Genomic DNA, 135,707 nt, shown 5'->3' with positions numbered 1-135,707 from the left:
AATACTTACCTGAGCCCGTTTAGATCTAGTGATGTTACACGAGAGACTCGGTTGTCTGGGACTCCCTTCCTTATTGGCTGAGACAGCAGCGTGGTGCCATTAGCTCCCCCTGCTGTCAACCAAATTCAATGAGCCAATGAAGAGAGAAAGGGGGCGGACCAGGGCTCTGTCTCTGAATGGACACACGGAGCTGCGGCTCGGCTCGGGTGCCCCCATAGCAAGCTGCTTGTTGTGGAGGCACTTAACAGGAGGGAGGGCTCAGGAGCACCAAATACGGACCCAAGAGGAGGGGAATCTGGGCTGCTCTGATCAAAACCACTTAAATGAATATATTTTATTGGCATATTTAAATTAGTTGTTAACATACAATGTTATAGGCACTTTCTAATACAGTTATAACTGGCACCATATTGTAACGGTTTTTGCTTAGCTTCAGAAATGATCATTCTTACCTTTTTTACAAAGTTAAAACGTTATGTCATGTGATCCTGTATCTCTTCTTCCTGATAGTGGAGGGTGGAGTTACAGCACTTTGCAGACACACGATGTACCTATTTTCTATAGTATGTTCAGCCTGAGGCAAGATACAGGCTGTGCATGAGCAGGGGAGCATGTTCAAGAGGCATGCTGGGATTTATGGGGGGGGGAGGGGGTCTGAACAAATTACCTACTGTGCCTCTGAATGGCCAGCCAAAGGATGCAAACTGACTACACAAGCATAGATGAGTTTTTGTACTTTGTGTGGTCAGTTTAGAGCAAAAAAGAAAAGTGACTAGCAGAGTCAACCAGGAGCTTCAGATGGAAGATGTACATGAAAATGGTGGAGACTATGATTTATAAAATACCCATATGTGAATACACACATAGAAAAATATATATTTTTAGAGGGACAATTTAAAAGAGAAGTATGGGCTTTAAAAAAACAGTTATACTCACCTAGGTTGATGCAGCATCCATCCGATACTGCATCTGTCCCCAGCCAGCTCTGCAGTGAGAACTGAGCAATCAATCACCGCTGATTACTCAGCTCTCAGTCTTCAGACTGCAGAAAGCTGATGGCTGTCAGTCACAGGCTATCTGCCCCTCTAGCGCTCACTGGAGGGCTGGGCTGTGCAGGGGGAGGGAGGTGCTGGCTCAGGCTCTCAGGGAAGGCTGAGTCAGCTGCCAGTCCAGGCATCTGGGTGAATCCTGACCACATGGACTGGATCTTGTCAGAGCCTGGACTGTCTCTGTGATGTCAGCTGAAAAACAGGTCACAGGAGTGCAGAACTAAATGCACTCCGGTGACCTACAGTAGAAGTACATCCAAAATAGCTTTGGCTATACTTCTCCTCAGTGGCGGCCGGTGCGTTGGGGGCGCAGGGGCGCCGCCCCCCCCCTCTCCATGCGTCTGGCCCCCTAATGCGGGGTGCCGGACGCATGGAGTTCAATGGGGTTTTTTTTTCTGAGTCACCTGATTAGAGCCAGAGGCTCTAATAGGCTTCAGTAAAGGGTGGACCCGGGGCGCAGAGCAGTGCGCCCCGAGCCCACCCATTGTGTGACGATAGTTACATAGTTAGTGAGGTTGAAAAAAGACATCAGTCCATCCAGTTCAACCTATGATGTGTGTGTGTGTCTACTGATAACCGCACATTGTATACCCCTGTATGTTGTGGTCTTTAAGGTGCCCATCTAATAGTTTTTTGAAACTATCGATGCTCCCTGCTGATACCACTGTTTGCGGAAGAGAATTCCACATCCTTACTGTTCTTACAGTGAAGAACCCCCTATGTATTTTAAGGTTAAACCGCCTTTCCTCTAGTTTTAGTGAGTGGCCACGTGTCTTATTGTATTTCCTTTCTCTGAATAGGTTTTTCCATATGCTAGGGTTGCCAGTACAATATTTGTACATTGATATCATATCCCCCCTCAATCGTCTCTTCTCCAGAGAGAATAAGTTCAGTGCTTGCAGTCTTTCCTCATAGCTGATGTCCTCCATTCCCCTAATTATTTTTGTTGCCCTTCTCTGGACTTTCTCCAGTTCCAGCACATCCTTCCTGAGGACCGGTGCCCAGAACTGGACAGCATACTCCAGATGTGGCCGGACCAGAGTCTTGTAGAGTGGAAGAATAATCTCTTTATTTCTGGAGTGAATCCCCTTTTTTATACATCCCAGTATTCTGTAGGCTTTGCTTGCAGCGGCTTGGCATTGCATGCCACTGCCAAGCCTGTTGTCTACCAGTACCCCCAGGTCCTTTTCCATCCTAGACTCACCCAGAGGTTCCCTAGAATGAAGATTCGCTATTGTCACACGGATCCTCCTCCTGGCCAATCAGGAAACGGGTCGGAGATCCGCTTCCTGATTGGCCGAAAGGTAAAACCATGCCATTGGCCGAGGAGGAGGTGGGAGGACTCGAGGAGACGCCAGGGGACTGAGGAGAAGCCACCGCTGCAGGTAAGTGCACTGGTCTTGGGGGGGGGGCACGGCACACTGGTCACTCTGCATTGAAAGGGGGCACACTGATCTCTCTGCATGCCACTGCCAAGCCTGTTGTCTACCAGTACCCCCAGGTCCTTTTCCATCCTAGACTCACCCAGAGGTTCCCTAGAATGAAGATTCGCTATTGTCACACGGATCCTCCTCCTGGCCAATCAGGAAACGGGTCGGAGATCCGCTTCCTGATTGGCCGAAAGGTAAAACCATGCCATTGGCCGAGGAGGAGGTGGGAGGACTCGAGGAGACGCCAGGGGACTGAGGAGAAGCCACCGCTGCAGGTAAGTGCACTGGTCTTGGGGGGGGGCACGGTACACTGGTCACTCTGCATTGAAAGGGGGCACACTGATCTCTCTGCATTGAAAGGGGGCACACTGATCTCTCTGCATTGAATATGGGCAGGCTGATCTCTCTGCATTGAATGGGGGCACGCTGATCTCTTTGCATTGAAAGGGGGCACACTGATCTCTCTGCATTGAAAGGGGGCACACTGATCTCTCTGCATTGAAAGGGGGCACACTGATCTCTCTGCATTGAAAGGGGGCACACTGATCTCTCTGCATTGAATGGGGGCACACTGATCTCTCTGCATTGAAAGGGGGCACACTGATCTCTCTGCATTGAAAGGGGGCACACTGATCTCTGCATTGAATGGGGGTACACTGATATCTCTGCATTGAATGGGGGCACACTAATCTCTCTGCATTGAAAGGGGGCACACTGATCTCTCTGCATTGAAAGGGGGCACACGGATCTCTCTGCATTGAAAGGGGGCACGCTGGTCTCTCTGCATTGAATAGGGGCACGATTATCTCTCTGAATTGAAAGGGGGCATGCTGGTCATTCTGCATTGGAAGGGGGAACGCTGGTCATTCTGCATTAAAAGGGGGCACACTGGTCATTCTGCATTAAAAGGGGGCACGCTGGTCATTCTGCATTGAAAGAGGGCGCGCTGGTCATTCTGCATTGAAAGAGGGCACGCTGGTCATTCTTCATTGAAAGGGGGCACGCTGGTCTCTCTGCATTGAATGGGGGCACAATGAACACTCTGGCATGCTGGTCATTCTGCATTGAAAGGGGGCACGCTGGTCATTCTGCATTGAAAGGGGGCACGCTGGTCATTCTGCATTGAAAGGGGGCACGCTGGTCTCTCTGCATTGAAAGGGGGCACACTGGTCTCTCTGCATTAAAAGGGGGCACACTGGTCTCTCTGCATTGAAAGGGGGCACGCTGGTCACTCTGCATTGAAGGGGGCACACTATACCTTGATTACTGAAGGCCCCTTTCACACTTTTGTGACCTCAAAGTCACACAATTTTTACATCGTCTTTTGCCACAAAGCAATGCCTATTACATTTTTCTGTTTGCGCCCCCCCCCCCCCAAAAAAAAAAATTTTGAGCACTAGCCGCCACTGCTTCTCCTTTGGAAAAGATAAAGATGCGCTGATTAGAAGATGGATTGCTGCACTTAATAAACCTGAATATAGGAAAATGAAAAATGTGAAAAGTATATACATTTGTAATAAAGTGCGCTATCCAAAAATGTGCATATGATATGTAGCACCCTCCTAGATTGGTGTAGGTAAAAGCATAGTTTTTGCTCTGCCTGCCTATCAGGAGAGCCTGATTGTTAGCTATGCCTGTTACATGTGTCCAGGTATGATTCACTTGGTCTGAGGGAGTGTCTCTACTGTATCCAATGGGGGAGCCTGTTGGACAGTGGAGGAAACCCACTCAGTGACATACAGGCTTTTGTGGCTGTCCCAGTGGGAGGGCACAACCGCGGTGCATTCTGGGATTGGTCATAAAAGCCAAGGGCACATGTGACAGTGTGTCTTTGGGCGGGAAGCCAGGGCCCATGAGGAGGGTGACGGCTGTCTCTCCTCCTGTCAACAAGGAAGGTGGTCACAGGGAGTCGGCCTAGTGAGCCAGTGTGCGGTGCTGAGCCAGAAGGTCCAGGATACTGACAGTGAAGTTGAAAGCAGAGCGACCTAAGGAAAAACAGTGTCCATGAGAACCAGGGAGCTTGCCAGGGGTCTGCCCAGGAAGGGGACCACTCCAGTGGGGTCAGTGGACAGAAGTTAGCACGCACAGTAAGTGAGAAAGGGGGTGCCAAGTTTAGGACTCTGAAGGTTCAACACAACAGAATCATTTTCACAATCTTCACTTTAGTGGCAGAGTGAAGCAGCGGCCTTGCCGCATACTCTACAGATAAATGTCCTCTACTTTGTGCATAGTTTAAGTGGGAGTATCCCATTCATCCCTTTACCCATCCAAGTTCCAAATAAAACACAAAAAAAAAACAAATCCCCTGGACTGTTCATTGACTGAGCCAAGTGTTAAAGCGATAAGATTTTACAGACTGTTGCTATGGGTAACCCAAGGGAATCAAATCTCAGCAGCTGCCTAGTGCTACATTTGGGGGCTCGTCCGGGATACAGGCCACAGAAAAATTCCAAAAATTTTATTTTTCTCTAAAGGACTGTGTTTTAATGCTCAAGAGAACTGTGAGGCCTACTCTACAGGAGATAGGGAGAGTGGGATGAAGAATCAAATGCAAAATAATGGTTACCCATGGCAACGGAAGAATTCCTGTTAGAATCGCAAACTGTTTATTCAAATGATGTGCTGGTGAGCGGGAGAAATGCATCTTACTGTGGAAATAGACTGTGTCTGCTTAACATTAGATGGTGCAAGTGTGGACGGAGAAAATGGCGGCCCAGGGCACGTGGATCGGTGTTCCAGTAGCAGCGTGTGTGCCAGAGATATACAGGAAAGTGTTGACCGTGCATCCAATGGCAGCGGGACATTCTTCCAACATAGTGGCAATGTGAATGCTGTAAAGAAATCTGTTGACAATGCATTCAGTGACAGTGGGACAATTTTCAAGTGCAGTATGGTGAATCTCGTTTGTACAAGTGCTAAGAAGAGAAATGTTGGCCGTTTATCCGACAGCGGGACAATTCTACGGACTAGCAAAGAGGGTCAGCTGGCTCAGAGTGATGGAGGCGCAGCTGGAGCCCTGGTACAAGCAAGGATGGCGGATGCGTGCAAGGTGAGAGGCCCGGTCTGCTTTACAGTAACTTCCATGCAGGCTGAGCGTAGAGAGAGCGGCATCGGAAGGGGTACTGTACCGCGCGTGAAAGCGCACACTGGAAAGTTCTGCCTAGCAGGAGGAGCCACCCCCAATCTGGAGATGTGGGCGGAGACGCCGCTCACGCACAGCCAATCTGGTGCAGGAAGGAGAGTCAATAAATTACTTCCGCCTCCGAGTGTGGCTGAGAGGGAGACACGTGTGCGGAGGAGCAAGATGGCGAGTACAGGAGTGAGCGGAGCAGAGCAGAGACCCGAAGACATCCACCCTGTGGGATACAGGGGTGTAGATGGTGCCCAATAGAAGACTGGCGTTGTGCACTAGAAGAGGCGTGGAGCACTTGGGCCTGGTATGCAGTCAGTGTCTGAGTGTTACCATGAAGATGCAAGCTTGGGGCCAGTGCGGGCACTACGGCAATCTGCTGCTATGGGCTGAGAGGAGTGAAGGTCAACCCAGAAAGTTGAGCGTGACATGGGAGACTGGGATCACTCATGCCCTGTTGGCTGCGGAGTCGAGCCTCTCCTGGGCCGTGGAAGAAGAATGCTGCGGTTCATGCAGCTGGAGACCATGCAGTCTGTCAGTGGTCCAGCGTGCAGGTGGAAGGAGGCCCGAATGTCCGAGCCAGGATGCATGCAGGTAGTGCGGGTGCGGGGGAGTGGCCATCTGGTGCATTGAAAACTGCAGCGGCAGAGAAGAAGTCTGCTCCCACACAGGCAGAGGGGAGAAAATGGCGGTTACCGAGGCTGCTAATGTGAGTGTGAGCAGCAAGGAAGAGGCCGGGGTCATTGATGTGGGGTCTCCCAGCTTCCAGAATCAGTTCAGATCCTTGGAGGAGGGATTGGATGTTTGGATGTCTGAGGAAGAGACTGAATGGGACTGGAGGTCTGAAGAACGGAGCAGTCCAGCCAGTCTTGATACACCTGATGAGGAGACTAGGGATTCCGTGGTGCGGGGAGAGTGTGCCAGGAATCAGGAGATCTGTGAGGCTTAAGTCAATCGGGTCCCAGACCTAACCCCACCTAAGAACTATGCCCGGGCTCAGGATTAGAATGAGGCCTATGACTCCCTCATCAAAAGAGAGGAGACCTGTCACGTACCTGATCCGAGGCCGAGATGCAGAGAGGGCTCCCCTTGCGGCTGAGTGCGGCACACCCCTGGGGTTGAGACAGAGGGTGTAGTGCCCACAGAAACACTGGTTGCCGGCAGGGTCCTGATGGTAGACAGGCGGTCTCTAGCAGAGTGCTGGGCAGGAATACACCAGACAGTCCAAGGAGGAACCAGGAACAACCAGGCAGTAGGTGTAAGACCGGCCGGGGGTCAAACACAGGGCTCGGCAGGAAGCTGCAACAGGTGCAAGCCAAAGGTATAGCAGGAAGGCCAGAAGCAGACAAGTCAGTGGAAAAGCCAAGATCAGGTACTGGAGGGCAGGTAGACAGGAGGCAAGTCCGTGAGCCAAGCCGAGATCAGATAATGGGAGAGCCAAACTGGAGCAGAGATGGTCAGACGAAGCAGAGGGTCAAAGCCAGGAGAGAGAGCAGACAGGTCAGGAACAAGTCGGGTCAAACTGGAATCCAGGAAGTAGCAATGCTCAGGAAACAGGAAGAGCTGAAGACAATCCAGCAATCTGATGGTCTGAGCAGAGTCCTTTTATAGGCCAGTGCATTAGTCTATGGCCTGAGTCCATTGCGGCCATGGGAAGTACTGGCAAAGTTGCCAGTTGCAGCACAGCCATTTCACTGACAATGAGTCTATGGCCTGAGTCCATTGCGGCCATTGGAAGTACTGGCGGAGTTGCCAGTTGCAGCATGGCCGTTTCTCTGACAAGACCCCATATTCTCCAGCTGGGAGAGGAAATCGGAAGACCCTCCCCAGATTTTCCAGGATACAGAGGTGAATACAGAGGAAGGTGGCAAGGCTTAGAGTATGGGTATGACTATCCCTATGCTCCACGGGAGGTCATGCTAGAGATAGAGGCCAAAAGAGAATCCTGGTGTGAGGAAGCTGTATGGGACTTCCTCTTTATCCCCAAGCCAAATCATAATCAGTCCAGGATGGACTTGTGGAAAACACGTTTGTCAGTAAAAGCGCAGTGGAACCACGGGCGGGCTATCTACTTGGACCGGGGGGAGGTCCGCCGCCCAGATGGATCTGGCCAGGCCTGGTCGATCCGAATTCAGGAAAAGGATGGGAAGACTGTGCGGTTTCCCCATCCGGATTTCTACTGCTGAAGAAGATATGCAAATGTCCAATTAAGGCTGGTTAGCCTATGCTTACTGTCTGGAGAAGAAAAATATACTACGGCCAAGGAACATTCAAATCCAAGTATTGTTGGGGCTTATACCCTATGTCCATTTCCCCTATGTCCATTTCCCCTCCCCTTCTATCCTTGCAGAAAGGGGTTGAGGACCATTTGAGATACCACGGGCTAGTGGACTTGTTCCATAGATCCTTTGGGCCACCGGGCCGGGATCATGGATTACAAATTTGCACAGAGTTCCAGGTGGACTACTTTGGGCCAACGGGCCAGAACCGGAACTCTGAAAGTGACTGCCTGGAAGAAGTGGGCAAGGTTCCAAGAGTCTTTTGGTGGGGGGTGCCCTGGTGCCAGGGGCCCCTGAAGAAATTATCACTTCTCACAAGACCGGTGGGTTGCCCAGGCTCTGGCAACGAGGTTCCTGTGGGAAGAAGAAACTGGTGCTGAGTATCGCTGAGGAAAAGAACACTGCAGACTCCAGTTGCTGAACTGTTGTAGGTAGTCAGTGGCAGGGTTCAGAGTCGCCTTGAAGGAGCAAGCTAAACGTCGGGTCAAGACTGACAAGTGGAATCGGATCATCTAGCTAGGGATGTTGGATAAGAAGGTCTGCCTACAGTATTTTTCTACAAAAGTGTCTAACTTTGTTTTTCCTTCCAGGTTGTTTAGAATGCGTAGTGTCAGCTAGTTAGGCTGCTAATATCATCCACCGGGGCAAATTTTGCTTGGTGGGGGGGGGGGGGGAAGCATTGCCTTAAATACACCCGACAGTGTAACATACTTGTACAAATAGAATATTTCTATTTTTGCTATATTTATGCTACGTATTTTATTATGTATATTAGTTTTTCTTCCCTTTTCCCCCTCTGCAAGTTTGTGGGATACTCTAAGGGTTTTTTTTCTGATAGGAATTTTTGTAGGGGGCAGCTGCCCCAGAGCCAATGGGATATGGCTCATTTTTTATGGGGGGTGGATCATGTAGCACCTTCCTAGATAGGTGCTAGGTAAAAGCATAGTTTTTGCTCTGCCTGCTAGTTTTGCCTGTTACATGTGTCCAGGTGTGATTCACTTGGTCTGAGGGAGTGTCCCCACTGTATCCAATGGGGGAGCCTGTTGGACAGTGGAGGAAACCCAGACAGTGACACACAAGCTTTTGTGGCTGTCCCAGTGGGAGGGCACAACCGCGGTGCATCCTGGGATTGGTCATAAGAGCCAAGGGCACATGTGACAGGGCGTCTTTGGGCGGGAAGCCAGGTCCCAGGAGGAGGGTGACGGCTGTCTCTCCTCCTGTCAGTAAGGAAGGTGGTCACAGGCAGTCGGCCTAGTGAGCCAGAGTGGAGTGCTGAGCAAGAAGGTCCAGAATACTGACAGTGGAGTTGAAGGTAGAGCAACCTGAGGAAAAACAGTGTCCGTGAGTACCAGGGAGTTTGCCAGGGGTCTACCCAGGAAGGGGACCACTCCAGTGGGGTCAGTGGACAGAAGTTAGCACGCACAGCAAGTGAGAAAGGGGGTGCCAAGTTTAGGACCCTGAAAGTTCAACACAACAGGATCATTTTCACAATCTTCACTTTAGTGACAGAGTGAGGTAGCGGCCTTGCTGCATACTCTACAGATAAATGTCCTCTACTTTATTCATAGTTCAAGTTGGAGTATCCCACTCATCCCTTCTACCATCCCAGTTCAAAATAAAACACACAAAAAACAAATCCCCTGGACTGTTCATTGACTGAGCCAAGTGTTAAAGCGATAAGATTTTACACACTGTTGCTATGGGTAACCCAGGGGAATCCAATCTCAGCAGCTCCCTAGGGGGTAGTGCTACAGATACAATGAATAAAAGTCAATGACCGTGCATGTATAATATGAAACAAAGTAACAGATACTTAGCATATGCAAACACAAGTATTATGTTGTTGTTGTTGTTGTTAAAAAACACTTCCAAGTATTGTGAAAAATAAAAATAATGAAAAATTGGTATATAAATATGAATAGTCTATTTTTTTTAAAAAGAGTTAAACAATAGAAAATAGTCCAATCCCATGTGCAAGAGAGAAAGATACCACAACCAATGGCACAGAGTGAGCTAAATTGAAATAAACTCCTCCAGGTGCTCCTAGATCCACCCAAGTGTGGAATAAGGTGATGGCCACTTGCCAAAAGTCAGTATACAATCCAACTCACAGGTGCAAGATGAAAATCCCCCTATGGTCAAAATCCCAAGCCGAAATACATAACAGGGCAGCTGATAGTCTACCACTTGTCCCTCTTTTGGAACCAAATCTCTCTGTCCCTCTTTTTTTTCCTACAGAGCTGGTTTGTTTTGAGTAATACCTGGTGCTCCTGCTATGAATTTCCTTGTTATGGAGCTTGCTTGTGAATGAAGGAAGTTATCTGAGATATGCTGTTTTTTTACCTCTTAAATGTGAGTGTATTTTACTTTTGAATTAATTATTATATGAACGATCTACACTATGGGTCTTTCCTCTTATGTTTTATATAATTGAGATCTCTTTGGGAGTTGTGGACTTTGAGTATCTAGCCAGTGGAAGCACTGCAGTGCCGCTATACTACTGCAATCTTTGCCTGGAAGAGACCTTGCTGATACAGTATAACTACCTTGTGACTTGTTGCTATGCTTGCCATGGTGTATGACCTGTGACATGAAGTTGTCTTCCACAACCTCACCTTATTAGCAGAGTTTGGCTGTTCCTCACCCAATTTTAAGCCTCTTACACAGCTGTTTCTGTTTCAGCTAAAGCGTTTGTTTCCCTACAAAAAAAAAGGATACTGTTGCTTTAAAGCATGAATGCTTGTGCTGTGTCATTTGGTCACTTCTATGAACCTGTAATACCTGGCTGATCCTGCCTGGTTCTGCTTTCCCTCCTGTAAACTGACCACGGTTTATCATGGCTACTGAGCCTCGACACCGTGGTCAGTTTACGTGCCTCCGTCATTCGCAGCTCTCCTCTTTGTTCTCCTGTGTCCTCCTCCCCCCTCCTTTCCCTAGCTGTACGCTCTGTGTGTGAGCTGCCCCTTCCCTCCCCTTCTAGCACTGTTCTGAGCAGTGCAAACATTATTATTTCCAATCACTGCTAGCCCCTCTGCTAGGATAACTTGTAGTATACACTGTATGGTGTTTTCTTAAATTCATCTTCTAAATCCTTATTTCTTCTCCCTGATCAGCGGTCAAGTGACCACCCGTCGCTCTCTCTCTCTGATGTATGCACTACAGAGGGAGGTCACTACAGAAGGAGGTCACTACAGAGGAGGACACTGCCCAGCAAATTTCAAAGGGAGATCTCGGCCTCTCCCTCCGTAGTACATATATTGGAGAGAGAGAGCAATGAGCGGTCAAGTGATGGCTGATCAGGGAGAAGAATAGTGGCGGCCTGTCTATAGGGGGCGCGGGGGCGCAGGGGCGCAGGGGCGCCCCCCCCAAGAAAAAGATAAAAAAAAAAATTCCATTTTTAGCCCACTAGGGGCGCCGGACTTAGTGGTGGCTATGGGGGGGGGGGGGTTTCCACCCCACGTGCGGCAAGCAGAGGCGCCGATTGGCGGTCTTCTGGGGGTCACCGGGGCGCAGAGCAATGCGCCCCGACACTCCCCACTTTTTTGATGTCCTGGCTGTGATTGGTCCAGACTCCAGCCTGGACCAATCATCATTCAGGACATCCTGACGTCATTGGGGGCGGTGCCGGTGCGTGCGTCAGTCACTCACCGTCACCGCCTGATCTCGGTCATCTCCACAACCCCCACCTTTGTGGTGTTTTATCTTCCCCCATCTCCTGGAAGCGACCGCTGTTGTGGTGTGTGCTACGTTCCTGTGAGGCTGCCTTCACCCTCTGCATTGCAGCCAGGAACGGATTCTCGGGACGGGAGCCAATCGTCATCCGCTGATGACGTCATCCGCCGGCGCCACTCAGGACAGCTGAAGCGAGGAGACACCGGCTTGCTGCGGACCTGCGGCCGGTTTGGTCTACGGGGGTTGTGCCTTTCCCCCACCACCTTCAGGCGGCAGATCCCCCTCTCCGCTACTCCTATTGTGCGGCTGCCCCTCAGGCTCCTTCGCCATCTGAGAGGCTGGAGAGACGTTTCCATCCATCCCCCTGGCTCCTACAACAGGTACTGCCTCAATGTTTGGATGTATCCTGCTCATGCCCTTACCATGTGCCATGCCCTTACCATGACCTGTGACATGCCCTTACCATGACCTGTGACATGCCCTTACCATGACCTGTGACATGCCTGTACCATGACCTGTGCCATGCCCTTACCATGACCTGTGCCATGCCCTTACAATGACCTGTGACATGCCTGTACCATCACCTGTGCCATGCCCTTACCATGACCTGTGACATGCCTATACCATCACCTGTGACATGCCCTTACCATGACCTGTGACATGCCTGTACCATCACCTGTGCCATGCCCTTACCATGACCTGTGCCATGCCTGTACCATGACCTGTGACATGCCCTTACCATGACCTGTGACATGCCCTTATCATGACCTGTGACATGCCTATACAATCACCTGTGACATGCCTGTACCATCACCTGTGCCATGCCCTTACCATGACCTGTGACATGCCTGTACCATGACCTGTGCCATGCCTGTACCATAAACCAGTGCCATGCCTATAGCATCATCTGTGCCATGCCTGTACCATGACCTGTGCCATGCCTGTACCATGACCTGTGCCATGCCTATACCATATCCTGTACCATGACCTGTGCCATGCCTGTACCATGACCTGTGCCATGCCTGTACCATGACCTGTGCCATGCCTGTACCATCATCTGTGCCATGCCTGTACCATCACCTGTGCCATGCCTGTACCATGTTTTCAAAGTCACGCAATTTTTTTCCGCGTTTTTTTCCGCGAAGCAATACCTATTACATTTATCTTTTTGCGCCCCCCCCAAAAAAAAAGAAGAAATAAGAAGAAATAAGGTATTTAGAAGATGAATTTTACAAAATGGCATACAGTGTATACTACATGTTATCCTAGCAGAGGGGCTGGCAGTGATGGGGAGCACTGCCTTAACAACCCCTCTGTTTCAACCTACAAATGAAACTCAAGATCATTAGCAGCTGCTTGGTATAATTGGTTAATCATACACCTGACTCTAATCCTACAAAATCCCTGACTTTGTGCAAGTGTAGGAATTTATGCTGGTTTGAAGCCTAAATGGTAGTCACACCAAGTATTAATTTGGTTTCGATTTTTCTTCTGTTTGTTCACTTTGCGTTCTCTAAGTTGATAAAAATAAACAATTAAAATATATACTATTGAAATCATTTTTACTTTACAGCCTTTTTCACACTTGCCTGAAACTTTTGCACAGTATTGTATCCACCGGCTCTGCCTGGCCTTAGGGTTTTGGCAGAGCCTGTGGGTACATCTGTGCATTCACAAAGACAGGGACGATTTCAGACATCCCAGGTTGCGGCCTTTGCTTGTGTGCGGAAAACCCTGCATCTTCACAGGTGCCTGGGGAACCCGGCGTGCCCTCAGATATGTTGCGGGGCTCTCGGTACCCAAGCCCTGTGATATATCTACGCATGTGCAGGGGGCAAGGAACAATCCTTGCCTGAGAATTATGGAGGTGCTGCTTTCCAGGACAAATAAAGTTGTTTAACTACTTTACGATCGCCCGCTGCAGTTATACTGTGGCAGGCAGCCGCTCCTGGGCAAACCTCCATAGCTATACCTCAGTCACGTGCAGGAGGCTAGGGGGCGAGAGTGCTCCCGCCCCCGCTCGTCAGCTGGGAAGCCGATAAACAGTCAGCTGTTGTAAACACAGCTGATCGTTCTTCTCCCTGGAATGATCACAGAGCTCATGTGATCCTTCTATATAGAAACACAGGTCTCTGTTTTCATTTCACAAGCCACGCCCCCCCACAGTTAGGAACATGCCCCTAGGAACACATTTAACCCCTTCATTACCCACAATGTTAACCCCTTCCCTGCCAGTGTCATTATTACAGTAACAATGCATATTTTTAGCACTGATTACTGTAGTAATGTCGCTGGTCCTCCCAAAAGTGTCAAAAATTTCAGTCAGGGGTCCGATCTGTCCGCTGCAATGTCGCAGTCCAGCTAAAAATCGCAGATCGCCGCCATTACTAGTATAAAAAACAATAAAAATTACATAAATCTTTCCCGTAGTTAGTAGACGCAATAACTTATGCGCAAACCAATCAAAATACGCCTATTGTGATTTTTTTTACCAAAAATATGTACCAGAAAACAAATTATTATTATTATACAGGATTTATATAGCGCCAACAGTTTGTGCAGCGCTTTACAATGTGAGGGAAGACAATACAGTTACAATACAATTCAATACAGGAGGAACTAGAGGGCCCTGCTCGTTAGAGCTTACAATCTAGAAGGGAGGGCAAATTGGCCTAAATTGTTAAAAAAAAATAGATTTTTAAATTTTTTTGGGAATGTTCTATAGCAGAATGTGAAAAAATATTGTTTTTTCTTCAGAATTGTTTTTTTGTTTATAGCGCAAAAAATGAAAATCGCACAGGTGATCGAATACCACCAAAAGAAAGCTCTATTTGTGGGGGAAAAAAAGGACATCAATTTTATTTTGGCACAGCGTTGCACGACCGCGCAATTGTTCGGTAAAGTAACGCAGTGCCGCATCGCAAAATATGGCCTGGTCATTAAGGGGTGTAAATCCTTCCGGTCCAGAAGTGGTTAAAAAAAATAGAAGAGAGGCAGTTCAGCCACTTTAAATAGATGGGTGTAGTTCCACTTTAACTGAAAATGTTGGAGAAACTGATTGGTTATTATGCATGTTTTCTCCAGATGTTGGACATCTACCCCACAATTCTTCATCAGATTTGTAGTTCCAGAGAAGGATCTTCTCCCATTCGCTGTCACACATTATACAGACAGCTCAGCATTATCACATCCAGCCCAAAGGATGCAGAGCTCAGCATAGTCATGATCCTCAATGACATGTAAACATTGACGGTGTCATGGAAGGCTCGCTCGTCATCTGACACGAATCGCCCCTTTAAAACTAGGCAGGCCATTGAATGACATCACTGTTCCCATCATGTGACAGGCCGGCCCCGCCCTCAGAATAACGTCAGTGCATGACTGTGTTTTTATGAATGAAAGGAATCCGTGAGTGAGTAATTCCAGGAAACTGTAACATTACAACTCAGCAGATCTCAGCGCTCCCTGCAGCCAGCGGCACCCGCCATCCCCCCGGGCCCCTCTACAGCCAGCAAAGCAGGTAAGGGGCCCCCCGGCGCCCATGTGCGTGCCCTTCCTCACCCTGGGTGGGACCGCGATCACTCTGACAACAAGGAAATCGTGGTCGGAGCTTGGATCGCCCGATTAGAGGGAGGGAACGGGGAAGCTCGCTCGGCAGATGACACACGGTGTACGATCGGTATTGTTCTCACAGCCGGAGGGATCGCTGCCACCTGCCTGGGGACCTGGCTGGGCTGTGTGTGGTCTGAGGGGTGAGTGGAGATCAGAGGCCCCCCCTTCCCCCATGGGGTGGAACTTCCTCCTCCGGACTGTGCGATCAGTGTGTATATACCGATCGGAGGGGGTGTCCATACTCGGTGCTGATTGCTTCTAGATGAAGTCATGTTTGCTTTCCTCTCGGAGCGGAGAGTGTGTAGTAACATTCCTTACGTAACATCGCCGCTGTGACCTGGGTGTTGTCTGCGTACTACTGACAGCAGGGGAGGAACATGGAGGGAGAACGAGGAAGCACAGCCTCTCTAGGCACCACTATACTCTGTGTACAGCACTGTGTACATGGAGGGCTCACCGGGCACCACTATACTCTGTGTACAGCACTGTGTACATGGAGGGCTCTCCGGGCACCGCTATAGTCTGTGATCATGGAGGGCTCTGCGGGCACCACTATACTCTGTGTACATGGAGGGCTCACCGGGCACCACTATACTCTGTGTACAGCACTGTGTACATGGAGGGCTCACCGGGCACCACTATAGTCTGTGTACATGGAGGGCTCACCGGGCACCACTATAGTCTGTGTACATGAAGGGCTCACCGGGCACCACTATGGTCTGTTTACAGTCCTGTGTACACGGCACATGGTGGGCTCTCCGGGAACCACTATAGTCTGTGATCATGAAGGGCTCTGTGGGCACCGCTATAGTCTGTGTAGATGGAGGGCTCAACGGGAACCACTATAGTATGTGTCATGGAGGGCTCTCTAGGCACCACTATAGTCTGTGTACAGCCCTATGTACATGGAGGGCTCTCCGGGCACCAGTATAGTCTGTGTACATGAAGGGCTCACCTGGCACCGCTATAGTCTGTGTAGATGGAGGGCTCACCGGGCACCACTATAGTCTGTGTACATGGAGGGCTCACCAGGCACCGCTATGGTCTGTTTACAGTCCTTTGTACACGGCACATGGTGGGCTCTCCGGGCACCGCTATGGTCTGTTTACAGTCCTGTGTACACGGCACATGGTGGGCTCTCTGGGCACCGCTATGGTCTGTATACAGTCCTGTGTACAGGGCACATGGTGGGCTCTCCGGGCACCGCTATGGTCTGTATACAGTCCTGTGTACAGGGCACATGGGCTCTCCGGGCACCACTATAGTCTGTATACAGTCCTGTGTACAGGGCACATGGTGGGCTCTCTGGGCACCACTATAGTCTGTGATCATGGAGGGCTCCCCGGGCACCAATATAGTCTGTGTAGATGGAGGGCTCACCGGGAACCACTATAGTCTGTGTACATGGAGGGCTCACCAGGCACCGCTATAGTCTGTGTACATGGAGGGCTTACTGGGCACCGCTATAGTCTGTGTACATGGAGGGCTCTCTGGGCACCACTATAGTCTGTGTACATGGAGGGCTCTCTGGGCACCACTATAGTCTGTGTACATGGAGGGCTCTCCGGGCACCGCTATAGTATGTGTACATGGAGGGCTCTCCGGGCACTGCTATAGTATGTGTACATGGAGGGCTCTCCGGGCACCATTATAGTCTGTGTACATGGAGGGCTCTCCGGGCGCCACTATAGTATGTGTACATGGAGGGCTCACTGGGCACCGCTATAGTCTGTGTACATGGAGGGCTCACCGGGCACCGCTATAGTCTGTGTACATGGAGGGCTCACCGGGCACCGCTATAGTCTGTGTACATGGAGGGCTCACCGGGCACCGCTATAGTCTGTGTACATGGAGGGCTCTCCGGGCACCACTATAGTCTGTGTACATGGAGGGCTCTCCAGGCACCACTATAGTCTGTGTACATGAAGGGCTCACCGGGCACCGCTATGGTCTGTTTACAGTCCTGTGTACACGGCACATGGTGGGCTCTCTGGGCACCACTATGGTCTGTTTACAGTCCTGTGTACACGGCACATGGTGGGCTCTCCAGGCACCGCTATGGTCTGTTTACAGTTCTGTGTACAGGGCACATGGTGGGCTCTCCGGGCACCACTATAGTCTGTATACAGTCGTGTGTACAGGGCACATGGTGGGCTCTCTGGGCACCACTATAGTCTGTGATCATGGAGGGCTCTCTGGCATCACTATAGTCTGTGATCATGGAGGACCCTCCAGGCACCACTATAGTCTGTGTAGATGGAGGGCTCACCGGGCACCGCTATAGTCTGTGTACATGGAGGGCTCTCCTGGCACCACTATAGTATGTGTACATGGAGGGCTCACCGGGCACCGCTATAGTATGTGTACATGGAGGGCTCACCGGGCACCGCTATAGTCTGTGTACATGGAGGGCTCACCGGGCACCGCTATAGTCTGTGTACATGGAGGGCTCACCGGGCACCGCTATAGTATGTGTACATGGAGGGCTCACCGGGCACCGCTATAGTATGTGCACATGGAGGGCTCACCGGACACCGCTATAGTATGTGTACATGGAGGGCTCACTGGGCACCGCTATTGTCTGTGTACATGGAAGGTGCACCGGGCACCGCTATAGTCTGTGTACATGGAGGGCTCTCCGGGCACCACTATAGTCTGTGTACAGTCCTGTGTACATGGAGGGCTCTCCGGGCACCACTATAGTCTGTGTACATGGAGGGCTCTCCAGGCACCACTATAGTCTGTGTACATGAAGGGCTCACCGGGCACCGCTATAGTCTGTGTACATGGATGGCTCTCCGGGCACCGCTATGGTCTGTTTACAGTCCTGTGTACACGGCACATGGTGGGCTCTCTGGGCACCGCTATGGTCTGTTTACAGTCCTGTGTACACGGCACCTGGTGGGCTCTCCGGGCACGGCTATGGTCTGTTTACAGTTCTGTGTACAGGGCACATGGTGGGCTCTCCAGGCACCGCTATGGTCTGTTTACAGTTCTGTGTACAGGGCACATGGTGGGCTCTCCGGGCACCACTATAGTCTGTATACAGTTCTGTGTACAGGGCACATGGTGGGCTCCCTGGGCACCACTATAGTCTGTGATCATGGAGGGCTCTCTGGCATCCCTATAGTCTGTGATCATGGAGGACCCTCCAGGCACCACTATAGTCTGTGTAGATGGAGGGCTCACCGGGCACCGCTATAGTCTGTGTACATGGAGGGCTTACCGGGCACCGCTATAGTCTGTGTACATGGAGGGCTCTCCGGGCACCACTATAGTCTGTGTACATGGAGGGCTCTCCGGGCACCACTATAGTATGTGTACATGGAGGGCTCACCGGGCACCGCTATAGTATGTGCACATGGAGGGCTCACCGGGCACCGCTATAGTATGTGTACATGGAGGGCTCACTGGGCACCGCTATTGTCTGTGTACATGGAAGGTGCACCGGGCACCGCTATAGTCTGTGTACATGGAGGGCTCTCCGGGCACCACTATAGTCTGTGTACAGTCCTGTGTACATGGAGGGCTCTCCGGGCACCACTATAGTCTGTGTACATGGAGGGCTCTCCAGGCACCACTATAGTCTGTGTACATGAAGGGCTCACCGGGCACCGCTATAGTCTGTGTACATGGATGGCTCTCCGGGCACCGCTATGGTCTGTTTACAGTCCTGTGTACACGGCACATGGTGGGCTCTCTGGGCACCGCTATGGTCTGTTTACAGTCCTGTGTACACGGCACCTGGTGGGCTCTCCGGGCACGTCTATGGTCTGTTTACAGTTCTGTGTACAGGGCACATGGTGGGCTCTCCAGGCACCGCTATGGTCTGTTTACAGTTCTGTGTACAGGGCACATGGTGGGCTCTCCGGGCACCACTATAGTCTGTATACAGTTCTGTGTACAGGGCACATGGTGGGCTCCCTGGGCACCACTATAGTCTGTGATCATGGAGGGCTCTCTGGCATCCCTATAGTCTGTGATCATGGAGGACCCTCCAGGCACCACTATAGTCTGTGTAGATGGAGGGCTCACCGGGCACCGCTATAGTCTGTGTACATGGAGGGCTTACCGGGCACCGCTATAGTCTGTGTACATGGAGGGCTCTCCGGGCACCACTATAGTCTGTGTACATGGAGGGCTCTCCGGGCACCACTATAGTATGTGTACATGGAGGGCTCACCGGGCACCGCTATAGTATGTGTACATGGAGGGCTCTCTGGGCACCACTATAGTCTGTGTACATGGAGGGCCCTCTGGGCACCGCTATAGTCTGTGTACATGGTGGGCTCTCCGGGCACCAATATGGTCTGTTTACAGTCCTGTGTACACGGCACATGGTGGGCTCTCAGAGCACCACTATAGTCTGTATACAGTCCTGTGTACACGGCACATGGTGGGCTCTCCGGACACCACTATAGTCTGTATACAGTCCTGTGTACATGGAGGGCTCTCTGGGCACCACTATAGTCTGTGTACATGGAGGGCTCACCGGGTACCGCTATAGTCTGTGTACATAGAGGGCTCTCCGGGCCCCGCGTTAGTCTGTGTACATGGTGGGCTCTCCGGGCACCACTATGGTCTGTTTACAGTCCTGTGTACACAGCACATGGTGGGCTCTCCGGGCACCACTATAGACTGTATACAGTCCTGTGTACATGGCACATGGTGGGCTCTCCGGGCACCACTATAGTCTGTTTACATGGAGGGCTCTCCGGGCACCACTATAGTCTGTATACAGTCCTGTGTACATGGCACATGGTGGGCTCTCCGGGCACCACTATAGTCTGTGTACATGGAGGGCTCTCTGGCATCACTATAGTCTGTGATCATGGAGGGTTCTCCGGGCATCACTATAGTCTGTGATCATGGAGGGTTCTCCGGGGCATCACTATAGTCTGTGATCATGGAGGGTTCTCCGGGGCATCACTATAGTCTGTGATCATGGAGGGTTCTCCGGGCATTACTATAGTCTGTGATCATGGAGGGTTCTCCGGGCATCACTATAGTCTGTGATTATGGAGGGTTCTCCGGGCATCACTATAGTCTGTGATCATGGAGGGTTCTCCGGGCATTACTATAGTCTGTGATCATGGAGGGTTCTCCGGGCATCACTATAGTCTGTGATCATGGAGGGTTCTCTGGGCATCACTATAGTCTGTGATCATGGAGGGCTCTCTGGGCACCACTATAGTCTGTGTACATGGAAGGCTCTTTGGGCACCACTATAGTCTGTGTACATGGAGGGCTCTCCGGGCACCACTATAGTCTGTGTACATGGAGGGCTCTCCGGGCACCACTACAGTCTGTGTACATGGAGGGCTCTCCGGGCACCACTATAGTCTGTGTACATGGAGGGCTCTCCGGGCACCACTATAGTCTGTGTACATGGAGGGCTCTCCGGGCACCACTATAGTATGTGTACATGGAGGGCTCTCCGGGCATCACTATAGTCTGTGTACATGGAGGGCTTTCTGGGCACCACTATAGTCTGTATACAGTCCTGTGTACACGGCACATGGTGGGCTCTCTGGGAACCACTATAGTCTGTGTACATGGAAGGCTCTCCAGGCACCACTATAGTCTGTATACAGTCCTGTGTACACGGCACATGGTGGGCTCTCGGGGAACCACTATAGTCTGTGTACATGGCATATGGAGGGTTCTCCGGACACCACTATAGTCTATATACATGGAGGACTCTCTGGGCACCACTATAGTCAGTGTACAGTTCCTTATACACAGCTCATGGAGGGTTCTCTGGACACCACTATAGTCTGTATACAGTCCTGTGTACATGGAGGGCTCTCCGGGCACCACTATAGTCTGTGTACCTGGCACATGAAGGGTTCTTCAGGCCCCACTATATTCTATATACAGTCCTGTGGACTCTCCAGACATCGCTATAGTCTTTATACAGTCCTGTGTACATGGAGGGCTCTCTGGGTACTACTATAGTCTGGATACAGTTCTGTGTACAGGGCTCATGAAGGTCTCTCCAGGCAGCACTATATTCTGTATACAGTCCTGTGTACACAGCACATGGAGGGTTCTCTGGACACCACTATAGTCTGTATACAATCCTGTGTACATGTCGGGTTCTCCGAACACCACTATAGTTTGTATACAGTAGTGTGTACATGGAGGGCTCTCCGGCCACCACTATAGTCTGTATGCAGTCCTGTGTACACGGCATGGTGTATTGAATGCGTTTTCATCCCTGGTCACCCGGGGGGGGGGGGGGGGGGGAGAGACGTGTGACACGCTTAACCACTTGACTTCCAGGCCTATTTCTTATACTTTTGTTTACATGTAAAATTCAGTATTTTTTTGCAAGAAAATTACTTACAACCCCCAAACATATATTTTTTTTTTAAGCAGAGGCCTTATAGACTAAAATGGTGGGTGTTGCAATTTTTTTCACATGGTAGCAGCAGTTTTTCAAATGCAATTGTTTTTTTTAATAAATACGCTATTTTTGAATTGTAATGCAAAAAGAAAATGCATAACCCAATTTGTTGGTAAAATATTAAAGATGATGTTACACCGAGTAAATAGATACCAAACCTGTCGCGCTTTAAAATCGCGCACACTCAAGTGGCGTAAATATTACTATCCATAGACGACGATTAAAAAGCCTTTACAGATTACCACTTTAGATTAAGGCCTCATGCACACTGCTGCTGTTAACCTCATGTTTTTTAGTGAGTTTGGGCTTTTTTATTTTTTTATTAACATTCCTTAAACTCTCTACTATGTAATCCTATGTGTCCATTAGCAGTTTATCAGCAGGTAAATTTATAGGCTGTTGTCTGAACGCCCTAAAATCGCGCTAAAGGGCAGTTCTTCTTCCCACAAAAAACACTGGACGCTAAACGCACATAAACTTGAGGCATGTTTAGCACTTCAGCGTTTATTTCAATGGGCAGAATAAATTAAAATTCTGGCCAATGAAATAAACTCTGTTAAACTCTTTTGAAAATAACGCTGATTTTCTCCTGTCAGGATAAATCGCATTTACAAGAAACCAGTGTGCATGAGGCCTTACAGGGGAGGTCTGGTGCTAGAATTACTTGCCGTGATCTGACATTCGCAGTGATACCTCACATGTGTAGGACAATTGCTGTTTGCTTGCAGGACCATCGCCTACATTTGCCTTTGTGTGAGAGGGGACGGGCACTTTACATTTTTTTTTAATTTATTTTTATTTTTACACTGTCTCTACATTTTTTTTTTTTGGATCACATTTTGCTGTCACAAGGAATGTAAACATCCTTTGTGACAGCAATAGGTATGTATCAGGTACTCTTTATGGAGAGATCTGGGGTCTATAAGACCCCAGATCCCTGCTACTCCCCTAAAAGCATTTGATCACACCAAGATCGGTGTGTTTTGAATGTTTTTGATTTTTAAAAATGGCACAGTTTTCATCTGGGTAAACCGGAAGTGATGTCAGGTCATTGCTTCTGTGTTACCATAGCCCAGAGCTGATCAAAACCAATTCATCTTTGTTCGGCTCTCCGATCAACCGGTAAGAGCGCCAGCTGGTCAACATGGGACTCCCTGTGGGACGGGACATCCCAGGAAAGGTGCAGAAGGGGGCGGGGGGGTCATTACCTCCCGCTGCTTGTAAAAGCAATCCAGCTAGTTAGTTGCTTGGATCACTTTTATGACCACTGAGACGACCACCGCCTGTGAAAGAACAATATTGGGATGATGCCTGCAGCTGCGGGCATCATCCCAGTATAACCATTTGAAGTCCAAGGAAGTACGAGTGCATCCCTGGTCAGCAAGTAGTTTAAAAATTCACAATGTGTTTTTGGTGCAATTTCCTTGACTTTATTGGAAAGTGCATTTTCATTGGCTATAATAGTGTGTTTTTGGTGCATTTTCCAAACCGGGCTCTAAAGATGCAGCAAGCATTACACTGCATAAAACACAGAGGACAGATGGGAACAATTTGGTTTTAAAAGGTCTATTTTTCAATCTCATATACATTAAAGTGGTTGAAAAACCCTTACATATACCCAGTGAAAGCGACTAGCCTCAGGTGATACGCAGAAACAAAACAAATCCTTCTACTTGAGTTGTACCTAAGGTCTTCTCCCCTCTACATCCATTCAAAGTTCTAGCATTTATAAACCTTGTCTGAGCTGTCAGAAAAGGGGATGCAGAGAGCTGACATTATGCACCGCAGAGCTCATTGGAGGGAAGAGACACAGGGAAAGAGCGGAGACTATCCATCAGCTTGAGATCCCTCCCCTGTCACCTTTTTTCTCTTGGTGTCAGGAAGACATGTCAGAAGTGATTCAAGCTGGTAGCAGAGGAAGGAAACCGCAGACAGAAATGACACTTGGTGCTCTGGATTGAGACAAATAGACAAATACAAACTATAGAGTAATATGCTTTGTTGATCTTTCATGTCTGAGGTTTACAACCACTTTAATTTTCATTTTTTTGAGACTTCTTTTGCTTTATTTTCACCAAGCTAGCAAGTAAGTCTGTTATTTTTCAACTTCCTTTATCAAACAAGTTTTTCTAGCAACAGTGGCAGTTAAATGGTTTGTCTCAATCCATTAACACTGAACTGTGATTCCAAACCCAGTTTCTATAACTGCTTAAAGTGTTAGCTGGAGTTCAACTTTAATTTGTTAGTCAAGTCCATGCTGGCCATTCACTGTTGCTTTCTTTTTTTCAGCAAATAAAATACTGATTCTTCCATTGACATAAACAAAGTGGATGGAGGAATCCCTTCCACCAAACCCAGATCAAGACTTTGTATTCTGACAACGGCACCCGCAGCTTTCAGAATACACTGAGCAGTGGCTGCAGCTGATTGGATGCAGCCGCTAATCAACAGAAAATGTTGCAACATGTCCCTTTAAGGCCCCTTTCATACATACGGTCCGTTCAGTTCATCAGTTCAGTCCGTCAAAATCCATCCTTTTTTTCTCCATCCGTTTGTCGTCAGTTGTCATCCGTTTGTCGTCAGTTGTCATCCGTTTGTCGTCAGTTGTCATCCGTTTGTCGTCCGTTTTTCGTCCGATCCGTTTTTTTGACGGATGAAAAATAGGGCATTCATCCGTTCAAAAAAATGGACATTGACGGAAGCAGATGAAAACGGATGTTAACTGATGATCATCCGTTGTCATCCGTTTTTACATAGAGATACATTGATGTCCGTTTTTCATCCGTCAACGGATGGATGACAAACGGACAGCATGTGTGAAAGGGGCCTAACAGAAGGTCAACTTCTGTCGAGTAGAAACTGACACACTCTAATTGACATTCGGCCATTTTCTGCTGAGCTGGCCAATTTTAGATCAATGTTTTAAGTAGCTTAAGGCTGGCCATACACTATACAATTTTCTTATTCAATTTGCTTTAGATTTACCTTAAACTATGTAGTGCAAGGGCCTGCCTGACCGCATACAAATTGAAAGTGTTTAGGTTTGACCCTATATTACATGGTTTTGGTAAATCTAAAGGAAAGTTGAGCAAGAAAATTGTATAGTGTATGGCCAGCCTAACACTACCCTCTTTCCATACTGTTATGGCTATTGTCCAAAGGTGTCTCCATTGCTCCTTCATCCAGAGTGGAGTCATCCTAGGCTGCAATTCACATCTGAGTGTTTTGTAGCATGAAGCTTAGGCCTGGTTCATACTAGTGCGATATACTTTAAGGGGAGCCCCTCAAAACACCTGAAAATGAGTGTTCTTTTTATATAGAGCAGCCCGAGGTGTCAAATTGTTTAAATATGCTGCATGCTGGTGTCAATATACCAAGGGCTGTAGAATAGTAATAATTGGAAGGGGTTCCCTGAGACCCTGAAGCTATTTCAAGGGGTTCCTTGATGGTAAAAAGTTTGTAGACTGTAAAGTGTTGCAGGATAAGTAAATAGGATTACCAATAATAATAGATGCCCTCTACTATCCACTTGGTATTGCAGTCTGCGTCTAAAAATAATAAACAGTACAAAGGGAAATACCCGACACTAAAAAGGAACATAAATATTGTTGTCACATACTGTAGTGCAGTGGAGCTAGCATTTACAAGTCAGCAGAAATACGAAGTGTGAAGCAGGGCTCTAAAGGTTCTCCTTTAGAAAGTTCAAGCTCAGCACTTTTTTGTCTGCTGTGTAGCACTGACCCATCAAGTCAATCACTAACATAGTAACCCATTGTCAAAACATTTTTTTTTTTCTTGGGTCATAGTTTGAGGTTCGTTAATGATAGGTTTCAGAAAATCATTTGTTTTACACCTACAAAAGAAAGCCTTTGTTTGCCATACCAGCTACCAAGACCCATGCCTAGGGCACTTCTCTACAGGGGGGCTTCTTCTCATTCTATTTAGAATAATTGTTCCTCATGGTAAGAATGACAATTGGCTGCTAGTCCATGAGCTAAACTTTGAAAATCTGAAATGATGAAAAAGGCGTTTTTATTTTTTTTTATTTTGTATGTCTTATTTAGGTTTTACAACAAGACAACTTGCAGAATATAACCCTTTTTGTGACCGGAGTTTTATTTTAATTTATTTTTTAAAGCTTTTATGCCCAGACCAAGTCCTGTATAGCAGTGTCAGTATGCAATCATTAAAGCAGAAGTAAACCCACCAATTTACCGGTTTCTGAAAACTGTTTATTTCAAGGCATGTCTATGGTAGTAACTGTCACATTTACTAGTTTGCTTACGTTGGCTCAAAAAGGGAACCCCCTTTTGGCAGCCCTCAAATGGCAGGTGTCATAGCCAGTCACTTGCAAAGCACCATGGCAACTGCAGATCAAACGGAGGCTAAGATAATGCCGTCCGGGGCTGTGAAGGATTCAAGGGTTTAGTTCATCTTTTCTAAATTCCTTATTTCGTTTTTCTAATATACATAAGAAGGTGGCTAAGAGAAAGTTATAAGAAACAAGGGAATGGTATCATGTAAAATTGTGTGACATTGATGCACATCATAGTATAGATCTCTAATTATGTATCATGTAATATTGTGTGACATTGATGCACATCATATGCCTCGTACACACGCAACGATTATCGGCCGACCGATCGTCCGACTTTTGTCCAGAGTGGTGTTTTGTTGGTTGGAATGTGCCTAGACTGCACACGAATTTTCTCGGCCAACAAAAATCTACTTCAGAAGTGATGTCATGTGATGGTTGACTTTCCGTGTGTTTTTTCTTCTCGGAGCATGCCCAGTCTTGCTCATCAGATTTTTGTCTGCCGAAATCTGTACTGACTGACGGAAAATCGGCCGTTGTGTTGACGGCCCAAAAAAATTTTATAGCCTGACCAGATTTTTTTCGGCCGAAAAGCCGGAGTCGGTTGTCAGAAGCATCATACTAACAAGCCGAAAATCGGCCGATCGGACGTTGGCCGAAAATTCCCGGGCAATAATCGATGCGTGTGTACGAGGCATAACAAGCCGAAAATCGGCCGATCAGACGTTGGCCGAAAATTCCGGCCAATAATCGATGCGTGTGTACGAGGCAATAGTATAGATCTCTGATAACATTCCTTTGGTGTGGAGAACAGGTAAATGTGGGGCATATAAATAAAATAAAAACCTTCACAAGCGATGCAAGTATGCACTGTCCCTAATGCAGGGAAAAGGTTTAATATGTTGGGGTTAGGCAAAAGAAGGGGTATAGGGAGGGGAAGGTTAGGTTTTCACCCCCCGAGGGACATTATGTAGCTAGAGCTTGAGTATAATCGAGAGGAGAAATTGGTATAAGGAAGCCAGTAAGGCCCTGTTCACATACAAGCGACGCTACTTCGCACCGCGACCTCCGAGGTTGCGGTGCGAGCAGCGCGCCGCGACTTCGGAGCGGCCACCACGGACTTCATAACATTGAAGTCTATGGCGGTCGCCTCCAGGTCCCCCAAAGAAGCTCCGGACCCTTTTTCTAAGTCGGAGCGACTTGTGTCGCTCCTATTAGAACGGGTCCGCAGCTTCCCTATGGAAGGCGACCTACGGCGACCTGTGAGGCGACCAGGTCGCCTTAGTGTGAACGGGGGCCAAGTCTCCCATGGTTTTGATTTCCTGGACCTTGAAGATCTGCATATGTTATGGTTGGTAGAGATGGTGACTTCCACTTTATAGGTATACAGGCCCTCACAGTGTTTATGAAATGTATGAGAATAGCATGTTTGTATCTTGTTTGGATTAGGGTCAAATGGAGGAGCAGAGCACCCTGTTCTATATGAAGTTCTTTGGTTAATTTAACCATAATTGGGATTACTTCATCCTAAATTTGCTTAAGGATGGGGAAATTCCAAAAAAATGTGAAGAAGCATACTAGTGCTTTGGTGGCAGTGCCAAAACAAGGCAGAGCTTTCGGGTAAAATATGACCTTTATTGATCCAGAGTCCAATAAATATTTTGGGTCCTTTTCTTCCTTCATCAGGTAGGTGGGGTGAACCCTTCTAGTTGCCTTATTACAAGGGCATAAGTATTTGATAGACTGTCACACTGTTTCATGGTCCAGGCAAAGTTGTTTGAAAGCTGAGAGTTGGTGGTTTATTGGTCAGCCATGAAATTACTATGGAGAATGCTATGGACACCCTTAAGCCTCGTACACACGCAACGAATTTCCGCCGACCGGTCATCCGTCTTTTGTCCAGAGTGCGTGTCGGTTGGTTGGAATGTGCTCTAGACTGCACACAAATTTTCCCGCACGACAGAATTCTACTTCAGAAGTGACGTCATGTGTTGGATTGCTTTGTATGTGTACTTTCATCTCTGAGCATGCCTAGTCTTGCTCATAAGATTTTTACCCATCGAAATCTGTACTGACTGCACGAAAATCGGACGTGTTTTGACGGAGGACAAAAATTTTACAGTCTGCACACCAGGATTTTTTCGGCCGGAAAGTCGGCGTCGGTTGTCGAGAGCACCATACTAACGAGCCGAAAATCGGCAGATCGGTCGTCGGACGAAAATTCCCGGCCGAATTTCCACTCCTGTGTACGGGGCTTTAGGGATAAGGATGGTGTTAACAGTCATTGGATACCTTGAACAGATTTCCAGCCTGTGTGAGCAACGAAGTTTTATATACTAAACATGAGGAAACAATATCCGGAAAAGCTCAGTGGCAGTAAGTCGGAGCTTTCCCATGAAGATAGATTGACAGATAGCTTGGCAGTTACTAAATGCCACACAAGTACAGCATCCAAAATTGCCAGAGGTAACCCTGTTACCTGCTTTTACCAAACCACTATCCTATACCCAAAGCAAAAATGTAAAGTGAAAATATATTCTAATGGGTGCCGTGACCATCCTGTGAGTTCTAAGATTCAATCTAACTCTTAAAGAACTCCGGGAAATTTGCCCCCCCCCCCCGTAGTGGGGTTGCATTGGTTAGCTGCTTGTTTTTGCCTGTGGGGAGTGGAGATATACTTGCCTATCCTTGCCTAATCTGCTGATCCTCCGAGAGGAAGACCAGTCCCTGCCGCTCCTGTCCCCTCACACGCTAGCGGTCTTGTGCATGGGCTGTTCCTGATGTGATTACACTCCTAGACCAGCTCTGGACATGAGAGCAGCAGGAACAATCCACTGCTGGACGTGAGGGAGCGCTGTTTTCTGGATTATGGCAGGATCGGGCTAAGTATAACCTTTCGGTACACCCCTGGACAAAACAAGCAGTTAACCCATTCATTGGGCGCACAGTGTAGGTATCACATAGTCCTGTATTACCGTTGACGGAGATCATGATACTGAACCTGTGTTAATTTGCTACATCTGTTGCCTATTTTAACAGGCTTTAACCACTCTACAACCGCTCACAGTAATACTACTGCGGCAGAGTGGTTCGTTATCGTCCAGCGACGTAGTATTAACGTCGTTGGACACTCCCCCTTCTGGGCGGCGCTTGCGCGCCGCCGGAGGCTCGCTCCCGCTGTTTTCATTTACAGCGGGAGTCGGGCCAGGGGAGGAGCAGCGGCGATCGCCGCTGCTCTTACCCGATCGTCGGGGATCGAGTCTGGAGATCCGCCCGCTGTGTGTAAACACAGCGGGCGGATCTCCATAGTGACAGGGAGTGACAGATCGGACTGTTCAGCATAGCTGGACATCCGATCTGTCCATGACTCACACAGTCACCTCCCCCCCTACACGTCAGTAAGCACCAGGCATACATTAACCCCTCCCTCTCCAATAAAATTAACCCCTTCCCTGCCAGTGTCATTTTTACAGTAACAGTGCATATTTATAGCACTGATTACTGCAGTAATGTCACTGGTACCCCCAAAAGTGTCAAAAATGTCAGTCAAGGGTCCGATCTGTCCGCCGCAATGACGCAGTCCCGCAAAAAAAATCGCAGATCGCCGCCATTACGCGTTAAAAAAAAAACCACCAAAAATGACAGAAATCTTTCCCTTTGTTAGTAAACGCAATAACTTTTGCGCAAACCAATCAAAATACGCTTATTGCGATTTTTTTTTTTTTACCAAACATATGTAGCATAAAACAAATTGGCCAAAAATTTTTAAAAAAATTGGTTTTTACATCTTTTTTGGGGGGAATTTCATATAAAAAAATGTTAAAAATATTGTTATTTTTTCAAAATAAACGCTCTTTTTTTGTTTATAGCGCAAAAAGTAAAAATCGCACAGGTGATCAAATACCACCAAAAGAAAGCTCTGTTTGTGGGAAAAAAAGGACGTAAATTTCGTTTGGGTACGGCGTCGCACGACCGCGCAATTGTCAGTTGAAGTCGCACAGCGCCGAATCGCAAAAAGTGGCCTGGACGGAAGACAGCAAAATCCTCCGGTGGTAAAGTGGTTAATTCACTTTTTGCATCCCCATCCAATTCCCAGTGTCAAGCTTGTGAGAATGCAAATCCTGCTTTGTGCAGGTTAAAGCTGAATTCCAGGTATGGCTATCTTAGCATAGTCCCATTGATCCAGCTTGGAGCATTGTAACTATGCATATGTCCTATCTGGCCAATCCCCCTGGAGGCTGGAATTCATTGTAATGGGTACAGCTATGACAGTGACTGAGGTTGGTATCGGGGTCCCATGCTGAGCAGCAGCCCTGTTGCTTAGTGAACACAGAAGGTCACTGGACTTAGCAAAAGATCTGTGAGCAATTTGGATCAGAATGTCACTTCTGTGACATCCACATCTGTTTTCATGCTGCAGGAGCTTTCTGGACCCAAGTTAGATCTTTGGGTGGCCCAATGTGTATAGACTTGCATCAGTTTACACTCGACTACCTTCGATCTGTCACATATAGATCCAGGAAAAAAACAAAAAACACGCAGACTCTCTTTTTTTTTTTTTTTTTTCCATTTTGTTTTTTCCAACCTGGATGGATTTGGAAATAATTGGATATAAATGGACACATGTCCGTTTACATGTGCCTGCCCATAGACCAAGGATCTTTAAACTATGGCCCTCCAGCTGTTGCAGAACTACACATCCCATGAGGCATAGTAAAACTCTGAAATTCACAGACATGACTAGGCATGATGGGAATTGTAGTTCCTGAACAACTGTAGGCCCATAGTTTGAAGACCCCTGCCATAGATTAACCTATATCTTTTATCCGGTCCACCTGAAAAACTGGCAGACTAAGACCCCGTTCACACTGAGGCGACCTGTCAGGCGACCTGGTCGCCTGACAGGTCGCCTGCCATAGAGAAGCTGTGGACCCGTTCTAATAGGAGCGACACAAGTCGCTCCGACTTAGAAAAAGGGTCCGGAAGCTTCTTTGGGGCGACCTGCATTGACTTCAATGTTATGAAGTCCGTGCCGGCCGCTCCTAGGTCGCGGTGCGAGCTGCGCACTGCGACCTGTGAGGTCGCCCCGGCAAGTCGGATCGCCCCAGTGTGAACGGGGTCTAACTCAATCAGATTGCCTGTGTGAAAGGGTCTCAAGACAAAAGTTTTGAATTGACTTGCATACATTTATTTGGGCAAAGTGGGTAAAAAAAGAGGACAAAGAGTTCTTTCTTCCGTTTTTATAACAAAATAGCAATTGTTATGGGAAAGAGGACACCCCCTACCAGGCTGTTGCAGGAACCTCAAAAGAGAATCTGGATCTTTTTCTGGCACCAGGGGAACCTATTGATGGACCAGTGGACATAATAATCCATAACAGCCAGAAGTTGTTTTTTGTTATTTTGCTGCTTGTAACTTGAAAGCAGATTTGGGATTGGTTGGGCTTTAGTGCATATCATTGTTGTGTGCTCTTTGTAGCGCTTAGAAAAATAAAGGATATTCTAATTATCAAGTGGCAGAGAACATATTTTTTTTATTTTTTTTATTTTAAATTGCACTTCCGCATATTCCAGCGTAGAATGTTTATTTCATTTCTTCCTCTGGTCAAGTAACTTCCTTTTATGAAAGAACCTTGTGACTGCCGTGCGTGAACGTTAATACTTAACCACGAGTGGTTGACCATTGTAATTAATCCTTTATTTTGTTTTGAGAGGAGGCTGTTAATTTAAGTTGACTATATAGGTAGTAAATGTTCCAACTTCAGCATTAGTGAAACTGAAGGGACAGAGAGATGTCAGTATAGAAGGGGTACAAATGAGGACATCTCCTATTATGGTGCTGTATTTATACAAACCTTCATGCATGTGTTTGTAGAGTCATGACATCATTATTATGGTATTTATTAAAACCCATCCTTAAAGGTAACTGTTAAATAACTTCTATGGTAAAAAAAAAAAAAAGAAAATAGAATTGAGTGATTCTATATAGTTTTGGAAGCTCCTGATATATATGGGACATTGTGAAAAGCAAAAGGATATCCATCACGGAGTGGCCTCATGACTGTATAAGGACATGAAGGCTCAGGAGGAGAGCATTTATACCGTCTGCTGAACTTGGGATTCAGAAATCCTCATTTACTACAGTAGTGAACAAAGAATTGTTAATGAATGCAGACTTTACTAAGAACATAGAAAATACACTGGGAGAGCATTGAAAAACTGATAAAAAAAATGCCTTAGATAAAGAGTTTTAAGGATATGCTCATCACTGACCATTAGATCATTGCCTGGCTATTAGGCTGGATTCACACGAATGCCTTTTTTCATGCTTTTTGCAGAACTGCATTTAGTTTTTTTTAAACATGGGTTCCTATGGAACACGTTCACATCAATGCATTATTGTGCCTCTGCGTTTTTGGAAAGGGTCGGGGACTTTTTTCCTGCAAAATGCAGTGTATTGCATGTAATGGACTTCAATGGACCTGCATCCAAAACGCAAGAATTTTACAGCGATTTGCGTTTTTTAAATCTGCCAAACAACAAATTTGCCTTTTTTTTTTTTTCACAGCAAAAAGCACTAGGGCTCTTTCACACGGCCGCTCCGTATGTCCGTAAATCACCCCATCCCTTTGCGGGTGATATACGGACATAATGAATGTCTATGGGATTGCGGATGACCATCCGCTGACATACGATTTTCGTCCTTTCAGTTCTGTTCCGTTTTTTTGGAACGGAACAGAACCCTATTTTTGTTTCGTTTAAAAAACGGAACGAACGCAAAATCGGATGTCAGCGGTGTCATCCACCGACAGCCGCAATGCCCATAGACATACATTATGTCCGTATATCATCCGCAAGTGGATGGGATGATATGCGGATATATGGAGCGGATGGGATGATATGCGGATATATGGAGCGGATGACACAAGTGTCATTCGTGTCCGTGAAAAAATTTAAAAAAAGTGCCGGAGCAGATCGCAATACGGTCTGCTCCGTGTCAAAGAGCCCCTACAGAAATGCTCAAAAGCAACATGCATAGGTGTGAATCGAGCCTTAGTCGCTATGGGCTGTTAAAGTTGAGCTCCATTTTTGTTGCAGGGGGGGGGGGGGACTCAGTTGAAGTGTGTGTGTGTGTGTGTGTGTGTGTGTATGTGTTCTTCTGTATTTATATATATATATATATATAATTTTTTTTTTTTATTTTATTTGTCCGGTAATTTAAGCAGACTTCCATGTAACCTTTGGTTACCTGCTTCTGTTTTCTAGATATATGTTGCCATTGAGGTTACTTTCTCAAAATTAAGAGCTGTTACAAGCACTTAAAGTGGAACTGAACTAAAAAACAGAATATTTACTGTCATAGTGATTATTCAGAAATCTTTATTCAACCTTAACTACTATTGTAATTGTACCTTTTTTTTTTTTGGTCTACTTCCTGGTATGTGAGCGTGCCTAGGCACTACTGTACCTGCAGCCTCATAGCTGTATACTGTATCTATAGCGTAAGATTTCAAGTGGTTTTAAACCTCAGACATTAAATATGAAAAAAAGCACATCCCTCTATACTGTGTATTTGTCTCTCTCCAAAGCGCTGTGTCATTTCTCTTTTCTGCCTGGTTCCTCTGTTATCAGCATGACTCAGTTATGGCAGCTTTTCCTGAGCCCAAGAGTTAAAGCTGCAGCACACTGATATCTACAGCTGTGCTCGTTATGCCATACTCGGTGAAGGGGCGTGTGTCCCTTTCCTTCCAATCACGGCTTAGAGCTGTCTGCTGGATGAAGACTTCAGATCCTAGTTCTGTGCTCCTAGAACTAAACAAAAATTCTTTCTTCTTTGTGTTTTCCTGAACAACCTACAGAGGAAATGGCTGCAGATACAGAGCTACAACTTATGTAGGAGGATTTGTTTAATCTGTGAATCACTTAATGCTAGTCACTTCCCTGGCTGCATGTAAGACCCCATTCACACTAGCGCGACTTGTCAGGCGACTTGGTCGCCTGACAAGTCGCGGTGGGTCGCTCGCCATTGAATAGTACAGGACCCGTTCTAATAGGAGCGACACAACTACTTTGGGGCGACCTGGAGGCGACTTGCATTGACTTCAATGATATGAAGTCCGTGCAAGTCGCGCCGAGGTCGCGGTGCACAGCGTCGCCCAGCAAGTCGTCGCGCCAGTGTGAATGGGCGCTAAGGGTTCTTAGGCACTGCTGCCTCCGACCGCTAGTCTTAGGAGATTTGTGGTGAGATATAATTATTAGAGGTACACCAAATAGAAATTTTGGTGCCAAAACCGAAAATAACAGTTTAAAAAAAAAAATAAATAACATATAATATGTTATATATAATTTGTATAATATTTGACTTTTTAATTTAATATCATGAATTTAAATTTAATATGAATTTGACGGGCATTATTGGCACCTTTTTAGCACAAGAAAAGCTCAACAAATATGTATCCCTTTTAAATTCTATGTATGTTTTCACCCTGGTCCGTTGCACTTCCGTTGTGGTGTTAAAAATCCTGCTTGCTGCATTTTTGGTCAGTTAAAAAAACTGCACCAAAAATGCACCTCCCAGTTGAAATGCACTGAAAACGCACCCGTGTTATGTTTTTGATGTGGTTTTTGAGTCACATAACCTGTGAAAAACACACCATAAGCACAGTAAAACCATGGTAAAACTGAGGCAAAATCTTTGCGTTTCCATCCCCACTACTGGCACCTTTTTTTTCTTCTCAGCAAAATGGCAATAACCCCCTTTTTGGCTGATATGTTTCGGCTGCCAAAATTTTGGCTGAAGGCTCTGACTTGAGGAAGTAAAGCCCTTCCTCTACCAAGATGGCTGCCTCCATAGAGGCACAGTGCAGAACAAGGCATGGTAAGCCAGTAATGAGGAGACCATGGACAATTTTTTCCACACAGCTTCCGGAGTCCGGTCCATTTTAAAGAGTGCAATTGCTGTAATAACCTCCCATCCCCAGCACTACAGTATGGCTAGACAAAAAATTAAGATTTACAATCCCTAAAACCAAGGACAGTGCTGGAGATGCCTGAAATTCTTTTGCATACACAAGCCAATTATATGAGACTTCTGTAATGTAGTGTAAGTAAACTAAATGTGACTATTTTGGGTAGGAACAAACATTTTATAGCATAGAGCCTATGGACAGATCCTCAGAGGAGGGGTCAGCGTTTTAGAAAAGCAGTAAGCCAATTGTATAAGCAGAAAATTAAATTGGTGGAATATTCTTTTAGTTTGGGTGAGAGCGGGGAAAATACCTGTTAGGCTTTTATTGCTGTCTGTACCCCTGTAAGGGAAATTTACCATCTCTACTTGTCTTGTTTACCGCTCTCAGCGAGAGTGAAAAGGAGATCAGACTTAGAATGAAGGGTAAATGTTCCATTGACGACAATGGCTCTGGTCACAACCTGGGATTTCCATGTATTTCCTGTTTTGGCTATAGAACAGGAAGTGAAGGAAAATCTTTACAATAGGACGCAGATGGCCAAAAACTGACAGGGTTCTAACCCTTCATTACTCTTTCCAAAACAAACGAAAAATTGCTTTGAGTTCTACTTTAGGTGTTACTGTGTCCAAGTATTTGCGTATTCTTAACAAGCAGTAAATTAGCTAATTAACAAGCATCCACTGACTTCTGTAGTTGAAGACCCACACTATCCTCAGAAGCACAGCTCACCCTGTTTACCTTTCAGAGAACCTGCTATGTGTTTACATTAGAGACTGGAAGGCTGCCAAGTCACTACTGGGAGGGAGGAGCAAGGTGAGCTGCGCTGCTGAGAAATAACTTCAAGGACAAGTTCACTGTTTAATTAAAACACCCATGTTCCTGAGCTATCTGAAGCTGAACTCTGTCCAGGTGCATACTTATCTTCTTGAGGGTAGCAGACACCTGCTCTGTATACATCCCAGGTGGAAAGCACCTCTAGTAAAGTACTACCTGCACGTTAATGCCAGACAATTTTCTATTTCAGATACATTAATTATTTTGTTTATTCAGCATGAAATGGAGCTTTGTTATGTAGCATGAGGCTGTATATTCAATGAATCCAAGCTCTGAAAGCTGAGATAACATGCACATGCATTCACACAATTTCACACGAACTACCAGCAAGAAAGAGTCCTGTCATTTAAAGAGCATCTGTCATTTTCAGTTCCATCATGGCAGCGCCTGTTAGCAGGCATCCACTCATCTGCTGCCGCCACCGCCCTCACCCTTTTGTGTCACTGCTGCATCACCAGCCGTCCCATTAAAATGAATTAGACTGTCAGTGATTCAGCAGAGGGTCAGAGGAGGAGCCGCTGTGGGACAGAGATAACAGTTGCTCTTTAAAAATTATGATTTCAATCGAATTAATTTAAATCAAGCCTTTTTACTAGTGATTTTAATTATGATTAAAATTGCCTTGATTTAAATTAAATTCATCCTGTGGTGTGCTGCTGTACACTTCCTGTGATCATGAATGGTTTCACAGTGCCTTGAACAACGGAGGTCAGTTGGGGCTTGTTTTGAAGCCTTTTACTGCTTGTTAGGCATGATCAAATATTTACATTTCCATACTTGTTCCAGATCAGACTCTAGGAGGGTGCTGGGCAGCAGGGAAAGACACAGGCCCGCAGACAGATGCTGTATGTTGTTGAATGCTCCTGTAGTTCCTGTAAGACATTCATGTATTAGGATATCCAGAGTCAATCAGTGGGTGGCAGCTGAAAGGAACAGAGTAAACCCTATGGATATCCTCAGGGGAGGGTTTAGAGTTTTGGCTGCTGATTTTTTGTTTAGCTGAAAGAATAGTGAAACTGGGAAAGCATCAGAAAGAAAAATGTGTTTGGTGCCTAGAGAATCTTACTGGTTATTTAGTGTTAGAAGCCAGTTTTATCAGCTGACCATACAATACTAGATCTAATCTATTGCTATAAGGTTTTTTTTTAACCTAGTCATATGATGGCCATCTACAGGTGCATCCCATAAAATTAGAATATCATCAAACAGTTCATTTGGATCAGTAATTCAATTCAAAAAGTAAAATTCATATATATTTGATATAGATGCGTTACGGAGTGATATATTTCAAGCATTTTGATGCTTTTGAATATTACATAAGACCAATAAAAAAAAATAAAAGGATTTTTAATACAGAAAAAAAAAGTTGCCTTACTGAGTAGTATGGCCATGTACAGTATAGTATGCACTCAATACTTGGTTGGGGCTTCTTTTGCATGAATTGCTGCATCAATGCAGCGTGGCACAGAGGTGACCAGTCTGTGGCACTGCTGAGGTGTTATGGAAGCCCAGGTTTCTTTGGTAGCGGCCTTCAGCTCATCTGCATTTTTGGGTCTGGTGTCTCTCATCTTCCTCTTGACAATACCCATAGATTCTCTGACAAACTCAGGCGAGTTTGCTGGCCAATCAAGCACCATGATCATTAAACCAGGTATTGATACTTTCTCTTTCGTTCATTGACAGACACAGCTCCAGAATCTTCTTGACCATTGGGTTATGCTGCCCCCTACAGGAGTAGGACATTAGGCAGGAAAAAGGCCCCCGACCCCCTGTAAGGGTCCTGTAGCCACCTGCCATCCTATGGATGGGATCTGTGCGGGTGGGCCTCCACCAAATATTAGGCCGCAGCTTGCGAACTACTAGGCCATGCGGAAGGGCCACTGTGGGGGTGGTCACCTTTGTCACCTCTGGGGGGGTGATGACCCCCTTTTTTTGTTTTCTTTTTTGCGAGATCGCAGTTGACGACCCTAACCTGTCTGTTTTGTGTCTATGTAACAATCCTGATTGTTGTGTTTCGGGGTTAGCTTAGTATGTAGCGACTCTACTTGGTCTGCGTCCATGCACTTCGAGTGCTTTGATAGTGAGGGTGACAGTCCCACCTATGATGGATTCTCAGGTTTCCAGGCTGAATAACTCCACTCTACGTAATTCTAGTGGAGGAGTCTCTGGCTTTTAAAGACCCCGTTGACAGGAGAGCCGAGACTTTGGTCCGCCACATGTTTAGGCTGGTTCGATCCTTAGGCTGGTGTTCACCATAGTTTTTGGTGTCCCCGACTTTACCAGAGCGAGCAAAGCTTTTGCACCAGGATCTGGAGGGGGAAAAGCTTCCACCTGCCCTTGCGAGCTGGTGGACCAGTTAGTCCAGGGGTTGCAGTTTCTGTGGTGCCTCTCTGGATGCAACTCCCTTAGTTTCTAGGCTGTCCGTGACCGCAGTTGTTCTTCGGTGCATGGTATGGCTGAAATGCTGGTCTGTAGACCAGTCTTCCAAGAAGGCCTTATCTGTTCTCCCCTTTTTGGGGGATCGCTTGTTTGGATCTTTCTAGATGATCTCATTAGGGTCTTACAGGGGAAGAGTACTTTTCTTCCACAGGCTGCCAGGGGCAAGGATCGGCTCATTTGTGGCCTTTTCGTCCCTCAGAATCTCAAGACAAAGGATTGAAGTCTGTCAGGACCTCCTCTGGAGGTTCCAAAAGGACGTGGTCTGGTAAGCTGAGAGCGGGACCTTCCAGACCTGCAGACAAGCCCTCTTTTGCCTAAAGAGGAGCCTTCATCCGTATCTGATGTGGGAGGAGGTCTTCGCTTCTTTCCGGACCCATGGACCTCCCTGATTCAAGAAAGGTGGCTCCACGAGTTGATCTGGTTCAACTACAAGATTGAGTTTCAGTCTTATCCTCCAGTGAGGTTCTTTCCTTCCAATCTGCGTTTGTCCCGAGAGCGCTTGCGAGGTCTCTTAGGGGCGGTGCAAAACTATTACAAGGGGTGATTGTGCTGGTTCTAAAATCGGAAGATTTTCAAGGTTTCTAGTCAAACCTGTTTACAGTTCCCAGGAAGGAAGGCAAGGTACGTCCAATCCTGAACCTCAAGGCTTTGAAGCTTGTGCAGGTACAAAAGTTGCGAATGGAGTCAATTTGTGCAGTAGTGGCATCCCCACATCAAAGGACGCTTCCCTTCATATTCCAATATATGTCGATCATCAGCGTTTCCTCCGCTTTGCTGTGGGTGAGAAGCATGATCAATTCATGGCATTACCCTTTGGTCTCGTCTCAGCTCCTCGTTATTCAAGAAAGTTTTGGCCCCGGTGTTGGCATTGTAGCGGGGGATTGCGGTATTGGGTACCTGGGCTATCTTCTGTGAGCAGAGTCTCCAACTGCTCTAAAGGACAACCTGGAAATTTCTGTGCGGTCTCTGTAGGAGTTTGGTTGGAAATTGAACTTCCAAAAATCTGCTCTGGTTTGGACTATCTGGGTCGGACTTTGGACTAGGCTTCAGCCAGGTTTTTTTTTTTTCCAGGGAGAAAAAACTCCAAACCTTTCAGTACTTGTATTCGGATGCTGTGCCTGATGGTGTCTACCTTTTTTTTGAGGCGGTTCCATTCAAGCCTCTGCAAAGGGAGATCTTGCCAAGTGGGGCAAGGATCCACAGTCTCTCTAGATAATCCGATCCTGTTGAGCCAGGATTCGAGAGGGTCCTTGGTATGGTGCCTTTGCTCTCCAGTGCTTTGACAGGGCAAATCCTTCCTTCCCCTGTATTGGACGGTGGTCCCCGCGGTTGTCAGCCTGTCTTGGTGGAGAGGCGTTTTGGGCACGGATGTGCTCAAGGGGTCTGGGCTCTGGGGGAGTCGACTACCGATCAAAATACTGGAACTTCAGGCAATAAGATTTGTCTGGCTCATTGGACAAATCGCCTTCAGAGGTGCAAGGTAAGGGTTCAATCTGACAATGCCACGGCCGTGGGGTATGTCAGTTCCCAACGGTGCACAGAAAGTGTCCTGGCAGCTCGGGAGGAAACCGGCTTTCTAACGTTCAGCTGTGTCTCCGGTGGGGAACTCTCGAGGTGGACCTGTTGGCCTTTCGTCTCAACAGGAAGGTACAGAGAATTGTGGCAAGGTCTCTGGATCCTCTGGCCAACGTTACAGACGCATCAGAAGATATTGGCTCCTTGGGGCCAATATCTTCTGATGTACACCTTTCACTCGCTAAAACTTCTGCTGAGTCTCCTGCAAGGATCGAGGCAGAAGGGATCCGGTCATCCTAGTGGCTCAGACTGGCCTCGCCTGTCTTGGTTTGCCGATCTGGTACGGCTGATCGCCGATGCCCCTTGGAGACTTTCTCTGTAGAGACTTTCTCTCAGCTAAGATCTATTGGCCCAAGGGCCAATCTTCCATCCTGCTTTACAATCACTGGCTTTATTGGCTTGGCTGTTGAAAGCCAGGTGTTGAAGGCTAGGGGGTTGACTGAATCGGTGATTCCCACATTGTCCAGGGCTAGAAAATATACCTCTAGGAAGAATTACCATTGTGCTTGGAAGACGTACATTGCGTGGTATGAGTCTCTTGGGGGTCATCCCTGTTCCCTTTCCATGGCTCTGATTTTGGCATTCCTCCAACTAGGTGTTGAGCAGCGCCTGGCTTTGGGTACTATCAAGGGCCAGGTTTTCGACCTTGGCGGTCTTCTTTTACCGTCCTATGGCTACGCATTTTTTGGTTCACACCTTTTTTATTCAGGGGGTTCTCCTCTTGGCTTCCCCAGTACGGTCTCCATTGCCTCCGTGGGATCTCAATTTGGTGCGGTAGGTTCTCCAGTACTAGCCTTTCGTAAATATTTGAGAGCTTCCTCTGCTTACATTGTCCCAGAAGGTAACCTTCTTGGTGGCTATTACTTCTGCACACAGGGTGTCAGAGCTGGCGGCATTGTCTTGTCGTTCACCTTACCTGGTGGTTCACAGAGATAATGTGGTGCTTCACTCTTGTCAGTCGTTCCTTCCCAAGGTTGTTTCTGGTTTCCATCTGAATAAAGACCTTGTGTTAACTTGCCTGTGTCCTAAGCCTAAACATTGTAAGGAGATTTGCCTTGCACTCTCTGAATGTAGGTTGGGCGATCAGGGTGTACCTTGCGGCAACCGAGTTGTTTATGAAATCAGCCTTCCTCTTTGTCCTTACGGATGGACCTCGCAAAGGGTTGGTCGCGTCTGCTACAACCATTTCCAGATGGACAAGACAGGCGGTGGTGCAGGCCTACTCCATCAAGGGTCAGAATCCTCCATTCCCTGTTAAGGCACATTCTACACAAGGGCTTGGTGCCTCCTGGGCCTTCCGCCATCAGGCATTAGTGGTGCAGGTTTGCAAGGCTGCCACTTGGTCGTCTGTGCACAAAATTTTATAAAATAGATGTGCTGGCATCTGCGGATGCTGCTTTTGGCAGCAAAGTTTTTTGCAGGCCGCTGTTTGAGAGGATTAGTCCTCTTTTGAGTGTATGTTTTCAGGTGAGCTCCAGTTGTTCCTGGTTGAGCTCCAAATTACCTGGTTGGCTAGGGTTAGCCTTTTGGGAATTTTTCTGCTGTGTTTTTTCCCACCCCTCATGGTTAACACTGCTTTGGGATGTCTCAATGGTCCAGAAGATGCCGAGCTGTCTCCGTCAATGAACTAAAGAGAAAATCCTTTTCTCTGATGTTCATTGATGGACACAGCACCCCCCCCCCCCCCTCTATTAAGTTGGGTTATTTTTCTTCTGACACTGCTTGCAACTAAACTGGATGCTATAGGTATACCCCTGATAAAGTTTTGTTCCTGCCTAGTGTCCTACTCCTGTAGGGGGCAGCAAAACCCAATGGTCAAGAAGATTCTGGAGCTGTGTCTTTCAGTGAACATCAGAGAAAAGGATTTTAAGGGAAGACAAAAATCCAATTTTTGGCAGGTGCCAAGTCCTGTTGGAAAATGAAATCAGCATCTCTATTAAGCTGGTCAGCAGGCTTAAGTGCTCTAGAATTTTCTGGTAGAGGGCTGCGCTGACTTTGGACTTGATAAAACACAGTGGACCAACACCAGCAGTAGACATGGCTCCCCAAATCTGTGGAAACTTCACACTGGACCTCATTCAACTTGGATTCTGTGCCCCTCCACTCTTCTTCCAGACTCTGGGACCTTGATTTCCAAATGAAATGCAAAATGTTTCAGTCACATCATCTGCTGGTCCCTTGTGTTTTATCAAGTTCAAAGTCAGAGCAGCGCTCTACCATGAAAATTCATGCTTCCCTCTGCTGACCAGTTTTATGGAGATAATGATTTCATTTTCGAGTAGGACTTGGCACCTGCCCACACTGCCAAAAAGTACCAATGCCTGGTTTAATGATCATGGTATTACTGTGCTTGATTGGCTAGCAAACTCGCCTGACCTAAACCCCATAGAGAATCTGTGGTTGTATTGTCAAGAGGAAGATGGGAGACACCAGACCCAACAATGCAGACAAGCTGCAAGCCACTACCAAAGAAACCTGGGCTTCCATACCACCTCAGCAGTGCCACAGGCTGATCGCCTCCATGCCACGTTGTATTGATGCAGTAATTCATGCAAAAGGAGCCCTGACAAAGTATTGGAGTGGTACTATACTGTACATGGACATACTTTTCAGTAAGCCAACATTTATGTATTTAAAAATCATTTTTTTTTTTTTTTTTTTTTTTTTTATTTTTTTTTATAGGTCTTCTGTAATCTTATTTTCTGAGATGCTGAATCTTGGGTTTTCACTAGCTGGAAGCCAAGATCATCAAAATGAAAATAAAGAAATGCTTGAAATATATCAGTCTGTGTGTAATGAATCCTATATTACCAAAAGTATCGGGACGCCTGCCTTTACATGCACATGTACTTTAACCACTTAGGGACCAGGCCTATTTCTGACACTTGTTTACAAGTTAAAATCAGTATTTTTTGCTAGGGCCCCCAAACATTATATATATCTATCTATCTTATATATATATATCTCTATATATTATTTTTTTTTTTATTTATTTATTTTTTATCAGAGACCCTAGAGAATAAAATGGAGATCGTTACAATACTTTGTCACACCGTATGTGCGCAGCGGTCTTACAAACGCAATTTTTTTTTTTTTTTTTTTTTTTTTTTTTAAATACACCTTTTTTTCTTTTTTTTTTTTTTTTTTTATTAAATCTGAAAGTAGTAAAATTAGCACAATTTTTTCTATTAGGTAAAAGATAATGTTATGCTGAGAAAAATTGATACCTAACATGTCTTGCTTTAGAATTGTGCACGCTTATGGAATTATTATTATTATTATTATACAGGATTTATATAGCGCCAACAGTTTGCGCAGCGCTTGACAAAATGAGGGCAGACATTACAGTTACACTATATGGGACGTAGATGAAAAAGGCGCTGGTGATCTTTTATATTTACTGGAATAAAACTTGTTCAGGGTAGCAAGTGTATTAACTATGTGTTAAAAGTGCTTGTTAGTGAATTATTATAATTAAAGGTATTAGATATATTTTAAAGTGCACAACTCAAATTTAAAAAATATTTCTGTTGCTTATTGATAAATAAATATATGTATAAATAATTATATATAAATAAATAGATGAATATATATATTGTACATGCAACAAGTAAATCACTTATATAAATATATAATATTCCGTGCAACAAGCAAATAAAAGTGCTTAATAGTGCGTGCATAAAAAACTCATCAAATATAAGCAACTAAATTCATGCTCTCCAGTGAAAAAATATTAATTGTATAACAAGTGTCTCTGTAATTCGTGCAAAAAATATGCTCCTTAAAGTGCTTCAGGTGGTGGGGTGTGACACACGTGGCCTCTTACCAGCTTCCAATGAGTCACAATGACTCCCAACGCCTGTGATCCCTTTAATTGGGTGGATCAGACCTCTCCTCGATATCTTTTGGGATGGATATCTGCTCCTACATTAGGCATGTATGGACCATATAGTCCGCATAAAGATAAAAAGAAAGCCTCCAATAGTGAAATATTGTATGCTTTATTTGAAACTTAATAAAAAGGTATACAGTTGGTCCCTTACTCTTAGTTGTGCCCTCCTGGCACTGGGCAATTCGGCAGTACACAAAAAACTTTCAGTAGTGGGGAATCGTATCCGAGGATCTGCAGCTTCCTCTTAGTTTTTCCTCTCACTGTGCTGTGTGCGGCGGTCGGCGAGCGTCCCTGCCTCTGCTACGAATGCCTGTATGTTTTGCTTCCGGGTTTGTCAGTAACCACAATGCATTTCGCATCTGTGCGTCCTCAGGCGGCTCAGCCGCCTGAGGACGCACAGATGCGAAATGCATTGTGGTTACTGACAAACCCGGAAGCAAAACATACAGGCATTCGTAGCAGAGGCAGGGACGCTCGCCGACCGCCGCACACAGCACAGTGAGAGGAAAAACTAAGAGGAAGCTGCAGATCCTCGGATACGATTCCCCACTACTGAAAGTTTTTTGTGTACTGCCGAATTGCCCAGTGCCAGGAGGGCACAACTAAGAGTAAGGGACCAACTGTATACCTTTTTATTAAGTTTCAAATAAAGCATACAATATTTCACTATTGGAGGCTTTCTTTTTATCTTTATGCGGACTATATGGTCCATACATGCCTAATGTAGGAGCAGATATCCATCCCAAAAGATATCGAGGAGAGGTCTGATCCACCCAATTAAAGGGATCACAGGCGTTGGGAGTCATTGTGACTCATTGGAAGCTGGTAAGAGGCCACGTGTGTCACACCCCACCACCTGAAGCACTTTAAGGAGCATATTTTTTGCACGAATTACAGAGACACTTGTTATACAATTAATATTTTTTCACTGGAGAGCATGAATTTAGTTGCTTATATTTGATGAGTTTTTTATGCACGCACTATTAAGCACTTTTATTTGCTTGTTGCACGGAATATTATATATTTATATAAGTGATTTACTTGTTGCATGTACAATATATATATTCATCTATTTATTTATATATAATTATTTATACATATATTTATTTATCAATAAGCAACAGAAATATTTTTTAAATTTGAGTTGTGCACTTTAAAATATATCTAATACCTTTAATTATAATAATTCACTAACAAGCACTTTTAACACATAGTTAATACACTTGCTACCCTGAACAAGTTTTATTCCAGTAAATATAAAAGATCACCAGCGCCTTTTTCATCTACGTCCCATATTTCATATTGTTTTTACAATTAAAAGGGCAGCAGGTTCAGACATATCTTTAAAAAGGGCCAGGCGCCTTCCTTTAATTTGCTATTGATTACAGTTACACTACAATTTGGAACAAAAGGAATCAGAGGGCCCTGCTCGTTAGAGCTTACAATCTAAAAGGGAGGGTCAATTGATACAAAAGGCAATAGCTGTGGGAGATGAGCTGATGGAGCAAGTGAAACAGCGTTATTAGTTAGTAGCCGGGTAGGCTTCTTTAAAGAGAAGGGTTTTCAGGGATCGTCTAAAGATGGATAGATTAGGGGACAGTCGGACAGATTGGGGTAGAGAGTTCCAAAGAATAGGAGAAGCTCTCGAGAAATCCTGGAGGCGAGCATGGGAAGAGGTGACAAGGGAGCTAGAGAGCAGGAGGTCTTGGGAGGACCGAAGAGAGCGGCTGGGTTGATATTTTGAGATCACGTTAGTGATGTAGCTGGGGGCAGAGTTGTGGATGGCTTTGTAAGCTATTGTTAGCACTTTGAATTTTATTCGTTGGGTGAGTGGAAGCCAATGAAGGGATTGGCAGAGAGGGTTGGAGGACACTGAACGGTTGGTGAGGTGGATAAGTCTTGCAGCAGCATTCATTATGGATTGAAGGGGGGATAATCTATGTAAGGGTAATCCAATGAGGAGGGAGTTGCAATAGTCGAGGCGAGAGATAACCAGGGCGTGAATTAAAAGCTTGGTGGTGTCATTGGTTAAAAAGGGCCGTATTCTAGCGATGTTGCGGAGGTGAAGGTGGCATGATTTGGACAGGGATTGGATGTGAGTCTGAAAGCACAGTGCAGAGTCCAGGGTTACCCCTAGCACCCTGGCATGTGTGGAAGGACTAATAGTTGTTCCATTGATCTTGACAGAGAATTCCGGGGAAGGGGCACGTGGAGGAGGAAATATTATGAGCTTGGTTTTAGATAGATTCAGTTTGAGGAAGTGGTGAGACATCCAGGCTGATATGTCTGTTAATAGATCAGTGATGCGGGAGGAGACTGATGGGGTGAGCTGAGGGGTAGAGAGGTAGATTTGGGTATCATCAGCATAGAAATGGTAGTGGAAGCCATGGGAGGCTATTAGCTGACCCAGGGAGGAGGTATAGATTGAGAATAGTAGCGGTCCAAGGACAGAACCTTGGGGGACCCCAACAGTAAGAGGAGTTGCAGAGGAGTAAGTGGAATTGTAAGTGACACTGAAGGTGCGGTGAGATAGGTAAGATTCGAACCAGTGGAGAGCACAGTCACGGAGACCGAGCAAACTGAGTTTTTTGAGAAGGAGAGGGTTGTCAACAGTGTCAAAGGCAGCAGAGAGGTCCAAGAGTAAGAGTATCGAGTAGTGACCATTGGTTTTTGCTGTTAGTAAGTCATTTGTAAGTTTTAGGAGAGAAGTTTCTGTGGAGTGTTGCCGGCGAAATCCAGACTGAAGGGGATCAAGGAGGTTATTCTCAATGAGGTGCTTGCTCAGGCGGTTGTAGACTAAGCGTTCAAGGAGTTTGGAAGCAAAAGGGAGTAAGGAGATGGGTCTTAAGTTATTAAGATTGGAGGGGTCTAGTGAGGCTTTCTTTGGTATGGGAGTTACTAGCGCATGTTTTAGAGAGCTGGGGAAGATGCCAGTGGAGAGGGAGAGGTTGAATATATGAGTTAAAGAGTGTAGGATAGAGTCAGGGGGTGACCGTAGTATTTGAGAAGGAACAGGGTCCAGGGGGCAGGAAGTTAGGTGGGCATTAGAAAAAAATTTTGTAACTTCCTCTACAGTAGTTGGGTTAAACAAGGGAAGTATTGATTGTGCAGGAGGACAAGGTGTGGAAGGTGAGGGAGATATCTTTAGTGTAAAGATCTCTTCACGAATTGTATCAATCTTATTTTTGAAGTGATTGGCAATCTCTTGGGCAGTGAGTAAGTTAGTGGGTGGAGGCAATGGAGGACGAAGTAGAGCGTTGAAGGTCGAAAATAGTTGACGGGGACTGTGTGAAAGGGTGTTAATGAGAGTGATAAAGTAGGTCTGTTTGGCAGTGTGGAGGCAGGAACTGTATTTTTGGAGGGCAGATTTATATTGGCTGAAATCTTGCTGTGACTTAGTCTTACGCCACAGACGCTCAAGAGCGCGACTACGTTTTTTGAGGCTTCTGGTATTCTCTGTCTGCCAGGGTTGAAGCGGTCGGGGCCTGATTCTGTGTGTAGTGAGGGGGGCCAAAGCATCCAGGGTAGATGACAGTGAACTGTTGTAGACAGAAGTGGCCATGTTGGGGCAGGAGAGGGATGAGATTGTGTTGAAGAGACCATCTGTAGCAGAAACAAGAAGTGAAGGGTTCAGATGGTGAAGGTTTCTACGGGTAATTGTTCGGTAGTTGGAAGGTAAGGAGGAGGACAAGGAGAGACTGAAACTAATGAGGTGGTGATCAGAGAGAGGGAATGGAATGTTGAAGAGGTAGTGAGGGGTGCATAGGTAGGAGAACATGAGGTCAAGGCTGTTGCCATTAGAGTGAGTAGAAGCATGTGTCCATTGTTTTAGGTCAAAAGAGGAGGTTAAGCTCAAAAGTTTAGAAGTAGTAGGAGTGTTAAGATTAACAGGGATGTTGAAGTCTCCAAGAATGATTGTGGGAATTTCAGAAGAGAGAAAGTAGGGTAGCCAGGCAGAGAAGTCATCAAGGAAGCCTGATACTGGTCCAGGAGGCCGATAGATCACAGCAATTCTCAACGAAACTGGAGAAAATAGACGAATACAGTGAGCTTCAAATGAGGAGAGAGAAATAGAAGGGGGTGGATGAAGAACCTGAAAAGTGCTTTGAGGGGAAAGCAGAATTACAACCCCACCTCCTTTCCGTCCACTAGGCCTGGGAGAGTGAGTCCACAGGAGGCCACCATGGGAGAGGGCAGCAGGAGAAGGAGAGTCAGAGTCTTGAAGCCAGGTCTCAGTAATTGCAAGCAGGTTGAAGGAGTTTGTGATAAATAGGTCATGGACAGAGGTGAGTTTGTTGCAAACTGAGCGGGCATTCCAGAGGGCGCAGGAGAAGGGGAGGTTGGCTCGAGGCAGAAGCGGAATAGAAACCAGATTGTGTGGATTTCGGCTGGTGTCAGGGGATAGGGGGTGACGGGTATGTCTGCCAAAGGTAAATACATAGTTACATAGTGAGGTTGAAAAAAGACATAAGTCCATCCAGTTCAACCTATGATGTGTGTGTGTTTGCTTTTAACCGTACATTGTATACCCCTGTATGTTGTGGTCTTTAAGGTGTCCATCCAATAGTTTTTTGAAACTATCAATGCTCCCCGCTGATACGACTGCTTGTGGAAGAGAATTCCACATCCTTACCGCTCTTACAGTGAAGAACCCCTTACGCACTTTAAGGTTAAACCGCCTTTCCTCAAGTTTTAGTGAGTGGCCACGTGTCTTATTGTATCTCCTTTCTCTGAATAGTTTGTTCCTTATGCTAGGGTCGCCAGTACAGTATTTGTACATTGATATCATATCCCCCCTCAATCGTCTCTTCTCCAGAGAGAATAGGTTCAGTGCTTGTAGTCTTTCCTCATAGCTGATGTCCTCCATTCCCCTAATTATTTTTGTTGCCCTTCTCTGGACTTTCTCCAGTTCCAGCACATCCTTCCTGAGGACCGGTGCCCAGAACTGGACCGCATACTCCAGATGTGGCCGGACCAGAGTCTTGTAGAGTGGAAGAATAATCTCTTTATTTCTGGAGTGAATCCCCTTTTTTATACAACCCAGTATTCTGTTGGCTTTGCTTGCGGCGGCTTGGCATTGCATGCCACTGCCAAGCCTGTTGTCTACCAGTACCCCCAGGTCCCTTTCCATCCTAGACTCACCCAGAGGTTCCCCCCCCTAGTGAGTAGCTTGCTTTCTGGTTTCTGGCCCCCAAGTGCATTACTTTACATTTTTCTACATTAAATCTCATCTGCCATGTAGTTGCCCACCCCGTTATTTTGTTCAGGTCTGCTTGCAAGATTTCCACATCCTGCATAGAAGATATTGGCATGCCTAATTTAGTATCATCTGCAAATACTGAGATTGTACTAGATATCCCCTCCTCTAGATCATTTATGAATAAATTAAACAGGATTGGTCCCAGGACAGAACCCTGGGGGACCCCACTTTCCACACCCGCCCAATCCGAGTACTCCCCATTAATCATCACCCTCTGGACTCTCCCCTGGAGCCAGTTCTCTATCCAGGTACTCGCCTTATAGTCCATACCTGCCTTCCTTAGTTTGTACAGTAAGCGTTTGTGGGGAACGGTGTCAAAGACCTTTGCAAAGTCCAGATACACCACATCCACAGTCTTACCTTTATCTAGGTGGCAGCTCACTTCATCGTAGAAGGTTAATAGAGATTGGTTTGGCAAGAACTATTTTTCATGAATCCATGCTGATTACTACTAATAATACAGTTTTCATTACTAAAGTCTTGTATGTCCCTTTTAACATCCCCTCCAAAATCTTGCAGACTACAGATGTTAGGCTGACCGGCCTATAGTTACCCGGGATACATCTCGGCCCCTTTTTAAATATTGGTACCATGTTGGCTTTTTTCCAGTCAGCTGGCACCATACCCGTCTGTAAACTATCCTTAAAGATCAAGAATAATGGTCTGGCAATCACCTGGCTGAGCTCTTTAAGAACCCTCGGGTGCAAGCCATCCGGACCCGGCGATTTATTTATGTTAAGTTTCTCTAGTTTAGTTTTAAGTCTATCTTCTGTTAGCCATGGCGGCACTTCCTGAGGTGTGTTGTTTAGTTTGGCCTTACAAGCTGGGTTTGTGTAGCCCCCCGATTCTTTTGTGAAGACTGAAGAGAAGAAATTATTTAACACTTCCGCCTTTTCTCTGTCCTCAGTGGCCATATTTCCTTTGTCATCTTTTATGGGGCCAATGTGTTCTGGCCTCGCTTTCTTACTGTTTATATACTTAAAGAATTTCTTTTTTTTTTTTTACTCTCCTCCGCTATATGTCTCTCGTGTTCTATTTTGGCCACCCTGATTTCGTCTTTACATTTCTTATTACACTCTTTGTAATGCTTAAATGCTGCCAATGACCCCTCAGTCTTGTAGTTTTTGAAGGCCTTTTCTTTAGCACTAATATGCATTTTTATGTTGGAGTTTAGCCACCCAGGGTTTACTTTTGCTCTTTTAAATTTATTTCCCTTTGGAATGCACTGGCCAATCCCCTTGTTTAGTATGCTCTTGAAGCACTCCCATTTTTCCTCCGTGTTCTTTGTTCCCAGGGTTCTATCCCATTTGATATTTTCTAGCAGCGAGCGCAGTTTTGGGAAATTGGCTCTTTTTGAAATTCAGTGTCCTTATATTAACCTTGTGCTTCCTATTACAGTAATTAATACTGAAACTTATTGACTTATGGTCACTGTTTCCTAAGTTGCCCTGTATTTCTATGTCCGTGAGCAGGTCTGTATTGTTGGTAATCAGTAGGTCAAGTACCGCATTGTTTCTTGTCGGTGCATTCACCATCTGACCCATGAAATTGTCCTGCAAAACATTTAGGAACTGCCGAGCCTTGGCTGAGTGTGCGGTTCCTTCTGCCCAGTCTATATCTGGATAATTAAAGTCCCCCATTATAATGACATTTCCCATCCTTGCTGCCAATCCTATCTGTAAAATGAGGTCCGCCTCCCCCTCCTCCCTCTGGTTGGGGGGCCTATAGCATACGCCCAATATTACCTTCCCCACCGTGCCTTCCCTTTGAAGCTCTACCCATAGGGATTCTGCCTCGTCCATAGCTCCATTATGAATTGGAGGATTCAAATTTTCTACTGGTTGGCTGGCCCATAATTTTTGTTCCCTTTCAGCAGAGATCATGTGACCAGCTATGGGCATTGAATTCTTACTAGACCTTTCATTTCAAGAAAATTGTTCCTATAAGCTTATGTGTGCACATTTTAGGCATATTTAGGGTATTTATTAAATTCTTGAAAAAGGTGTACTATGCTTTTTAATGTATATTATGTATGCTGTTTAACTTTGAAAGCCTTCCTTGTTGTATAAACATGTAAAAGTCCTGAGACTGCTGCTGGGAGCTGCCATCTTGGAAGTGATGTCAGCAGACCCAGAGCTGTCACTCATAATCTTTCTCTTCCCTCCACCTACAGCTATGTTAAAGGTTATGTAGGAAGGGAAAGAGATTGAGGGAGGACCTTTGGCCAGCACATGGTAATTAGACACTACCAAAAGAGGATATGACTTGCATGTAGGGAGCAAATGACTAGTCTGTTTTTCTAGCAAGCTCAAATGGAGATTGCAAATTTAATAAAAAAAAAAATTCTGTTTTACCTTTCTTCTTTTTTAGGTTGGTAACAGGGTATTTTACTATTGTAGCACTTCCTTTCTCATTTTAGGTGTTGTGGTTTGATATGAATGTTGGAGTTTGTTCACCCTAATCTGAAACACATGTGTAAATACATTTTTACTAGGGAAAACTTTAATTGCAGTCAGTTAGGAGTCTTTGTCACATTGATTTCAGCAATTTGTAGCTCATTTATGTAGCGCTTGCAACTGGCCACAGAAACTCCAACTTTAGCATGTGCTCCATTTATCCAATACAGCTGCTGATGAACATGTAATATACAATTGGCGATGCATAGACAAATAAGCAGATTTTTATGTGACATAATTTAAAGCAAAGTTGCTGCTTTGATATCATTTATTAAATTATTTTGCAAATTTAGTATTAATGTATCATTGTATTTTACACTGTCTTACAGAAAAATAAGCGATCAGTCAGCAAAAATGTCATCAGATGGACTGTCGGCTAAGGCCCTAAAGGTATTTAATGAGATCAGTTTTCCCCTCAAAGTATGTATTGCACAATAAAAGTATTTTACCAGTCTATGTTTACAAATTGTTTAAAGGCAACTATCGCCTGGAACTCTGTATAAATGTGTTTAATCTATTTATATATATATATATATACAGTAAACCCCCCTCCATTGCGGAGGTTACGTTCCGGACCCAGCCGCGAAAAGTGAAATTCCGCGAAATAGAAAAACCCTATTAAAATGCATTGTAGGCATGTTTATTTTACTGTCACTGTACGTGTAGAAGCATTTTTAAGGTCTTTAAACACACTTTTAAAACAATAGAAACTCATTTAAACACATAAAAGATACTAAGAGACATAGCAAGAGCTATGGAAAACCCAAAAATATTTCATTTTTAATGATTTATATAGTAAAATAACATTACAAAAAACGCGAATTACCGGGACCGCGATGGAGCGGGGGATTACTGTGTGTGTGTGTGTGTATATATGTGTGTGTATATATGTGTGTGTGTGTGTATATATATATATATATATATATATATATATATATATATATATATATATATATATATATATATATATATATATATATATATATATATATATATATATAAAATAATTTACAATTACAGGTTTTTTTGTGTTAGAGATCAAAAAGAGAAAAGTAAAATCTATTTCGCTCTGCTCTACTAATATTAAAGGTAACTTTTCATGCGTTGCACTGATATCAACCATATTTGTTTACCTATTGTATTTTTTACAGGTACTTGTATAGCGCCATCAATTTTATGTAATTCTTTGCATATTTATTATGCGTTCATATCAGTCCCTGCCCTCAAGGAGCTTATAGTCTTAAGGTCCCCAACTCATATTCATTCATTCATTCATTCATTCATTCATTCATTCATACATACATACATACATACACTAGGGCCAATTTAGAAAGGAGCCAATTAACCTGTGTTTAATGTCTTTAGAGTGTGGGAGGAAACCGAAGTAACCGGAGAAAAAAAAAAAGCAGGCGCAGGGAGAACATGCAAACTCCAGGCAGGTAGTACTGTGGTTGGGATTCAATCTGACGACCCTAGTGCTGCCAGGCAGAAGTGCTAACCATATAGCCACTGTGCTGCCCATATGTGCATTTTGTTTGCTATTGCATGTAAGAAAACCTGCTTCTTAACCGCTTGCTATCAATGTAATACATATGTGTGGCGGTAAAGAGGATACACTTTAACCTCCACACACCACATATATGCATTAATGGGTGACAGAGGTTTCTGTGTTGATCGCACACACTGCGCACTTCTAGCACAGAGACCTGTGCCTGATCATGTGACCACTTTGACAGCCAATCCTAGTGGTTGCATGATCGGGCAGATCTTCTCTCCCCCACTGGGCAGGAAGGGGTTAAAAAGGCTACGCTGACAAAACATAATGTTTGGGTTTATGCTATTACAGGGCTTCCCCAAAAAGGTCAATATTGCTTCTCAAGGTTTGCTAGGACTATCCAAGCAGTCAATAAAATGGCTGGGGCTCAAAAGGGGGACAGTTAATGTATGGTGGTTGATGTTTGATTGGGGTCATTTATTCATTTGAGGTCAGACAGAGAGAAATTGTTACCCAGGGTTGGATGGTCAGTTGCCAGTGAGAGAATCCTTGAGTCATCTGTTTCAGCTTTGTGTTACCGGCCTTGTTTACCAGTGGGCCTTGCATTGTGTGTCTGCAGCATTCCACCCTTTCCCTTCCTTGAAGGATACATGCACATGTCCACTTCCCGTACTGAGTGTACTTTCCTCCTCCAGACTCTGTGTGAGAATTAGTTAGCATATCTGCCTAAAATTCCCCCTGGAGGGCTAGTACCTACCCTCAACTTGAACAATGTTGCAGAGCTAGTGAGTACGCCCATAACCAGAGTAGTGGTACTTGTTATTCATAGTAATATTTAAAGAAGTATTTATTTAATCATTTTCATATAATATGTGTTTGGAGGTCGATAAACAATCAGAAACGTCATGAAGGGGTTGATGTGATGAAGCATGTGGCTACCCCTGCTGTCATATAACTTTTTGAAAACCTTAAGGAAAACTTCTAATGCCCCACATTGCTTTACAATAAAATTGTTTGTAAAGGCAGAAGGTTTTATACCTTAATGCATTCTATGCAAGAAAAAAAAAAACCTTCTGCATGGAGCTTCCCTACATACCTCAGTCAGATCTTTATCCAGCAATGTGCTAAAAACTGAGGCTCTTTCCCTCCTCACGGCTCAGATACAGCAGTGGGAGCCATTGGCTCCCGCTGCTCTCAATCACAGCCAGTGATGAGGGAGGGGGGAGGGGCCGAGCCCTGTTCTGTGTGTCTTATGGAAGCACAGAGTGGGGAATTGGAGTGAGCATGCACAAGTGCCCCCATAGCAAACAGCTTGCTATGTGGGCACTTGGTGGGGGGGTGGGGCTGGAGTTGCGGCAGGGGACCAGAGAAGAGACTCAGGGCAGCTCTGTGCAAAACAACTACATGGAGCAGGTAAGTATAACTTGTTTGTTATTCTATTAAAAAAGGAATCTACTATCACTTTAAACAAATTGAACTGTGTAGTTTAGTAATCTAGAACAATCTATGTTAACCACATCCCCCCCCCCCCCCAAGAACAGCCTGCTGTTATCACTGTACAGTCAGGTTATTAGTTTACCAGAAGATGGGTTTACAGGTGAAACTTGAGATTGTGCCTCCGACTAGAATTGAAAGGGGATTTTAATCATCTGGGGTGTATAGTAGTTGTGGTTATATTTGAGGGCAGATCCCCTTTAGATTAGCCTATTTTATTACAACACAAACATTTATTTACCTTCAACTTTTCAGTCTATCTTTAGATACATTATCTGGAAGGGATGCCTTTACCATAAGACCCCATTCACATTACCGCGACTGGTCAGCCTAACAAGTCGCGGTCCATTGTGTGCTACGGGAACTGTTCTAATAGGAGCGACTCAAGTCGCTCCTACTTAGAAAAAGGTTCCTGTACTACGGGGGCGACATCGGGGGCGACATCGGAGTGACTAGCATAGACATTCATTATATGAAGTCCGTGCAAGTCGCGGCGAAGTCGTGGTGCACGCGACTTCACAGGTCGCCCCCGAAGTCCTGCTGCGTTAGTGTGAACCGGCACTTAATAAGACTTTGCTAAACAAAAACGCAGACTAAACTCAACTGGATATTATTCCTAGCCTAAACCTAACTCCTAGCCTTAAACCTTATCTCTATAAACATAATGGCTTTAAGCAGATCTCCCAAGTAGAACACGCTAAAGGCCTTATCTCTGTGTTACAATTTGTTGCTGAGTGACTATCTGGATAACTATCCCACCAAAGCTCAAGATAAGTGGGAGGGAGATGTCGGTACAATGTCTGGTGATCAGTGGGGTGACGTGTTAGAGGTGGTGATAACTAGCTCATAAATTTTATCCCAAAATTTATCCCAGTTATATATAGTTCTGAGATCCCGTTTCACACTTGTCAAACTGCACAATTTGGGCTTTCTTGCTGACTCCGTATGTCATAGATGTAAATGGGACAGAGGTGATCTCCTCCACCTTCTTTGAACATGCCCTAAACTACACTGCTATTGGACAGCTGTTTTGGGTACCCTTAATAGGGTATTTCAATCTTCTGTCTTGCTAGGCCCTAAATACTGTCTGTTAGATATGTTGAGTGGCGATCAATCGCACTCTCTTTCAAGACCACAAATTGCTTTTGTTACTCTGGAAATCTGACCCTCCTTCACATCAAATGTGGGTGACACACATGGGACATACCCTAAGTTTTGAAAAAGATGTGTACCAACACAGGTGATGTATGGGAAAGTTTAAAAAGTTATGGGCACCACAGCTTGACACCCCTGGACTTAGCCTGTGGGAACTGGTTCAGATGCGACTGGTACAATGTCCAGACAGACCAGTCTAATATGGGCTTGAGACAGCGAATGACATGGTGGTGGCAAGGTCTATTCCACTTGATCGAACGAGATGTATTTTGAGGTTCAGCATCTGAGATACTTTATACTTGATTTTTTTTCAACCAGATTAACTATGTAGGACTATGTAAGGATATTCACACAAACTCCATGCAAATAGTGGCATGCATGGGGCCCAGAAGTGCAAGGCAGGAGCAAACCCTTCTGTTGTCATGTTATGGAAGTGCTGCCAAAGCTAAAGATATATACTCTTTAGTAAGTGGGCTGGGTGAGAGAGATGTCTTAGAAAGCAGCTTCTATTTTTTTTTTTTTAGTCACCCATCAGATGGATGAGTGTTATTGTGATTTCAGGGAGAGATGTTTTTAAACTGTTGCAACTACAATTGTGCTCATAGGTTTACATACCCTGGCAGAATTTATGATTTCTTGGCCATTTTTCAGAGAATATGAATGATAACCCAAAAACTTTTCTTTCACTCATGGTTAACCGCTTGCCGACTGCGCACAGTATATTTACTGCGGCAGTCAGCCCCGGCCAGGCAGAGTGACGTAGATCTACGTCGCTAGCCTGTGACCGGCTTTTGAGCCAATAGCGGGCGAGCGCGCGCCCGCTCCGGCTCGTTCACGGAGGAGTCCGCGCGTGTGACCGGCGGACCCGATGTCCACCGGTCACACTACGATCGTCGGTAGAGCAGGAGAAAGGCAGGCGGCTTATGTAAACAAGCCGCCTGTCATTTTTCCCTGTTAAAATGGAGATCAGACGGTTCTACTATGTAGAACCGTTGATCCCTGTTTTTACAATAGGAGACCTGTCCCACTACAGTTAGAAACACGCCCCTAGGACACACTTAACCCCTCCCTCTCCAATACAGTTAACCCCTTCACTGCCAGTGTCATTTTTACAGTAACAGTGCATATGTATAGCACTGATTACTGCAGTAATGTCACTGGTAACCCCAAAAATGTCAGTCAAGGGTCCGATCTGTCCACCGCAATGTCGCAGTCCCGCAAAAAAAATCGCAGATCGCCGCCATTACGCGTTAAAAAAAAAACACCAAAAATGACAAAAATCTTTCCCTTTAGTAAACGCGATAACTTTTGCGCAAACCAATCAAAATACGCTTTTTGCGTTTTTTTTTTTTTTTTTACCAAACATGTAGCATAAAACAAATTGGCCGAAAATGTTAAAAAATTTAGATTTTTACATTTTTTGGGGGGAATTTCATATAAAAAAAAAAGTGAAAAATATTATTATTTTTGCAAAATTTACGCTCTTTTTTTTGTTTATAGCGCATGATCAAAAAATCGCACAGGTGATCAAATACCACCAAAAGAAAGCTCTGTTTGTGGGAAAAAAAGGACGTGAAATTCGTTTAGGTACAGCGGCGCACGACCGCGCAATTGTCCGTTAAAGTCACGCAGTAAAAAATCGCAAAAAAAACCCTGGTCAGGAAGGGGGTAAAATCTTCCGGGGCTTAAGTGGTTAATGGCTGAAGCCATTTATTATTAATCAACTATGTTTACTCTTTTTAAATCCTAATGACAACAGAAACTACCAAAATGATCAAAAGTTTACATACCCCAATTCTTAATACCATGTATTGCCCCCTTTAACATCAATGACAGCTTGAAGTCTTTTGTGGTATTTGTGGATGAGGCTCTTTATCTTCTCAGATGGTAAAGCTCCCCATTCTTTCTGGCAAAAAGCCTCCAGTTCCTGTAAATTCTTGGGCTGTCGTGCATGAACTGCACGTTTCAGATCTCCCCAGAGTGGCTCAATGATATTGAGGTCAGGAGACTGAGATGGCCACTCCAGGAACCTTCACTTTATTCTGCTGTAGCCAATGACTGGTCGACTTGGCCTTGTGTTTAGGATCATTGTCATGTTGGAATGTCCGAGTACTTACCATGCGCAGCTTCCAGGCTGATGAATGCAAATTTTCTTCCAGTATTTTTTGATAACATACTGCATTCATCTTGCCATCAATTCTGACCAATTTCCTGTGCCTTTGTAGCTCACACATCCCCATAACATCAGCGATTCACCTCCATGTTTCACAGTAGGAATGGTGTACCTTTCATCATAGGCCTTGTTGATGCCTCTCCAAATGTAGCTGCTATGGTTGTGGCCAAAAAGCTTAATTTTGGTCTCATCACTCCAAATGACTTTGTGCCAGAAGGTTTGAGGCTTGTCTCTGCTGTTTTGGCGTACTGTAAGCAGGATACTTTGTGGCATTTGCGTAGTAATGGCTTTCTTCTGGCGGCTCGACCATGCAGCCCATCTTTCTTTAAGTACTTCCTTATTGTGCATCTTGAAACAGCCACACCACATGTTTTCAGAGTCCTGTATTTCACCTAAAGTTATTTGTGGGTTTTTCTTTGCATCCCGAACAATTTTCCTTGCAGTTGTGGCTGAAATTTTGAGTTGGTCTACCTGACCTTGGTTTGGTTTCAACAGAACCCCGCATTTTCCACTTCTTGATTAGAGTTTGAACACTGCTAATTGGCATTCTCAGTTCCTTGGATATCTTTTTATATCCCTTTCCTGTTTTATACAGTTCAAATACCTTTTTCTGCAGATCCTTTGACCATTCTTTTGCATTCCCCATGACTCAGAATCCAGAAATTTCAGTGCAGCACTGGATAAAAGATGCAAGGGTCTGTCAGGAGTCCAGAAACTCATTGACCTTTTATACACAAACACTAATAACAAGCAAACAGATCACAGGTGAGGATGGTTACCTTTTAATAGCCATTCAAACCCCTTTGTGTCAACTTGTGTGCATGTTATCAGGCCAAAATAGATCGTAAACTTTCGATCAGGGTCATTTGGGTAGTTTCTGTTGTCATGATTAAAAAAGAGTAAACACAGTTGATTGATAATAAATGGCTTCAGACAAACACTAACCATGAGTGAAAGAAAAATTTTTGTGTTTATCATTCATATTCTGTGAAAAATGGCCAAGAAATCATAAATTCTGCCAGGGTATGTAAACTTATGAACACAACTGTATACTTTTGAGGTAGGACCTATTATCTGGGGCATAAAATTGAGTTCCCTAGATTTTCGCCTAAAGTTCTGTTTTTAAATAGGCTTCCAGCCACAAGCTTTAGCAACTGATCATATGCACTGTCAGCACCCTAGCTGAGGACAGCAAGTCTCACACACATGACAGAGAGGAAGAACAAGCTTGTGTTATCTCCTCATTACTCCTCACTTTTATGCAGTCTCTGGATCAGCTGATCATACAGCCCCTGGAGTTTTCCCTCTAACTGAGGACCTGTAAACAGTGCACATAGTTATACAGTTAGTCAGGTTTAAAAATCCTTCTAGTTCAACCAATAGCAAAAAATAAATAAACCGAATATATAAATAGAAAACTTCCATCTACAAAACCCCATATCCACAGTTGATCCGAGGGAAGGAAAAAAACCCCCTATATAACCAATAAACTCCCTCCAGAAGGAATCCGATATGCTTGGCTAAACAAACCCTGGTGCTATTAATTATGATTGGGAATAGCCAGTTACATTTTGTGTATTAAGAATGCATCTAGGCCAGTGATGGCAAACCTTGGCACCCCAGATGTTTTAGAACTGCATTTCCCATGATGCTCAACTACATTGCAGAGTGCATGAGCATCATGGGAAATGTAGTTCAAAAACATCTGGGGTGCCAGGGTTTGCCATCACTGATCTAGGCCTTTGTAAAAAAATCTAGTGAGCTGGCCAGATCTAGTTCACGAGGGAGCCTATTTTATGTTTTTACAGCTCAAACTGTGAAGAAGCCTTTCCATATGTGGAGGTTAAATCTCTTTTCCTCCTGATGTAAAAAGGTACCGTTGTCCTTTTTATGATGAACTTCCCCCTAAAGGGAATAACTCTACACAAAGTTCACTGTATAAACCACTTATGTATTTATATATGGTGATCACATAGCCCCTTAATCTCCTTCTCAAGAGAATAAGTTCAATTCAGCTAATCTTTCGTCATAGCTGAGTTCCTCCATGTCTCTTATCAGTTTAGTTGCCCTTCTCTGAACTTTCTTCTGTTCCTAAATATCGTTTTTTTTGAACTGGTGCCCAAAACGGCATATTCTGAATGAGGTCTCAATAATGATTTGCACGGAGGTACAATTGTCTCTTTTTGGAGTCTATACCTCTTTTTAATATCCATCAGCACACCCTGATCCCTCTCGATCATTGACTCCCCCAGTTGTACTCCTCCTGGTATGCAAGATGCAGACATCTTTTTAGTCCCCAAAGTGCATAACTTTACAGTTTTCCACACTAAACCTCATTTGCCACATAGTTGCCCAATTAACCACTTACCCACTGGGCACTCAAACCCCCTTCCTAACCAGACCAGTTTTCTGCTTTCAGTGCTCTCACATTTTGAATGACAATTACTCAGTCATGCAACACTGTACTCATATATGAAATTTTCGTCCCTTTTTTTTTTCACACCAACAGAGCTTTCTTTTGGTGGCATTTAATCATCATTGGGTTTTTTATTTTTTGTGCTATATAAAATGACTGAAAATTTTGTAAAATAAAATGCATTTTTCTTCGTTTCGATTTTAAAATTTTGCAAATTTAGTAATTTTTCTTCATAAATTTTGGCAAAAATTTATACTGCTACATATCTTTTAGTAAAAATAACCCAAATAAGTATACATTTTTTGGTCTTTGTGAAGTTTATAGAGTCTACAAGCTATGGTGCCAATCATTAAAAATTGAGCACACCTGATGTACTGACTATCTCATTTCTTGAGACCCTAACAAGCCAGTAAAGTACAAATACCCCCCAAATTACCCCTTTTTGGAAAGTAGACATTCCAAGGTACAGTATTTAGTAAGAGGCATGGTGATTTTTTTGAAGTTGTAATTTTTTTCCACAATTCTTTGCAAAATTTAAGATTTTAATTTAATTAATTAATTTTTTTTCACAAAATGGTCACATTACAAAATTATTTTTCACACACGTTATTGGCATACTTGCAACTACACCCCAAAATACATTCTGCTACTCCTCCTGAGTATGGTGATACCATGTGTGGGACTTTTCCACAGTCTGGCCACATACAAAGGTCCAACATCCAAGTAGCACCTGCAGGTGTTCTAGGAGCAAAAATTACACATATACCTGACAACCTATCTCACTTTTGAAGGCCCTGGAGCACCAGGACAATGGAAACGCCCAAAAAATGACCCCATTTTGGAAAGCAAACCCCCCCAACACATAATCTAGGAGGCAATTTGTGTCTTTTGAACATGTCTTTCTTTTTTTTTTTTTTTTTTTTTTTACATAAAGTTGTCCATTTATAAGATTTTTCTAACACATAGCATGTACATAGCAAAAATGACACCCCAAAATACATTCTGCTTCTCCTGAGTATGGCGATACCACATGTGTGGCACTTTTCCACAGCCTGGCCATATACAGAGGCCCAACATGCAGGGAGCACCATCATTTCCTGACTTCCCATTACAATTTTGTGAGGCACTGTAGGGCACTGATAAGCACTGTAGTGGCACGGATGAGCAATGATGTGCAATGGATGTGGCACGGATGAGCACTGACGTGGCACGGATGAGCACTGACGTGGCACGGATGAGCACTGACGTGGCACGGATGAGCACTGATGTGGCACGGATGAGCACTGACGTGGCATGGATAAGCACTGACGTGGCACGGATGAGCACTGACATGGCATGGATGAGGAACAGATGAGGTAAAATTGACATGGCACGGATGAGCACTGACGTGGGATTGATGAGCCACGGATGAGCACTGAGGTGGCATGGGTGGGCACGGATGTGGCATGGATGTGGCACGGATGGACATAATTGAGGTATGGAGGAGGCAGAGGATGGGTGCAGTTTCTCTCCTCCTCGGAGGCTGTACCGATCGTTGTGTACTGTGTGCGAGGAGAGAAATTAACCGGACATGCTGACAAGTGATCGCTCCGTAATTGGACGGAACGATCATGTGGTAAAAGGCCGCTGTCATTGGCCCTTTACCTTGATCCAAGCACAAACACATTTCCGTGTAGGTGCCCCAGGGGGCGCACAGGAATCGCGATTTTTAAATAGTGCATTGAGGTCTGCTTAAAAGTTGGAGACCCAGAACAGCTGTATTTATACTGAGATTAACTTACACACAGGTAGGACTATTTACTAATTCGTTTGTTTTCTGAAAGCAGTTGGTTCCACTAGATTTTAATTAGGAGTATCAAAGTAAAGGGGGGGTGAATAAAAGTGCACATCACACTTTTTTCAGATATTTATTTGTAAAATATTTTTGAAAACCATTTATCATTTTCCTTCCACTTTACATTTATTTGCTACTTTGTGTTGGTCTAATCACATAAAAATCCCAATAAAATAAAATAAATTTTTCTTCCGTTCATCGACAGCGCTTCCTAAATCATAACTAGTGGGTTATATTGCCTCCTCCAGGATTAGGACTAGGCAGAACAAAAAACACCCATGGGCTGTCCTCAGCTGGTATATAGCCACCCTCTCTGCTCTAGGTAATCTGTTTTAACCTGTCTAGTCAGGAGTAAGGACCTAGGCTCCCGGCTGGGATCTCTGGTCCTAGCAATTTTCTCCTTCCTTTCATCTTTTTTAGTTTTTCTCTCGGGAGAATCAACTGCTGGGCTGGGCTTGGGTCTGAGTTGCAGCGGTCCCTCGGTCGACAGTACCCCTACTTCAGTGGCGAGGAGTTCTGTCTGGAGCGTTACCCGCACCATAGAAGGGTAAGTACAGTCTCCCCTCTCACCTTTTTGGTGGTTTTCTTTGGGGTGAAAGCGGGTAACCTCCAGGGACGGTTGGACCTGCCTGCATGTTCCTTCCTCCCTTCCTTAAATCCATCTGAGCTTCCCCCACTCCTATTCCCCCATCTGTACCTAGAGTCTGGTTGGGGTCCCAAGGCAGAGAATGCAGCAGAGACCCCTGGGGTCTCCCCCGCTATCCCCACTCTGTAAGGGTCCTGGGATAGTGTGTTCCACACTGGTAGTCTGGAGGGGTCCCAGTGTAGGAGACCCCTAGGTGCTTGCCCTGCAGTTTGCAGTGTGGGTATAGTGCAGGGGGGTCCCAGTGCAGAGACCGGTTCAGAGTGCACAGCAGGGTCTCCCCTAAACGTGTGTCCTACCTTTTAGGGAGGGTCCCTAAAAAAGATCCTGGTAGCGTGCTTCAGTGTTTGTTGCTGATGGTGGCCATGTTCCCTTAGTCTGGCTGATCTCTGGTTGGTGGCCATATTTGTGTAGTCGGATGATGTCAGGGGGGGGGCCATTATCCCTTAGTCTGGGAGATGCTGGAGACAACTGAAGCCTCATGGGGATGCCGAAGCTCCTCCTCGGTTTCCTTTTCCTGTGCCTGGGACAAATGAACAGTGATAGCGTCCATGATAATGCTGGCGCTCCTCCGGTCAGTAGGGTGAGTCTTTGGGAGCCCCTGTTATCTCTGTCTCTGCTGATAGGTACCCTGAGCCCTGAGGGGATCCTTTAGTGGTGTGAAAATATCATTTCTCTTACGTCCTCCGACAGTCGCCGCCTCCTCTAAGTCATCACTATTGGGTATTGTCCACCTATCCGTAGGAATAGCTAGGCATATAGACTTAGTCAAAAGACAAAAGGCATTAGCATATACATACCCACGGGGGCTGTCCTATCTGGTCAATACCCCCCCTGCATCACCACTCCCAACTCAGTTTTAGTTTGCCTAGCATCAGGAATAGTCAGGCTACCTTGTGCTGGGGCTTCAGTCTCAGCCTTCCTAAATCTTTTATTTGATTTTCTTTTAAATGTCAGTTTTTTTTCTCTCACTGTACTAGCTGTTTATTTTGTCAGCTTTAGTGTTAGTTTATTCTTCGGATGAAGATGGATCATGCGGTGCTGGGATTCAGACTGGCCGCCCTGGTTCTCCAGGGCACAGAGGGTCAGATGGACCCCCAGCCCGCCATCGAGCGTTCAGCTATGGTTCGCCCTGGCATTAAGAACGACCCATCCGTGTTCCCTGCAGGGATGCAGCCGTGAGGTGGCTACCTCACAGGACTTGTCTGCGGTCCTGCAGCGTCATGTCCCTGGCTCAGGCACTCCCTGTCAGAGGTTTATCCGTGCATAGAGGCTCCCCCACGCCATCGGGTACAGGTAAGTACTTTCTGTGTGGGGCCTCTGCCTGGGATGGCAGTCTGTGTTGCTGTGTGTCCCCATGTCTGTGCCTGTGTGACTCCCTGTGCGATCCCTGGGTTCGCTGTGTACAGATCGGTATGTTTGCCGGGGGTCCCTGTCCCTGTGTCACCTTAGGTGCATGTTTGGGGGTACAGACTTGTGTGCTGTGCGTCGACCGCTGCGGGGGGTGAAATCGCGCAGTCCGCCATGTTTTTGCTATGCACAGGTGTATAGCCCCTCTGGGGCGAGTATACAGCTCATTTTGGCGCCATCCGCCGCCATTTTGTGGGCGGTGAAACGATCGGTTCGGCCGCATGTCGGCGGCCATCTTGGTGTAGCCTCCTATGCATCCCTATGGGGCAGCCATTTTCCCTGGGGGCTGGCTTATGGCCAGCCCCCTCCAGCAGCATTTCCTTTTCCTCTCAAACAGCACAGGCACAGGTAGCAACGATCTGCGGGCTCTGCAGTTTATCTCTCTGTCTTCTTCTGTATACTGCTTCTGGCTCAGTTTCTTTCTCCTTTTGGGGGTCTTCACAGCTGTGACAGTAGCGGTGGGCTGCGCACTCCGCAGCGCTATTTAAGGGGACAGTACACTACTTTTTTGAGATTGGTCTCGGAACCGCACATGGTGATTCTGGTGGTACGCCGACGTTGTTCACCTGGCAGTGGCGCCTCCGTGTCGTCTGCCTCTGCGGGAAGATCTCCTGTCTCAGGGTCCGATCTTCCATCCTGCTTTACAGTCGCTGGCTTTAACGGCCTGGCTGTTGAGACCCAGGTCTTGAAGGACAAGGGGCTATCTTCTGAGGTTATCCCTACCCTGATCAAGGCTAGGAAATCTTCCTCTGGTAAGATCTATTACCGTACCTGGAAAGCCTACTTCACCTGGTGTGAGTCCAGGGGGTTTTCCCCTCGTTCTTACTCGGTGTCGAGAATCTTGGCTTTCCTCCAGTCTGGGGTGGATCAGCGCCTGGCGCTGGCCACTATAAAGGGCCAGGTATCAGCACTGGTGGTCCTTTTCCAACGCCCTGTGGCGTCTCATTCCTTGGTGCGCACATTCATTCAAGGTGTGCGACATTTGGCTCCTCCTAGGAAGGAGCCTTTACCTCCATGGGACTTGAACCTGGTCCTGTCCGCATTGCAGCGTGCTCCTTTTGAAAATATCAGGGAGATATCGTTGCCTCTGCTGTCGAAAAAGGTTGCCTTTCTTGTGGCGATCACTTCGGCTCGCAGAGTGTCGGAGTTGGCGGCGTTGTCTTGCCACTCCCCTTACTTGATAATTCACAAGGATAAGGTGGTGTTGAGAACACCCCCGTCCTTTCTTCCCAAGGTGATCACTGAGTTCCACCTTAATGAGGAAATTGTCCTGCCTTTGCTTTGTACAAAGCCTAAGCATCCAAAGGAGATTGCTTTGCATTCCTTGGATGTTGTCAGGGCGATCAGGGTTTACCTGAAGTCTACGGAATCCTTTCGGAAGGCGGACTCTCTCTTTGTCCTTCCTGAGGGACCTCGGAAGGGCATGGCTGCATCGGCAGCGACTATTGCCAAGTGGATCAGACAGACCATTGAGCACACCTATGCCTTGAAGGAACGGGTTCCGCCCTTCCCTGTTAAGGCGCACTCTACCAGGTCTTTGAGTACTTCCTAAGCCTGTTGGCATCGGGCCTCGGTGTCCCAGGTGTGCAAGGCGGCGACTTGGTCGTCGGTGCACACCTTTTCCAAGTTCTACAAAGTAGACGTTCTGGCATCAGCTGATGCTTCTTTTGGCCGCAAAGTTCTCAGTGCGGCTGTGCCATGATGGACCCTTGCATTTTTTTCTCTGGGTCCCTGGCTGTTGGCATTTGCTTTCCTGGGCTGTTGCTCCTGTTGAGCATTGTTTTTTTCTGTTGCCCAGTTGGTTCTTACGGTGCATGTAAGATTCCTTTCTCTGATGTGGGTACTGCGTTGCCTTTTCTACGGTTGCGTCTCCCACCCCTCATGTCTATACTGCTTTGGGACATCCCAATAGTGATGACTTAGAGGAGGCGGCGACTGTCGGAGGACGTAAGAGAAAACTGAATTTTTGTAAAATCTTACCTGTAAAATTCCTTTCTCTGAGTCCTCCGACAGTCGCCGCCCCCGCCCCTCTTTTGGGGTTCTTATTACCTACTGCTATGCTACCAAACTGAGTTGGGAGTGGTGATGCAGGGGGGTTATTGACCAGATGGGACAGCCCCCGTGGGTGTGTATATGCTAATGCCTTTTGTCTTTTGACTAAGTCTATATGCCTAGCTATTCCTACGGATAGGTGGACAATACCCAATAGTGATGACTTAGAGGAGGCGGCGACTGTCGGAGGACTCGGAGAAAGGAATTTTACAGGTAAGATTTTACAAAAATTCAGTTTTTTGTACTGCAAGGTCTTCCTTTCCTTATGGAGCCTTAGGGTCACATCTCCCCCACTGACCCCCTCTTGGAGGTGGCCGGTCCCTCCGAAACCCCAGCTTCCCATGGTTGCACTGACAACGGTCCTGCAGTCCTTCGTGTCCCAGGTGGAAGTGGCGTGTGGGCAAAGGCCCTGGGAGGAAGCATCCCCAGGCTTCCCCTGCCAAGGCTGTCTCATCTGATTCCGAGCCTGATGCCGCTGTGGACGCGGCCCGTCCAGGGGGATTTAATATCACACCCCCTGATCCATTCGATAGTGAGGATGATCCCTCCATGGTCGCAGCAGCGAATGAAAAAGTGCTGGTAGACGCATTTATCACTGCAGTGCATGAGACTTTATAAATGGAGGATGTGGCTGAGGTAGCAATGGACGTGGCTGTGTCGTTTGGTACAAGTCGCATCGTACTCCAAAGGTGTTTCCTTATGTGTCTTATTTTGCTGTACGTTACCCTTTTGAGGAGGCTGTGGCACGCAGCATGTTTACTATGGCTGGTTTGGCAATGCGGCCAGTCTTTGCCTCAGCCCTGGTGTCTCAGACCCTAACTTAATGGGCCAAGCTTTTGCGCCAGGGCCTAGGGGGTGAGCAGGTCCCAACTGCTTATGTTGATTTAGCGAGCCAGTTGGTCCAAGGGCGACAGTTTATTTGTGATGCGGCTTTGGATACAGCTCCTGTGCTGTCCAAACTTTCTGGTGATTAGGCACGTGTTGTGGCTTAAGAATTGGGCCGCAGACCAAGCCTCTAAGAAAGCTCTCATTGATCTGCCCTTTCAAGGCGATCACTTGCTGGATGACATCATTAAGGGTATCTTGGGAGGTAAGAGTACCTTCCTGCCACAGTCAAGGAAAGGTAAGGAGCCTCCCCACAGACAGGGGCCCTCCTTTTCAGTCCATAGAAAATTATTTTGTGCTTCTGGGATGGACAATAAGGGTAACAGATCTTTTAAATGTTCCCCGGGGGTTTCCAAGCAACCTTGGTCTGGTAAGCCTAGAGCTAGCTTCCGCGGACCAACAGACAAGACTCCTTCAGCATGAAGGTCTGCACTCACCCATTATTGGGGCGGGGGGACATCTTTGCTGGTTTTTGGCCCTGTGAACTTCTTTGGTGAGCATTGAGATCCGCCACAATGTTTCTTTTTGGGGTACCCAGAAAGGGGAACAAAGCTTGTTCTTTTTCAGGTTTTTTAGGTCCTGAGTCTTCCTGTGCGGATTTAATTCCTGCAAAGGTTCAGGCGAACTACCTATGGTCCCCCCTATCCCTGTCCAGGGAATTGATTTACCTAGGTCTGATTCCATTTCTGACCAGGGTGATCCTTTCTCTGCACAAACTTCAGGGACCACAGGCCGTGATTCAACGGCTGCTGTCACACAGATAGTTCCCTCTCCCATTTTTCATACAGGTTCCGAGTCTAGTAGTATTCACCTTCAAGACAGTTCTGTTTGCACAGTCTTACATGCAGTGCCTTTAGCAGGTTCGGCTCCACAGAAGGATACTGAAGTTCGTGACGAGGTCACAGGGTCCTCTGATAGATGCCACAGGCGTCCAAGGTCCCACGGGAAGGGCAGTATCATTCTCAGCTAAGGCGTCTTCTGCAGTTCCTGCAAGGAATCAAGAGCGAGAATCTTACAATAATCTTGGTGGCTGTAAATGTCCCATGGGGGCTTCCTCTCAGAGAAGACCAGTTGTCCCAAGGGCTGAACTACCATCCTGCTTTACAGTCACTGATTTTAATGGCTTCGCTATTTAAAGCCAGGTACTGAGGCATAGAGGTCTGTCTGGATCTGTGATCCCTACTATGGTGAAGACGAGGAAGGCCTCTTCCAGCAAGATATACCATTATACGTGGAAAGCGTACATTTCTTGGTGTGAGTCAGTCAATTGACGTTCATCCTCGATTTTTTTCTGCAGCTCAGATCTTAACCTTTCTTCAACAGGGTGTTGCTCAGAAGTTGGCCGTGAATACCATCAAGGGCCAAGTGTCTGCCCTGGCAATCTTCTTCAGCAACCCCTAGCTAAGCACTCTTTAGTTTGTACCTTTTTATTCAGGGGGTTCGGCATGTCGCTCCACCTGTATGGTCTCTTTTGCCACCATGAGATTTAAATTTAGTACTTTCGGTTCTCCAGAAATCTCCATTTGAGACTATTTGGGAGATTCCCTGGCCTACGTTATCCCGGAAGGTGACATTCTTGACGGCTATTACCTTGGCCCGCAGGGTATCAGAATTGGGGGCATTATCCTATCGCAGTCCCTATTTAGTGGTCCATAGGGATAAAGTGGTTCTTCATTCCTGCCCAAAGTTGTCTCTAGCTTCCATTTGAATGAGTACATTGTTTTGCCTTCCTTGTGTCCCAAGCCAGCTCATTCCAAGGAATTTGCTTTCCATACCTTGGATGTGGTTTGTGCGATTCAGATGTATCTGACAGCTACTGAATCCTTTCGGAGGTCAGACTCTCTTTTTGTGGTTACGGACGGACCAAGAAAAGGGCTGACCGCTTCTTCAGCTACCATCTCCAGATGGATCAGACAGACGGTGACTCAGGCCTATTCCATTAAAGGTCAGGTTCCACCTTTCCCTGTCACGGCGCATTCTACTCAGTTGCGGAGTGCTTCTTGGGCCTTCCGTCTTGCGGCCTTCAAAAATGCAAGTTCGCAAGACGGCCACTTGGTCATCTGTGCTTACCTTCATGAAATTCTATAAGGTAAATATTTTGGCATCTGCAGATGCTTCTTTTGGCCGCAAAGTTTTGCAGGCTGCTGTTTAGAGGGGCTGTTCCCTCTTGAGGGCGTGTTTTTTCTTTAAACCTTTATTTTTCAGATGGGGCTCCTGTGTCCTGGTTAAGGGCTCTTATGTTTAGCCTTGGGATATTTTCCACACCCCTAGTTTTCCTTTTGACACCGCCTTTGGACGTCCCACTAGTTATGATTTACTGAGCGCTGTGTCCGTCGATGAACAAAAGAGAAAATGGGATTTTTGTAATTACCGTACAATCAATTTCTCTGAGTTCGACGGACACAGCACCCACCCCTCTATGGAGTTCTGATACTTCTAATACTGCTTGCTACTAAACGGATTACCTAGAGCAGAGAGGGGGGGGTTATATACCAGCTGAGGATGGCTCATGGGCGTAGCCAGGTGTTTTTTGTTCTGCCTAGTCCTATTCCTGGAGGAGGCAATATAACCCACTAGTTATGATTTATGGAGCACTGTGTCCGTCAATGAACTTAGAGAAATGGATTTTACGATAAGTACAAAAATCCCATTTTTCGTTTTTGGTTGCAACATGACAGAATGGAAAATTTCAAGGGGTGTGAATACTTTTTCAAGGCACTGTATAGAACAATTTTGCCACGCTAAAACCGGTGACCAGTGTTGTTCAAAACAAGTGTAACCAGTGGTGGAACTACCAGGCTGGCACGAGTCGCACATGCGACTGGGCCCTGGCGTTCCGCCACTGTGGGGGGCCCAAAAGCACGGTCTGCGGATCCACGGCGGGGTTACTGGCTGCAGTTGTAAGCAAAGTGTCTGTTACACTCTCACTTACACTGCCCTGACAGAGCCAGCACTGACAGCACACTCACCCCCCATCTCGCATGGAGAGGAGAGAAAGAGCTAGCTCTACTCCTCCCCCTGTGTGTGCCTGTGGTGTGGGCAGGGAAGCCGGGGATGAATGGGCGGGGAAACCCAGCAGCAAGGAACAGCATGGAGAACATGGAGCATATGCAGACTGCATAAGCCTCCTTCCTTCCTTGGGGTGAGTGAGCTCACATCCATCAATTCACCACCTCCCTTATCTCTCCTGCCTCTGATCAGTACAATAATGTAGGGGGACCTCAGATTTAAGGGGTACTCCACAGACTCTGATGTAAAGGGGGCTTTGGTAAGCAGAGACCCCTTTACACCAGAGTCCACAGCATTCCCCCTTACATCAGAGCACCCCCTTGAAATCAGGGTTCCTAGAAAAACCCTTCATCAGAGTCCACAGAGCTCCACCTTAGAGGGAAATTCTGCAGGCTCTAATGTAAAGGGGGGGGGGGCTCTGCCAACTCTGATAGAAGGGGTGGCTGTGCTGACTCTGATGGAAAGGGGGGGGCTCTGCCGACTTCAAAGTAAGGGGGACTGTGATGTAAGGGGGGCTGTGCTTACTCTGATTTAAGGGTAATGCTGGGAACTGTGATGTATGTAGGGGCTTTGGTTACCAGAGATCCCCTTATATAAGAACTCCCCCTTCAGAGTCTGCAGAGTCCCCCCCGTTCAGATGTAAAGGGGAAACTCTGCCAGTTCAAATGTAACGTCGAACTGAACTCTGTGGATTCAGATATAAAGGGGACCTCTGCAGAAAAATAAATTTAATGACAAAATATACTGTATACTACAAAAATATTTGCTGTGGTGCCGCTAAAGTTTTCGGGTTTTGCCTGAAGGAAAGGTGGCTGCAACCCTACCCAAGGCGGCAGGAAGGGAGCCTGCTGCAGAACATGCGAAGGGGTCCCACTGCAGGACCATAATAAAGGGCCCCATGATGGATGTAAAGAGCCCCGGAATTGATGGGAAGGGCCCTGGGCTCAGAAGGAAGGCCCCAGGACCAAAGGTCAGGGGGGCCCTTCATGGTTTCTTGCACCAGGGCCCTGAGGGTTCTAGTTACGCCTCTGAGTGTAACATAGTAGATAAAAAAGAAGGAAAGTAAAATTAAAAAGAAAAAAAATAATAGCTCCAAAGGAGTCAAATTTTGTGAAGAAATAGGATGTAGTAGGATTTTTTCCAATCCAAAATGAACGGCACCCAGGTGTACCTCCACCATAGACAAAAAGGACCTTTTGTATGGAAAGAGTCAGGAAGGCTATATTGATTGATCCATCTCATCTGTAAAAAGGACCGGTTTCTCCACCATAGCTTCCCCAACGGTCACTAGAGTCTCCCGGTCAGCAACACGAGATGTTTATCTTAAAGAAGAACTTCTTTAGCTGCAAACTACACAGCAATGCTCGACTGTTGAGATGGACAGTCCTGGAGAGTTGGAGATCTACCCTTTTGTTGCTGTGAAGAAATTCCTTTCACCAGACTAATTGCAGACTGATCCTGAATGGGTGGGACATTTATGATTGAGTCCCTCCCATTCAGGGTCAGTCTGATCAGTCTGGTAAAAGGAGCAGCTGTTTCTCCCCAGCAACAATAGGTATATCTCTTCCAGCTTTCCAGGATTGCCCATATCAACAGTTGAGCGTTGCTGTGTAGTTCGTAGCTATGAAGTTCTACTTTAACCACTTACCTACTGGGCACTTTCAACCCTTCCTGCCCAGGCCAATTTTCCACTTTCAGGGCTGTCACACTTTTAGTGACAATTGTGCAATCATGCAGCATATGAAAATTTTATAGATTTTTTTCACACAAATAGAGCTTTCTTTTGGTGGTATTTTAAATGGGTTTATATATATTTTTTTTTTTTGCTCAACAAACTAAAAAAGACCAACCATTTTGAAAAAAAAAAAAAAAACATTGTAGACGTCCCCTTTCACACTTGCCAGTTACCGGCTCTCCACATGCTGTGACAGCGTGAGGAAAGGAATGCGATAACTGGCAAGTGTGTTTACATCGTGATCCCAGCTGATCACGTGGTAAAGGGCCCGATCAGAGTGCGTCTGGTTCACGCCGCAGTGGGCATGCGAGAGGGTGCGGTTCTGGGAGGATGTCAATAGACGCCCTGCAAGAACTGCTCAGCTGTGCTGTAGCCATCATTCAGCTATAGCGCAGTCGGCAAGTGGTTAAGGTGGAACATCTCATGCTGCCGACCTGGGAGACTCTGGTGACCATTTGGTGGCGAAACCGGTCCTTGTTACAGATATATCAATCCATATAGCCTTCCTGACTCTTTCCATACAAATGGTCCACATGTTCTGGCCCTTTTATCTATGGTGGAGGTACTCCTGGGTGTTATGCATCTCGGATTGGAAAGATCCTACTACATCCCATTTCTTTTCAAATTTGGACTCATTTGGAGCTATTTTTATTTTCTTTTTAATTTTTATACTTTCCTTTTTTTATTTACTATGTTGCACTTGTTTATATTCGTTCACCGGAAACTGTGAATGAATGATGTGGCTGTGTTGGAGGAAACCCGCATGACTGCACTCTTTTTAAAGAGTGACAGTGGGTGCAGGGAGAAGATTCCCCACCTGCTGTTACACTGAGAGGGGATCTGAGGAAATTGCAGCAGTAGCTGGTACATGTTCCATGTTCCACCCTATATGCAGGTAACATGTTCCAAAAGGTGGACTTCGCCTTTTTTTTTAATTTTTTTTTTTTTTTTGTTTTTAACATTTGATTTTTGAATGAATGCAATTTCTCAAATGAAAACCACATACACTGTTAGATATTTATAGAAATTTTTCATCCTGCTCCTTTTGAATATTTTTTTTTTTTTTTTTATTAGTGTTGTCAAAAACAAACTTAAATTTGAGCCCATTAATGATTAGAAAATCTAAAGAACAAGCGAGTTTTGAATAAAAAACATTTCAACACAATTCTACGAGGCTATAGCCAGCATTAGACCATTCAAAGTATGAATCATTAACTACCTCCCACCCGGGCCATAGTACATATACGGCCGGGCGGGAGTCTCGTCCTTCTGAATGGATGTTCCGGAACGTCCTTCAGAAGGAGAGAGATCGCGCTGCCGCGGGCACGCGCAGCGGCGCGATCTCGATGTGCCTGTGTCCCTCGGACACAGAGCAACATCATTCGGCAGGAGGGCCCTGTGATTGGCCCTCCTGATCACATGACGGCTGTGTCCAATCACAGCCGTCATGTAATGTAAATAGAGCCGTTGTAACGGCTTCGATCTCTTCTCCTCCTGACAGATCCTGTCAGTGAGGAGAAGATCAGAGGATTGGTTCTGCAGCCGGGGTGATCAGTGAGTATTTCAAATTACTCACTGATCACAGGGGGGTCTGTGCTGGTAATCAGATGATTGATTACCAGTGCAGCCCTGGGGGGAGGGGGTGCCACTAGATCCACCAGGGATGCCCACCCATGACCACCAGGGGTGCCCACTATGGCCACCAGGGATGGCAAACAGGGCTCAGAGAGCCCCCCCAGTGCCCTCCCTATCAGTGTTGCCCACCAATGCCATCTATCAGTGCTGCCCACCAGTGCCGTTATTGCCATCTATCAGTGCCGCCCACCAGTGCCCATTATTGCCCACCAGTGCTGCCTATCAGTGCCCATCAGTGCCGCCCATCAGTGCCGATCATTGCCGCCCAACAGCGCCACCTATCAGTGCCGCCAATCAGTGCCCATCAGTGCTGCCTATCAGTGCCCATCAGCGCTGCCTATCAGTGCCCACCAATGCTGCATATCAGTGCTATCTATCAGTGCCACATATCAGTGCCCATCAGTGCTGCATATCAGTGCTACCTATCAGTGCCCATCAGTGCTGCATATCAGTGCCACCCCATCAGTGTTACCCCATCAGTGCCACCCCATCAGTGTCTCCTCATCAGTGCCTGTCAGTGCGGCATCATCAGTGCTCATCAGTGCAGGAAAAAAACATATCTATTTACAAAATTTTATAACCTAAACAAAAAAACTATTTTTTTTTTTTTTTTTTTCAAACTTTTCAGTCTTTTTTTATTTGTGCACCAAAAAAGAAAAAACCTGACGGTGATCAAATACCACCAAAAGAAAGCTCTATTTGTGGGGAAAAAATGACACAAATTTGGTTTAGGTACAGCGTTGCATGACCGCGCAATTGTCATTCAAATTGCAACAGCTCTAAAAGCTGAAAATTGGTCTGGGAAGGAAGGGGGTTTAAGTGCCCAGTATTGAGGTGGTTAAAGACTGAGTTCACTATTGGTAAAAAAATAAATAATAAATGCACATGATTTTGCAAAAAAAACGTGCATTTATTTTATTTGTATTTTTTTTTTTTTTTTTTTTTACACTCGACTGGAGCCTGCAACGCATTGCACCCATGATCAGTGGATCACAGGTGCAACGTCGGGCTCCTGCAGACCCTCCTAAAACCCCTCTGTCCGTACCTCTATATGAACAGACAGTTACTGCAGGAAGTGTCAATGAACTCCAAGAGCCCTCATCATCATCCTGGTAGTTCACTGGTAGTTCAGAACTAAAAGCCCTTTGTTGCGGTGGAAGATGGGACATGTAGATTTCTGTGAATGAATGATGTGGCTGTGCGGGCAGAGCCCCGCATACCTGTGCAGTGTTTAAGCTGTGTGTGGAGAACTTTGTCAAAATTCAAGTATACTATATCCACTGCCATCCCTTTGTCTAAGTTTTTGCTTACTTCCTTATTCTATACTTCCTTAGTAAGCAGATTTGTTTGAGAACTTTGATCTTTTGTGAAACTATACTGTCTATTGCTTAAAATATTGTTTTCCAGCAAAACCTCTTATATGTGGTCTCTTATCAAACTCTCAAGTATCTTCCCAACAATACAGGTTAAACTTTTGAGTCTGTAATTACTAGTTTATTTTATTTCCTATTTATATTGGGCACCGCATCGGCCTTGTGCCAGTTTTGTGGCACCAAGCTAGTTATTAAATAGTATCTAAAAATTAGTAACAAAAACTTTGAAGTAACAGAGTTTAGCTCTTCAAGGACCCAGTCGTGTAAGCTGTCTGTTCCAGGTGCTTTATCCACCTTTTATTTAGCCCACCTTTTATGTAAATAACCCTTATTAAGCAGTTACAGCAATAGTTTTTTTTTTCTGTTTGGGATAAAGATTTTACATAACTTTTAAAGCTGACCATTTAAAGTACCCCTGTCAGTGTTAAATGGTTTGTCTCAACTCTGTTACTTTTGCTGGACAGCTTGGTCTGTTAAAGGAAGCTGAATAAATAATGAATAATTAAAGACTTGCAGGTTGGATTACCAGGTCATAAACTATGCTAGAGGGGGACTCGGCTGTTGTGTTAGTACTACTGACTGACTGCATCTTATATGTCCTTTTTACTTTGGCCACTTTAGGGTAGCTGATTGAAAGAGACAAACAGTTCTGTCACAGTTGCTTCTTGCTGCCACCTACAATGACCAAGTCACCGTTGAACCTCTCCTGCTATTTAGTACCATGGATTTAAGAACATGGCTTTTACTTGGCGCTCTCAGTTGAGTTTCCTCTGTTACAAAGTGCAATATGTACCAAGTACAATGGGAGTAGTCCAGCTTACTTGGGTCTTTCCAGCTCATGACCGGCTAATTGTTCTAGGGCAGCTTGCAGTGTCCCTCCTCAGGGTTCTGAAACAGACATCCTTGCAATTGTCTCATGCTTGAAACCATACACTCAACAGATGTCTGGCGTGGCCTCCTCTCTATCCTCTGCCTTATCCAGAGGCGTTTTCTGCAGTTATACTTGATTGGGCCAAATAAATCTATGTTTGCTGACTTAGGGCACAGAGGCTGCAAGTGTACTTCTTCTATGCCTTCTCTTTCAGAATCTCAGTCAGATGAGCCTGCAGCTGTGGTAGCCTCCAAGCCTTATGTTGTTGAGCCTTTGTCTGTATTTATTAATTAATTTGTTCCTGAGGAGCCATAACCAGCTGCTATAGCCCCCAGGCCTAACCATACCATTTGTTTTCTTTTTAATATGGTGTATGCCACCTTTAAAATTAGAACAACCTGTTGCTGCTACTACATAGTACTGTTACTAGTCTGGGATGCTCAACGGCCCTAAGACTATCAAAACTTGAACCTGTTATGTATGGTGACTGGAAAACTCCTAATACATTGAAAACTATTCACTTCTCCTAATCACTTTACAGACCAATATCCACTTAAGAAGGCATTTATCAAAAAGTGTGTTATTCCCACTGTAGAACTGGTAATTTCCCACATAAAAAGAAATACTGATCGTATCTGTTAATGAACCAGTAATTAAGGATTCCATTACAAATGTTTGGAAACCCTTTGCAAAGCATTGTTTTTCATTTGCAGGTCCCGCTGTGCAATCTTCCAAAGTATGGCCAAAGCTTTTTTTGTTTCCTTCTCCTATAGATCACAGGAGTGCAGTTTGTTCTGCACCCCTGTGATCCATTTTCAGCTGACAGCAGGCCGAAGCCCACTGTCGGCTGACATCTGAGCCCCAGTGCAGGCTCTGAAAAGATCCCAATCATATGTTCGGTATGCACCCAGAAGCCTGGATCAGTATGTGGCTTAAAGAAAATATGTGTGGAGGCTGGTACAAGGCGCTACCTATAAATTATGACTCCTAGAAAAGAATCATCACATAGAGTAATATAAAGTGCAAAGTGCCAGCGAATATCAATGAAGAGGGGTATATATATCACGTACCCCCCAACTTGTTCTCAGTATATGTGAGTGCTATACTGTGAGCCAACAAAAAGTGCAATAAATAATAATAAGAGTGCACAAAATATGAAAATAATTTATTGAGATGAATAAAGTGCAAAGTGACAGTAAATTGTGGAGAGTGCAAATTATCACAAAATTCACTCCATAAAGAGGTGCATATAATTCCTCAGAAATAGTGTATGTAGAAATAAATCACTTTGAAATAATAAGGTGAACTCCTTGTAAAAAACCTCAACAAAGTGTCCAGAATACCATCAAGGAATTGTGTCCTCAAATTATAGACAAAAGGTGAATTGTGAAATAAAAAGAAAAAAGAAAAAAATGTGTATGCATCCGTGTTCGCCACTAGATGTCACACTAGCAATACGACCTGTATATAGGAGACAGGCTGATAAAAACCCCAGGGTTTGCTCCACTTCTGATGGGCAAAGATTGTAGCGATCCTGGTGATCTAAATGCTCCAACAGAGATATAACCCCATGGTTAAAAAATTTCAAAGGCAATAGTATAGAAAAACTGTGTAGACTCACTCGTTGGGCTGATCTGGATCAGTGCAGTATGCGTCGGGAAGCTTCCGCGTTCCACGGCTCTAACTCCGTAACCGGAAGTGACATATGACGTATAGACTCCACCCTACGCATTTCGTCATAGGACGTCTATTGGAGCTGCCCATGTGGCTTAGCCCCTCAGCGACCCGCTGAGAGCCTGAGCTGGCTCCTCCACAGCCAAGTGCTTCAGTGAGTGCTGGAGGAGAGTGCAGAGAGCTGCTGACTGACCGTCACGGCTCCTTGCTCAGAGCGGAGGGGGAGAACTGAGCAATCGGCACCGTTTGATTGCTCAGTTCTCACAACACAGCCGGCTGGGGACAGATGAAGCATCTGATTAATGCTGCATCCCTCCAGGTGAGTATAATGGTTTTTGTGTGTTTTTTTTTTTTTTAAACCTGGAACTTCTCTTTTAATATCTGTAAGTCAAAACCAGGGAAATGAACTTTAAAAGATGTCCAAACATCCAGCTACTATCCTTTCTGAGCCATGATTGTAGAGCACTTAAAGCGTATGCCTACAGCCCTACACTAAATTGCATTGACAGATTAGTTGACATTTTCCATCTTCTTTCTCGAATGAGTCTCCTAGTGGTGAATACGCAGAGAATACTTTTTTAGCTGAAATGTTGGTCTGTGGAACTGCAATGTAAAAAGTGCTTGCTGTTTTTTCTGTTAAAACAAAAAAAAAAAGTGCTTGCTATGCATGCCCTTTAGGACCAATGTCTTTCTTTCCTCAGTCTCAGCACATGCTCATTAAAGACGTCATCAGGGATAAAAGTACTAATTTTCCCCAGCAAAAGAAGTCTAAATTATAAAGACTGATTATCCCTCTGAGGCTAAGCAGGGTTCCATTTGTTACAACCAGGCTTCATCCTCTAAAATCAGACCCAAGCAAGGGGTTCAGCTCCATCACAAACCCTGGCCTCCCAAATCTTCAGACAAAATGTATGCAGGTCTTTTGGCCTGTGCAGACTCCAACCCCCCCACACCCCTCCTTCCCCAAGTGCATGCTATCCAACCTGTCTCTGTCCCCCGCACAGACAGGGCCGGTTTTAGATAAAGTGTGGCCCTGGGCAAACCTAAAAGTGGGGCCCCAAATTTTTTTATATTCTACCAAAAATATAGGCGCATTTAATCATTTAGCCAAATAAAACATACAACTACATGAAAATATGCTTTAATTAAATAACATTAAATAGAATAAATAAGAAATCAAGTGAGCTTTGCACCTTCACAAATCAGATCACCCCAATTCCTGCACCTTCACGCCTCAGACCATCCCGATTTCTGCACCTTCACACCTCAGGTCATCCCAATTTCTGCACCTTCACACCTCAGACCACCCCAATTTCTGCACCTTCACACCTCAGGTCATCCCAATTTCTGCACCTTCACACCTCAGACCACCCCAATTTCTGCACCTTCACACCTCAGACCACCCCAATTTCTGCACCTTCACACCTCAGAACACCCCAATTCCTGCACCTTCACACCTCAGGCCACCCCAATTTCTGCACCTTCACACCTCAGGCCACCCCAATTCCTGCACCTTCACACCTCAGGCCACCCCAATTCCTGCACCTTCACACCTCAGGCCACCCCAATTTCTGCACCTTCACACCTCAGACCACCCCGATTTCTGCACCTTCACACCTCAGGCCACCCCAATTTTGCACCTTCACACCTCAGGTCACCCCAATTTCTGCACCTTCACACCTCAGACCACCCCAATTTCTGCACCTTCGCACCTCAGACCACCCCAATTTCTGCACCTTCACACCTCAGATCACCCCAATTCCTGCACCTTCACACCTCAGACCACCCCAATTTCTGCACCTTCACACCTCAGGTCACCCCAATTCCTGCACCTTCACACCTCAGATCAGCCCCTGGTAGGCTGGCACTGGCAGCAACAATTTTATTCAAATCAGGATTTCTTCTGCAAATAGGCTGGCATCAAAGTTAGACAATTACCAAAACCAATGTCATCATGACACATGATCAAAAAAATGAGGAAAAATAAGGATTTCTTCTGCAAATAGCCTGGCAGTGACATCATCAGATCAGACAAGGCACTGGCAGGCATTGTACTAGACTAGTACTATGCCTGGCTGCCAGTGCCAGACCAGCCTATTTGCAAAAGAAATCCTGATTTGAATTAAATTGTTGCTGCCAGTGCCAGTATATTTGCAGAAGAAATCCTGATTTCTTTGAATAAAATTGTTGCTGCCAGTGCCAGCCCAGCCTATTTGCAAAATAAATCCCCAAGTAGAAGTCACTCCTCTCTCCAGTCCTCCACTTACCTTGGGTGTGCTGTGCGGTGTGGCTGCAGAGTGTTCCCGCTGGACATAGTACAGGAGATGGTCAGAGACTGCAAACATGATACAAGAGATGGTCAGAGACTACGGACCTGATACAAGAGATGGTCAGAGACTGAGGACATGATACAGAAGATGGTCAGAGACTGAGGACATGATACAGGAGATGGTCAGAGACTGAGGACATGATACAGGAGATGGTCAGAGACTGAGGACATGATACAGGAGATGGTCAGAGACTGAGGACATGATACAGGAGATGGTCAGAGACTGAGGACATGATACAGGAGATGGTCAGAGACTGAGGACATGATACAGGAGATGGTCAGAGACTGAGGACATGATACAGGAGATGGTCAGAGACTGAGGACATGATACAGGAGATGGTCAGAGACTGAGGACATGATACAGGAGATGGTCAGAGACTGAGGACATGATACAGGAGATGGTCAGAGACTGAGGACATGATACAGGAGATGGTCAGAGACTGAGGACATGATACAGGAGATGGTCAGAGACTGAGGGCATGATACAGGAGATGGTCAGAGACTGAGGGCATGATACAGGAGATGGTCAGAGACTGAGGGCATGATACAGGAGATGGTCAGAGACTGAGGGCATGATACAGGAGATGGTCAGAGACTGAGGGCATGATACAGGAGATGGTCAGAGACTGAGGGCATGATACAGGAGATGGCCAGAGACTGAGGGCATAATACAGGAGAAGGCCAGAGACTGAGGACATGATACAGGAGATGGTCAGAGACTGAGGACATGATACAGGAGATGGTCAGAGACTGAGGACATGATACAGGAGATGGTCAGAGACTGAGGACATGATACAGGAGATGGTCAGAGACTGAGGGCATGATACAGGAGATGGTCAGAGACTGAGGGCATGATACAGGAGATGGTCAGAGACTGAGGGCATGATACAGGAGATGGTCAGAGACTGAGGGCATGATACAGGAGATGGTCAGAGACTGAGGGCATGATACAGGAGATGGTCAGAGACTGAGGGCATGATACAGGAGATGGCCAGAGACTGAGGGCATAATACAGGAGAAGGCCAGAGACTGAGGGCATGATACAGGAGATGGTCAAAGACTGAGGGCATGATACAGGAGATGGTCAGAGACTGAGGGCACGATACAGTAGATGGTCAGAGAGTGCAGACGTGATACAAGAGATGGTCAGAGACTGCAGACGTGATACAGTAGATGGTCAGAGAGTGCAGACGTGATACAGTAGATGGTCAGAGACTGCAGACGTGATACAGGAGATGGTCAGAGACTGCGGATGTGATACAAGAGAAGGTCAGAGACTGCAGACATGATAGAATATAGAAGGACACTAGGGGGGCTGGAGAGCACAGGGAAAGCAGATAGCACTGGAGGAGCTGAAGGGCAAGGGGGGGGGGGAACTGGAGAGAATTAAGGGGGGGGGGGGTTTGGAAAGCATTGCAGGGGGGTTGGAAGGCGCAGGGTGTGGATAGCACTGGGGGGGGGTTGGTGGGCAGGGAAAACCAGGGGGATGGAAAGCATGGGGGGGGGGGGACTGGAAATCACTTAGGGGGGAGCCAGGGAGCACAGGGGGGTGGAGAGCACTGGGGGAGCCAGAGAGCATAGGGGGAGATGAAAAGCACTGTGGGGACTTGAAGAGCATGGGGGGGCTAAAGAGTACAGGGGGTTTAAGAGCACTGGGGATGGGGGCTACGATCACTGGGGACGGGGGCTACGATCACTGGGGACGGGGGCTACGATCACTGGGGACGGGGGCTATGATCACTGGGGACGGGGGCTACGATCACTGGGGAGGGGGGGCTACGATCACTGGGGAGGGGGGCTACGATCACTGGGGACGGGGGCTACGATCACTGGGGACGGGGGCTACGATCACTGGGGAGGGGGGGCTACGATCACTGGGGAGGGGGGCTACGATCACTGGGGACGGGGGCTACGATCACTGGGGACGGGGGCTACGATCACTGGGGACGGGGGCTACGATCACTGGGGACGGGGGCTACGATCACTGGGGACGGGGGCTACGATCACTGGGGACGGGGGCTACGATCACTGGGGACGGGGGCTACGATCACTGGGGAGGGGGGGCTACGATCACTGGGGACGGGGGCTACGATCACTGGGGACGGGGGCTACGATCACTGGGGAGGGGGGGGCTACGATCACTGGGGAGGGGGGCTACGATCACTGGGGAGGGGGGCTACGATCACTGGGGAGGGGGGCTACGATCACTGGGGAGGGGGGCTACGATCACTGGGGACGGGGGCTACGATCACTGGGGAGGGGGGCTACGATCACTGGGGACGGGGGCTACGATCACTGGGGACGGGGGCTACGATCACTGGGGAGGGGGGCTACGATCACTGGGGAGGGGGGCTACGATCACAACACTGGGGGGGGGGCTAAGAACACGGGGGGGCTAAGAACACGGGGGGGGGGCTAGGATCACTGTGGGGGGCAGTAAAAGAAGTTGAATAGGAGGGGGATGGGACAGCTCAGCTGCATATAGAGAAATTGATATTTCCATATCTCTCCTGCAGCCGCAGAAGGGAGGAGAAGAATCCATCCATCCAGCGGCATAAGGAGACATCAAATCCTCTCTATATGCAGCCGAGCCGCCCCACCCCCCTCCTATTCAGCACAGGCTGCAGTGGCAGTCACTTACCTTCTCTCCCCGCAGCCGCCCCCCAGCCCCCCCCCCGCGAGCAGCCCGAAGTCGGGCTGAAGGAGCTCCCATCTACAGCGGCTTCAGTGATCATCGGCGGCCGCGCGGGAAGGAACACACAGACACACACTGACTACTTGACTTCCGGACCGGCTCCGCGGCCAATCAGCCTTCTGCTCAGGGGGGGGTGTGACCCACACCCCCTCTGAACAGAAGGCTGATTGGCCGCGGAGCCGGTGTAGCTGGCAAGTACACCGGGAATGTCTTCTAGTGTCTGTGAGTGAATCTGATGACTCAGCGCTGTCATCAGATTCTGCCCGGTCCGGCCCTGGCTGACAGTGACACGGGGCCCCTGGACATTCGGGGGCCCTGGGCATTTGCCCAGTTTGCCCCCCCCTAACGCCGGCCCTGCGCACAGACTAGCAGACCTTGCAAGAGTTGCGTTGTTTGTCAGTGATACAATGGATTGAAGTCCAGTAATGATGTAATGTGCAGAGAGGCACAGAGGAGCATGCTTACAGTGTATTCAAACTTTGTTTTGGTAAAAAAGCACTACATGGCTACCTTTTCAAAGAAAATCAGTTCCATAGTTACATAGTTTAAGGTTTAAAAAGGCACAGGTCCGTGCAGTTCAGCCTATAAAGTCTGTAAGTGTTGTGCTAATTCAGTGTTGTAAATGAATTCAGTTCTGATATATATGACTCTTCAACTGACAAACTCTACTTCTTTTGTAGGTGAAAAGAGAGACTGGGGAGAACACTCCAGTCCTCTCCGATGATGAATTAATGTCAATGTCTGTGCGGGAGCTTAATCACCACTTGCGTGGTTTGTCAAAGGAAGAAGTGGTGCGGCTCAAACAAAGGAGAAGGACCCTAAAGAACAGGGGCTATGCTGCCAGCTGCCGTGTAAAGCGTGTTTCCCAAAAGGAAGAACTAGAGAAACAGAAGAATGACCTCCAGCAGGAAGTGGAGAAGCTAGCACAGGAGAATTCTACCATAAAACTGGAGCTGGATGCCCTGAGGGCCAAGTATGAGGCTCTGCAGAACTTTGCGCACTCAGTGTCCTTAGGACCCATCACTCCAGCAAAAGTTGCTGCCACCAGTGTGATCACCATTGTGAAATCCTCTGGGAACTCTTACTCTTAACAAATGCAAAATGTCTTTCCTTGTGCATCCAGTCCCATCTCACACCACCAACAGCTATCGGCCACACTTCAGACTGCAGCTTTCAAAAGATGTGGCTAGCAACCAGTATAAGACTTCCAGAATTGGTCATCAATATATATCATTTTTTTTTTTTTTTGACATTTCCACCAGGCTTGCCCCTATATGCATTGTGTTCTGAAATCCAGCAATTTACAGGGTACATCCACGTTTCAGTTTTGGGTGAAAGCCAATGGTTTGAATGGCCCACCAGCTTCTTTTAATGCTAGGAGAGCTCTTGCAGTAAGATCTCATCACCTGTGTCAGTAGTTCTATTCTCCTGCTGCAGCCATTGAAGGGAGCCCTCACTCTTCCTTCTGGATTCTTTGTTATCTTGACCTAATGGAGAACATGTCAAAAGGAGACATTACAGGTGCCTACTGTGAGAAAACCGTCAAGAGCTTTTGGGAGAAAATCTCGCAAAGGGATACAAAAAGCCATTTGTTAATTCAAAACACCAGTGCCAATCCAAAACTACAAATCAGTTTTAGGTGGGCTCAGCCTCCTATCTAAACTACAGAATTCCATTCACAGCACATTGAGGTTGTGGAACTCAGAACTAGTATTGTGTCTACATGTTGGGTAGTACTTTATTTAAGAAAAGCATTGGATTTTCTTAAAGTAAACCTGTCACAAAATATTATAAACCTTATATGAAATTTTATTTTTATGCTGTTTTGGCACATATGCCATCACACAATGTACCCTTCCTATGTTATAATAGTGGTAGAAGTAAAAATAATCTTCACTCATATTGTTCGGGAAAAGTCAAATGCAGAAATTGAAATCCATATGGATATCTATTTTGTTATTTCACATTTTTATTATTTTTAATATATTTTTTATTTATTTTAACAATATTTATTGTGATGGGCAGAGAATTGCATACTTGGCAGGTTCACTTTAAAAAAAAAGGAAAAAAAAGTGTTTGTTTGCATTTTATCTTTTCTAATGTAGAGGAACATTCTATCATGTGCAGCCTCATGGGGGTTGGTTTAATTTTGTTCAGTTCATAGGATTTTGGTCCAGAAAAATGTATGCAGTGTGGGGGACAGTTAATCTAGTGAATAGTTATGAAAGTAATATGTCATGTGAAGATGGAGGAATAGGAAGTTGACGATGAAAGTGGAGAACAGGAGGTTGTTAGTGGAATAGAGCTTTAAGAACGAGTAAGTGATTTAGAAGAGATCTATTAGATTCAGTACACGGCAGCCACATTAGATATTTTTGGCAGTTGTAAAAAAAATTCCTGGCTGCAGATTAAAAAAGAAAAGCTCTTTTTATAAAAACGTGTAATTTCAAAATGGCCAATGTGGAGTGTTAGCTTCATTACTGTTTTGGGAATTTGATTTGTGGGTGCTGTCTGCAGCTAGAAGGTGCTTCAGGTAAGGAATTCAATTCCTCCTCCTAAGGGCTCAACTATACTTAAGTTTTATTACAAATGTTTAACTTATTTGTTGCCAGTTGCCTTTTGAAATTGAATATATTGCAAATGAAGCACTGGTCCAAAAAGGATTAAATGTACTGGTCCCGAGCAGTATTATCTTTCACACAGAGCTGCACCCTTAGCCTTATGTGCTGCTCCCAGACATAAGAGACATTATTGACTTGATGCAATTATATATACTGCTGTAAGCATTCACCAATGTAAAATGAGCATACTGAAGCTGGCCATGAAGTTGTTGAATAGTGCAAGGGTGAAGAGAAATGTAGAGATGGAAAATCCACAGAAAAGTATATGCATGTTATATTAAGCAGATTTAAGGAAAGACTAGCAGGTATAAAAGATAGACGATAGACCTTAATTCCTTCTGAACTCAAGGAATTAACACCAGCCTTCATGAGGAGCCCCAGATTTATAATATGATCAAGTGCTTAATTGGGTATGGGTAGTTGCCAGTGTCCTGGCACAGGAAGTCACATTGTTGTACACTGATACTGGTGCGCGGTACTTTAATGTGTCCTTGAGACATCACTATATAATATTACTGTAACTTTTAAAGCTAAAGTGGCCAGTTAGGGCATATGACAAGTACCCCACTCCCTTGTATACCATTACTTATGGCGAGCTGGGTCCGCTCCTTCCTTGTGGAGACACTCTAAAATAACTTTATTAGCTGCTTTAGGAAGAATCAATTTGACAAGCCATGGGACAGAGAATTCTCACTGCTGTGGGGTGTGATGTCACTGACCTCAATATTCCAGGCCATTTCTCTCTGATTATCTCTGTTGCCATTATGTGCTTTCTTATTTATGTTTGAGACGTTTTATTTTTCTGTATATTTATATATTTTTATTTTAAAAAATAATAGGGTTAAGGGTGGGGAAAGTCCTATTTTAATTGTGTTTTTTTTTTTAGATTTTTTTTTTTTTTTAATGGTTATTGACAAAAAAGCATTATTACTTGAGATTAGAGCTAGCTGCATTCAGGAATTCTAATTACAGATGAAAAATTTGAAACAACAAAAATATATAATGATAATTCTTATTTATATAAATATATATTCTATTATTTAGTCTCTATACCTGTTATTTGGAATGGGCAACTGGTTATCATGTTGGGACTGTGATATAGACCAGCAACAGCTAGAGAGCTTGAGGTTGCCCCAGCATTGCAGCATATTCTTTTTCTTTACCTAAAAGAGGGTTTCCACCTTCAGAAATATTGACTTTTGTTTCTGTCTAGAGGCAGAGTCAGCATTTACTAAGTAAAATAATGCTGTGTTTTTGAGCCCCTTCTGTATTTCCCATATGTCGTACCTTATGGCTGCTTGACAGAGTTGCTTACTCATTGCCTTTCGATATACCACAGTTTAGCTTGGCCTTGTGCCTGTGTATACAGTGTTGTACACATATATAGACCACAGCTGCCTTATTACAGAGCAACATACACAACTTACCTGAACAGATGACATAAATATTTTTTGGGGGGGTGGGGGGGACTCGGCGATATTGAAAAATCAAAACCGATCAGTGTGCTGTACTAAAGTAGATGGTATTCACGTACAATCTAAATGTGGTTCATATTTTCGGCCTGGTTCACACTGGTGTGATTTTAGATGCGACAAAGAATTGCATGACAATGGGAATCACATTGTTTGTTTGGTTTCAGTTGGTGTCCTTTCACATCAATGCAACGCAACCATGATACAACTTTAGGGAAGGGTCCTGTGCTACTTTGGTGCCAGGCAGTGCAATTTTTCGTCCCATAGACTTCAGTGGAAACGCATCAAAAACACATCTATACACATTTTTGATATGCGATTCCTGTGCGTTTCTTCCCCCCAACTCCAGAAAGCGCAGCAATCAGAAAATCATTTCAAAAACACACCAAGTATTACTGTAGTTATACTACCTAATCACATTGGAAACCGGATGAAATCACAGTTACACTAGTGTGGCCCAGGCCTTAAGGTAAATTTTAGAAGTATTCTGTTACATTCTGTACATTTTATGTATTACTGTCGTTTTTGCAATACCAGCTTAAACACTTTCACACTGATATTTAAATTAAGAAAAAAATACGTGAGCATGTGTCTTAAAGGATTGGTTCACACTTCTGCATGTGGCTGTGGATACAGTAATCGCAGTAATTCTGACAACTACCTGCAATGAAAATGCACTGCTCTGTGTAAATTTGCGGGGCTGCCATTTATTCTGAATAGCACCCCCACGCATGTAAAATCACAGTGCGTATGCAGGGGCAGGAACTGCAGGGAAATCGCATGGTCCAAAAGACCATGCAATTTTCCCTGCGGCCGCATTTTTGAAAAGATGCATGCACTTTTTTTATTTTGCAGAAATGCAGGCACAGCAGCCCATTCATTTGAAAGGGCTGCCGTGCCTGCAAAAACGCATAGGTGTGAACCTAGCGTGGCTGAGTTTTAACGATGGACATATTGCTAGGGCTCTTCTAAACATCTTTGAGAAAGAAAGCTGACTCTTTTGCTTAGACAAAGCTTTTCTTTCTAGTTTGCTTAAGCTGGAAGTGGAAACCCTCTAAAGAGAAATTACTTGTTTAATTTGTAGTTAGTATACTTTCAGAGTATGATCCTGCTGCTTTATGTCTGCCAATAGGAAAGCTTCATTTCTGATTTGATCAAATGTTGTTTAGGTAGCAGAATTACCCTATATCATTTTAGACCAATTCACCTGTAGAGCGCTTCCAAAATACCTTAATTAGATATTAGATGCAAGGACAGAGGTCCATAGCAGTCGTCTGAATCTAAAGATGCCCTATTCTGTAAGGCTTGGTTCACATATATGCCAATCGGATGTGTTTTTTAACTGCAATTAATTTGCATAATCTATAAATTGAACCAGCTTTCAATGGAGCTGGTTCACACATGTCTGGGGCAACCATGGCCTGTTTCTAAAAAGGGTCCTGTGCGAATTTGGGTCCGCTTTCAGTGCAAATTCTGAACCGGTAAACAAAACCACACTGGAGTCCAGACTGCAAACCACAGCCGGACATGTGTGAACCCAGTCCTTTTATCCTTTTGCTGTGGTCTAACTTCCAAGTATTTGCACTTACATGGCTGTTTATAAATGGATCATTATGTACACCCCACTATAAGACTGGCATACTTGCTAATCCGCATCTTGCCAACATCAGAAACTATTTCATGGTCCTGCTCTAAATGATTTCATTAAAAACCCTTTTTGTTCTTGTTTTGATGGCCAAAATATTTATAAGTCTAGGAAAAGACTGCTTATTCAAATGGAAGGTGTACAATATGTATTAACTTCTCAATACTGAAGATTGGGAGTACAACGAGGGCTTTTTTGACTTGCACACAACATACTCTGACATATTACAATTCATTTTGCAACAATGCTTTCATACTGTGGCTTCCACTAGTGGTGACTTCATTGACAGAAGGAAGGTTACATTTTAATCATTATCTTTATTTATTCCCCTAACCTTTTTTCTGACAGTGAACCATCACCCTTTCTGCTGCAGTGCAGACTATGGCTTATAATGCCAGCTGGGGTGTGAGTCCTATTTCAGGTGTAGTATCTGTGTGTTCATCAGACACAAGTGCACAGTACTTATTCTGCATTAAAATCTCATGTATTGAACATTTTTCATCTAATATATATGTGTGTAAATAAATATAGTGAATGGTATTTATTTTTCTGAACATTTTAAAGTCCTTTCTAAGTGTATTTTATATTGTTTGAATAAAGCATTTTCATGTAAATTGGTGTGTTGGTTTCCTAACTAGAACTATGAATAATGGAGTTAATGTCCAGCAAAAGCTTTTTTGTTTTCTGTTTTGAATAAAACGGAGAAGGCTTAGAACCCCAATGGGGTTTTTACTGCTATTTGGACCTCCTTTTAGAGATATTAACCACTTGCCGTCCGCCCACCATCAAATGACGGCAGAGCGGTGTGGCTCTCGTTCTGGGACGTCATATGACGGCGCCCCAGAACAGCCTCTCTCACGCCCACGGGTGGTGCGCAGTGCAGCGACCATGGCCGCGCCGTGTTGCTAGGACATGGCGCGACCCCGATCTTGGTAAAGAGCCAATGACATGGCTCTTTACCCATGTGATTGGCTGTGTCCAATCACAGCCAGTCACATGTAATCGAGGAAGTGCCGTTTATCGGCTCTTCTTACCTCACATTGTCAGAGTGTGTGGCAAGGAGAGCGGATCAGCAGCTCCTCAAAGGGGAGCCTAGGACAGGTAATCAGGGCACTGATCATCAGTGCCCTGATTAGTGTAAAGTAAAAAAGCAGTGCCCATAAGTCCCCCAACCAATGCCCATCAGTGCTCATAGGGCTGCCAGTCAGTGCCTGCTCATGTGTGCTGCCCGTCAGTGCGGCATATTAGTACCTCCTCATCAGTTCCACCTCATCAGTGCCCAAAAGTGCAGCCTATCAGTTCTGCCTCATCAGCGCACATCAGTAAAGGAGAAAAATTACTTATTTTCAAAATTTACTCACAGAAAATAAGAAAAACGTCTTCTTTTTTCAAAATCGGTGAATAAAGTTGTGACATCCATAAAGCAATCTCAGATATGAGTTGGTGTCTTCTGTGAATATAGAAAAGGATCTCTCCACCCACATGCAGTCACACAGTACACTCAGCAGATCAGGTTGACCCCTATTACAGAGAGTCAGATAGCACATAGAAGGAATCCAGAAACACACAAATGGAGAGCCAAACAATGTTGTCATCAATTAACATGCCACTAATAATTAATACTCCAGAGTTGCCATGGAAAACCAAAAGAGGAGAGGGTTACTCTCATTGTGTAGTATTTAAAATAATTTATTAAAAACAAGTAGTTTTTACATTTACAGAAGATCAAAGTCTGCATGTAAATAAACGGAACACTTTGTGCTCCACCTACATTCCAGCCAACTGGAAGTGACATATATTGAACACACACAACGTAGTTTCATCAGACCACATCTGATGTCAGTTACATAGTTAGTCAAGTTGAAAAAAGACACAAGTCCATCTGGCTCAACCAATAAAAAACAAAAAAACAGTAAAGCAAACCCAACCATACAATCCCATATAAACAATCCTATACATGCAGTTGATCCAGAGGAAGGCTAAAAAAACCCCTGCAAAGCATGATCCAATTTGCTACAGCAGGGGAAAAAAATCCTTCCTGATCCCCCGAGAGGCAATCAAATATTTCCTGGATCAGCTTTACTTAAAATATAAATATTAGTACCCATTTATATTATGTACACCTAGGAAAGAATCCCAGCCTTTTTTAAAGAAATCTAGTGAGCTAGCCCAAACCACCTCTGGAGGGAGTCTATTCCAGATTTTCACAGCTCTTACGGTGAAGAAACCTTTCTGTATTTGGAGACGAAATCTGTTTTCCTCTAGACGTAAAAAGGGCCCCCTTGTCCTTTGTGTTGACCTTAAAGTGAATAACTCAACACCAATTTCCCTTATGTATTTATACATGTTGATCGTATCCCCCCTTAATCTCCTCTTCTCAAGAGAGAATAAATTCAGTTCCTCTTATTATTCTCATAGCTGAGCTCCTCCATGCCTCATCAGTTTGGTTGCTCTTCTCTGCACTTTCTCCAGATATACTTTTTAAGAACTGGTGCCCAAATCTGAACTGCATATTCCAGAAGAGGTCTTACTAATGATTTGTACAGGGGCAAAATTATATCTCTCTCTCTGGAGTCCATGCCTCTGTTAATATAAGAAAGGACTTTGCTTGCTTTGGAAACTGCAGCTTGGCATTACATGCTATTATTAAGTTTAGGATCTACCAGAACACCCAGATCCTTCTCCGTTATGGATTCCCCCAGTTCTACTCCCCCTAGTATATATGATGCATGCATATTCTTAGCCCCCCAAGTGCATAGTTTTACATTTATCTACATTAAACTTAATTTGCCCAATGAAACAGTGCATTGAGGTCAGCTTGTAAATTGGAGACCTCCTGTAAGGAAGATATTCCACTGGAAAGCTTGGTGTTATCTGCAAACACTGAAATGGTACTTTTACTCCCAGACCCTATATCATTTATAAAGGTATTAAAGAGGAAGTAAAGTCATTTTAAAAAAGAGAAAAAAAAGCCCTGTAAAGAGAGAGGCATAATGAGCTAGTATGCATTGCATGCTAGCTCATTATGAAGTACTTACCTTAAAAGGAAGCCCTCGCCGTGCCGCCCACTGAGCGACAGGACGGCTGACATGTTCGGCCGTCCTGCTTCCTGGTTCGCGTCCTCCGGCCATCTGATTGGCCGGAGGCGCGATTACATCACTCCCGCGAGGGAGCCGCCGTTCACGGCACTGGGCTCTGAAGGAACGGCACGGATGGCCGTTCCTTCAGAGCGCATGCGCCGATGACGTCATCGGCAGTATGCACTGTAAATATCTCCTAAACGGTGCATGTTTATCAGATATTTATAGCACCTATAGGTAAGCCTTAATATAGGCTTACCTATAGGTAAAAGTTTGTGAAGTGGGTTTACAACTTCTTTAAAAAGTAAGGGTCCCAACACTGAACCTTGGGGTACACCACTAACAAACAACCTTAGACCATTCAGAGTAAGAATCATTACCAATACTCTCTGAATTCTATCTTTTAGCCAATTTTCTATTCATTTACAAACTGATCTTTCCAAGCCAGTAGACTTTACCTTACACATTAGTCGTGTGTGGGGAACTATGTAAAACGCTTTTGCAAAATGCAAGTATACTACATCCACAGCCACCCCTCTGTCCAAGGTTTTACTTACCTCCTCATAAAAAGGAATCGGATTTGTTTGACAACTTCTGTCTTTCATGAATCCATGCTGTCTGTTGCTTAAAATATTTTGTTCCAGCAAGAACTTATATATACGGTCTTTTATTAAACTCTCCAGTAATTTTTTGGGGTTTGTCCTATCTTTTGCAATCTGTCATTCATTTTGAATTTTTGCATCCTTTATTTCCTTTTTACATATTCTTTTATATTCTTTATAACAATTAAACAATGATAGTGTTCCTTAATTTTTATAGTTTTTAAAGGCTCTTTTCTTATAGCTTTTTTTAACTTTGGCCGTGAGCCACAATATACTTTTCAGTAGGTTTGCATACAGTCTTTTTTTTTAAAATTCCCATTTCTGTTCTGTGCTCATCAATGCCAATGTTTCCCCCCCCCCCCCCCAAGTCTAAATCCTGGAGAGCAGCCCTCATCCTTGGAAAATTTGCTCTCTTTAAGTTAGCGACGATCAGTGGTGCGGTGTGACACATCGCACCTCCGATCCTGGTAAAGAGCCTATGACATAGGCTCTTTACCATGTGATCAGCTGTGTCCAATCACAGCTGGTCACATAGTAAATAGGAAGTGCCATTGATCGGCTTTCTTCAGTTCGCGCCTAACAGGTGCGAGTAGAGGAGAGCCGATCGGCGGTTCTCCTGACGGGGGGGGGGTCTGTGCTGGTAATCAGAGCATTGATTACCAGTGCAGACCCTTGGGTGGTGCCACTAGAGCCACCAGGGATTGCCCACCCATGCCACCAGGGATACCAATCAGTGCTCAGGGAGCCTGTCAGTGCCCTCCTCGTGCTGCCCATCATTGCCATCTATCAGTGCCGCCTATCAGTGCCCATCAATGCTGCATATCAGTGCTACTTATCAGTGCCACATATCAATGCCCATCAGTGCTGCATATCAGTTCCGCCTATCAGTGCTGCATATTAGTGCCACCCCATCAGTGCCTGTCAGTGTGGCCTTATCAGTGCTTGTCAGTGCAGGAAAAAACTTATTTACAAAAAAAAAATTTTTTTTCCAAACTTTTCGGTCTTTTTTTATTTGTTTAGCAAAAAAGAAAAAACCTTGCGGTGATCAAATACCACAAAAAGAAAGCTCATTTTGTGGGAAAAAAAAGGACATCAATTCGGTTAAGGTACAGTGTTGCATGACCGTGCAATTGTCATTCAAAATGCAACAGCGCTAAATCTGAAAATTGGCCTGGGCAGGAAGGGGATGAAAGTGCCCTGTATTGAAGTGGTTAAATGATATCATATTATGGTCGCTGCTATCCAGATGTTCTTTTATATGAACATTATTAATAAGCTCTGCATGGTTTGAGATTACCAGGTCCAACAGAGCATCATTTCTAGTGGGTGCCTCAATAAACTGTACCATAAAATTGTCTTGTAATAGGTTTATGAATGTTTGGCCCTTTAACTGTTCCAGCAGTGCCATTAATCCAGTCAATGTCTGGGTAGTTGAAATCCCCCATTATTATCACTGTCTCTGCCCTTTCAGCCCTTTTCATCTGTGCCAGGAGCGGAGTCTCCATCTCCTCATTATACTGGGAGGTCTATAACAAACTCCAATAATAATCTTTGTACTACGTACATCCATGTACATTTCCACCCATACTGCTTCAGCCTCATCACACTCTACATCAACTAGCTCCTCTTTCACACTCACTTTGAGATCACTTCTCACATAGAGACAGACACCACCATCCCTCCGTTTTACCCTGTCTTTCCAAATGAGCGCATAGCCAGGAATATTAACCACTTAAGCCCCGGAGGATTTGGCTGCTCAAAGACCAGGCCCTATTTTGCGATTCATCACTGCGTAAATGTAACGGACAATTGCGCGGTCATGCGACGCTGAACCCAAATGAAATTGATGTCCTTTTTTCCCCACAAACATAGCTTTCTTTTGGTGGTATTTGATCACCTGTGCGATTTTTACTTTTTGCGCTATAAACAAAAAAAGAGAGACAATTTTGAAAAAATAACAATATTTTTCACATTTTTTTTTATATGAAATTCTCAAAAAAAATTAAAAAATCAAAATTTTTTAACATTTTATGCCAATTTTGTTTTCTGCTACATATTTTTGGTTAAAAAAATTGCAATAAGCGTATTTTGATTGGTTTGCGCAAAAGTTATTGCGTTTACTAACTACGGGAAAGATTATGTAATTTTTATTGTTTTTTTTTAGTAATGGCGGTGATATGCGATTTTTTTTTTTTTTGTTTTTTTTTGCGGGACTGCGACATTGTGGCTGACAGATCGGACCCCTGACTGACATTTTTGACACTTTTGGGGGTACCAGTGACATTACTACAGTAATCAGTGCTATAAATATGCACTGTTACTGTAAAAATTACACTGGCAGGGAAGGGGTTAACTTGATTAGTGATCAAGGGGTTAAGTGTGTCACTAGGGGCGTGATTCTAACTATGGGGGGCGTGGCTTGTTAGATCATAACAGAGATATATGATCCTACATAGCAGGATCACATAACCTCTGTCACGATCTAAGGGAGAATGACAGACAGCTGTGTTTACATCAGCCGTCTGCCTTTCTCCCTCTCCTGAGCGAGATCGTGAGTGACCGGCGGACATCGGAGCCGCCGGTCACACGCGCTGGGATGTTAGTGAACAAGCGGGAGCGCGCCTTCGCGTGCTCGTCCCCCACAGGCTCGTGGGCGAGTGACGTACAAGTACGTCACTTTGCCCAGGAGGGGCTGACTGCCACCGTATATAGTCGTGCGGCGGTCGGCAAGTGGTTAATAGCCCAGTCATGTGAAGAATGAAGCCAAGATTCAGCAATACCAATTAAATCATAGTTCTCCTCGTGCACCAGAGCTTCCAACTCACGTATTTTGCTTGGCAGACTTCTGGCATTGGTGAAGAAACACTTTAATTCATTGTCAAATTTTGAACACTTATTTTGCATATTTTTAATTTTGGTACAAATAGTACCATTTCCAACCTTAACTCTTCCTCCCCAATCCACCCACCAATTGGGGCTGACCCCTGTTTGACCTGTCTACCCCATTATAATCCAATTCACCCTCCCTCCTCAATCCTAGTTTAAAAACTCCTCCATCCTTCCCATAAACCTCTCCCCTCATCAGAGGACATGACCCTGGGGCGGTTTCGGCTGGCGGCCATCTTGATGGAGGCATTGGGCACCCTCTGGGCGGCAGCTTCTGTCTATATCACTTCCGCTGCGTCCCCTGATTGGTGCCGGGCTCACCACGGCAGCGAATTTAAAAAAAAAAAGAACGCTACACCATCCAGCCCTGCGGATCCTTTGAGTCAAGAAAGGTAAGCCAGGGTCACCTCTGTCTGTGCCTTACCACAAATGCATTTGTTTTTCTGCATTTGAAAATAGCTTCTAGCTGCCTGACTCACTTGGGTCCCTTTGTGCTTATTTTCAGACAAAGGCCCCAGAAGAGAAAAAGGCAAGGACCAGCAGCAAAGCATGTTCTTCCTGCGGTCACAATTTTTTTGTAGACTGGACAAAACCGCCAAAAATGTATAAACAAAATGGGCGCTAAGGAATCGCAAGGTTTTCTTAAAGATATGCTTGATTCTCTCAAAAAAATAAAAATAAAAAGCACACTAGAGCTGCTGCGCTCTGGTATAGAAAAGTTTGAAGTGCCAGAAAGTACCAGCCAGGCCAGCAACCTGTCCATTAGTCAGGTGTCCCTCCCATTATGCAGTGAGGAAGAGTCGGCGCAGGAGGCAGGCTCAGAGGACCCTGGATTCTAAATCTGAAGATAGCTTATGTTCAGACGGAGAAGATGAAAGATCAGAAAATACCCCCTTTCAATAAGAAAATACGAAAGAGTTACTACGGGCCATTGCAGACACCCTGGGCATCAAAGAACAAAAAATTTAACTTTCCCTACACGACATAATGTACCAGCCAGATCCAGCCAGACAATGCCACCAGCGTAGCATTTCTAAAGAGACAGGGAGGAACTAAATCTCCTCACCTAATGTGTCTGACGGATACAATACTATCATGGGCGAAAGAGTATATCGGGTAAATCTAGACAATTCATCTGAAGAGAATATACAATACCCTTGCAGACTTTGTGCCAAAATGCGGTGAAACAGATAGAACGACCCCTAAATCAACCCACCTTCTGCTGGATTACTCAAACTTGGGAGACGCCGGAGGTGGATTTGCTTACGTCAAAGGTCAACGCAAGTTTGAAAATTTGAACACCTTCGATCAAAACTGGTCATACCATTTATGCTATGCCCCCCCCCCCTCCACACCCCCACCACCTTAATACCCAAAGCGATTAAAAAAATCAAGAAAGAAAAAACAACGGTGATCCTCATTGCACCTTACTGGCCTCAGAGAGCGTGCTTTAGCCATCTAAAAAACGTAATTGTGCAACCACACCAAATCTTCTGTCACAAGGACCGATTACCACCCGAACATCAGGGTGATGAAACTTTCTGCCTGGTTACTGAGAGGGTGATGATGCAGCGGAAGGAGCTGTCAAACAGAGTAATTAACACCATGCTTGCCAGCAGAAAAAATTTCACCAGGGCCATTTACTAAAAAGTTCGCAAAAAGTTTGTCACCTGGAACAAAAATAAAAGGAGTTCGAAAAGGGAAAACAACCCCACAGTTTTAGATTTTCTGCAGGAAGGGGCACACAAGAACCTTTCCCATAACACTCTTAAGGACCAAGTAGCAGCCTTATCTTCCTTCTTTGACATGAGATTGGCAGAAAATCCACTCATAAAAAGTTTTCTTCTCTCCTTAAGAAGATCTAGACCAATAAAACACAGCAAAGACCCAGTATGGGACCTTACCACGTTTCTTAGAGGGTTTCCCTCAGGCCCATTAGAACCTTTGGAGGAATGTTCGGATAAATACCTTACTTTAAAGACGGTACTCCTAGTGGCCTTGGTATCAGCCAGGAGAGTAAGCGAAATACAGGCACTAGCCATGATGGAACCCTATTGTTCAATTCAGCTACATAACATAATTCTCTCTCCATACCCAAAGTCTTCAACTTTTCACAGCGTATTATCATTCCCTCCTTTCCAGCTTCAATGGACAGCAGGAAAAGAGAAACATATTCCAAAGTGGACATCAGGAAAATACTTATAGCCTACCTTGAAAGAACTGAGGACTGGAAAAAATTTCCTTCTCTGTTTGTTCTCACTCAGGGTTCAACAAAGGGACACAAGCTTTGAAAAATATGATAGCTAGATGCATCAAGCTGTTAATACAGTTAAAACATTTTGCCCAATGAAAATATAACTATAAATAGATTATAATGTTAATCAGCCTGATGGAGGATATATCCCTTCGCGGTATATATTGATGCCGCGGAACATAACGTTTTTCCAATCGCTTTAATATTAATTTTGTTCCAAAGCAGCATCCTTAGTTAAACAGCGGAACTGAGCAGACTTCCTGTTTGGGAGGTTCTTGTGAAGGATGCAAGCGGATTGGGAAACGGTGAGCAATTGCCTCTATATAAATCCATTATGGCGGTTACGATCACATGATCCCCTGATGACGTCAGCGGCGTGCTGGCGAAACGCGTCGGGAACGTGAGATCGTAACCTAGAGCAGTGGTTCTCAACTCCGGTCCTCGGGACCCACCAACAGGCCAGGTTTGCAAGATAACTAAATTACATCACAGGTGATCTCATTTGCTGCTCAGTGATTGCAGTATTCTAGTCTGCATCCCCCAAGGTAATACTTAAAATCTGGCCTGTTAGTGGGTCCCGAGGACCGGAATTGAGAACCACTGACCTAGAGGAACTTCCGGTCAAGGTGGAACGCAGATGGAACGCGGAAGCGGCGTTCCCATCCCTTGATACCGCGATTCCTACACTAAAGGCTTTCTTTCTACTGTGATGTAGTGCAATTTTAATCATTAAACTATTTTATTGTGAGATACTACGCCATGAGAGCCTCTTTCTTTTCTCCACTTATGTCATGGTCCTAATTTAAATAATACGGCTTGGTTATACACTCTCCCTGTGTAGAGAGTGTTTATCATCATCCATTGCCAATTCATACGTGGAATTACGTTGATGTGAGATCTGTCTGGTCTGGTCAGCTGCTTAAAGGATTGCGCTTATGTGACCCCCTATAATCAAAGGGTCCCATATTTCTGGTAAGCAGTAAAATTTGCATTCACTGGATGAACGAGTGAAGGTGGAGGCTTAAAGGAATACACTCTCCTATCAAGTTTTGAGATTTCCTATCAGCTGTTGTTGAACCTGGAATATCTTTTTGTTGGCATTTGAGCACCAGAGACTTGATTTATAAATATAAATTTATCGTCACTCTAATTTCAGCATTTGAGCACTAGAGATTTGATATATATTTATTGTCACTCCATTTATATATTTTATTTTAAACAGCACGGTGTTTTTTGTCATTTACATTCAGCAAATGACATAATCCTAATTTATTTACAAATTGATTCACTATATTGTTTGTCCGCCGTTTCCCTCTTTGTTCATGTTTATACAGTTGGCCTTTTAAAACTTTGCCCCCCCCCCCAAATGAGATAAAAGCTTACTCTACCAGGGCCTGGGCTGGGGCAACACCGGCGCAGATCTACAGGGCAGCGACATGGTCGAGCTTCAAATCCTTTGTTGGGTATTACCGTATCGACCGCCTGTCCAATCAGGATAAGACCTTCGATCGGAAAGTGTTGCAGGCCTTGTCCTCCTAGTAAGTATTGATTGCTACATCCTCTCAGATGCTGCCCTGGAATACAATTAGAGAAAACAGAGTTGGGGAACCTGGTAACTCATACAGGTATGACTTTTTATAATGGTGGATAATTGTGTTTCTTTTTTTTTTTTTTTTTTTTTTTTTACCCTTTCCCTGGATCAACTGTGGGTATAGGGTTCTGTTTATGGGGGGGGGGGGGGGTGGTTATTATTCACTTTATTTCTATTGGTTGAACTATATGGACTTTTGTCTATTTTTCAACCTGACTAACTGTAAACAACTAATCTTTTTCGACAAGGAAACAAATGATCAGAAAAGATAGAAAATATTTATTACTATTGCTCCATTTAAAAATTTGGTCAGAGCTGTTGTGCTGCACGGCCTCCAACCCCCCACAATCCAAATAATGGCCTTTGAAATTGTTAATTGCCAGGCTGTATTTGCATGCATAAGCTTTAGCATACCATGCAAGTTAGGAACCATGATAAATACCATGGGAAAAAAAGTTCTGTTTTTATTTAACCTATTGTATACAGCAATTATAATTTTGCAATGCAGTCAGTGTTTTGGAACCATTCTTGGATCCCAACTTTCTTCCATGTACCCCCCATAACATACTGCATACTCTGTAAAAGTTTTTGCTATTCAATTGGGATATCTAATATGTTACTTGAGTTGGTCTCAATACAGGAGCTATCTGGACTGGCAAATCCTCAACAATAGCTTTTGAGGCTATACCTGGACCCTGTTAAACTGAAGATTGTGAGGCTAGCCTTTGGGCACAAGTCTGTGCTTGTGGAACTCTTCAGACTGTAGTGTACAGTGTTAGCTGCAGGTCCAGAGCCATGGCACAGCCTCTGGTGTGACCCAGTCTTTGAAGCCTCTTTTTGTGACTGAACTTTTGAATGGCACGAAACGAACCTATTATGAGTCCTTCGTGAACTGGACTCTGAATTATGGTGCTTTCCAGGTTCAGAGCCTTAGCACAGCCTCTGGTATGGCCCAGTCTCTGAAGAATCATTACTTGGGAAGTAAGCCTCGGGATATGGCAAGGACAAAGTATGTGACCTTCAGGCTCTGAGCTCTGCATTGTGGGCCTTTCAAACTTTATGTACAGTGCTACTTAGCCTCAGAGCGCTCCCAAGCAGCTATCTGGTTTGGCAAATCCTCAACAATAGCTTTTGAGGCTATACCTGGACCCTGATAAACTGAAGATTGTGAGGCTAGCCTTTGTGCACAAGTCCATGCTTGTGGAACTTTTCAGACTTTAGTGTACGATGTTAGCTGCAGGTCTGCTGACTTCATCTGCCTGGGGGAGTGTTGCTTGCTTGCACTCACTATCTTTTCCTGCCTTTCAACTCAGAAGGAAATCTCTCCTCATTGCCACTGTTACTTTGAGTGCATCACTGATCATCTGGTCTCCAGTCTTGCTCTAATGCCTGCCTTTAGTGACATAATCATTTCCTAGCCACCTACAAGCCTCACCAGAGCCTATTGCCTAGGTTTATGAGTATGCTAGGCCTTGCCTCATTTAGATTTAGTTGCAACCAATTACTTGGTACAAAATGTCTGACTCTCAGAAGATAGTCCTGCTGCATTGGGTGACTTCATTCGATACTCCCCTAATGTTTTGCGTATTGATTCACCAGTATCCCCAGAAGAGACTGTGTTTTGGAACCTGGAATACCTATTTTTATCAGATCTTCCACATCAGCAATTTCTGTAGCTCTGCTGATTGAGCCAGAAACCTGCACACAGTGCACAGTGTCTGCCAGGCCTCTTTTTACTACTGACTTTGTGTTACTTTTCTCACAGGTATTTAATATGTGTCCCAGTGCCATCTACAGCAGAGCCTAGCTCTGACTCCACTAGACTCTTGTTTTTCAAAGTTCCAGAGCCTTTATTATTTCCGTTTCAGAATTAAAACCTTCATAGCCTACTCCTATAGTTTTTTACCAGATTCTTGATAAATCAATCTATTGTTTCAAATCTGCTTGAAGTAGTGTGCTCTGCATTGCATCTAGAGGACCAACCTGCTTAACATTGTGTGGGCCTTCCACACTGGTTGATGGGGCCTTTACCTTTAGGGACTTTACTGACAGTTGAACTCCCCAGTTCTGCCCCACAGTGAATTAACTTAAAGCGGTAGTATCCCGCTTTTTTCACTTTTAACTACAGGTAAGCCTATAATAAGGCTTACCTGTAGGTACAATTAATATCTCCTAAACAGGAACGGTTTAGGAGATATTTGCAGTGCATGCAGCCGCTAACACGAGCGGCGCATGCGCTCTGAAGGTCCGGCGGACCTTCAGCTTCCCTTGCCGGGAGCTTGCCGCGGGAGTGAGGTCATGGCGGCTCCTGCCAATCACAGCGCCGGAGCCGCCGAACCCGGAAGAGACGCCGTGGGATCATGTCAGCGCCCGCAGCGGTGTCCGGGGGTCTGTGTTGGGGCTTCATTCTAATGTAAGTAATTCATAATGAGCTAGTATGCGATGCATACTATCTCATTATGCCTTTGTCTTGCAAGTTTTTTTTTTTTATTTATTATTTTGGGTTTACAACCGCTTTAAATAACTCCTCATCCTCTGTTGGTGGTGACTTCAATTTGTGAAACCATCTCTCAATGGATTGTTTTTGGGCTCCTCACACCCTAAAACCTCCTATGGTGGTAGGAACCTATGTTGCAAAATACTATCCTTTTACTTATTTTCCTTATAAAGGAGCCTGTGAGGTCCAAGATTAGTGATGGACGAACATCGGACGGGGTTATCCTCGAACTTTCTCAAATGTTCGCGAACCGCAAGTTTGCGGCGGACCCCATTCACTTTAATGGCAGGCGAACATTAAAAACCTTCAGGTCATATTTGCAGCCACAAAATACTTACTAGCTGTGCACACATAGTCCCACAACATGGGCACTGACATACCAGAAGTATTGCTATTGGAAAATTGGCATAACATTTTTTTTTTTTTTCCAGCCAAAAAATGTATTTATTTTTTTTCTAAATCGGCCAGAACTGACAGCAGCAGGCTGGTACAGGCCCCAAAAATTAGCCAACAGGCGTTCACCTGACAGCAAAGAACTTTGTATTCTGTGGCTGGAGGTACATTAGGCATTCACAGGATACAGAAGTAAGTGTCGGCCAGTACAGGCCCCAAAAATTAGCCCACAGGCGTTGTATTCTGTGGCTGGAGGTTGCTGTGTGGAGCAGGGACAGACTGTATAGTGACACAAGTCGCTAGCTAATAGGTCCACAAAAGTCCTTTGTCAGTGTAGGGAGAGGTTGCTGTGTGGAGCTGGGACAGACTGTAGCAATTAGGCATTCAACGGACATAAAAGGCCTTTTATGCCGCTGTATTTACCTAAGACAGGGACCATGAATTGTTATGGGTGGTGGCGGATATTTGTGGCCTGTCATGAGGAATTTGAACCAAACATGGTCTACTGGTCACATGTGTTGAATTCCTCCGAGATCCTTGCCTCATTAATTTTTTAGAAATGTGAGGTAGTCAACACTGTCATGAGCTAGGCGAGTGAGCTTATCCCCCCCTGCTGCGCTAAACGTCCTTTTGAAGAAGGACACTGGATGAGGGGCAAGCCAACAGTTCCATTGCAAATTGCGCAAGCTCTGGCCAGAGGTCAAGCCTGCCCACCCAGTAGTCCAGGGGTTCATCACTTCTCAGAGCGTCTACATCGGCCGTTAACCCGATGTAGTCGGACACCTGTCGGTCTATACGTTCCCTGATGCTGGAGCCTTTGCAGTCAACGCATAAGTCGCGGTAAGCCCAACACTCACCTAGGGACGATCCGCTGGACGGATGGAAAATAGGGTTTCCATCCGTCCAGATTTGATAGATCAGATCGGATGTCAGCGAACATGTCTCCGCTGACATCCGATGCCCCATAGACATGCATGGGGGGACCGTTCAGATCCGCCAAAAAAACGGATAGGCGGATCTGAACGGTCCGCCTGTGTGAAAGGGGCCTAAGAAGGCACCTGGACTCCCATCACCGAGCCCAGTGGGAGCAACGCCGTCAGAACCCACAAAGTCACACTCCAGGCTCTCACCATCCAGCCTCTTCTCCTCTCTCCTCACAATTGTCCTCCACTCAACCTTCCATCATGCCATCCTCACGTTTTTCTAGAAAAAGGCAGGCTTCCATGGCCAAAATGTTCGAGCGTAAAAAAATGATGACACCGGATAACCCTCTTGCCCAATGGTTGACCGCTGGCTTGTCGGAACTGATAGCCCGCCAACTACTGCCATATAAACTGGTGGACTCGGAGGCCTTTTGAAAATTTGTGGCCACTGGAACACCACTATGGAAGGTTCCAGGAAGGAAATATTTCTTTCAGAAGAGCATCCCAGAGCTATATGGCCATGTTCAGCGGCAAGTGAAGGTATTTCTGGCACACAGTGTAGGTTCCAAGATACATCTGACCACAGACACGTGGTCTAGCAAACACAGGCAGGGAAGGTATATAACTTTTACTGCCCACTGGGTGAACCTTCTGATAGCCGCCAATCATGTAACCCGTGGCACCCGTGTAGATTTGGATTTACCGCCACGGATTGCATGCAGGCCTGCCTCTTCTTCTCCTCCTCCTACTCCATCCTCCCTCTCCTCCTCGGCTGACTCCTCCTTTTCCGCTGCTACCGTCTCTACCGCTGCGCCGCCCAAGATCCCCAGAACCTATTCAGCATGCCAGGTGAGACATAGCCATGCTGTGCTGCGTCTGTTGTGCCGGGAAGCCAAAAGCCACACTGGTCCTGCACTTCTTTCAGCGTTGCGTTCACAGGCAGATCAGAGGCTAACACCGCTCAATTTGACAGTTGGTAAAGTGGTGTGCGACAACAGTGCCAATCTGCTGAGCGTGCTAAAACAGGGCAAAATTACACACGTGCTATGCATGGCACACGTCCTGAACTTGGTCGTGCAGCTATTCGTTGTCAAATACCCTGGGGTCCAGGACGTCTTGCGGCAGGCCAGGAAAATCTCGGCCCATTTCAGAAGATCTTACACAGCCATGGCTCGCCTTGCTGACATTCAGCACAACACAACACAACCTGCCCGTCAGACGTCTTATTTGTGACTGCCCAACGCGATGGAACTCAACCTTGTATATGCTTGATAGGCTGCTCCAGCAGAAACGTGCAGTTAACGACTACCTGTTTGAACTCTGCGGCAGGATAGGTTCTGGGGAGCTTGGGTTTTTTTCACTGCACCAGTGGCTGCTCATGCGCGACGCATGCAGACTTCTGCGGCCATTTGATGAGATCACCAAACTGGTCATTCGCAGCCAGGGCTCCATCAGTGACATTGCACCTTACGCCTTCTTTATGGAGCATGCATTGCTTGTCATTGATCAAGCCGTTGAGGAGCAGGAGCAAGAAGATGAGAAAGTCACAATGCTGGAAGAATATAGCTTGAGGTCATTGTAGCGGTATTAGTGCACTTGCGACAGAGACAATTGAGTACTGTCCATGATACTTTTTTTATTTGCGCTAACATACAATTTTTCAGGACAAGCTTTCGGGGTATGTCCCCTTCATCAAGATCCAAGAAGTACTGATTCACAAAATGTTTAGCAGAATGGTAAAAAAACACACAATCTCTAAGCCAAAGGAAAAAAAAGAGAAAACCCAACAAACATAAACAAATTTAACTGGCAATGGTAATAAAACAAGCATAGTTAGTGAGATAAGACAGAGGGAGAGCTGAAGACAGGGGGGGAGGTGGGGGGGATAGTCACAGAGGGGGTCGTAAAACTGTGGAATAATGAGTAAGGAAACCCATATCTAAATTTAAGCCGTTATTTTTTGTGTCAAAAAGAAGTATCATTCTTAATTCAAATGTTTTCCTTTCCTGGATAGTTCTGAAATTCCATTTAAGAACTAAAACATTGAGGTCTTCTATAGTGTGGTCCGGTTGTGAAAAATGATGTCCCACAGGTGTGAAGAAACTATCTTCTTTATGTTCCTTGATGGTATGTCTGTGCAAATTCATCCTCGCTTGCAACTTCTGTCCTGTTTCGCCTACATAAGATCCTTTGCTACATCTTTTGCATTGGATGAGGTACACAACATTACTGGAGGTAATTACTGGAGTATGATCCTGTTATATTAAAGGTCCCATTTGTGTGTGTGACACTTTTAGACAGATTGATCTGGTTGCACAGTTTGCAGCGTTTTTTTATGGCAGGGTTTGCTCCCATTATTTGTGACTTCATAATCAGAATGAAGTTTCCTGCTGATTAGTTTATGTCTGAGGTTGGGTGGTTGTCTGAAAGCCAGTATTGGAGGTTGTTGGAATATTCCTTTCAGAGTTTCATCCTCTGTTATGATGGGTCGTAAATCTTTGATTATCTTTCTTATCCCTTCTAGTGCTGGATTGTATGTGGTGACTAGAGGTACACGGTTATTTGTTTTTTTCTCTTTGTATTGGAGAAGATTTTCTCTTTGGGTTTTCAAGGCGGTGTTTATGCTGGTGTTGATGGTTTGGTTTTTGTAACCTTTCTTAGGGAAGGAGTTTGCTAGTGTTCTGAGATGTTTATCTCTGTGTTCTGGGTCTGAACATATTCGGTGGTATCTGATGGCCTGGCTGTGTATGATGGCCCGTTTAGTGTGTTGGGGGTGCAAACTGGAACTGTGGAGATAGCTGCATCGGTCAGTTGATTAAGTGTATATCAAAGTATGAAGCTTGTCATCCCTGATGTATACTGTGGTGTCTAGGAAGTTGACATGCCTGTTAGAATAATCCATTTTAAGTTTGATAGATGGGTGAAAGGTGTTGATCAATGAAAAAAATTGTTTGAGATTTTCCTCGCCTTCTGTCCATATGATGAAGATATCATCAATATAGCGATAATATCTGTATGGCTTATGTTGTATGCTGTTCAGGAATTTGTCCTCCAGATCAGCCATAAATAAGTTTGCATACTGGGGTGCCATTTTACTTCCCATAGCAGTACCCATACACTGGAGATAGATGCCGTTATTGAAAGTGAAGTAGTTGTGTGTAAGAATGAATAAGATGAGCTGTGTAACATCCTCAGCACTGTATTTGTGGTTTGGTGAGGATGATAAGAATCTGTGACATGTAGCCAATCCATCCTTGTGAGGGATGTTACTATACAGCGATTTTACATCCATAGTGACTAGAAGTGTATTTGGTGGTAATTGTTGTATATTGTTAAGCTTGTTAAGAAAGTCAGTTGTGTCTTGAAGGAAACTCGCAGTATTCATGATTAATGGTTTTAAAATATTTTCCACAAGGCCTGAGATATGTTCGGTAAGTGTATTCGTACCTGTTATGATGGGTCTGCCTGGATTTCCTGGCTTGTGAATCTTGGGCAGCATGTAGAAGTCCCCAATTTCTGGATTATCCGGAATAGCATTGATAAGTTCTGAATGTAGGTGGGTTGGTGTAGTTTTAATCAGACCTTTTAATTGCTTAGTAAAATCCTGGGTTGGATCATAATCCAGTTTTTTATAGTAAGTAGTATTTGCCAGCTGCATCTGGCCTTCTTGTATATATTTGTTTGTATCCATCACAACGACTGCTCCCCCTTTATATGCTGGTTTGATGGTGATGGCCTGATTATTGCACAAATCGTGTATAGCTCTTCGCTCCAGTGGTGAAAGGTTGTATAACATTTTCTTTTGCTGGGTGGATATCAGGGATGTAACTCGCATTTGAAACCTTAACATCATTGGTCCCTACAAGCATCAACCAAATTAAGAATGAAATGGAAACCTTACAAAGACAACTTCAAAAACTTGCCATGAGCAGGAAACAAAAAAAACTCCAAAAGCTACACCAAGAGCAGGCCTTGTGGATACAACCCAAACAACATAAAACAAACACAACATCTATAATTCCTGCTATCAGTGACTTGGAATCAGATTCAGAATCCCAAGGTATCATCTGTGTAAATGCTGACCTGACTGAAAATGCGGATATAACAGAGGAACTTGGAATCATTAATTTGTCTAATCATAAACTTTCTGAACCAGAAATAACAGTCCTCTCCAAAGGCCTCACGTTCTGCCCAACCACCAAATTGGATAATTTACAGGTATTGTCAGATATGGAGGAATTCTTCAGGAGACTAAGGCTCAAAGAATATTTTCACAGTAATGAAAGGTATCCTAGGACAACAGAAGGTGACAAAAAAAAAAAAGAACAGCAACTTCACACCTCCACAAGGACGCAACCCCAAACTGGACACCTATATTGACAGCTTCAGACTGCGAGTTACATCCCTGATATCCACCCAGCAAAAGAAAATTTTATACAACATTTCACCACTGGAGCGAAGAGATATACACGATTTGCGCAATAATCAGGCCATCGCCATCAAACCAGCAGATAAAGGGGGAGCAGTCGTTGTGATGGATACAAACAAATATATACAAGAAGGCCAGATGCAGCTGGCAAATACTACTTACTATAAAAAAAAACTGGATTATGATCCAACCCAGGATTTTACTAAGCAATTAAAAGGTCTGATTAAAACTACACCAACCCACCTACATTCAGAACTTATCAATGCTATTCCGGATAATCCAGAAATTGGGGACTTCTACATGCTGTCCAAGATTCACAAGCCAGGAAATCCAGGCAGACCCATCATAACAGGTACGAATACACTTAACGAACATATCTCAGGCCTTGTAGAAAATATTTTAAAACCATTAGTCATGAATACTGCGAGTTTCCTTCAAGACACAACTGACTTTCTTAACAAGCTTAACAATATACAACAATTACCACCAAATACACTTCTAGTCACTATGGATGTAGAATCGCTGTATAGTCACATCCCTCACAAGGATGGATTGGCTGCATGTCACTTCACTTTCAATAACGACATCTATCTCCAGTGTATGGGTACTGCTATGGGAAGTAAAATGGCACTGCAGAATGCAAACTTATTTATGGCTGATCTGGAGGACACATTCCTGAACAGCATACAACATAAGCCATACAGATATTATCGCTATATTGATGATATCTTCATCATATGGGCTGAAGGTGAGGAAAATCTCAAACAATTTTTTTCATTAATCAACACCTTTCACCCATCTATCAAACTTAAAATGGATTATTCTAGCAGGCATGTCAACTTCCTAGACATCACAGTATACATCATGGATGACAAGCTTCATACTTCGAAATACAGGAAACCAACTGACCGATGCAGCTATCTCCACAGTTCCAGTTTTCACCCCCAACACACTAAACGGGCCATCATACACAGCCAGGCCATCAGATACCACCGAATATGTTCAGACCCAGAAGACAGAGATAAACATCTCAGAACACTAGCAAACTTCTTCAGTAAGAAAGGTTACAAAAAACCAAACCATCAACACCAGCATAAACACCGCCTTGAAAACCCAAAGAGAAAATCTTCTCCAATACAAAGAGAAAAAAACAAATAACCGTGTACCTCTAGTCACCACATGCAATCCAGCACTAGAAGGGATAAGAAAGATAATCAAAGATTTACAACCCAACATAACAAAGGATGAAACTCTGGAAGGAATATTCCAACAACCTCCAATACTGGCTTTCAGACAACCACCCAACCTCAGACATAAACTAATCAGCAGAAAACTTCATTCTGATTATGAAGTCACAAATAATGGGAGCAAACCCTGCCATAAAAACCGTTGCAAACTGTGCAACCAGATCAATCTGTCTAAAAGTGTCACACACACAAATGGGACCTTTAATATAACAGGATCATACAACTACACCTCCAGTAATGTTGTGTACCTCATCCAAAAGATATAGCAAAGGAGCTTATGTAGGCAAAACAGAACAGAAGTTGCAAGCGAGGATGAATTTGCACAGACATACCATCAAGGAACATAAAGAAGATAGTTTCTGCACACCTGTGGGACATCATTTTTCACAACCGGACCACACTATAGAAGACCTCAATGTTTTAGTTCTTAAAGGGAATTTCAGAACTATCCAGGAAAGGAAAACATTTGAATTAAGAATGATACTTCTTTTTGACACAAAAAATAACGGCTTAAATTTAGATATGGGTTTCCTTACTCATTATCCCACAGTTTTACGACCCCCTCTGTGGCTATCCCCCCCACCTTCCCCCCTGTGTCTTCAGCTCTCCCTCTGTCTTATCTCACTAACTATGCTTGTTTTATTACCATTGTCAGTTAAATTTGTTTATGTTTGTTTGGTTTTCTCTTTTTTTTTCCTTTGGCTTAGAGATTGTGTGTTTTTTTACCATTCTGCTATACATTTTGTGAATCAGTACTGCTTGGATCTTGATGAAGGGGACATACCCCGAAAGCTTGTCCTGAAAAATTATATGTTATTGCAAATAAAAAAAGTATCAGGGACAGTACTCAATTGTCTCTGGATGAATATAGAAAGCATATTATAGTGGATTTGCATTGTGCAGCATTGTGACTGGTGAGCGGTTCTGCAGCGATACTACAACTACAAAGAGTGACAAATGCAATTAGAAAAAAGTATTATAACTGGAGTGATAGACCAGTGGCCCCCCAAAATGACAGATTGAAGCGGGGGTGTTATATAACAATATACTTTCATAATAGTGTATTTGGTAACTGCAGAAATTTTGCCTCTGCATCATCGACGTCACCTTCCCCACCACTAACATTAGAGATCTCGGTATAGGCAGCAACAGCGGGGACCAAGCTCCTTTGGCTGATCTGGGTACTGTCGTCAGAGTGCTGAGTGGTGGCTGTTGCTACCTCCTCTTCCTGATCCGATCCGTAAATGTCTTGTGATGGATCGGAAAATAATTCCTGTGACTCAAGCGGAGGGTATATGGTGGTGGTGGTGTTGGTGTCTTTGGGGGTGCACACAGCACAGAGTGAAGAGGGTGCAGATAGAGAGGATGAGGAGGGTGCAGAAGAGGAAGGCTGAGTGAGCCACTCAACCAAATCTGGTGCGTCCTTTGACGTAATCGAATGCACCTTTGGCAACTTCCCACTTTGGCTCCGGCCTGGTGCTCCTGCCCTACCCCTACCACCGCTGCGGACGGGCCTGCCTCTTCCTCTGCCTGTCATTTTTTAAATGACCCTGTGACAAAAGTCTCTGGAGAAGCGCAGTATATGTGAAAGAAGGTATATAACACCCCGCTTCAATCTGTCGTTTTGGGGGGCCACTGGTTTATCACACCAGTTATGAAAAATATTTCCTAGTAACTTTTGTCACTGTGTGTAGCAGAGTTAACGCAGTGAAAGAGGCAAAATTTCTGCAGTACCCAAATAAGCTATTATGAAATTATATTGTTATATAACACCCCGCTTCAATCTGTCGTTTTGGGGGGCCACTGGTTTATCACACTAGTTATGAAAAATATTTTCTAGTAACTTTTGTCACTGTGTAGCAGAGTTAACGCAGTGAAAGAGGCAACATTTCTGCAGTACCCAAATACACTATAATATGCTTTCTATATTAGAAAGTATATTATAAGTGTATTACACCCCTATATACTGCACACCAAACAATGGTACACCTATACCAGTCCTTTAAAGGACTTTTGTGGACCTATTACCGAGCGATTTGTGTCACTCAGTGCCGCTTCACACTGATGCGATGCGGGAACACTGCGAAGATATCTGCGTGTTCCCGCATCGCATCCGCAGCACAGGTAGTTCACACTGCCATATGCGATATGCTGGGGGTGTCAATTCAAAGTTAACAACATCCCCAGCTCAGATTGCATATCGCAGTGCGATCTGAGAGTTCGCACAGAATCGGATCACACTGGTGGGAACCACCATGCTATCCGATTCTGCTGCGGACCAAAAAAAGGGTCCTGTGCGTGTTCACTGCAATTGCAGTGCGAATTCAGCCATACAAACTTTATGGTTGAATTTGCACTGCACAGACATCGCATGTAATTTTAGAAAAAGTGCGCTCCGCAATTAAATGCGATCTCTGTGATCGCATCAGTGTGAACCGGCACTGCTCCTGCATCGCATCAGTGTTCCTGCATCGCATCAATGTGAACCGGCACTTTACAGTCTGTCCCTGCTCCCCACAGCAAACCTCTCCCTACACTGACAAAAGACAGAATTTAGGCAGTACACCTATACCAGTCCCTAAAAGGACTTTTGTGGACCTATTACTGAGCGATCTGTGTCACTGACAGTCTGTCCCTGCTCCCCACAGCAACCTCTCCCTACATTGACAAAAGATAAAATATAGACACTTAGACAGTACACCTATACCAGTCCTTAAAATGACTTTTGTGGACCTATTACCAAGCGATTTGTGTTACTGACAGTCTGTCCCTGCTCCACACAGCAAACCTCTCCCTATACTGACAAATGGCAGAATATAAAATGGCCAGGTTTATTTATAAGGTAGGGGGTATATCCATGTGCTGAAATGTCTCAATTGTCTGTCCTGTACCACCTGATGGATGTGTCATGGGTCCAAGTTCTTCACAATGTAAAAGAATATGGCGGCTGCGAACATAGCCATATGTTCGCATGATCGGCAGACAGCGAACGAGCAAAGTTCGCCGCAAACCGACCGGCCGCTGGGCGAACCGCAAGGCCATCTCTATCCAAGATGCTTGCACACATTACAGTGTTTATCTCTCCTCAACCCTGTCTTTCCCTGACAGACATTTCAACCTACTACATATATGGTCCTCAACCATCAGATCATGTTTATTCCCTACTAGAGATATTCCAATACTGTGCCCTTTTTAATTCACCCTTTTTAATTGGTGAATCTATTGGGAACTAAGAGCCTTTTCCAAGGTTAGTAATAATTTAACACATTATAAATAATTCTCATTGTAGAAACTTCATTAGTCATTCTCTGATCTGACCTATCCTGCATTGCATCAAGCTTCAAGTTCTCCTTTTCTACAAAGTTTAGGAACTTCCCTTGCTAGTCAACAAAACCTTCTTTCTCAGCTGCACTTCTTTATTATGTGTTTAAATTCCATACTATTTTCAGTGTCTAGACTTTACTTGAAGGTTTCCCTCTTCTTCTTCCTCTCGGGCGATATACAATACTTACATGCCCTGAGCTCATGTCATATTGTTACTCAGCTGGGGTCATTCAAGAGGAAGGAGTAATCCTCTAGGCCCAAATGGGGACCTGTTTTATCAAATATTTTTTCTTATTCTGCATTAAGTTGAAAATGTCCTATTGTTGACCCTAGCATTACACCCCTTTGCTTCTAAGTAAAAAAAACAAAACAAAACTCACTCTTGAGGTATTACCCACAGAATTAAAGAAAACAGAAATGTTCTTTCCAAGGCGTGTTTGTTGTGTATTACCACATCCCCATAACACCCTTGGCATGCTTGACTATGCTTTCCACTAAATTTCATTTCCTGGAGCTTTATGGCAGCATACACGGGGTTGTGGCTCTGCCCCCCACAATCTGATGGAACTGGTTAAATATACGTTTTCAGCTCGGCACCCTGCACAGCATTCTCCTTTTTGTCCTCGGCTGATTGGAACTGGATGGACCGCGTACTACTCCTTACCACATTCACCTAAGCCAAGTTCCGGCTCTCCTGGGTGGAAGTGCCCGTCCTGTACAGCCTCTAAACAAGCTCTCTGAAGGGAAACCCAGTCTGGTGGTCTCGGGGGGGGGGGGGGGGATGTGTGGTGGTTAGCATTGTAAAGTGCTTTAAACAAGCCTTGTTCTCTGCAGTTGTTCTCCTTTACTTATTTCCTTTTTTTTTTATATTTCTGCTGTTGTTCCCCTGAGCCCTGTAGTCCTCCTGTGTTCCTCTGCCCTTTTACAAGCTGGGGGTCGTGCAGATTCTTGGGTGGTGTCCACTGTTTCATTTGGTCATCAGTGGCAGTTCAAGGGGAAACCCCATGTGATTATTTCCAATCAACAAGGCTTCCCTCAGAAATCAGAAGAGAAAAAGATAATGATCAAAAACCTCATCATGGACCTATCTCCGAAGTGCCAATATCTCAGCAGGGCAGATGATTATACTCCCCTTTGTTCCTAGTATAGAAAAAAACAGGGGATCATTGCCTGGTACTAGACCCTAAAAGGCCTCAACAGGAGCATTTGTCTCGACTCCTTCAAGATGGAAAGCCTTCAATCAATACTGCTGGCAATAAATCTCGGAACTGGATGCTGTCTGTAGAATTCTCCAACGCATATCTCCATGTGCTGATTCATCCCGCTTTTCAGAGGTACTTGCACTTCACCATCAATCACCAGCACTTTCAGTTTCGAAGCCTATCTTTTGGGATTTCTATGGTCCCCAGGGACTTAACAAAAGTTTTGCTTCCAGTTATCATGCTTATGAGGAAGACGGGGCTGAAGGCCCACCATTATTTGGACGATATCCTGCTGCTGATATTCTGGTGCATCATTGAAAACTCCTAATCTACATAATCTACAACCTTCAGACCTTTGGGTGGATAGTAAACTGGAAGAAGAGCAACTTACGCCCTACACAAAGGATGTTATTTCTGGGCACATTACTGGACATGCAAGCCAACATGGTCCAAGGGAGAAGACAGTTAAAACAGCATCGGTGGCAGATACTCTGCCAGTTAGATCCTGTCTCAGCATCCTAGGGTCGTTGACCTCCACGTTCCCTATGATTAAATGGGCCCAATGGCACATAAGAACCTTCCAGAGTTCCTTTCTTGTGCAATGGGATGGAATGGCAATGCACCAATTAATCATTATCCCCTTCAGAGTGAAATGATCTCTTTGGTGGTAGACTCGGGTCCACAACCTTTTGAAACATTGTCTGATCATTCCCATGCACTCAGAGGTAGTGACTTCAGATGCCAGTCTGGAAGGATGGGGTGCACATTACCAACAACAGGCAGCTCAGGGGCGCTAGGCATTCAACCCCCAGGGGATAGTTTTGAATGTTGGAGGGCAGGAGATACCAGAGTATCTGAAATTCATGTGAGTATCTGAAATTCAAGCTCTTGTTACTAAAGAGCCTCAACCTGTATTCTGGAAAATAAGTGTAATACACTTAAGCGGATGCGCACAGGATAAAAATTGATCAAGAAAACTATACAATATATTTGATACTAACATATTAAATCTGTGCGAATCATAAGTGTATAAACCAATTTATAAATTACAAAATTAGTGTGAAATCTAGTGAAAAAAATGATCCAAAATATCTTAGTGAGCCGTTCGTCTGAACAACAATGAAGTTGAAAGCTAATGAATTTGGTAGGGGATATATAAATAAATAAATACGTGATATTATGACGATATTAGTATTGCTCTGTTCAGATAGAATACAGGTTGATGAATTTGGTAGGGGACCACGCACAAATGATATATATATATATATATATATATATATATATATACAGTGGGTACGGAAAGTATTCAGACACCCTTAAATTTTTCACTCTTTGTTATATTGCAGCCATTTGCTAAAATCATTTAAGTTCATTCTTCTTCCTCATGAATGCACACATAGCACCCCATACTGACAGAAAAACACAGAATTGTTGACATTGTTGCAGATTTATTAAAAAAGAAAAACTGAAATATCACATGGTCCTAAGTATTCAGACCCTTTGCTGTGACACTCATATATTTAACTCAGGTGCTTTCCATTTCTTCTGATCATCCTTGAGATGGTTCTACACCTTCATTTGAGTCCAGCTGTGTTTGATTATACTGATTGGACTTGATTAGGAAAGCCACACACCTGTCTATATAAGACCTTCCAGATCACAATGCATGTCAGAGCAAATGAGAATCATGAGGTCAAAGGAACTGCCTGAAGAGCTCAGAGACAGAATTGTGGCAAGGCACAGATCTGGCCAAGGTTACAAAAATATTTCTGCTGCACTTAAGGTTCCTAAGAGCACAGTGGCCTCCATAATCCTCAAATGGAAGATGTTTGGGATGACCAGAACGCTTCCTAGAGCTGGCCGTCCGGCCAAACTGAGCTATCGGGGGAGAAGAGCCTTGGTGAGAGAGGTAAAGAAGAACCCAAAGATCACTGTGGCTTAGCTCCAGAGATGCAGTCAGGAGATGGGAGAAAGTTGTAGAAAGTCAACCATCACTGCAGCCCTCCACCAGTCGGGGCTTTATGGCAGAGTGGCCCGACGGAAGCCTCTCCTCAGTGTAAGACACATGAAAGCCCGCATGGAGTTTGCTAAAAAACACCTGAAGGACTCCAAGATGGTGAGAAATAAGATTCTCTGGTCTGATGAGACCAAAATAGAACTTTTTGGCCTTAATTCTAAGCGGTATGTGTGGAGAAAACCAGGCATTGCTCATCACCTGTCCAATACAGTCCCAACAGTGAAGCATGGTGGTGGCAGCATCATGCTGTGGGGGTGTTTTTCAGCTGCAGGGACAGGACGACTGGTTGCAATCGAGGGAAAGATGAATGCGGCCAAGTACAGGGATATCCTGGACAAAAACCTTCTCCAGAGTGCTCTGGACCTCAGACTGGGCCGAAGGTTTACCTTCCAACAAGACAATGACCCTAAGCACACAGCTAAAATAACGAAGGAGTGGCTTCACAACAACTCCGTGACTGTTCTTGAATGGCCCAGCCAGAGCCCTGACTTAAACCCAATTGAGCATCTCTGGAGAGACCTAAAAATGGCTGTCCACCAACGTTTACCATCCAACCTGACAGAACTGGAGAGGATCTGCAAGGAGGAATGGCAGAGGATCCCCAAATCCAGGTGTGAAAGACTTGTTGCATCTTTCCCAAAAAGACTCCTGGCTGTATTAGATCAAAAGGGGGCTTCTACTAAATACTGAGCAAAGGGTCTGAATACTTAGGACCATGTGATATTTCAGTTTTTCTTTTTAATAAATCTGCAACAATGTCAACAATTCTGTGTTTTTCTGTCAGTATGGGGTGCTATGTGTACATTCATGAGGAAGAAGAATGAACTTAAATGATTTTAGCAAATGGCTACAATATAACAAAGAGTGAAAAATTTAAGGGGGTCTGAATACTTTCCGTACCCACTGTATATATATACGTGATATTATAAATCTATCAAAAAATATTCATAAATCCCTCAAATATATTTAATATGACTAAATAATATTCCAATATGGGAAATGGGTATCAAAATAAAATATAATATATATGTCTCCAATATGTGAAATTCATACGTCATAAGATGAATAAATTAAAGCATATGTTAGTGATTGTGAGAGTCCAAAGTGAATACTATGGATAGTATTTTTGCAAAAGTGTCCAATCTGCTGCAAAGTGCTCTTAATGCTTAATATATATGGTGAGTAGATGGCAGTAAATCAATATCCATTCAGTGGGTATGTGCTTCTCCTTCACCTCCACCACATGCACAGCCCACTTACCAGATAACCCCTTGGGGTTAGGCGACAATACATTTCCCGCTAAGGCGTCCTGCCGTAATTCCCTCAGTAGAGAGCGCGGTTCCCACTAGATGGCAGTGTTCTCCAAGGTAGTCACTAAATACTGGTATCAATTGAAATCATTGGCAGCTAATATGTAGTTCCTGGTTTAATGCCAAAGGGAACAGGATTAGTCAACCGCCTTCACGATGTGTATATAAACAAGGAAATGACCTAGTGAATCACGTGACTCCTGATGGCATGAGACGCACACTGACGAAACGCGTTGGGTCCCGTGATGCGCCACTATGTCACTTCCGGCCTTTGAGACGCAGCTGGAGCGGCGTTCAGGAACTTGGGCCGGCTTTCACAGTCTTTTAATGTAAGTTATTGAATACTGAATAAAGATGTTTGGAAATGCTACACTATGAGCCTCCTTATGTTTTATATATCCTCACTGGAAATCCGAGTACCTGCTCGTAAACGAGTGGACTTTTGAGGAAACCCTTGAAGACTATTTGAACCCCTGAACTGTGCTCTCTACTGAGGGAATTACGGCGGGACGCCTTAGCGGGAAATCTATTGTTGCCTAACCCCAAGGGGTTATCTGGTAAGTGGGCTGTGCATGTGGTGGAGGTGAAGGAGAAGCACATACCCACTGACTGGATGTTGATTTACTGCCATCTACTCACCATATATATTAAGCACTAAGAGCACTTTGCAGCAGATTGGACACTTTTGCAAAAATACTATCCATAGTATTCACTATGGACTCTCACAATCACTAACATATGCTTTAATTTATTCATCTTTGGACGTATGAATTTCACATTTTGGAGACATATATATTGTATTTTATTTTTATACCCATTTCACATATTGGAATATTATTGAGTCATATTTTATATATTTATTTGATGGATTTATGAATATTTATTGATGGATTTATAATATCACGTATTTATTTATTTATATATATATATATATATATATATATATAATTTGAGCGCGGTCCCCTACCAAATTCATCAACCTGTATTCTATCTGAACAGAGTAATCCTAATATCATCACAACGCTTTATTTCGAAGGTATCTTCTGCCGTCCATTTCAATCAGGAGATCATTCTGCCATCCTTTCTCAAGGAACAAGGAATCAAGGATCAAGGAACACCGCATCCACAAAACTATAAAGGCATACCCGACAGTCACTGATCCATTCAGAAAAGCAGATATCCTTCTAGTAATCCCCCCCCTGGGGGCAAGCAGTATCCTTGCACACCATATCCTCTTGCTTGATCAAGATAATAAAGAAGGCCTACTCAATTCTATAGTGTCCAACTTTGGAGGGCTTGAGGGCACATTCCACGAGGGCAGTGGCAAATTGTATGCTCGCCTTTATGTAATTTTTCTTTCCTGGTGCATTTTCATGGCAGCATACAGATTCCCACCATTGAGGTGATAGTTACAGAGAATGCTGTGCTGGGGCCTAGCTGAAAACTTATAGTTACCAAGTCCTATCAGGTTGTGGGGGGCAGAGCCACAACCCAGTTTATGCTGCCATGAAGATGCACCAGGACAGAAATATTTTGGAAAAGTGAGTATACAATTTTCCATTTTCTTGGCCGGCTTTATTCTGTTTCTAAATAAACCCTTTTTTAATGTTAATAGGCAAGTGATTGTCAACCAAAGGGCGTGGGGAACTGAGCATTGCTCTGTAGACGTGTACCAATGCAAAAAATACTGTTCAGTTGATAGCAAGTCTTTTAATTAGGCTTAAAGGGATAGGTTACAATTAAAATACACAATTTATTTAAATAATATGCTAGGAGGATGACCTAGACCTGACTGTGAAGCAGTACCAGCCAGGGGGGCTGCACCCTCCCCCCTCTCCCCCTTGGCCAGCCAGGCTGCATACTTAGATAATGATCTAAAATGAATTTTGAAAGGAACTATAGGCAGGTTTTTTCTTCTTTTTTTGCTTGGGGGAGCCCCTTAAAATCTATATCATAATCTATATACTTTTAGGGGGAGCCCTATGTCATTTTTTGGCTGTCAATTTGTCTGCAAGAGTGGACATACACTTTTTCGCTAATTAAGTTATTTTTGTTTTCTTCTGTGACCACATTGCTATTTGGTCCATTTCTGCTGTTGTCAGGCGTTATGTTATTAAACTTCTGTTTGGCGAACTGTTTCCGGTCCTTTGTTTCGTCAATTAAGGTAGTTCTTAAGTACAATTTTGCCCCTGTACAGATCATTAGTAAGACCTCATCTGGAATATGCAGTTCAGTTTTGGGACCAGCTCTTAAAAATATCGGGAAAAAGGAGAAAGTGCAGAGAAGGGCAACCAAACTGATAAGAGGCATGGAGGACCTCAGCTATGAGAAAAGATTAGAGAAACTGAATTTATTCTCTCTTGAGAAGAGGAGATTAAGAGGGGATATGATCAACATGTATAAATACATAGGGGGTCCATATAGTGAACTTGGTGTTGAGTTGTTCACTTTAAGGTCAACACAGAGGACAAGGGAGCACTCTTTACATCTAGAGGAAAACAGATTTCGTCTCCAAATAAAGAAAGGTTTCTTCACTGTAAGAGCTGTGAAAATGTGGAATAGACTTCCTCCAGAGGTGGTTCTGGCTAGCTCACTAGATTGCTTTAAAAAATGTCCTGTATTCTTTCCTAGGTGTACATAATATAAATGGGTACTAATTTTTTTTTTTTTTTTTTAGGTAAAGTTGATCCAGGGAATATCCGATTGTCTCTCGGGGGATCAGGAAGGAATTTTTTTCCCCTGCTGTAGCAAATTGGATCATGCTTTGCTGGGGGGTTTTTTCGCCTTCCTCTGGATCAACTGCAGGTATAGGATTGTGTATATGGGATTGTATGGTTGGGTTATCAATACTGTTTTTTTTTTTTTTTGGTTGAACCAGATGGACTTGTGTCTTTTTTCAACCTGACTAACTATGTAACTATGTAACAATTTGTTCCCCCTTGGGATGATTTCTGTTCTGATTTGTAACACAGTTTTAGCCTCACTGCCCTCTCTTTGATCGGATTTTCTCTATCCAGCCTTCTGTTCATACGTTGATTTCTTCTATGTATAGTATGATTTCCGCATGGCTGGATCTCTGTCTGGCAATAACCCACCCCTAAGTTGAACTGCATTTGGACATTTAATAGGTATAATATTATCTTCTACTCATGTGTCCATCAATGGATGATAAAGCAAAGAAGATTTATTTTTTTCTTACCATAAAAAGGTCAAATACACAGAGGGCTTCTGCCCTTCTTTGCATTTGGCCTTCTGTACTGCTTGCTCACAAAATGATTATCTACTATTCTACTTATACTACTTCTATAAAAAGGTTGTAGAGTGGGTACAAAAATAAACATTTTTTTCAAGGACAGAGAGGACAACTAGTTCAAGGCATTAAGGAGGCCATCTACATTAAACTGAAACAGCCATCCTGAAAGAAATGTAGGGCCTTAAACACATTCCATTACCTACATATAATTTTTTAACTTTTTCACCCAGCAATTTGACAATTTATACCTTCAGCCATGTAACTCCAGCAAATAGCATCTGCCACAGACCTATTTGCACCATGGTGATTGGATTGCGTATTTAAACATTGAAACTGTCACACTTGTCATCTATTTCTAGGGCAATCAGAATGTGTCTTGACAGATTTGACAATGCTTGGATTAAGTTGACTGAGTTGCCCGTGCAGCTTTAAATTCTGGGGTATATTCCTAATGCTCATTAGAACTGAGAAAGCCACCTCAAATAGTAGTGAAACATTACACAGCAGGTCAGGTTTATTGTGGCTAACTACTAGGTAAATTAACCACCTTCTAAACAACAGTTTTTTTTTGTTTTTGTTTTTTAACGAACAGACTGACTGACTGTTCCTTTATCATAAAACAGGGAAACATAATACAAGGCATACAGAGTTGTATAGTAGAAATGGTGCGTCTATAAACAGAAAGTATGAACATTCATCATACTTATAAAATGACAAATGAGATATCTCAACACAAGAAATGAGCATTAACGTTTACAGTCGGCAAGCATATATGGTCACATGGAGAGACCTCCTCATCTACCTAACTGTGCTAAGCCGTCCACGGCTGCCAGACCTTATCAAAATTTTTAGGACAATTCCAATTAATATACAGTATCTCACTTTTTGTAAATATTTTATTCTATCTTTTCATGTGACAACACTGAAGAAATGATACTTTGCTACAATGCATGGTAGTGAGTGTACAGCTTGTATACCAGTGTAAATTTTCTGTCCCCTCAAATAACTCAACACACAGCCATTAATGTCTAAACCGCTGGCAACAGAAGGGAGTACACTCCTAAGTGAACATGTCCAAATTGGGCCCAGTTAGCCATTTTCCCTCCCCAGTGTCATGTGACTCGTTAGTGTTACAAGTTCTCAGGTGTGAATGGGGAGCAGGTGTGTTAAATTTGGTGTTATCGCTCTCACTCTCTCATACTGGTCACTGGAAGTTTAACATGGCACCTCATGGCAAAGAACTCTCTGAGGATCTGAAAAAAAAGAATTGTTACTCTACATAAAGATGGCCTAGGCGATAAAAAGATCGCCAAGACCCTGAAACTGAGCTGCAGCACGGTAGCCAAGAACATACAGTGGTTAAACAGGAGAGGTTCCACTCAGAACAGGCCTCGCCATGGTCAACCAAAGAAGTTGAGTGCAGGTGCTCAGCGTCATATCCAGAGGTTGTCTTTGGGAAATAGACGTATGAGTGCTGCCAGCAGTGCTGCAGAGGTTGAAGGGGTGGGTGGGTCAGCCTGTCAGTGCTCAGACTATACGTCGCACACTGCATCAAATTGGTCTGCATGGCTGTCGTCCCAGAAGGAAGCCTCTTCTAAAGATGATGCACAAGAAAGCTCACAAACAGTTTGCTGAAGACAAGAAGACTAAGGACATGGATTACTGGAACCATGTCCTGTGGTCTGATGAGACCAAGATAAACTTATTTGGTTAAGATGGTGTAAAGTGTGTGTAGCGGCAACTAGCTGAGAAGTACAAAGACAAGTGTGTCTTGTCTACAGTCAAGCATGGTGGTGGGAGTGTCATGGTCTGGGGCTGCATGAGTGCTGCCATCACTGGGGAGCTACAGTTCATTGAGGGAACCATGAATGCCAACATGTACTGTGACATACTGAAGTACAGCATGATCACCTCCATTCGGAGACTGGGCCGCAGGGCAGTATTCCAACATGATATTGACCTCAAACACACCTCCAAGACGACTACTGCCTTGCTAAAGAAGTTGAGGGTAAAGGTGATGGACTGGCCAAGCATGTCTCCACACCTAAGCCCTATTGAGCATCTGTGGGACATCCTCAAATGGAAGGTGGTAGAGCGCAAGGTCTCTAACATCCACCAGCTCCGTGATGTCATCATGGAGGAGTGGAAGAGGACTCCAGTGGCAACCTGTGACGCTCTGGTGAACTCCATGCCAAAGAGGATTAAAGCAGTGCTGGAAAATAATGGTGGTCACACAAAATATTGACACATTGGGCCCAATTTGGAAATTTCCACTTAGGGGTGTACTCACTTTTGTTGCCAGCGGTTTAGACATTAGTGGCTGTGTGTTGAGTTATTTTGAGGGGACAGCAAATTTACACTGTTATATAACAGTATACACTCACTACTTTACATTGTAGCAAAGTGTAATTTCTTCAGTGTTGTCACATGAAAAGGTAGAATAAAATATTTACAAAAATGTGAGGGGTACATAGGGAGAGCTGCTTTTATAGTTTTTTCCCACGTCCCTATCGGGGGGGGGGGGGTAGCTATTCCATTTTAGAATAATTTCCCTTTTAGCATAATAAAAATAATAATAAAAAAGATAGCATTATCAAGGTTTTGGTATATCTAGGCCTCTGTCCATCATCTGGTATTCCCAGACGGGCCAACTCGAGCGGGAGCGAGAGCTGAAGGCGGTAATTAATGAGTTCAACAACCTCCTTCAAATACTGAGTTATCCGAGGGCAACTCTAGAACATATGCAGGTATGTGCCCACCCCAGTCCCACACTAGGGAGACCACAGTGACCGTTGGGGGTATAGTACACTTGACCTGTATCAATTTATCTTTGGAGGAGATCAACAATCGGACACTGTCATCAAGGCAATCTTCCCAGTCTTTTCTATCCAGACCAGGAAGGTCTGCCTTCCATAAATCCCATAACCTGTCCATTTTAGGGGAGTCTACCTGCAGCAGATCTGTATAAAGCGTGGACAGGGGTTTAGGAAGTGACTCCTGGGCCAGTAGTTTTTCCACAGGGTCCATTTGTAGAGTCAACGGGCTCGGAAACTGAGCACGGGCAGCGTGCCTCAGCTGCAGGTAGCGGAAGTAGATCCAACCTGGCAACCTGAATTTAGTTCTAAGCTCCGGGAACAGCAACAACCCATCAGGGGGAAAAAACATCTCTCAAGGTTTTAACGCCGCATCGGGCCCAAACTTGAGGGCCTGGTATCGTGTGTAGGTGGTGGAAGTTGGGATTACCCCAAAGCAAGCAGTATGGGGACCTAGTATATGGTTTTTGGAATCTTTGTCTAGCCGTCTCCCACACCCTGAGCATGACCTTGGTGGTAAGTGGAAGGCTGGGGCAGGACCGAGGTCCCCTGTAAACCAGGTTGGCAAACTCCTGAAGTGAGCCCAGGATGGCCACCTCAATGCACACGGCTACATTAGTGCGTGAGGACATGAACCACCACCGAACTGTAACCAGAACGGCGGCCCAATAGTAAGAATGGTAATCGGGTAATGCCAGCCCTCCACATCGCACAGGCAGAATCAGAGTAGATTTGGCAAGTCTAGGGAGAGCCCCGCCCCAAATAAACAACCCAGTATACCGGTCTAGGTCCCTGAAAAAGGATGCAGGTATCCAGACAGGACAATTGCGAAACACATACAGGAACTTAGGGAGAAAGACCATTTAAGTATATTAATCCTACCTACCAGATTGAGTGGGAGGGTCGCCCAGGTGAGGCATTTCTGCCTGAGGTGGGAGAGGACAGGCATTAAGTTAAGATCCATAAAACTGAACAAGTCTCTCTGAACCTGTATGCCCAAGTAACAAAACTGTTCAATCCAAAGTAGGGGGGTGTCGGCCGTAGGGGTCTATGGGAAACAGTGTAGTTTTGGTCCAATTGATGCGTATCCCCAAAAACCTCCCAAACTCATCAAACAGTTCAAGGGCCGCTCTAAATGACTCATCTGCATCCTGAAGGTACAGTAGGGTATCATCGTCATATAAGGATATCTTCTCCACTAAGGGGCCCATCCTCAACCCCCCCTCCTCAGATCAATATGGCTAATCGTTTGAGAGCCAGAGCAAAAAGGCCGGGGGATAATGGGCATCCCTGTCTGGTTCCTTGCAGAAGTGGGAATGGAGGTGACAAGCAGTCATTGATCCGAATGCGTGCCCTAGGAGCTTGGTACAGCATCCTCAACCACTGGAGAAACTTAGGACCAAATCCAAATCTCCACAGTGTGGCCCACAGAAATTTCCACTCCACCGAGTCAAAAGCCTTCTTGGCATCAAGGGAGGCAACGGCCCTGCGTCCACTATTCTCATGGGTAACTGAGAGATTAAGATAAAGGCAGCGGAGGTTAATGTCAGTGCCCTTCCCAGGCATAAACCCAGTTTGCCAAAAAAGAAAAGAGTGATACTAAGCACCCTGCTCCTGCGCTCAAAACCAGGTCCTCAAGCTGTTTCGATCTGGGAACCTACACTTGGCATCCCGTATGGCTACGCCTTGCTGCCCTTTACGACCGGGGTGGTCAAAGACACTGAAAAACTGCGGGCTCTGAGGAAGAGGCAAGGCCTCGAAACGCGTTAGCCTTCCGTTCATATGGGATATCGGATTCTTCTATTTTGATGCCGTTTGTTGGAATCTATATGCTGACCTACCATGCATGTTTGTGAGTAGTTGATTTTAAACTATTATTATTAAAAAGCTTGCTGAGGATAATGCGCTAGGCTGGTGCGCCCTTTTTTGTGTTTGTTTTTCATTAACCCAGTTTGGTCTACGTGGATAATGTCCTCTAAGACCAAAGAGAGCCTGCTAGCTAGAATTTTTGCCAAAATTTTTGCATCCACGTTGTTGAGAGATATAGGCCTATAGGATGAGCAGTCCTAGGGGTCCTTGACCAGTTTGGGAACCAACACCACCACCTCCTTGGATATAGAGTCAGGGAAGGAGCCCAGGGTGAAGAACTGGCCAAAAAATGGCTCGAGTCTGGGGGCAAGCACGTCCTGATAGGTCGAGTAAAATTCAGTGGGGAGTCCGTCCATCCCAGAGGTCTTACCCGCCTGAAGCTGGGACATAGTGGTTTGGATCTTCTCCAGGATGATATCCCCCTTCAACCTAAGACGGGTCTCTTCTTCCAAGGAGGGGAAATGAATCCCGTCCAGGTAAGAATCCAATTCAAAGGGGGAATAATCAACTCTTGAGGAGTACAGCTGACGGTGATAGGGAAAGAAACGGTCGTTAATACTGTCTGGTGTCCTCAACACTTCACCCGTGTGCTCTTTAATAGGGATGACCTTGCGGTTATCGGCGAATTTTGCTTGTTCGCTACCCGCCAAATTTGCGAACACATGCCGTTGTTCGCAGTGGCCATATTAGTTTACATTGGTGAGAACTTTGACCCATGACACAGCCATAAGGTGGAACGGGACACCCGATTAAAACATTTCAGCACATGGACATGCCCTCTACCCTATAAATAGACCTGAGCTGTCGGCCATTTCACATTCCGCTTTTTGCCAGTGTAGGGAGAGGTCTGCTGTGCTCACGAGGGAGAGATTGCCAGACACAAATAGCTCTGTGAAGATCCCCAAAAGTCCTTTTCAGGGCTGGTATTTCGGTATAGGTCTACTAGTATCTTCTCAGGTTAGGGGCAGGTATCCAGTCGTTGCTTTAGGGGCAGTTAGGGATCGGCAGCAGTCACACTCAAATCGCTCTGTTAATGTCCACAAAAGTCCTTTTCAGGGCTGGTATTTCAGTATAGGTCCAGTCTCTCTTCAGTATAGGGACAGGTATCCAGTCAAATCGCTCTGCTAATGTCCACAAAAGTAATTTAAAGGGCTGCAATGTTGGTATAGGTCTATTACAGTTTCTTCAGTATAGGGTCAGGTATCCAGTCTGTGCTTTAGGGGCAGTTAGAGATCGGCATCTGCAGTGACACAAATCGCTCTGTTAATGTCCACAAAAGTCATTTAAAGGGCTGCAATGTCGGTATAGGTCTATTACAGTCTCTTCAGTATAGGGTCAGGTATCCAGTCTGTGCTTTAGGGGCAGTTAGAGAACTGGTGTGATACACCAATGGCACCCCAACACCACATATTGAAGTGGGGTGTTATCTGAGTAAACTGTTACAAGTGTATTTGTGTCCTGCAACAATATTGCCTCTTTTGCTGAGTTAAGTCTGGTACACATAGTGCCAAACTCACTGGCCAATTGTTTGAACTGGTGTGATACACCAATGGCCCCCCAATACCACATATTGAAGTGGGGTGTTATCTGAGTAAACTTTTACAAGTGTATTGGTGTCCTGCAACAATATTGCCTCTTTTGCTGAGTTAAGTCTGGTACACACAGTGCCAAACTCACTGGCCAATTTTTTGAACTGGTGTGACACACCAATGGCCCCCCAATACCACATATTGAAGTGGGGTGTTATCTGAGTAAACTTTTACAAGTGTATTTGTGTCCTGCAACAATACTGCTTCATTTGCTGAGTTAAGTCTGGTACACACAGTGCCAAACTCAATGGCCAATTTTTTGAACAACTGTGATAGACCAGTGGCCTCCCAATACCACATATTGAAGTAGGGTGTTATTTAACAGTATAATTTTCTAAGATTGTATTTTAGTCCTGCAAAAATGTGGCCTCTTTTGCTGTGTTAACTGTGCTACACACAGTGACAACAGTTACTGGCCAATTATTTGTAGAACTGGTGTGATAAACCTGTGGCCCCCCAATACCACAGATTGAAGTGAGGTGTTATTTAACAGTATACTTTTCTAAGATTGTATTTTAGTCCTGCAAAAATGTGGCCTCTTTTGCTGTGTTAACTGTGCTACACACAGTGACAACAGTTACTGGCCAATTATTTGTAGAACTGGCGAACTGACGGACCGGCAGATAGGGAGGAGAGGCAGGCAGAACTTGCATTGCACAAGAGGTACAAAGCAGACTGCAAATGTATCAGGAGAGAGCCATCAACCATGTACAGTCACATCTGGCGCTCCCAGGACGCCGTCACATGGCTCCGCAGTGTGGGCTTTTTTTAATGTGTCCGTTGCGAACAACAGTGTTGACATCTGCAGCCTTTGCAGTCAACGCATAAGTCGTGCTAAGCCCAACACTCACCTAGGGACAACTGCCTTAAGAAGGCACCTGAAATTCCATCACAGAGCCCAGTGGGAGCAACACCTTCAGAACCCACAAAGCCACACTCCAGGCTCTCACCGTCCAGCCTCTTCTCCTTCTCCTGTCTCCTCACAGTTGTCCAACACTCCACCTTCCATGATGCCGCCGTCACATTGTTCTGGAAAAAGGCAGGCTTCTGTGGCTCAAATGTTGGAGCATAAAAAAAGGTGTCCGACTACATCGGGTTAACGGCCAATGTGGACGCTCTGAGGAGTGATGAACCACTGGACTACTGGGTGGGCAGGCTTGACCTCTGACCAGAGCTTGCACAATTTGCAATGGAACTGTTGGCTTGCCCCCCGTCCAGTGTCCTGTCCTAAAGGACGTTCAGCGGAGCAGGGGGGATCGTGACCGATAAGCGCACTCGCCTAGCTCATGACAGTGTAGACTACCTCATATTTATAAAAATGAATGAGGCATGGATCTCTGAGGAATTCAACACATGTGACCAGTAGACCATGTTTCATTGAAATTCCTCATGACAGGCCATGACAGACATATCTGCCAGACCGCCATCCACCCACAACAATTCCTGGTCCTTGTTTTCGCTAAATACAGTGGCATAAAAGGCATTTCATGTCCATTGAATGGCTCATTTTTGCAGCCTATACAGGCCGACACTTACTTCTGTATCCTGTGTGAATGCCTAATGTACCTCTAGCCATCAAATACTACGTTATTTGCTGTCAGTTAAACTCATGTGGGCTAATTTTTGGGGCCTATACAGGCCGACACTTACTTCTGTATACTGTGAATGCCTAATGTACCTTCAGCCCACCAATTCTACATTCTTAGCTGTTAGTTAAACCCATGTGAGCTAATTTTTGGAGCCTATACAGGCCGACACTTACTTCTGTATACTGTGTGAATGCCTAATGTACCTCTAGCCATCAAATACTACGTTCTTTGCTCTCAGTTAAACCCATGTCAGCTAATTTTAGGGGGCCTATACAGGCCGACACTTACTTCTGTATCCTATGTGAATGCCTAATGTACCTCTAGCCATAAAATACTACGTTATTTGCTGTCAGTTAAACCCATGTGGGCTAATTTTTGGGGCCTATACAGGCCGACACTTACTTCTTTATACTGTGAATGCCTAATGTACCTTCAAGCACAGAATACTACGTTCTTAGCTGTCAGGTAAACCCATGTGGGCTAATTTTTGGGGCCTTTAATGGCTGACACTTACTTCTGTATCCTGTGAATGCCTAGTGTACCTTCAGCCACAGAATACTACGTTCTTAGCTGTCAGGTAAACGCACGTGGGCTAATTTTTGGGGCCTGGAATGCCTAATTTTTCAGACTGGAAATGAAAAACAATGGGTCTGTAAAAGTTCCGCCAAATTGTGGAATGGATGTGAAAAGTTCGCGGTTCGCGTACTTTAGAGAAAATTTGCGGCTGACGTTTGCGAACCGCCCCAGCCGATGTTCGCCCATCTCTACTCTTTAATGCCGCTAATATGGGTGGTCGTAAATTGCCCATTGGCTAGCCACGCTAGCAGATGGTCATTTTTATTACCAAACTCAAAAACCCTCTGGGCTGTAGCCAACATGGATTTCTGTGTAATTTCTACCCTATGGAGGCAGAGCTCTCTCAGGGCACACTGCCAGGCTTCATACCCAGCCTGATCCGTGTTCACAACAAAGGCGGCCTCTCTCACCCGAGCCTCCTCCTCCTCCAACCTATCCAGAAATCGTGCAGAATCCCTACGGGCTGTGGCAATGCGAGAAATATACTCTCCCCTGGTCTATGCTTTAAAGGTGTTCCAGACCACCAGGTGTGTCCCGGAGTCCTCATTGACTAACCAATACTGACAAAGACTATCCTAAACTGCTTCTTGGATGGCACGATCCTCTATCCAATACCTGGACAACCTCCACAACCTCCCACGCTGTTGATCCAGAGATAATGACATCATCAACGGAGCATGGTCTGAAGTACCCCTGGGAAGGATAGTAACCTCATCCACCCTCTGGAGCATGGCTGAGGGAGCATAGGTAAGATCAATACGAGAGTGTCGGGAAGGTAGAGGAGTGACACGTAAACTCCTGGTGAGTTGGGTGGTAATATCGCCACACGTCTATAAGACAAAACGTGTCAGCAAAGTGGGACAGACCGGGGACCCATCATGAGGCAGAGTGGAGTCTATCCATATCGGAGAAAGGAGTCATGTTAAAATCCCCCATCATTAAAATATTCTCAGTTCCAAACCCCAACGCCACTTGCATGACGGTGGAGAGTAGAGAGGGGTCTGCTGGAGGCAGTAAGTATACACCCACTAGAACACAATGAAGACTAGCAATATTAGCATGCATGACATCCTGGGTCAGTTTTAAGATCTAGAAGCTGAAACGGGAGTGTCCAATGGACCAGAATACTGACCCACTTCGAGAAGCTGGAGTACGTGGCATGATAGTGAGAGCCCCCCAAAGCTCTCCTGAGGCCCAGAACACGTGACCCCAGGAGGTGAGTCTAATGAATTATACAAATATGGGGTACATATTTTTTTAAATAATTAAAGACCAAAGACCTCTTATATGCAGAGTTGAGGCCCCTCACATTCCAGGAGACTATGGATATTTTAGCCATGGGGAGAAAAATAAATAAATAATGAGTCTCACCCAAGATGCAGAACGCACTCCAGCCCTCCAGACAGAGTCAAATGGAAGGACATCTATTCCCCAGGGGGGTCCATAAGCCCACCACCTCCACATCCCCTCCGGGCAGCCCAAACCGGGAGTAAAACATACACCATGCCTATAAGGAACAGTAGAAACAGTCATGTTCATAAAAACAAAAAAGAACCAAGAAAACAACAAAAAATCATGTATCTCCAAACTGCCAGCAACGGCTGGCTGCCAATTCCCCCCCCCCACCCCGCAAGACCCACATAAGCTGGGACAGCTTGGAACATCTTTCCCAAACGTCTAACAAAACAAAGAGGGGTGCGTGTACCAGACATGGAATGTTTCAACCCCATTCAATCCACCTGTCTAGGAGAGAGGTAAGGTTAAAGAGAAATAATATGCATATAGTCTCAACTGGAAATGCTGAACAATATTCACGAGCCAGGTTTCAGAACATCACCTGTACTATGCCAGGGGTAAAGTCTTAATAACAGTTGCCTCAACTTGTAGAAATAACCATTACCAACATAGGCCGCCAACTAAGGCAGATCCATCAGGCAGAGTCTTGTTATCCTCGTGGAGCTCCCAGGACAGTCCAGGCAGGAAGCATCCGCTTGTCCCCACCATGCCACTCCCATCCGGGGTAAGGAGTTAGCAGGGAAGGAGGTCAAGACCTGTGCAAAGACATAACATCCCTTGCGGGCACAACGGGTAAAAGCGGGCACAACGGGTAAAAGAGTAACATCCAGGGGGTCTTGCTGTCATCCCATGACCGGCAATGTCTCCAGCCAGGCTAACGCATCTTTGGGGGAGGTAAAGAATCGGACCATCTCCCCATCCACTACAAGCAGTTTAGCAGGGAAAAGGACACTGTATTTCACACGTTTAGAACGCATAGACGTAAATCAAATGACGGAATCAAATGACCGGCGGAGTCTTTGAGTTTCCACTGAGTAATCGGGGAACAGCATCAGTTTATGGTTGTTATAGGCTATCTCCCCCTCTGACCTAGCCACCTGCAGCAGCTCATCCCGGTCTCTAAAGTTGAGGAGACACAGAATAAAAGTCAGTGGGGAGGCCCCTGGAGGGCCCATCTGAGGTGGTAGACGATGGGCCTGTTCCACAGTAAAAAGGGGAGACAGATTTGCCCAGGGAAGCAGGGATTTGAGCAATTCCTCAGCAAACACAGTGGGGCTCTTCCCCTCCATCCCCTCTGCCAGCCCGATTATGCGGATGTTGTTCCTGAGGCATCTATTTTCAGCATCCTCTGCCCGAGACTCCAGCAGCCTCACCTTTGATTGCAGGGAATGGATGGCTCCAGAGTGTTCTAACCAACAGTTTTAATCGAACTGCTAGTCAGGGTGCCTGTTCTGAGATAACATTTATACATTTCCTTGTTTGTAATGCGTATGCGCTCACAATGCCTGTGACCAAGCTGTCATTTCTTCTTTCTTCAAAATGCTTTTACAAGGAAAGGCACTGTAGTGTAAACTATCCTAAAAGTTAACTTTACAATCTGACTGTACAGTCTTTGAACAATAACCAGATTTACTAAAACTTCGTATTTATATTAGGACCTACACAGAATATAAAATAACCTTGTGTTCAGTTAGGCATGCCCTTGAACTACATAGTTGTTGCGATATCTAAAGTAGATTGTACAGGTTATGAAGTGCCTGATATATTATAAAATAAGGTCTGCAGGTATCGACAGCAGGGTTTGCTCTTGGATACGGAATTGGCTAAAAGGCCGTGTCCAAAGGGTAGTAATAAACAGCGCATACTCAGACTGGTCTGAGGTAGTAAGCGGGGTGCCCCAGGGCTCAGTCCTGGGACCAACCTTGTTCAATTTATTCATAAACAGCATTGAGGAAGGGATCAGTAGTTCGTTATCAGTTTTTACAGATGACACAAAATTGGCCAGGGCAATAACTGCACAGCATGAAGCAGATATCCTACAGAATGACCTGGACAAAATTACGGAGTGGGCAACGACATGGCAAATGAGGTTTAATGTGGAGAAGTGTAAGGTTTTGCACTTGGGGACCAAAAACATAAAAACACAATACACGTTAGGAGGGGAACCCTTGGGGGAATCAAAAATGGAGAAAGATTTGGGAGTCTTAGTTGATGATAGATTAGGCAACAGCATGCAATGCCAAGCGGCAGCTTCCAAAGCCAACAGAATATTAGCATGCATAAAGAAAGGGATGTATTCCAGAGATAAGACTATAATCCTTCCACTTTATAAAACTCTGGTCCGACCGCATCTGGAGTATTCTGTCCAGTTCTGGTCGCCAGTCCTCAGGAGGGATGTGTTGGAGCTGGAGAAAGTCCAGAGAAGGGCAACTAAACTGATTAGGGGGTTGGAGGACCTTACCTATGAAGAGCGGCTGCAATCGCTCGATTTATTTTCCCTGGAGAAAAGACGTCTGAGAGGGGACATGATAGCAATTTATAAATATCTTAATGGGGATCTCAGCTTAGAAGAAAAGCTGTTCATTCGAAGGAATTACATGAGGACTCGAGGACATACAATGCGATTAGAGGAGAAGCGTTTTAACCTCAGGCAACGTGGGGGGTTCTTTACTGTTAGGGCTACAAGATTGTGGAATTGTCTACCACAAGAGGTGGTTTCTGCGGGTAGTATGGTGACTTTCAAAAGACTCTTAGACTTACATCTCAAGGATCAGGAGATTGAGGGCTATGTTAGATGATTACAGTCACACACACCTACACAGGTTGAACTGGATGGACTATTGTCTTTATTCAACCTCGCCTACTATGTACTATGTACTATGTACTATGTACTATGTACTATGTACTATGTATTATCTACTTGTAAAGACACCCCTCTGGCTGCACTGTGCTGATGCCTTTGCTGTCTTACTTTTGTGAAAAAAAGTAGGTAAATTAGTAACTAAAACAGGAACAAATCAGCAGACCTGTAAAGATCTTCCTCTTTTTTTGTCAGTTCGCAATGTGTTTGCCCACATGTACTTTTTTTTTTTTTTTTTTAAAAGGCACCTTCCTACTACTATTTCAGTTTATTAACTGGGGCACATGCCTCTAGTTCAACATTGTATCATTTATTTGAGTAAGGTACATCTTGTTTGTAATGAGCTGCTGTTCCCCATTCATGGGCAATCATGTAAAGAGTGCTAACTATTCATAAGTAATCTTGTTTATCAGAGTGGATGCTGATTGCCTTTTCTGCACAGAAAGCAAACCAATTTAGTAAACTAAACAAAATAAAAAAACTCTGAGGAAGAGGCAGAGGCTCTAAAAAGGTTAGTGAGGGTGCTGTGAGGTTCCTTCATGGAGGATTAGTGTCAGTTGTATTGGCCAATTTATTTACTTAGGGGTAGTTGGCATCAGTACACAAACAGTATATCCAAGTTAAAAGTGGTCCCTTTATGCAGGTTTTTAAACAGGGAGTGTGAATTGTCTGTATACACTTATCCTGGAGGATTATACACTGCTCAAAAAAATTAAAGGAACAATTTGTATTCATAATATAGCATCAAGTCAATTATTCTCCTGGGATATTGATCTGGTCAGCTAAGTAGCAGAGGGGGTTGTTAATCAGTTTCAGCTGCTTTAGTGTTATTGACATTACCAACATGTGCATTAGATGGGCAACAATGAGATGACCTCCAAAACAGGAATAGTTTTACAGGTGGAGACCACTCACATTTTTTTCCCTACTCATAATTTCTGACTGTTTTTCACTAGTTTTGCGTTTGGCTAGGGTCAGTGTCACTATTGATAGCATGAGACGATACCTGGACCCTATAGAGGTTGCACAGGCAATCCAACCCCAGAATGGCACATCCATATGTGCCATTGCCAAAAGTTTTGCTATGTCTCCCAGCACAGTCTCAACAGCATTGAGGAGATTCCAGGAGTCAGGCAGTTACTCTAGGATAGCTGGACAGGGCCGTAGAAGGTCCTTAACCCATCAGAAGGACCGGTATCTGCTCCTTTGTGCAAGGAGGAACAGGATGAGGAATGCCAGAGCCCTACCAAATGACTTCCAGCAGGCCACTGGTGTGAATTTCTCTGACCAAACAATCAGAAACAGACTTCATAAGGGTGGCCTGAGGGCCCAACGTCCTCTAGTGGGCCTTGTGCTCACTGCCCAGCACCGTGGAATTTAATTGACATTTGCCATTGAACACCAGAATTGGCAGGTCCACCATTGGCGCCATTTGCTTTTCACAGATGAGAGCAGGTTTACCCCAGGACACCATCCTTCGTCTTATTAGGAGCATGCCCCGACATTGTCAGGAATGCATACAAGCACGTAGGGGCCATACAAACTACTGAGTACCGTTTTGAGTTGCTGCAATTAAATTTTAGCAAAATGGATTAGCCTGCTGCATCATTTTTTCACTTTGATTTTTGGGGTGTCTTTGAATTCAGCCCTCTGTAGGTTGATAATTTTCATTTCCATCAAACGAAACTGCATCGTTTCGTTCCCAACACATTACCCAGTCCATATCAGTATAGATATCCAGCATGATATTTTTCCCTATTGAGATCTGATGTGTTTTCAAAGTGTTCCTTTAATTTTTTTGAGCAGTGTAGTAATCTGTGATTAACCCTCCAGGTTCTGTGAGAGCATTTTTTTTTCATTGTAATGCTAATTATTGTTTCATTCTTTTTCATTCTGATGTTAGACCCCTTTCACACGGCCGTAATCTGTTCAGTAATGTTTTTTGCTTAAAAAAAAAACTGACAAAAATTGATTCAGGATTAACATTAGTTTGCACGTCCATCTTCAATTCAGTTTACATCCGTTTTTGCATTCGTTTTTTTTTTTTTTTAGTTGTTGCAAAAAACAGTCATAGGTGACAACCGTATAAACAAAAAAATGTTTCTGGTTTAAAAACAGACATAAATGGAATGGACTGCTTCCATTCCAATTCAGTGGCTGTTCTGTTAAAAAAAAAAATCAGAACTGAACAGACATGTATGTATGGACATGGATGTAAACAGACAATCATCCATTTGGCCCAATGAATTGCTGTCCATCAGTAGACGGATGAAAAACAGGCAGATGGGACGCCCATGTGAAAAGGGCCTAAAGCTGGCCATACACTAGCAGATGGTCATACGCTAGCAAATTTCCAAACACACATTTGTATGGAATTTATCATTAGTGCATTTGATGACATGACAAACATTTGAAATATTTCACTGCCAGAGCATTTTTGTGTTTTTTTCAATGTTTAAAAAAAAAAAAAAAAAACTTTCCGCAAAAATATATTTCTGGAAAGCAGACACCCTAGAGAAAAATGGTGTTAGTGACAGTTTTTTATGTCACGCAATATTAACACAAGGGTTAAGCAAGCATACCATTTCAGTAAAAAATACATATAAGTTAATTTTAGGGCACACAATTGCAAAATATTTCCCAATGTTTTAGTAAAATATAAAAGATTAGATTGTGCCAACTATATTAATTCTCAACATGTCAAGCCGTAAACTGAATAGGCTCATAAACTGGTAATAAACTGTATAACCCTAAATTTTCCAAAGGCAAGGCTTTAAAAGCCCCTACAAGCCATTAACTTAGATCCCTGGTGCCCAACCAAGCAGCCCACTAGGCTCCCATGTATGGCCTGCTGAATATCTGGCACCAGGTGATAAAAACCCTCCGCTCCCAAATACCAGCACTAGCCGCACTTGGGGTGCAGATGTTATAACACTATGGCCGTGGCACAAAACATTTCCGAATTCAGTCTCTTCCCCTGTGCTGGCGCACTGAATGCCAACACAGGTTGACTGTCACTAACCGCTGCCTGTGAGCAGGTTTCCACAAAACCTCTCACAGGCTTCACTGTCCTGCAGTAGCTTCCTTCTTTGATCTGTAGTCAGCCTGCTCATCATATCGATCAGGGGGTAAGCATAGGGACTTGCTGTCATCTATCTTGTCTTACATCTGGAAATAAGAAGCTGGAGAAGAGCTGGAAAATAAACATGGGGTTGCTAACTCCGCACTGCCATCATTCACTGAACACCTTGTATTTTGTTTTTTTTAACATGGGGGTTGATTTACTAAAACTGGAGAGTGGAAAATCTGGTGTAGCTGTGAATGGCAGCTTATCAGCTTATAACTTCAGCTTGTTCAATTAAACTTTGACAAAAAGAAAACAAAACTGGAAGCTGATTTCTGTGCATAGCTGCACCGGAGTTTGCACTCTCCAGTTTTAGTAAATCAACCCTATGATGTTCTCTGATTGGATGGAGTGGATTTGCAGGGCAGTAAGATCACAATCTCCAACTTCTCCAATCAGAAAATTCAAGCTATTCATTGGGAAAAAAAATACAAGGCGCTCTGCAAATGGAGGCAAGGCCGAGCAAGCAACCCCCTGTAGTTACTATGCAAAAGGGGGGGGGGGGGGGGTTGATCTCTAGATAGCTAAAGCAATATGGGTTGCCTCCGTCCGTTAACATATAACAGGGGGTTGCTATGGTGTCTCAAGCCAAGGGAATAGGACTTTATGGGCAAGTGATCATGTACAAGGTTTATACATAAATATAAATAAAATTTATTAGAGAAATTAGTTTAAACATAGATTCAAAAAACACTTATGAGTATTGTGTTAGTGGGTGTTGGGTTATAGACCCAAAAGTGAGTAGGTGAAGAGAAAGGTTTCAGAAAATTCCGTGACAGGTGTAAATATGGTGACTTTATAGGGATATTATCTCTGTTTTTCCATGCTTGAGGGCTTGGAAAGGTATTCACAGAGATCCCCAATGCGTATCCGACGCGTTTTGGCTATCTTTTTCAAAGATTTATCACCAGGTCTGTAAGAGTAGCAAGTAATAAATTAATTATTAACAATAATTACCACGATCATTTAAACAATATGCCGATGGTATTGAATAGTCATATGTATATACATACATTTGTTTGCCTGTTCATGTGTGATTCCTTTTGT

General features: G+C 44.8%; 1 protein-coding gene across 3 annotated transcripts; it reads left to right on the top strand.

Moving 5' to 3' along the window:
- The first annotated feature begins 14,804 nt into the window (after positions 1-14,804).
- MAFF (MAF bZIP transcription factor F) lies at positions 14,805-83,422 on the top strand. Of its 3 annotated transcripts, none has more exons than XM_082265855.1 (3): positions 14,805-15,080; positions 51,650-51,710; positions 82,879-83,422. In XM_082265855.1, the coding sequence occupies exons 2-3, from the start codon at positions 51,675-51,677 to the stop codon at positions 83,287-83,289; spliced, it is 447 nt and encodes a 148-aa protein (XP_082121981.1). In that variant the 5' UTR covers positions 14,805-15,080; positions 51,650-51,674; the 3' UTR covers positions 83,290-83,422. The 3 variants fall into 3 exon arrangements, with proteins under 3 accessions (XP_082121981.1, XP_082121983.1, XP_082121982.1); XM_082265857.1 differs by lacking the exon at positions 14,805-15,080 and adding an exon at positions 15,209-15,230; XM_082265856.1 differs by lacking the exon at positions 14,805-15,080 and adding an exon at positions 15,243-15,312.
- The last annotated feature ends 52,285 nt before the right edge of the window (positions 83,423-135,707 follow it).

Source organism: Pelophylax lessonae (genome assembly GCF_965119305.1).
Source record: "Pelophylax lessonae genome assembly, chromosome: 8".
Classification (NCBI taxonomy): Eukaryota; Metazoa; Chordata; class Amphibia; order Anura; family Ranidae; genus Pelophylax; species Pelophylax lessonae.
Note: the sequence above shows the minus strand (reverse complement) of the source record. Positions and strands in the feature narration are given on the sequence as shown.

What these genes read in the sequence shown, in the direction of transcription:
- MAFF (XM_082265855.1), top strand. Translation starts at nt 51,675, where the DNA reads ATGTCATCAGATGGACTGTCGGCTAAGGCCCTAAAG. An exon ending in TGTCGGCTAAGGCCCTAAAG is followed by an intron (nt 51,711 to 82,878) that starts GTATTTAATGAG and finishes CTTCTTTTGTAG; the next exon opens with GTGAAAAGAGAGACTGGGGA.